A 144,179-nucleotide genomic window follows, 5' to 3' on the forward strand; every position below is an offset into this window, starting at 1 on the left:
TCAAACGATCTCGAAATCCAGCGTTATATCCACCATTTATATAACATTCATCACCCAAATGCAGTGAACAAACAAACACATGAACTTCGCGAACGGATGCTCTCTCTCTCTCTCTCTCTCTCTCTCTCTCTCTCTCTCTCTCTCCTGCACACGAGTGAAAGTGACGTCTGCGCATGCTCCTTCTCCTGCTCTCCTTGCTGCCGCGTGGGCGTGCCGTGTGCTTTTCCGGGAGAATTGTCCAATAAGGGACTAAGAAAAATTGTTACGAAGCAGTTTTATCTGTTCGAGAAAAACTTTCCGAAACCTGTACGATCACTGGTGGAGTGTGTCGAGCACAGAAATACTACATAATACGCCCAACATGCAACTGTGGGTTTATGTGTAATTTGTTGCGTTACGTTTTATTTTTCATTTGAAACTGCTTGGAAGTATGCTAGCACCATTTTTGAAAACCAAAACAACCACAAACAACCTTATTTACTATGCACCAATTGAGCCATGATTTAAAATTCATCCTAATCAAACTTATTTATTTTTCCCATTTGCTAGAGCTTTGAGATGGAGCTAAGATAAACTGTTTGGGCGCTTTCTGAAACTCTTTGCACCAAAGAGATTTCAGACTCTTATTTGTTCATTTTTTATATGTTCTGAAGTGGGTCTAAATCAAAAAGTGTGTTATTGCATAAAATGTCCATAGTCTTGCATCTAACAATATAACTTCTAGTGCATAAGCTGGAAGTCCTGCACACCACTGACATGAACTGTGTCCTTCCAGACAGCACGCAGAGTTTTCCTAAAACAGAGGGACCGGAGAGCGCTGAGCCTCAGGCCACAGCCGATGGAGAGAAGAGAATCTCCTTATATAAACGTGCTTATTTTCGCAAACATGACACATTCCAAACCCCTCCACAATCTTGAACACACTATGGGCTTTGCATATGAATCAGATTCATGCTGTTAGAGATTTGGAACCAACCACGGTGTAAAAGGTGCCTTTTCATTCGACACAACTGTGCTTTTCATTGTGTGCTCTGTGAGTATTTACATATACAGTAAGTGGCAAACAGCTTATTTGAAAAGGTGTGAAAATTGTACTGCTCATTTGAACCATGAAAGCATGGTCTACTGAATTAGAAGGAAAAGTTTCATTTCAGAATCAATTGGCTTATGTGGCTACACTTCACTCTCTGGCCGCTGAGCTCAGGTTCAGCGGATGATTCTTCAGAGGTTCACTGTGCGCACCTCTATGCCCCTATTGATCCAAAAGAATAAGGAAGTGGACTCATCAAAGCATCGAGAATCCTTTTGAAGGTTTGTTGATCAGTTTTTGCAAGATCTCTACTACACCAGACAGCACTAAAAAAAGATAAAAGGAGTTCCTCATAATTTCTCTCTTCATAGAAGATGCGGTGAAAACTCTGTACAGCTCTTCATTAGGGAATTTATACACTTAGAAAAAAGCGTATACTTTCAAAGTGAACTCAAAATATCGAACTAAACCATAAGCAAAAAAAAGAAGACGATTGGACAACACTTGCTTGCTAGTCTTTCCCATTAGAAAGAAAATTCAAAGATGAAACTGTTTCTCACAGACATCAATGAGATGGAAAGCAAAATATGTTCTTAAATGTTTCTTCAGAGAAAAAGACGCAGAAATCTCACAAGGGCCTACATTAGAGGTTCAAGAAAAGAAACTCAACAATGTCACAAACTGATCACAGATTTGCCAATTCTACAATCAAAAGTCAATATTATTGACAACTTCAAACTATACGTTACCTATACAATCTATATTCATTTTGTAGCACTATACTTTTAATGCATTTGAACAATTATCTCATTTGTTTCAGTTTTTATTTCCCCTAAGCAATTTTAGGAGACTATGTGACATATGAAACACAAAAGTAAAACAAAAGTTGCGTCAATTTAAAACAACATAAAAACAAAGCATAAATTAAGCCAGCAGGAACCAAAAACACTAATCTTTAAAAGAAAAATAAATAAATAACCACTGAATCCAACATGCTGCAATGCATCCTGGGAACTTTCAAACTGCAATATTGCAACCCAGTCTCACGGCAGTTCGTGGCATAGAAACGGAATCTATTAATGCGTGTTCATGGACACGAACATCTCCATTTTTTCGTGTTAGTGAGCACAACCTTTTTTTAATGTCACTCAACACGACTTTCTTTTCGTGTCACTCAGCACGACTTTCAATACACAGACTGCGTGTGTACTTACATTTATTCATTTATAACCTGATATCAAAACAAGTCGTACACATTTTTGTATGTGGCTGACTAACACCTTGCTTCCCCCCAAACCCTAAAATCACAGCAGCAAAGGCTAATTTTGCTAAAAACGCGAGTTTCACGAGGTGGCAAAACAACGATAAATGGCTCCCCTAACCCCGCCCCTAAACCTAACGTCACATGGGAAAAGTCAAAACATACCAATGAGATCGTGGGAAATTGAAATTCACACGAATGAGCCACCTTGTAAATTAAGTATGAATTCCCATCAGATTGCGTTGATATACTGTATATTTATACATATGAAAGATACCGCATTTTATAATTCATTAGATTGAAAGTCGTGCTGACAGACACGAAAAAAGGGGGAAATTCGTGTCAGTAAACACAAATAAATAGATTATAGTTCGTGACAATGTCACAAATTCCTGTGAGACTGTGTTGCATATTGATTGTTCAGATTACACTGTTTTGAAAGTTGGGCAAACATTTTGACACATTTTGAACAGAAACTACCGTGGCCGAGAAGTGGTTTCAACTTTATAAACAAAATGTGGCTTTTGAACATTAATCAATGAATATGCGCAGTATCACATATGTGTCATGACTCTGCTTCATCATGTCATGTCTATGCTTGGTCTTGTAGCAGAGTCATGGCAAAACCTTAGGTTTTATGTGGAGAGAGAGATTGTTGACCTTTCGGCCTTCTATACTCTCTCTCTCCGGTCCGTGTCTCTGTTCCCGCCATCTCGTTTCCTCGTTAACTTTCTCTGAGTGCTTTATTACCCACACCTGCCCCATGCTAATTATCCTTTGTATGTCTCCCTATATAATACCCTCATGTTTCATTGTCCTGTGTTCGGTCATTGTGTGTGCTATGTGCTGTATTCAGTTCGTCTTGTTGCTCGTCCAGTGTGTTACCAGCATGTGCATGTGCATGTGCATGTGCATGTGCATGTGCATGTGCATGTGCATGTGCATGTGCATGTGCATGTGCATGTGCATGTGCATGTGCATGCGCATGTGCATGTGCATGTGCCTGTTGTGCTGTTTCATCGTCGTAGTAAGTGTTGAGTTAGTTCATGTCTATTGTTTATTAGTCTAGTGTTTAGTTAGTCTTCGGTCCGTACTTGTTTATTGTTTTTTATTGTTCATGAGTTTTACCCCATCGCGGGTCTTTGTTTTGTGTTTTGTTTACGTAATAAAAGTCTGTTTGATATCCCCGCACTCCCGCTGCCTGCGCTTGGGTTTTTGCTTGCCACATCGTTGACAGAATGACCGAAACAGCCCGAACCCAGCAGGTAGCTCCAAAGGATGGCACGGCATTGTCCTCACGGGCCGCTCAAGCCCACTTGCTGCTAGGGTTCCGTCAGAGGAGTTACGGGAACCGGGAGTTCGCCAGGGCATTCTCGACGGTGGCGAGGTCGTCTGAGTTTGGAGGAGTTGAAGGCGATCTTCAACTGCTGCCTTACTCAGCGCCTCGCCCCGTCGGAGAAGAGGCTGCTGGCTCCCCTTGGGTTTACGGACATGGTCAGGTTTGTGGCCAACCGGGACGGTGAGGTTCCACTCGGAGCTTTCACCCCACGGTTGACCACTCCGGAGGGCCTCGTCCTGGCTGCCGCTGCCCGGGGGGACTCAGTACCCTCCGGCTTGAGCTCCACAGTCCCCGGTTCTCCTGGTGGCGCCTGTGGCGAGTGGGGGAGGAGTGACCCAGGGACGACGTCTACAAACTCCTCCGACCCAGAACTCCCTCTGTCCTCCACGGACCCGGCTAACTCGGCCATGGGCCCGATGAACGAGAGGAAGAGGGAGAAGCGTCGAGGAGGAGCATCCACGCCTCCGGTGCATCCGGTGATTCAGCCGGCGTTGCAGCCGGCGTTCAGTCCGGTGATGCAGCCGGCCTTCCAGCCGGGTCCCAGCCTTGTCCCGCCGACATTCCAATCGGCAGTTCCCCCCAGGACTTCCCCCACAAAGTCCCCCAGGACTCCGCGCCCTCGAGCGCAGCCGGGGATTAAAACTCCTCCCCCCATGAACTCTTGTTTTGCCCCACCCCCCCTCCCATGTTTGTTATTTCTACTGTCACCCCAACCCCATGATTGTGTTTGCATGTTTGCCCCTGATCTTATTTTCCATGTTCTGTTTATTCTTGTCACTGTCTCAGTCTACCCTGTCTCGTTAGTCTACCCCTTGGTGAACACCTGGGGGTGTTCATTAAAGAGGGGGCTTCTGTCATGATTCTGCCTCCCTATGTCATGTAATTCTTGATCTTGTGGCAGAGTCATGACAAAGCCTTAGGTTATGTGTGGAGAGAAACATATTATTGTCCTTTTGACAATAATATGCGTTCTCTCCAGTGTCTTGTCATTGGCCCCACCCCTCTCGTTTCCTGTATTGTTTCCCGGCCGTGTTTGATTACCCTCACCTGCCCTATGTCATTATCCCTCGTTTGTCTTACCTTTAAAATGCCCTCATGTTTCATTGTCTTGTTGCTCATGCATTACGTTCCATGTACCTGTGTTTCCAGTGTGCCACCGTAGTGTTTTCCCAAGCCTGTCTAGTCATTGTACCCTGTTCCTGTTTGTGAGTATATGTTTATCTAGTTGTTGTCAGTTTAGTTTTAGTGTTCTGTTAGTCTAGTTAGTAGTTTATTGTTCCTGTTATGTCTACTTTTCTTATTCCCCTTGTCTTTGTTATTTTACCCCCGCGTGGGTTTTTGTTTTGTGTTTATATTTAAAATAAAGTCTTTGTTAACCCCTTCTACCCCGCCTGCCTGCAATTGGGTTCTCTCCCCACCGAACCGTGACACATATGCATGTCCTTTCTCATAGTACATCGAGCGTCCTGGATATCTTGATTGACAGGAGTATCATCCAATCAGCAGTAGCTATCCCATTCCAACAAAATACCTACCTTTTCCGGTTTGACTGATTTGTCGTTGTGTTTTCTGACTTGTCGTTTTGCTTTCTGACTTGTTGATGTGGTTTCTGACTTGTTATTTTGTTTCTCGAATTGTTGTTGTGTTTTAAGATTTGCTATTCTATTTTTAGATTTGATATTGCGTTTTCAGATTTGTCATTTTGATTTTGGATTTGTTTTTAGTTTTGCGATTTGTTGTTTTGTTTTGCACTTCCCGGCCACCGTACTGATTGAGAATCTAAAGAAAGTTTAGTTAACAAAATTATCTTTTAGGAACATGTTTAGACTAATCATGTTCAGTGTATGCAAAATAATACATTGAGTCCTTCAACTAAACATTTTATTGTTTAACTTACTTTATTGCTTTTTTTACAAGTCTTTTTACAGAGCTCCATCAAATATCCCGAGCTATGAAAGCGCAACTTCTGAGCAGTCAAATCTTCCTCTGAGGTAGTCTTCATATTACTGTAAAGAATTGAACAACTATTCTCTGATAATCGGCAACATGCCAAAGATGCTGTCCATAAATATTTAAGGGACCACTTTCAAACTTCCAACCAGATTGCAACCTTTTGGTTGGACCTGCATGGATTTGCTGCTTTTAAGTTAATAGGGTACTTTCATGTCTTATAAACTTAAAAGCAACAATATGACTTGACTTGGTAAAGTTGAATCAACAATTTTTTTACAATGTACTGCTGTTATTGTAAGCTAGCCAGTCTTAAAAGGTTTCAAATAAAATCTTTAGGAAGTGCCTCACTTTAAAGTCTAAATACTAAACCCAAGTTGAAATATAGCAAAGTCTTAGTATAGCACTTTAACAGTCTCGACTGAGACATTTATTGCCATGGTAAATGGGATTATCCCATCGAGGGATTAATATCATAGAGATTTATTTTCTGTCAAAGCTTGCATCACTGTCGCTGAACAAGAATGAAAATAAGCAGACATTTTTGTGCTACAGACGTGGTTTACACAAAGCTCCAAGACAGCCTGTGACTAAAAAGGCAATTGAATATTTCAGGAAGTTAAATATGTCACACAGAAGACGGTGTCTCTGCTGGGGTGTTTCTGGGATATGAAGATGTATCTCTGACCCATAATGCTCAAACAAACGGATGTTAAATATAGAATTGTAAATGACTGCACGGAGGAAAAACATCTTTTTAAATAATTTATAACTATATTTCGAGCTCCTTATTTTAACAGACAGAACGAATTGCTTCCTATCAGGGAGGGTGAGAGGGAAGATGAATTATGCGCCATTTTGGGGTTTTTACTGAAAATAGAGATTTCAGGTGTTTGACAAAGAATTCTTGTAAATGGTAGGCTGGCTTTTAAAGTTCATGTTTAGGTTGTAGGTTTTTATGCTATTAAGGGGAAAGTTTACACAGAAATACTTTTATAATTTACTCATCCTCATGTCATTTCTAACCTGTATGCGTTTCGTTCTTAGGCAGAACACAAAGAAGATATTTTAAAAGTTGGTAACGAAACAACATTGGACCCCATTGACTTCCATTGTATGAACACAAAATCACTTTAATTTCTCCAAAAATCGTCATATACGGGTTTTGAATGACATGAGGGTATATAAATTGACACAATTTTTATTTTTGGGTGAATGAACCCAAAGATTTGATTACACAAACGTTTTAATTCTTTCAATTTCTCTTTACGCATTTGTCTGCATCACAAAGCAAAAAGTTTCAAAAGTTTCAAAAGATTCAGTTTTACGTGTACACTAGTGTATGCGTACAATGCATGACGTCTATTTTGTAATCTACAAGGTAAAGTATAGGTTTACCGCCCAACCACAATATAATAGACATTTCTATTAAATTAGAATTTTCTTTAATCAACGAGATATCACGTTTCATATTTTTGTTTAAATATCCTGAGACCTGTACGCTCTCAACTTTTATCAAAAAAAGCTGAATCTAATTGAGATATGCAGGCGTTTAAGAGGTAAATCAGGTCAGCTCCGTGGGCGAGAGTCTCCAGGCAGCTGTAGGTACAGTCTGTTCAGCTCAAAGATCTTAATATCATGCTGCTCTGCTTCACTAACCACAGCATCTCAGTTCCACACCAGAGCGCACCACAGGTATGTCCACTTTATATATGAATTTCCACCTGCAGTGAGAGAAGAGCAAGAATAAGGCGAACTTCTGCTCTCTCTGTGTCCAACTTCGTTAATGAATCCAGACTCCCCACGGCTGCCTGAGCAATTCTTACTAGGCGACCGAGGGCCGCATACGGGGGCCAGGCTGAGCTAGGTGGGAATTACACGGGATCACACCCTCCAGTGAGATCACCCCCCCTCTCGATTCCACATGCTGTCCCTGCGTAGTCCTGCCTCAATTACGGCCATCGACACTGGCAGGACACCTGCTGGTCAGTCATTTAACTGGTTACATCCAGAACAGTCCATCAGGTGAAGCTCTTTTAGTTTATGGACATATAAAATTACTCTGTGACGAAATAATAATGGACTGTTTCAATCAACGACTTCTGGGTTAATGTCAACTGGTGTGACACAAAAAAGGACTGAAAATGAGTCATTTCGGTACCATTAGAAATCTAAAATCTGAAACATCATCATTTACTCACACTCATGTCATTCTAAACCTGTGTGACTTTCTTTCTTCTGCAGAACACAAAAGATATTTTGCAGAATGTTGGTAACCAAACAACATTGGACTCCATTGACTTCTATTGTACAGACACAAAATCACTGAGACATTTCTCCAAATATCTTCTTTTGTGTTCCACAGAGGAAAGAGTCATGTACAGGTTTTTTTTTTGAGACTAGATGATGACAGAATTTTTCTTTTTGGGTGAACTGTCCCTTTAAATCTTGATACATGTCAAAAGTAACAATTAAGTGAGTTTAAAACAAGAAATATATCTACTAATAGGGTGAGAAACAAATAAACTTAATTCAACTTAATTCAGCAATCACTTTTTCAACAAGAAGTGAAAGAAAACCAGATGATTGCCATTACATTTGTATAGCGATTTTAGCCCAATCTGCTAACACAGTTTGAATCAGTTCTTTCCATGCTCGACTTCTGCTCGATCTGATTTTGCCAAGTGGTTGATGTCCTCAGGGCAACATATTTTGTTGACCTAAGGACAACATTTTTATAAATAAAACCTAAAACCACACCAAACCGCAACCCTAACCATAACTTACCCCTGAAATCAGAGGGAAATGATAAGTGAGAAACAATGGTCTAGAAGGACCTAATCCTGGTTGGAGATTAAATTTAAAATAAACTGTAATTTTATTTTAAATTACAATTTTAAATAATAATTTTAACTGTAATTTTATTTTAAATTTTAAAATAAACTGTAAATTTATTTCTGAAATCTGATTGGTTGATTTAAATGTTGTCCCAGGGTCAACATGATGTTGCCCTAAGGACATCAACCACTTGGCAAAAACAGGAGAGCCCTCGACTTCTATTGTGTAGTTTATTTCCAATAAACTCATCCGTAAAGACTCAAAGGTCTATTCTGTCAATGAATGCCATCAGATTGTCTCATGACATCATAATTGCCTACCGCATTGAAAAATGATTCAAGCGTGACACCGTGCACTCTCCGTGTTTGATTTCCGGTCTTACTGTGTAGAATCGCACCTTAATGAGCAAGATACAGTGGAGAGAATTTTGTCCGAGCTGTCTGTCTCACAGGATGTGTCTCTTCTCTGAGTCATCCAATGAATCAGCACAGGTAGCTTTGTGTCGACACGGCAGGAGCTGTTTCATTAGCGCTGGCCGTCATACAGCTCTCCCTCTCTTTTTTCTCTCCCCCCTCGGTATCTCAGTAGTCGCCATATGGACCACATGAAACCCGGAGCTGTGCAGCAAACAGTAGCATACTAACTCCTTTGTACACCACAGGGATAACAGACACTTACTAACCCGGCCCACGCCGAATGTCCTTCCAAAGAACCCCAGAAAAATGGAACGAATTGGTAATGCAATAAAAATAAACAGGTTAATAATCCCTGCGAGAGATTACGGGGTGATCACACAGGCACGCGCGCCACCCCCGGCCAAGAAAATGTGTGGCGCTCACCTTCATCTGTGACTGGCTAATGTAAGCGTTCTGTGCTAGATAATGCGGAGTGTCAGCTGATATGCTTGTGTAAGCTGATGGCGGTGGAGTAGGCAGGATTGATATGGCAGTCACAGAGAGAGAGAGCAGTAAGAGGTGTCTAATCAGTTTTGTGGCAGGCCCTGATCAATAGACGGCAGCGCTTGTTTTCAATGAGGAATGAGGCCAAGCATAATGGAGACGGTACGATGGTATTTAGCTTTCTGTTGAAAACAAAGCAGCACGCATGCTAAGTTTAGGGAGCGGAATATGCTTTGTGTTAAAGTTTAACCTCCCCGTGGAAGGTGGACACGGCTAGTTTAAATGGATAATTTACCCAAAAAGAAACATTCTGTCATTATTTATTCACCCTTATGTTGTTCAAAACCTGTGTATGACTCTTTCTTCTGTAGAACACAAAAAAATGATATTTTGAGAAATTTCTCTATGGTTTGTGTTCATACAATGGAACTGGGGTTCAGTGTTGTTTGGTCACAAACGTTCTTCTAAATATCTTCTTTTGTATTCTGAAGAAGAAATAAAGTGATACAGGTTTGGAATCATAGACATATATAATACCTTGACGCGCCATTGTCCGCTCGATTGAAAGTCAACGTCGCCGCCATATTGGTCAGGGCAAAAGCTGACTGTAAACACATGTGAATGGTGGAGCTGCGGTTTTCTGCATATAAACACAATAACGGTTTCATTTCTCAACTAATTCCAATACTTACTTATTTATACTTATATTAAAGATGGTTAGATGATATGATATTATACTTTATTGTCAGACAATTCAGAAATTTGCCTTGCAATCTCAATGTGTTTTAATCTCGACTAATCCTTCCACTTATGACAGCGATTAATTTTAAAGTTTAACTATAGAGATATTAAGTTCCCAGGGAAATGATACATTTACACTCTACGTATATCGTAAACCATTGAAATGTGTTAAGAAATGTAAACATGATCGTGCTTTTAATGCCAAAAAAGCTCAGCTCTCCCATTCACTTCTATGGGTTTACTGGGCTTTTGTCCTACCTAATATGTCGGCGCCGTTGACGTATTGCAGCAGTGGAGCAGAGTGGCCAATGCCGCGTCTAGGTATTTATTACGTCTATGTTTGGAATGATAAAAGAATTGTCATCTTTGGGTGAACTGTCTCTTTAAGTCTCCATACCTTTCCAAGTAGGTTACCTCATGGTTTATCTGATCAACAAGCTAGTTTGCCAGTGTGAACAGTCTGATCTTACTGGAATTCGTAGCAATTTTACGAGGTGGCTAATTTGTCACTGTCGACCGGCTTACGTCACTAAACAGTTCCTTTTGCTTGTGCGAATGCGATCAGAGAAATGGCCTGAGGGAAAACTTAGTTCGCATAGGACAGCCCTCTTTACTCATTTGAGAACTTTGTTTCTGAACTTATCCAGTCGGAAAGTGCCTATAGAAGTATACATTTTGGTACCATTCAGTCATAAGGTTCTTTAAAGAACCATCTCTTTCTTACCATTTTATATTTATATTTTACATACTTTTTTCAACACAAATAACCTTTTGTGAAACTGACAGATTCTTTGAATATTAAAGTTTTTTTGTGTGTGTGTGGAACCATTAGTTAATAAAGGTTCTTCCATGACATTGCTTATTTTCAAGAGTAAAGCTGGTCATTAGCGGGTAAACCAACTAACATATTCTCTAGTAATCTGGAAAAAATTGCCTCAGGTAATATTCACATCATAATCACCAACATCAAAAAGGTGAGTAGTCTTTGATGATACTAAACAAGCAAACAAAAATGCCGCTTTTATTGTGTAGAGAATATCAAATACATTATACATGACGTCTGATGATTGTGCATTGTTAGTATCTCTGTTGCCAGAATCATGCAGCTTGTGTTGTCATAACTAATGATGAAATGGCCTCTCTCACCAATTTCTTTCAGAGGTCTGAACAAGGATTGTATATAAAAACTCCAAACAAACTCAGACCAGAGATGGGTGTCTTAAAATGCACTTCGAGTGTAACTTTATTTCCTATTTTTTTGCCAAAAGAGGAATTGAGCATCTGTTGCAACACACAATACGCACAACAAAATGCTAATCACCTAGTGAACTGATGTGTGCAACATATGATCTTTAAAGAAAAGAAGTTACTGAGCTGAAAGGGTCTGAAACATTGAGTCATGGTGCTCATGCAGGCAACGCAAGGTCAAATCTGGATCCCGTCCCTATAAATAAAATGTGTCTAGAAATATAATTAAAGCAAATATGACTTATGGCAAACAAGCATAAATACATGAATAATAATTTGTGTGAAAAATAAAAAATGAGCTCAATTTCAAATCAGACTCGTTTCAAAAGAGCTGTCTCAATAGTTAGTGACTGCACTTGACTAAACAAACGGAATCCTTCATGTTTTCTCAGCTGTCAAGGACAAACAAAAGACAAGCCATAGGGGGAAAACAGACAAAAAGCATCTGTTGTTGTCATGCTTGCGTGCTCGAGGTAGTACGGTGGACCCTACGGCACGCAAATCACTGCGCCTCAACTCTACAAACACCTGACAGAATTGCTTTGTACTGATTTATTATTTTACGAGTCAAGATTCACGGCAGCCACGGGCAGATGGGTCCACTCAAAGGCTAATGCAATTATCTGCCTTGCTAGGAGTGATGCTGATGTATTTTTATGTCGTTCTATGCATTTAACTTTCAGATGGGTCATTTAACCATCTAATTGACTCTTTAAGGCTTTTCAGTGTTTGATTTTATATTATTGCATCGATCAGAAGCTTGTAGCGAGCTGTCACATTTCATGTACTGTTCACAAAATGTATTTGCACTCAACATAATATTTGTTTTCACGGCCTGTTAGAAGAGCACTGACCCAAGCTGATGCGAAAGGGACTTTGTAACGCTTTTTTTTCAGATGTTTACAAATTTCCTTTAAGCATTAGCATTGTATTCATGAATATATGTGCAACTTAAACTTACTGCAGACTGTTTAGTCTCTTAAATCTAAATACCAACTAAAACCGTTTTCAACACTGATTTTTTTATGTTCTTGCTTAAAACCAGATTTTTGTTTATTTAAAAAAAAGAAGTTAGAGATTGCAACTTTAATTTCCAACTATACTGCAGGAGAAATACGTAACCAAAGAGAAAAACTAAATTATCAACCACTACACACTACAATTTGTTCCAAAAACACCCAAAAGAATGATAGTTCTTCCATTTGTGACCAATTAAAAAGCAACCGAAATAAGCATTGTTCCAACCAACTCAAGGAAAAACGCTGAAACGTTCAGGTGGTCAGCTAGCTGTCGTGAAGCGTAAGCCTGACTGCGCTGCATTCGTGATGATGTCATTAACATGTCAATCAACTTGCCAGCGAGCTCCAAGAGAGCCAATCAATCAAACTGATTGGTTCTGTCACGGCCCGCCTGCAATCAGCACACAGTCCAAACCTGTTACTGTAACTTAATCGACAGAGTCTTTATAGTGAACATTACCATAAGCCGTACGTCTTCGTGCGGTAAAACAACCCTGCGAAACAAAGCGCGACTCTGGCAAATCTTAACAGCCTAAAGAGCCCATTAGGGGTGAGGGAATCTATGTGTGGATATACGCTAAGCTAATGCTCAGTGCGGTACGAACCCGCAAAAAATGGCAAAGCCAAGAAACTGCAATCCCAAAGGGGGGTAAAATGGTCTTATTTATTTATCTCCTTCCTAGGGCCATCCCAGGAGACGGCAGAATTGCTTTGGCCCAAATAGCAGACTATAGAGAACAGAAGATCCATCTTCAGACGTACTTGCGCACACCGAAGCAGCAGAACAATAAATCTGTTATAATATGCCACACACACATGACCACTTTGAGTTGTCTGCGCGGCGCGCCCTACAGAATTGGCAATGCAGCTAGGTAGAAATAGAAAGAAAGAGTGCTAACAAAGGTTTATCCAAATATAAATGGCACCATCTCAGCATGCCAGCTGTTGTTCTCACCTCGGAGTTTACCTGTTTCATACTGAAGCATAGATGGAGCCTTCTAGACGGCATATAATACTCTATGAATAAAAGATGTCGACGCATTTGTGATTGTATTAATATGTACTAAGCAATATGCGAAATGTTTTCTGTAAGTTTAATTCAAAGAAAGAAGATAAATAAACTAAAATCATACACGTAAACCTTGGCCCTATTTCAGAAGCATTTCAGATTGCCTACATAGTCAGCTGCCTTTTAAGTGATGGAAAGCGCAATTTGGCATTCCTAAGATAAAGATGCAATACTCCAAAGGAATTAAAATGCACAGCACAATAAGACAATTTTTTGGGGAGTAATTGTAAAAGAAATTGGTAACACTTTACAGTTGTATTTGTTAAAGAATACATATTATGAGATCATATAAATTACATTTCATGCAGTGTGTAATGTTGCCGTGTGTGAATGTAAGCAGTCTGCCAAGTTGTAAAGCCGAAGGTGAATGAATAACAAAGTTATTGGCTTGAAAAAAGGGAGTCGACTCTGAATCACGCAAACGAGTCGTGCCCTAGTCCGATTCGCGAACCGCCGCAGATTTACGTCACTGCATATAGTCCCCGCCTACGTTTTGCTAGGACTGCCTGAGAAAACTTCACTCTTCTCCCCCAAACACTGTAGCTCGTGAGACTCATTCGCGGTAGAATAATCACAGAGACCATCTGACCAATCAGATCAGAGTAGTCTAGCGGAACGACTCATTTGAGAGTCAGTCAAGAAGTAAGGTAAGAAAAACTGCCTGTTATAACAAAATACGTTTTTACACCTTGTATGTACGTAAACTTGTTGTTGGACACTACGTAAACCAAAATAGTACCTTAAAAATAAAGGAATTTTACTCTTTAACCGTTAATGCATTAGCTAACGTGATTTAACAATGAACAATACTTCTGCAGCATCAATTCATGTTGTTCATGTTAATTTCAACATTTTCTGATACATACAGTATTTAAAATCAAAAGCTGTATCTGTTAACATTAGTTAATGCGTACTGAACTAACATGAACAATTTTGCATTAGCTAACATTAACAATCATGTTAGAAAATCATATTGCTCAATGCTAGTTCACGTTAGCTTATTCTTATTAACAAATGTTAACAAATACAACTTTATTGTGAAGTGTTACAGAGAGATCTAAAAAGTTGCATCAATACAACAAGAAAATGTTCAACACAGAATTCATAGCTATTTTGTTATGTGGCTAATTCAAATGAATGTGTATGTTGTGAATCAAACAAAAAAGTACGATTAGCAAAAAGCAATACTGAAGTCCCACCCGTAACCCTATCGTCATTGGCACAAAAGCAAATCGTACTAAAATGTACGAATGAGATCGTACGAATGTATACGAATTAGCCTAAATTAGCCACCTCATAAAATAGTTACGTTTTTGCCATGAGATTGTGTTGAAATGTTCAGACTTTTATGACATAAGATGCTGAGAAACCGCTAAAAACATGTCTAGCATGTTTACATAGAAAACTATTAAAGATAACAGTGCCAATGGATGCAATAATCTGGGTTGTGTGTTGTGTTTCAGAGTTAGTACAACCTTATTGTGAAGTGTTACAGAGCAATCTAATAGTTTTTAATCAAACCTTTTTTATGTAATGGAAAAATGTTAAAGATCGAGTGACATGCTATTTCATGCATTCTGACTTCTTTACACTATTAAACGTGCTGTCTTCTCATGCTTAACATGGTCAACTTGTTAAAAACCGAGTTGGACGTATGACGTAATATTTATGTGCTTGATACAATCCCCCAGCACTCCAACTTGTTTCAGAAAGTTTTTTATATATTCCTTTTATTGGGAAATTCTCCTGGAAAAGCATGCCCACGGCAAGGCGAAAGAAAAAGCCCGCCCACGTGCCAACCAACGAGCGATAAGAAGACCCGCTTATCAAGATTGGCTGCGCTGTGGGCCTGCAGCTGCAGCTCGTTAATCTTGCAATAGTAAGAGAAGTTGTATGTTTGTTTGTCCACTGTATCTCAGTGATGAATGTTATATAAACGGATGTAACGCAGGATTTGGGGATCGTTTAAAACTGATAGATGGCGTGGTCCCAGTGCTAAAAGATGCCGGACATGAACTGCACGCGGTAAGTCAAACTAAGTCATATGTCTGTGTTATGTTGGCAATCTGCGTTTACGTGCATAATGTAAAAAACACGAAGGGATTAATGCGATGATGTGTTGTGTGCTCGTGTTGTAGTTCCGTCCACCTGCCTTCATCCAGCAGCTTGTGTTTTTCCAAAAATAACCGTACAGCTGTATCTCTCTTTTATAAATTTGATCAAACTAAATATTCTTCGAAGATACGACGTATGCAATTCTACTGTATAGGTACTCAAGATTAATATGAGATTGCGTGTGTTACCCGTTCTTTAACAATTTCATGACACAAGATGCTACGAAACCACTAAAAACATGTCTGTCTAGCAAGTTTGTGCAAAAAACTATTTAAAGTCAGTGCCAATGGATTCAAGAATCTGTGCTGTGTGTTGTGTTTCATAGTTTGGCCAAAACATGTATGAAGGCTTCAAAATCAAATGGCTTTTGGAGCTGCTTTGTGTTGGAAGAAGGTCTGGGATGCTTAAAAACGCTGCCTTTGAGCTTCTCACACCATTGAGATGAAAATAGATTATGGCATAAAAGCCATAAACTGACAGTGAATTTACAGCTCTCTGTGTACATCAGACGGCCCTGACTGTGATGCCAAAGCTGCTAATGAGCCAGTTAGTTTTCAGTTCTGCGTGCATGAAATCTGCAGAGAAAGTCTCTCAGCATTCGCACACTCCCATTGATCCAGCACCCAGCCCGAAGCCGCCATATAAGTGAACTGTGTCTATGGCCATCGGCCCATCGCCATGGCTGTCCATCTCCTGCGATGGGCCTTTTCGACACATTAATATTTAACCAGCCCATTATTGACTCAGCAATCACGCTTTAATTAATATGTGCTTGATTATCATTAGACATCAGCAGCTGTGCTGAGTGCCGATTTCTCAAAGTAAATGATTTTCCTTGCCGTGAATATATGAGAGTCATAAAAGTGATGTTTTACATGATGAATGAGTCCACTTATTGAATTGATGAATGCAATACCAAACAGGTGCACAAATATGAAAATTCAGAAATTTGCAACTGTTTTGAAATAACGTGAAAGTCTCTTAACAGCAGCCAGTGAGTCAGCGCACATCGAGGCCAAACAAAAAGCTCCCACACACATACTGTATTGCTGCAGAGACACTTAACCAGCCATCTCAGCCAATCAAAGCCACCGCTTCTGCGTTACAAGCGAAGAGGTCGGCCTCTGGAGGCAAAGTCCTTCTAGATGGGCAGTTTGACACATCAATCAAATGGCAACTGTGGCCTCAATGTGCCTGTGATGTTTCCTCCACAGAGCTCAAGGGAGGAAAAAACTGCAGCGGTGTCACTTTGCTCAGGATGTTTAAAGATTGTGGGATTCACGCTTGTCTGCATCCGAGCATAAAGATGCCACATTCTGTGAAACGGTTCCAGAAGACTCTTGATGTATCTATGAAACCATGTGGATGATTTTGCAAAATAGAACCAGAGTGTGAAAAAGCTGTGATATCATACACGTACACAGAGCTGCTTACCAATAATAAGATGGGCCTCAATGTATTTCAAAGTTCTCAAGGATGTCTTTTGTTCCACCAGCACGTTGTTACGCAGACCTCTTTGACCCGAACTTCATCTCTCAACTCTGAGTTATATCTGTAGGGAACAAACTAACTATAAAGAAAGTCAAAAGCCCCTTGGCATTCACTCCAGTATACCAGGATTTATTTAATCCTTGTAAGGTGACAATGTTTCTGATTGAATCTCGTAGGCCCAGAGCATTATTCAGTTTTTAAATAAATACAGCTATAAAGATTTATAAAGCGAAAAATACTTTACATATGTTTTCTTTATCCCAATTACAAACAACATATCGTTGCTGTCCTTCCGAAACCTCGTATGTCCAAATTCGCTTTTTTCACGAAATGGAAAACACACTGTAAAAATAAAAATAAAATCTTCTGTAAAATTATATGTTTTGCATGTTTTTCTTGTACATTTGCAATTTTTTCTGTAATTTTATGCTTTTACTGTATTTTAAAATACATGAAAAATCAGTAAAATTATAGTTTTTGGGGTGGAATATTATACATGAAAATCTGTAAAAAAAAAAAAAAAAAAAAAACGTTTTTTACGTTGCAGTAATAAATAGATTTAGATTTTTTTGATAGGTTACATTTTTTTGGAGGTACGTGGTTACTATCCGCGTTTTAAAACAAATGACAAAAAAAAATGTATGGTTCAAAAACACATTTCAATAAAAAAATCACATTTTTAAGTAAACAAAGGCCAGAACACCACACAAGGGTTAATAAACGTTATGACAACTATGGTGATGCAGGTCCATTTTAAACCTGACAACAGCAGCAGCAGAACATTTATCCTCCAAAATACCCACGGTTTAATTTGCTTCTGAAGTGATTATGACTTCACTATTGGCTAATTAGGAAGTCTCATTAAAATGTCCTATGACTGCTTGTAATGCATTAAGCCGCACTGATTGAATATAAGATCCTTGATGGCAGCTCGCAGCAGCAGTAATGCTTCTAAAAGTAACCTTCCCATCAGCATGCATATTCCAATGCTGAACACGGCGCAACAGAATGAGTGCGCTTTAATGTCTCAATTACAGTCCGGAGAGATGAAATTGTTGAGCACTATGTGGCCAGTCTGAATGGTTTGTGTGTTAGAATACTTGTGAATAGCTTTGTGTCAAGAACTGAGTGGTTATGCAAAACAACAACAAAATGATATGTTGTGGATTCCAAAAGTCTAGAGGCCATACTGTTTTTAAAGCAAAAGTGGGACAGTGGCGAAATATTACAGAATTCCACATAAAATTCCAAACAGAAAAATAGTTTGTAGTTTGTTTATTGTTAAAGCACAGCAGACAAGTCACTTTGATTTGCTTCTCACGTGTCTCGCTTTCACCCCTACAGCTATGATGTCAGTCAATCACATGATTTCTCATCCCAGAATCCCCTGCCCTCAGTGCTCACCCTCAGAGTTGGCCTGTGCTGTTTCGAGGTCAGCAACAACAGATAACATCATAGATAAGCCCGGAGCCGCCGGTCGCCCAAAGAAAGAGCACAGAACGAATATAATATATGTGCTTTTTCCTGGACGCGTTGGCCTTCTGTGGATGAGATGAGGCCAGGTCCAGTAGCTGTCCATGACTGATGACTAAAATGAGCCGTTGAGGTGATGCTGAGGGCAGATACTGAGCATATCTCCTCCAGGAGCTGTGAACTGGGAGAGGAGGATGCTCTCCTTCTATATTCAGAAAGCTGACCCCAGTGCTCTACACCACTGCTTAACACTTTACATATTAAAAAGAAAACTCATGCAGTTGCTATGTGGTTTATTATTGGGAAAAAATGCTAGAGTCATAGGATAAGACTTATTATGCGTGGTTTACAAAATTGGTGTATTAATTAAACTCTGTTATTGCAGCATTTTCGACAGCTAAATAACAAAGCTCTTTTTTAAACATCAGACACCCCTGGGGAAGACGTCCCAAAGCCAGCATTTAGAGAGAGCACAGTGCTTTACTTAAGCGCACACTCATTAAGTAAAAATGTGAGCTTGCAGACCAACGAATACAGATGTGTTGTTGCTGGTAAGCAATCAGTTGTAAAAAAGGTGAAGTCGTAAGCAGATCGGAGAGAGAGATACGCATGCAGACGAGAGGGCGAGAGAGAGAGAGAGAGAGAGAGAGAGAGAGAGAGAGAGAGCCAGCAGACGTTTGTCTGATTCAGCTTGGCTGGAGACCGGGCCAGACTGTCTTGCTCTATGTAACTCATCCGTCACTGCCTACTTTCAGTGATGCGGTCTTTCTCGCCTCGCAGAAAGAGAATTCAATCTTTCCCAGCCGTCTGTTCATCTCCAAAAAAGCATTTATTTGGGTCTCCTGAGGGAACTTTGACCTGCCGATGATGGAGCTGCGGTCACGCAAATGAGTAGGAGATTCAGCGCTATTCTGAGTTTAATCTGTGAGGGCCCACCTGTAACCTGAGGTTCTCGGGGGCCGTGGAGCATCTATAAGGGTCTGACTATACATGGAAACGGAGGGAGTGTTGTTCAGTGATGTATAAAGTTCAATTTGTCATACAGTAAATGATAAATTCCTGCCCTCATATTCCATCCTAACTACATCTAAGGACGCCGGATGTAATGGGAAACAGACGTCCACGGTCGTTGTATCACATCTCATGCTGTGTTTGTGGCGAGTGTTGCATTTTAAATAAACGGGTCTCGAGTATTTTGTTCCATTCTGCTGGTATATGCCTAGATATTTTTATTGCAGTTTTAGGTGAATAACCCCAAGAAACTGATAATAAATGGATACTTTATCAAGAGTGTCAAGCTCTTCGGATTTATTTTATTTTTTGTACTGAAATAAAGAAAATCTAATCTCTCACACATCTACTCTAGACAGTTAGAAAAGATCTCAATGGTGCTGAGATTCTGCAACTTCAAAATCTCATCAATGACAGCACTATAGGCTACCTTATGTGCTATATGTGACCCTGGACAACAAAACCAGTCTTAAGTAGCACGGGAACATTTTTAGTAATCGGCAAAAATACATGATATGGGTAAAAATTTACGATTTTTCTTTTTGCCAAAAATCATTAGGATATTAAGTAAAGATCATGGTCCATGAAGATATTTTATAAATTTCCTACTGTATATGTATAAAAACTTTACTTCTGTGAGTGGATGGCCTGCTACAGTGCCTCAGATTAACAACTTCAAAGGCGATTTTCTCAATATTTAGATTTTTTTGCACCCTCAGATTCCAGCTTTGTAAATAGTTGTTGTTCTGCCAGATAGTGTCCTATCCTAACAAACCATATATCAATAGAAAGCTTATTTCTTCAGCTTTCAGATGATGTAAAAATCTCAATTTCGAAAAATTGACCCTTAAGACTGGTTTGTCGTCCAGGGTCACAAATGTGAAACATCTGAAACAAAGTCGACATTTAAATGAAACACACCTGAGCTCCCCAGTGACTTTCCTGAGCTATGAAAGAGCAACTCCGAGCCATAAACCTTCGCATTAGGCTAATAGGTGGCACAGTTAGTTCAATCCGTTTGCACATGCATACAGTCAATCACATACTCGAGAGCTGTGACCATTTTCAACACAAAGGCTAAACAGGCCTGAGAACAGAAAGGTCTTTGCACATTAATGTTTCAAAGGGGAAAACAGCAGTTTAGCAAAGTGCAAACACAACCCCAAGCCTCGCACACAGGTTCACATTTCCTCATCTGTGACACAGGTTTGCTTCAACACTGCCCCCAAGTGGTGTTTCAAATGGCTTGTAATGAAACAAACAAAAGAAGGATTTTTCACCCACTGAGGATGACCAATCTGATCAGATATCTCTGACATAAACGTTGACGAGCCATAAGAAATCATATATATTTTATATAAAAGTCTTGTGAGGAAAGACTCGGGTAATCTCCTTTAGGGTGTCAGAAGTGATGTCATCGTCTCAAAGTCTGGAAATAAAAGTCCAAATTTTCTTTCCAAATAAATTATTTTGCTATTGGCGCTCATTATATATCTCTATAGTATTGCTGTAGGCTACATGCTGTCTCATTTGCGTCAACTTTTATTTCTCACATATTGGACATTTTAGGAGAAACAATTGAGACTCAAATGAAACAAGTGAGACCCCATTAAAGCTCATATGAGCGATGAAAAGGGCAACCTCTGAGCAATAAAAAAGCCTCTGGGAAACACTGCGGTGTCTATTAATAGCAGCCGGTTTGACTGAAGGTTATAAATCCTCTGACCAAAGTTTTAAGTGCTGCGAGTCATGATCTCTGCTCATTCTTCTCGCTCAAGTGAAGTATATGCCTAAAGGTGACACAACGGAGGAGGTATTAAGGTACTTGGAGTGTTTATCACAGGCACCATTGGTGTGTTGATCGAGATATGACGTGACGACAGACGAGCAGATACGCTCGCATCTAATTCTGTAGCGGCAGGGCGACTGACCTCAAGAGCTAGCAACAAGTGTTTGACCAACAGCGAATACATTTCTAGCGAGTGGTAAATCATCATTCGCTTGTGTAATCGCTTTGTGATGAGATTTCGAGAGGCCGGATGATGAATGTAAAGGCATTACTCAGTAAGTGACAGCTTACGGAGGTTGACCTGCTACAGTGACATGCCGGGCTCTAATCGGTAGCTACAGCTTTCAGTGTGGTGCGGAGCCAAGCCACAGAGTGGTGCTAAATTATTTAACCGGTGCAATATGTTCAGGCTGGAAATTTCTCGAAAACGGCTGCGTACTTGTCCCGTAGTTTGTTAAGACTCATTGGATGTTGATGTTTTATCTTGTTTCGCACACTGTACTCTTAACTCGGTTCTTGAGGTCAGTGGAAGGGAGCTGGTCCATTTTTCCAAATGTTTTCCATCTTCCGTGAAGATGTTTGAATGTTTTCTAGGCTTTCATCAAGGCCAGGTTTCCATGACAACAAAGTGGAAATTCATGCTGAAATTCACCTTTCCTGTCTAACCTCACATGGTGTTCTCAACTCGCTCGAATGCAGACGGCGATGTTGCCGTACAGCTGCCTGATTTCACCCGGATGGCTGCTGGAAACTGACCTTGAGAGGGCGTCCCATACGAGTTTTTGGAAACAGCTGCTTAATATACAATCTGGTATAACCCCAAATGGTAGATGCCATAGATGCACTCGGGTGAAACCAATAGAGCCGAAAGGTTGTCGTGCAAATCGAGAGGCAAGATGACAGCTACACCACGAAGTTTCCATTTACAAGTGTGACCAGGAAAAACCCAACGAGGGTCCAAACTGACCCTCAAATGAGCACATCAAATGTTAAATCCTCCCCATTATTAACTTAGTCATTTGGGACTGTTTATTTCTCAAGAGCATCCGTCACATTTTGCTGAGAGACAATCTCACAAACGGCAGACGTTATCTCTCCCCGTCATTCCACAGTACCAGGAAGGTTGACAAACGCGCTCCAGAGAAAAATGCGTTACGTCTCTACTTTACCGTGAGGCGTGCGGCAAGAAACCAGTCAGTCACGCAGACAATGGGCATAGGGCGAGTTAGCGACAATAGCGGGCAGGGCTGTCAGCGCTGACGGCTGTATTATTCACCTTGACTAATGTGTTTGAATAGGAAGAGGAGAGGAAGTCGTGGATCAAACCACCCATAATCCAACTAGTCCACTATAATCCTCGTCCTCTTGAAACGTGATGGACAAGTCCATTATGGCACTCCAGAGGCAGGGTCTCTCCGCTGAGTAAATTTGGCAGTCGAGCAGGAATACGAGGGCTTATGCATAAGAGAAGAAGAGCTGCTCTTGACACGCCTGACATCGATTGTTGGAGCTGAGGGGCGGAAATCACATGGTTGGAGAAATAAGTGAGACAGCGGTGGGGATAAGACACTTTACTTTTGTGCTGCATTTCAAAAAGTGACAATCGGGACGTGAGGGCATTTTTTGGTATATTACAACAGATGGCAAAAACTTGAATGAAGTTTGGAAGTAAAATCATAACCTTTAAGGAAAGGGAACCAAATTAAACCCCCCAAAATAAACATTCTATCATTTATTCATTCTGATGTCGTTCAAAACCAGTATGATTTATTCTTCTGTAGGAAATGTCTCCATATAATGGAAGTCAATGGAGCCCAATGTTGTTTGGATACTGACGTTCTTCAAAATATAAATTTCGGTAACACTTTACATTAAGGTACCCTTTATAAAGCATTTATAAATGTGTTCATTAATGATAAATAAGTGATTTACAAATGCATTATGAAGCAGTTCTAACTACATGAATAAAAAGAGGGATTGTAACAAAAAACATGCCAAATAGTGAGCCATTTTTACTCACATGTTATAAATGCTTAATAAATGTATTTATTCATTATTCATTTGACTCAAAAGAAGATTCATTATCATCTTGATGTTGCTTGCAATATTGGCTGTCAGACTGGACACTGTATAGGGTGTTATGTTGTTTTTCTTATACCTGCTCACTATTTGGCAGGTATTTACCCTTTTTATTCACGCAGTTATAAATGCTTTATAATGCATTTGTAAATGACTTATTAATCATTAATGAACACATTTATAAATGCTTCATAACCTTAATGTAAAGTGTTACCATATCTTCTTTAGTGTTCTGCAGAAGAAACAAAGTCATACAGGTTTGGAATGAGTAAATAATGACAACATTTTCACGTTAACATTATCACTTGACCTTTCTTTGAAGAAAGATATTTTAATATCACAGACTCGATGAGCTTTCTCCCACGCTCAGATTCAAAGCCCTGATACAAACCACACATAAAACAGACACTTCATCCACGAGTAAAAACCACTAAGGCCGCACACTTAAGTTCAGCACCAGATCACTACATCCCTCGAATATATTTCTGTCAGTTAAAATAAAACGACAGGAATGGATGAGGGGTTTTGTGGTCCTGTGGGTTCTCTGCATGCTGTGAGGATTCATTAGGCTGAATAACCTCTATGGATTATCTTAGCTTCGGGGTACAGAGACGCTGACAGGTCATTATTGCACGTCAAGCTGGGACCGACCGCAGAGCGGCGAGGTTTTTGCATCACACCTCAGCTCTCTCTCAACACCTTGCAGGACTGCAGTGTTCCGAATGTCCTTTCGCCTGCTCCGTAGGGCCCTCGGCAGGACATTTGCTGGCTTCATTTATCCTCGGGTGCTGCCCGCAGACGTACACCTGACAAAAGAGACCAGACCCTGAAACTTTAATTTAGACGTGAAGAGCTGATTTCCCTGGACACAGATTAAGGCTGGGCTGGGATTACACTGCGGTGTTGAGAGATAAACGAGTCTCGAAAAACACATGGTTCGTTTGTTACGGTGCTTGCACAAACATTGCTGAAACATTCTGGTAAGGACTTGTTATTAACTGTTGACCTTAAAGGGATGTTCACCCAAAAATGAAAATTCTGTCATCATTTGCTCACCTTCTTGTCATTTCAAACCTGCATGACTTTTGTTGTTCTGCAGAGCACAAAAGAAGATATTTTGAAGAATGTTGCTAACCGAACGACAGCGGTGCCCATTGACTTGCATTGGTCTATACAATAGAAGTGAATGGGTACCGTCATTGTTCGGTTCAGTGGACTACTTTAATATATTAGTCTCATAACTTCGTGCGTTTTAAGAAATTTAGAGTTCTATCCCTTACCAAAATTATACTTGGTTTTTTTTTCTCGTAAAAGTGTTTTTGGTGTATTAATTACTATCGGAAAAAACAATAAACACTGCTTTTTTACGGTTGTAAATTCCTGTTCTTTTTATTTTAAACCATGGTTAATTTTCATTAGGGATAATAAAAAGCTGTAAGGTGTAACCCAAACTAAAAGCAAGGTTTTAAATTGCACGTTTCTAAAAGAAATATTGCTATTGTCTCCTTGTAAACTAAAAAAAGAGCACATTTGTGAAAACGGTGCTGTCATTGGCATATATTGCTCTGATAAAAGTGTGTATGTGCGCAGGCACGTAGTATTTCTTCACAAGTGATATTGCCAACTACTGGCCTGGCATGCAAGAAAACGCATTTTAGTTGTTATCACAGATCCGATGTGAACTGGGACAATTTAGTCTTTATGTTAAACCTTTATGACTTTCTTTCTTCCGCAGAACACAGAAGAAGATATTTTGAAGAAAGTTGGTAACCAAACAGCACTGGCCCCTATTCACTTCTATTGTATGGACACAAAACCAATGCAAGTGAATGGGGGCTGGTTAAAAACATTCTTCAAAATAGCTTCTTTTGTGTTCTGTAGAAGAAAGAAAGTCATACAGGTTTGAAATGACACGAGGGTGACTAAATGAGGACAGACTTTTCATTTTTGGGTCAACTATCAACTTTAACCAATATTATTTAGCCGCCTTGCGACTTGCTAGCAGAAATGGCCGATCTTAGCATAACACTTTAGCCATTCAATGCGCTGTCAATACCAGATTGCAGCACACAGATTCCAGATACAGCACTTGTTTTCCAAGAGAGATTCCTATCAAAGCCCGCAACTCCTTGATATCGCCTTCTTGTTGTTGGTTTCACACTGATAAAATCTGCCACTTCACAGGGTCAAAAGATGCACTGCAAAAAACACCAAAGATAATAAATACCCAGATGCAAACAAAATCAATAGGACTTGTGTGTGGGTTGATATTAACAATTGACAATGTCATTGAGCTGCTTTGTGTTCCGAGCAGAGATGATCTGGATACATGCAGGCAGATGGTATCGATTTGTTCTCTTGTTTAAACAAAGCGCCGTAATGCAATTCTGGGATAACTGACAACCAAGGAAAAGCTATTATTTCTCAATATTGCAAAACAAATTGTAATTAGAGGATGGGGCCGCAGACGATTGAAAAACGGCGTCCGTGCCGAGCTCTTCGAATCGATCATCTCTTTTTCACTTGACCCCTCATAAACGACTCGGATTAATACGGTTTAGATTATGAACCCTCCCTGCACAGGGCATTTGATTGGCAGCCTTCGCCGAGAGCGCCTGTAGATCTCCAGAAATGAGAAAGAGCTTAACCCAAAGACTGCTTTGAGGGCGGCTCACCTCTATAGCGCACGCCTCCGCTGCACTTGGCCCAGTTAGCTGAGACTTTAATAATAAAATGGAGAGGGGGACTTATGAACAGGTCATTTATGGTGCACCGGAAAAAACTCACGGCTGCACAATACCGAGAGATTATTAACTGTGACCCGATCGAACCCTAAGAAATCTACAACGAAGTCATGGCGAACGTTACTTTCATATTCACGGTTACACACATGTTTTCATAAAGTTTTTTTTTAATGATTGACACTTTAAACTTAAAGGAGCGGTTTCCCATACAGGGTTTAAATTAGTCCTAGACTAAAATAAATGTTAGAGCTGTCAAAACTGAACAGCTTGCACTGACATATCTTAAAATACATCAGTGTCATTGTTTTGTCTCAAAATGCACATCAGTAATGTTTTTTGTAAGGCATGTTTGTGAAAACTGCTTAAATGTCCTAATTTAACTAAGGCCTAGTCTTGGTTTAACCAAATCCTTGTCCGGGAAACCGCCCCAAAATGTGTTAAGGAATATTTTGAAAAACTAGCAAGGCCAAGTAAAAAATATACATTTATGATTTAAGCTTTTAGATGAATATGGTTCAAAGATCAAAGTTTTGTTGCTTTTAGTTAAGAGATGCACCGATACTAAATTTCTCCAGCATGTCGCACTGACATACGATTATTCAGAGTGATATCCGATGCCGATTCTGAAGATTAAATTATTATTATGAATGTTATTAATTAAAATTGAACATCAAACTGGTGATGTTTCTTAATTTTTTTATATACAGAGCGCAAATTCATTGCATTTTCCTGTCCTCCTTTGATATATCGCATCGTCCCTGATCATCGGCAGATAGTGTGAAAAAACTCGACCAATACCAATATTTTAGTCCATCTACATCCTGTAAATTGCGATAAAATGTACTTTTAGTAGATAAAAAGTAGTCTCGTCCAAACATCAAACAATTTTATGGGTTCTTTAGCGACTGTTGATACAGACTACTACGCAAAATACAAAAAGGTTGAACTCTTAATCTGGATGAACGGGGTCATTTCTCTCCGCATGGAAGTTTTAATTGTTCTTGATTTAAGGATTAAATCTCAAAACCGCTGGCCTACACGCACGATTCTTCTGATATTAACTTTGCCACACAGAGGACACATTAAGGATTATATCAATTTAAGCAATTACCGTTTGGCTTATACTGTAGTTGACTACACAATGTCTCTGAGTTTACTTGCTATATTGATTTCAAAGCCAGTGTTCAGGGAAATCCCAGGATGCCTCGGTAAACTGCAGCCAAAATTCTTCTCAACTGAACTTGCAGCTGTGCCAGAAGCCGTCGGGCTACGGTTTTGCAGTCTTAACAGTTATTTAATAGGTACAAAAGACCCGATACAATAAACGAGAGCAATTTTGTGGATGAGTTGCAGACAGACGCCTCAGGGAACGTTTGCCCGAGGATTCATTCGCTCTTTCTAGCGTGACACTTTGAGGTCAAATGTCAGGCGCCTTTTTTGTTTTAAGCCAGTACTGGGAAATGATTGAGATGAATTTTACATCATGTCATATCAATAAAAATTTCAGCGTTATTACTTAAGTGTCAACCAACTCCCCCCTGCTCCTCCAGAAGCATCTTCCGCAGATGTGAAGTGTGATTTTTTTCACACACGTAAGGGTCTCTCGCACACCGTCGCTCTCTCACGCGTAATGTCATTGACTTTCATTGGTATGCTGGATGCGATCGCACCAGCATCCTTTTGAGAAAACCTCCCACCTGCTTAAGGAGAATAATGAGACATTAGAAGACGTATTCTGTTCAATAATTCATGTTATTAATAATGAACGCTGCAGACATATCTGTGGATGAGAAATATAATTTCAGCTCAATTTTATGAGGCTGTAATATATTGCTACTTCTGCCATACTGTCGGCCCTGCTGAATTCTCTAGCTTTTGTGTTTACAGTATATTACCAATCAATGCATCATCCCCAACTAAATTAAACCACCACAACATATTTCTTATTCTCCGCTGGAAAATCCAGCTAAAGCCTACAGCCGTTTCTGGTTTCTTGCTTGCTAGATGATTCAAGCTAGTAGGTCAGACCATTGTATCAACACACCCACTTGTCCAATTAACACTATCCACCGTAATCTACATAAGTATGTGCAAGGATATCATTTTGTCCATCAAATATGATCCAATAAAAAAACACTTTGCAGCAGGCTTATAGTTTTAGCATCGAAGGGGTTACTTAAAGCCGGGCGAGCATCCCACCACAGTCTTAACGCTCCTGTTTGGCATTCAATAAGGTTGCTGAGCCGCATTAGTCACAAAAAGTCTCAGAGGGAGCCGTTCTTACACATTCTGATCACTGTCCACCCCGACGGCCCTGAAAAATCAGAACCCGGGATTTATACATTTCTCTTAGATCGCCTTAGCAGCTCTTCAGCAGCCATAAATTCTTTACAGGAACACAAATACCTCCATCGGGAATAAGCAAGGTTATTGCAGATGAAATAAGTCGAAGATTCAGCTGGGGCTTCAGACAGCACAAAAAACTAATGAGATGAAAACCATCGCTGGCCTTCAGTTTGTCAGCGCTAAACTGCTCTTGAACACGTAGCATTTGGAGGCGGATACAGCAAAGATGTCTTTATGTTTTTAAAACTCTTGCTTAAGGTACATAAGATTATACGTCATGTTGCGATGACTGGTGTGGCCTTCTGTTTCGCTTTTATATACAAAAAAGTGTTTAGACGCTGATAACAGAGGGTATAGTTTAAGGCAAGAGAGACGTCATGAAAAGTAACTGTCTTTGAGCTCACTGTATCTTGCAATGTAATTGTTAGGGTTTTTTGTGATAGATACACTTTAATGCATCTTTTAAAAGGCCCTTAGTGTGGCTAACCCTGTGGAACTGTTAAAAAATAAAAGTTCTGTCATCATTACTCACCCACGTGTCATTCCAAACGTGAATGGTTTTCTTTCTTCTGCAGAACACAGAAGAAGATATTTTGAAGAACCAAACATCGACCCCTATTGATCTCCATTGTCTGGACAAAAAGAGACTTTTCTAGCCACTGAGACATTTATCAAAACATATAATAAGTATAAAATATATATACAATATGCACAGGGGGTTTTAATACATATGACATCAAAGCATTCAAATGTGGTTCCATAAAAATATGACATAATGAGATCATATACCTCAATATTGGCCAAACTAGGAAGCCCATTACCTGGCTATGCATATAAAGCACACAGTTCACAGTTTTTACTATATTCGCATCCAACAGAATCGAAGCAAATTACATATATAGTCTCTCTCTCAGCTTGGACTGAAACGATGACCTTCCTGATGACTCTTATCAAAGGCATTAAACATCAATAATTCAAATGAATTACTTCACTTCCTCTCCAAATGTTACTCATTTGGACAACTTCATCAAACTTTCAAGAGTCGCACGCATAAAATATTTAAAGTCAAGGCATCACTCATTCCATAATGAATAAGCACACCTTTGCGACGGCACGTTTACTCTCCGAGAAACAAAGTTAACCAAGTTGTGTCCTTCACGGGACGTCTGACTGCTCGTCTTCTGCCTTGTTGCCTAAAGCAAGCACAATGTTGTCAGGTGTGACATCATAGACAGAAATGAAAAACAAGCACACCTGTCATCAACAATTTGAGGTATTATTCATGTTTGATTGACAGGTACGTGAATAGATAGATGACAGACCATTTATAGAAGTTCAGGCCAGACTTTTTGTCTATTTATAGAAGCACAGCTGTCACATGTTACCCCTGCTGCATCTCCAGCGCATTACATCATCACAATCCACCTTTCCTTTAACAACACACTGATCCCGGCAGAAGTCTGACGTGACCTTTTCCGTAGGGATGGACCACAGCCATTTTGTACGTTTTGAAGACCATGAGAGCAGACAAGAGTCATCATTCATGATGTTCGGGTAGCCAGTGTGCTTTGGTCACAGCGAGGACAGCTCCTGCGTGACTTCCCAAACCGTGTGGACGGATGCCCCTAATGACCCCTGACCTCTATGGTTGTCATGGTTATTCACAAACGCAGGGCTTTGTCAAAAGGCATCAATCTCCGGCGCTCACCTCTGGTCCTGAGATAGACGAAAGTTCCATCTTTGAACAGTTGCCAACTCACAACAAGCAGTGATGTGTAAGAGACCGCAACGTGTGAAAACCAAGAAGAATAGAAAATCACTCATTTAAACGTCTCTGCACTGAAAATCGGTTCTGGAGCTTTGATAACCACATACCACTGAGGTTCTGCTGCAGGTAGAAAAGCGCAGCAATGTCGTTCGAGGCGTCCCGGTAGGCAGCGTTGTGCTGTGGGCTGGTGGTAATGAACCAACGCGGCTCCTGCAGGTGAAGATCTGCGCTGACGTTGTCATCAATCACACGCGCGCGCCGGGCGGAGGGGAGAGGAGGCGCGCTCGACCCGCGGCTCGTACTTCAATGCCACCGTGAGGAGTTCCCATCTGTGAGGTGCTCCGCTGCTGACTTCAATGATGACAAATGCACCAGCCGCAGTGGAAATATTGAGAATTACCAAGACATTTATCAGGTATAATTTCAAAAGTGATAAAAGAGCCCTTGTTGGGAATGCCATTGGACACAGATGGAAACGAATATTCTTTGCTTCATTGCAAAGCACTGGAGAGTATTTGAATATTAGTGGGGCCTCGTGTCACCCATGACAATGTTTAAACTAATGTTGTTTAATTGTTCTTGCCGTTACAAATATGATGGGTCAGATTGTAATACCATACTTTGATTCATTCCACGTTATAGTATACCTTGGTGCTTCAAACTATCTATCATGGAATATTTTAAAGCACAATTTTTTTTGCAAGCTCTAGTATAATTTATCATTGTTCAAATTTGATAAAATATTAAATTTAACTATGAAACCAAACTTTTAAAATCATCAAGTCAACTGAATAATCGCAGTACCAGAAAACATCAGACTAAAGTTGCCCCGGTCTCAGTCACTGGTCTGTATTCTCTGCTGTAAAGACAGCACCATCTGTTAGCCCTGCCACTGGAAGACGACTCGGCTGACTGATAGTTATTTCTAAATTTATTCTGCTTGCCATCAAAGGCACGCGCCAGGCGCGCACAACAATACTGGTACCATTAAACATCAGGATCTGACCTTTCGTTTCCTGCGCGCACAAACAACCCACATTAATAAAACGATATTAAAAAATAAAAGTATATATGAACAATATTGTTATGAGAGTCTCAAAATTGGCCAGCCGTTTCAGTGAAGGTTACAGACCACAGAAATAACCAACATTTGGTTTATATTTTATTGCAAAAATATCAGAGAAAAACGGTTCAGCCCATCAGGATTCAACAGCAGCGCAATAAAATCTGTGAGGGGAAAAAAAGAAAATGAATAAGTTTTATGCATAAAATAAAATAGTTTTATGTTATAGGGCAGTGATGAATAAACACTGCTTGGCATTTTGGACAATACATTTATTGTTATTTATATGAAAGAAGACACTTTTCTATTATCTACAGTACGCAAGGAAATTTGTAAACCTACACACAAACACAAATCTAAAATATTTTTTTAAAGGATATTTTAAAGGATATTGTAAAGTTGGAGTTCCTGTAGACTCACGAGTGAAGTACTATGATGCAACATCTTAAACAAATAGAAATCTTAGGTTAAGTTTAAAATAAGATAACCAAGCTTTCAGTGTGATCAAATCTTTACCACCCATGATGCTTAATGGTTCAGGTACGGTTTAAAAAAATCAAATAAAACCAAAATACTGACCTCAAATGTATGCGTTCACCCTTCAGAATTCAGTGTTTTTTTCCTCCTTTCTTTGAATCGGCAGATTCCGGTTTAGGTTTTGCAGATCGGGCAAATTGCTGGTGTTTGTGTTAAGGATTATGACAAAGTCATTTAATGTGTAACAACAAGAAACACACAAATACGTATTAAGATATAATAAAGAATTTTCAAGCGAACTTTGATTTGTGGATTTCTGAATCATCTATACCACCGGCGACACCATGCCAAAACAGCCCAAAAACAAAGGATACCACTACGAGAGGTTTGTCATGAAGAACATATCCATTGGTTTCCTTCAGGGCCTTCTCCGCACTCCTCTCGCTCGGGAGTCCGATGAAAGCTTGCCCTTTCATCCGGCCTTCTCTCATCAACACGATATCAAACCTGGCGGGACCAAACACACTTACACATCAGCACGTGATCACGAACAACTCTTTCATTCACCGCTCCCAAGAAACATAGGGGTGATGTTTGCTTTGATTTTGATTGGCGGATTTACGGTCCCAGACAAGGGCCCGGGGTGCTTACATGTTTCTCTGCTCCTCTGAGGAGATGTCGATATACCGGCCGTAGATGAACTTCAGATCCTGTGGAAAAGATTACGTTTTGTAGCTGAAATGATGCGTGTCAAGAAGCGTTAAACTACTGTAGGCCACAAAGTGAAACAATGGTTAAATAAACTAGAATTTAGAGGCATCATACGTACTGTATTTGGAATATATTGTTAAATGTAATAAAAAGCTTGATCAATTAAACTTCATTTTTGGCTTTTTTGATATTGAATGTTGTTTCAGGGTCAACAAATGATGTCGAACATGTCCCACTTGACTAAAGTATGCTGGAACAAAAATCAACCAACTTTTGTGATATTAGTATTATTGGCCATTGTAAACCCATATCGGTCGACCACGAGTCTATTTAATAATGTTTTGTTTGTCTATGTAAAGCAGATACGTACTTTTTCTTCGACTTGCTTTGCAATATTCTTCACGTAAAGTCTGCAGGTTGATTCACCGGGTTCGTAATTCTTAAACACAGACATTTTCTTTATCTCTGCACAAAGAGAAAACATAAAAAGAAAATACATCAATCGAATCCGAAATCCCACTCTTAAATGCTTAGAAATAGTCAAACATAATAGTTAACCATACTACAGAGAACAACTCAATTAAATTCCTATTTAAATAATCAAACAAAATCATCTGATAAATGCAAACAGGCATATGACGTCTGTCTAGTGCGTCTCATTAAATATGAATTTCCTCTAAAGATCGAACACTCAAAAGAAAGAAAGAAAGAAAGAAAAGCTTCTGTTCGCATGCACGCTTGGAGAGTCTCTCACCATCTCTGGAGAGTCTGCCTCTCTCTAGCTCTCTCCTAGAGATGAACTCGGAGGGTATGTCCTCATCTTCCTCTACGTCTTCCTCTTGTCTGGGGGCCTGAACGCTCGGGTAGATCTTCCCGAACCCTTCTGTGGCTTCCTGAGCTGGAGCCTCCGTCGTAGCCATGTCTGGAAAAAACCGCATGAACATAATTATAATGTGATTCTAACTGCCACTGTGCTCCATTTCAATCTGCCTCAGACTCGCTGTCATGTTGTCTGCACCAAGCAGCCTGTTGCAAATTTTGAAAATGACAAGTGAAGTTGTCGTCTGCATGCCCCGATAGCTGCACTAAGCAGGGGGCCTAAAAGTGAAATCGATTACATTCCAATCCTGTCATCGATAACAAGACGCGCGTAAAATATACAGCCGAAAAAACAGGCGAGTGTATTAATCTCTAAGGTTTACGCCGGCGTGTCTGCGTGGGGTCATGCTCCACGGGGCATCCTTTCAGGTTCTTTCACTGCACAGTTGGAGATGTCAGCTGGCGCTTGGCAGTAAGCCGTAAGGAATTACGAGAAGCAGCGAGGCTACACAAATCCTCCGGAAACTTGTCTGACAGATCTAGTTTTCTGAATGTGTTCTAGAGCAGCAAGTCATTCCAGATAAATTCCGCTCACAGAAGTGCATTTCGTTTGATTCGTAAACGTATTGTTTATCGCTTGAAAGCAAGCGTAATGAAACAAACTCCCATGCCTTGAGCGCCTGCCGCTTGTTTTTGCCTTAGAAAGCTTTTTCGTCATTTTTTTCTACAGACATTAATGCAAAACAAACAGAAAAAGATAAGGTAAACAAGAGAGGGGTGATTTCGATTTGAGCTCACTTGTATTGTCTCATCTGCATAGAGTGCCGCCAATGATGACTCGCACCGAACAGATTTGTATTTTTTGTTTGATAATAGCACCTCTAAGTTCAGCCACTTTCCTCGAATAAACTTTTAGGGTTATCCCGACGCAGAGGAGGGTCTCGGCCCCTTACGGCGAGACAGCCTGGCCTGATGACAAGTCGATACATTAAATCTTCTCTCCAGCTGAGTCACCATTCTCAGGGCTAATTGCTGTGTTAATTGAGCAGGTCCGCTCAAAATGGATGAGTGAACTTGGGGCACGTTCGGTTATGCGGGTGGGTGGATAGATAAATGGATGACGGGAAGGAAGGAGTGGCAGGGGAACGGAAAGTTCGCCGCTTTACCTTCAGTCGCATCTGTGGAATGCTGCTTCTGATCCTGTTCGGGCCCCTCGAGGATGGAGGACACCTCCGCTGATATATGAAACTCAATCTTTTTCTGTCCTAGCGCATGAGGTTGCTCGAAAACGTCTTCTGGCTGCAGGACTGCGGTGCTGATAGATAGAAGACAATCTCATATGACCTATCAGGAATATGTTTGTGCATTCCATATTGCTTTGTTAGGAACATGAAGGTACTCTTTAGGTGTAATTTAGTGTTATTGAAGAACAACTGAGAAGCTTACCCATGGGAATCTGGTTTGGGAACAAACAGGAGATCCTTTAGTCTGGGTTTCTTTCTCTTAGAAGAAGTCTTTGTTCGCAGCGGTCTTTTGCATGGCTGGTTAACAAGTCCCATCAGTCTGATCATCCTTTGAGGAGTGCAGGAAAAAGAAGCTATTAAACATGTATGGCTTTTGAAAATAAGGTCAAATACAAGAGTGAACGAAATAAATGGAATACTGCTGCTACACTGGTGACAAACAATCGATTAATGAATAACTGTGCCGATGCTGGTGGCTGAGTCTGACTAAAGTACTACAGTAGGTACTACAACACAAAAAGAAGATATTTTGAAAAACGCTGGTGACCGAACAACACCGACCGCCATTGACTTCCATTGGACGACCACAAAATCACAGACACGTTTCTCAAAATATCTTCTTTGTGTTCAACAGTAAAAAGAGAGTCATATACAGGTCTTGTATGATATGATGGTGAATCAACTGACGGACTAAATATGCAATATTAGCTACCTCTCTTTGTCTTCATCATCTCCACTCTCATACTCCGATTCTTCTTCGCTCCCTGACGCCCCCTCCTCACGCCCTGGAAGTGGGGGGTTCTCTGGAGGGTAGGGTGGGGGCATGGGCGGCAATGGGCCTGGGGGCATCTCAAACTGAAAAGGCACAAATGAATAGGTTATCCTTTCTCTGTGGACCCAACGCTCCCCTGAACAAGCCTCCAGTTCATCAATATCAGAGGAGTGCTTTTATCGATGAGTCTGTAAAAAGCAAAGCATCGGTTCTGAGGTCGACCTTTAATTCAGACGAGAATCATGTTGTGTGTTTGTTTGCAAAACCGTAGCGTTTTTTTAAGTCACGCTGAATTTGGTTGTTTGAATTTTCTTCTCTTTCCCAACCACTCAAAAAGACGAACGTTTACAAGAGCGTATAACAGCAGCTCACCATTGGAGGAGGGGCCGTCACTGGACCAAACGGACTGGGGAGGTTCATCTTATTCATCAAATGAAGAACCTGTGGAGAAAACACTCGTTCATTATGTGAAGAAAAGATCCAAGACCACCTGTGTACGCGTGTGTGAGTTTTGGTTTGTACACAGCTGGTATTGTGAATTTCTACGACACAAACAATAATTGTGACCCTGGCTCCATATGTAACCCAGAATGCTGTGTGGGAATATATTTAGGTTCACTGATGGCTCTTTAACTGAGCTATGAGCAGGGGATTTAATATTGTTCAACCCGCCAGCCTCTTTGTCAGAAATCTAGTGCCACCAAAAGGCGGCACGGCGAATAACAACCTCTCCGTCGTGAGCCGTAGCTTGAGGGCTAATGTTAAATACATCACTCATCCCTCCCACATGAGCGTGATATTAATACTATCGGTATAATTCCCTCTAAATATTGTGGCTTGATGTTTTAGAGAAAGGATTTGATTCAAAAATCACATTAGTGCCATTCTAAGAGCAAAATCAGGTTTTCTAGCATGCATTTGCGTGTATTCTGGAATGAACTGAAAACCAACCCTGAAAGTGGTGTCATGTTTGCTTAATAGGGCAAGAGATACCGATACTCATAATGATGTGCTTGTTAACACATTCTCAACATGAAGAGATAAATAAAACCGATATAAATAAAAGCGAGAGATCTTACTTGAACGTAGAACTTGGGCACACTCAGAAGCGTGTGTGTAATGTTTGTCAAAATTCCCCTTGAAGGAGGAGGGTATAAATATTTCAGCGTCGGGTTTCTTTGAAATTTCAACCTGTGGGAGGAAAAAAAACAAGCGCATGTAAAAATTGACCGTTGTTAGTCTCGGATTGGAGTCGGGGAAGAAACATTTCTAGAAATGCTGCCCGTGACAAAATGCACCAAAATAACGGTGACGGATAAATATGTAGCAAGGTACAAAGGTTTGGTGTTTTGTAAAGTGCCCATAAGCACCTGTGTTTAGGAATGGAGCAGTATCTCTCTCTCAGATAAACTAGCTACAACATTGAGCATCTTTTCAATTACATTACCATTAGGATATGTCAAAATTTATGAAAAATCAGGGTGATGCTTATCACATAAACAGAAGTGTGAAGCAGCACTAAAAACAACATATAAAATAAACCGCAATATATTCCGCTGCATCAAAAGCATACCGATGAACAGCAAAATTTTAACCAAACAATTATTTGGCTATTAAAAATGTAAATGGAATTCTAATAGAACGATCAAGATACACATTTCCAGCTATACCTGTTAACATCGCAAGATCTAACTTATAAACATTAAATATCTTTATTGCAATTTCTGATCTCATCACACTTTTAACAACACGCCCTGGTATGAGCACGAGATGCTGAAATAAATAAATAAAAATCCGTCACGGCTCTGCTCGTTAAGTGAAGGTGAGGCTCTCTTCATGCAAAATTATTTCTTAGCCCACGGTCTCTTTATCAAAGGCCACCTGGTGCCACCACATGGCAAAAACAGACGGGCTGTCACGGCAGAACAGACACATGGAGACATGGTCCTGTAATTGGACATGAGAAGGATGGTGACAGCCAGTCTCTAACTTTCTCTCTGCTTGGCTGTGGGCATATACCTACAGGGTTACCAGGGCTTGAACTACTGACACCAGGTGCAGGACGTCAATGAATAGCGTTAGCCTGTCTCATATCTCCAGTGACATCATAAACACAGTGACAATTTGGGCAATCAAGGATGCATTGGCACACTTACCCCAGATTGGGAGCGATGCTGTTGTCCACCAGGGGCGCACTGCGTTGCGGTTTTTCCTTCTTCTCTTTCTCTGCTTGGGTCTCAGCACCACTGAAACATGAAGTTAAACTGTTGTGACTTATTATACATAAGGATGTATTCAAAGATGGACACCTGTCCTGTGCACTTTTGTAATAGTTCACATTCACATTAGTTTGCTAACAAGCAATGGAAATCAAATTCATGCATTTAAAAAATGAAATGATTAAACAAAAAATCTACGCATAAAGTATTTTAAATACGTGCATGCATGGTCAAAAAAATCAAATGTGACCTTCAAATAACAAAAAGGAAAAAACCAATCATCCCTGGGATAATAAACATACATACATGATGGTTCTGAAAATAGAGCCAAATAGGCCGCATCTAGAGTGCTTAGCGAATCAGAGCCAAGTCCCGACAGCTTATATTGGAAGTGGGAAGTGCAGCGTCCACTAGAATAGCTAAAAGTCTATTATCATTGATTTTTTCAATCTACCTGTCAGAAACAGGCGGGTCTTTCAATACACTGACATTGTCCTGATCCTTTCCAAACTCAACAACAAGCGTGTGACCAAGAATTCTCAGCTGATGGAGTCTGTTGAGTGCCTGCACATAGGAAGAACGATTCAGTTTATTATCATTTGTCAAAAGCAGCTCTTTTATCAAGTTCACCCCGCAGAAACGCACATTTTTGTTTTACCTTAGACGCTGAAGCTTCGCTGCTAAAACTTGCAAATGCCATATGCTTCTGCAGACAAGGATAAAAACAGGTGTACTTTTTTAAAGAACACTGCACCATTTACCCACGGCAATTTACAAGTTTCTTACAAGCAGATCTCACGACTTACTAGGGGTCCCTTGTCTGACAGCACTCTGACGGCGGAGGCACCGAAATACTTAAGGAGATCATGCTTCTCGTCTCTGTTGAGTTCTCTGGGCAGATGTCGTATGATAAGGGTTTTGCTCTTCTTTGGCTGAACGTCTGCCTCCATCTCAGTCATGGTTCTGGAATGCAAAAATGAAAATGAACAGGTCCGTTAGTAGATCTTTGTATTCATACTGTATGAGGACGAATGTAAATAGGGTCTAAGGTGAACGGAGCACACAGGAACTGAAAAGATCTTCAATCCTGATTTAAGGTCCCCGGCTCTCCTGTAGATTGTTTGAATGCGATATAAAAAAAAGTCTGGACCATGTTTCACCCCTAACGAAAATTCATTTACAAGAAGAAAATATTGCTTGTGTTAGGACCATTTAGTTTCCTTGTTTTGCTTCAGTTTATGGCAATATAGTTTATTGTAATGTCATTTTCTTTAAGGAATCAATTTTGTCCAGTCATGTTTTTATGGTTTAAGGATGTAAAAACTACAGTAATACATTAACAACTATGTAAACATAAATACAACACACCGGTCAAGCATCGTTAATGTGTTTTTAATTCCAGTCAAGTCATTATTTTTTGTGTGGAACTAAATATAGGCGTGGAGTTTGCGCAGGGGGAAGGAAATCCTGGCAACACAACAGTTTGGTCCTGCTACAACTGTCTAACGTTATATGGTCCGCAAAACAATAATGTAAAGCAAATACTATGAAGGTATTTAGGTTTTAAATGAAGTAATGAACGAATGTAGGAATTAGCGGAGTAATATCGTATAACTTTAGAAGCCAATGGTTTTGCTTGATGCTAATCTGCTAACGTTACCCAGTAAATTAACATCAACAGCTTATTAAAACACGTGAACGTAATAATCACTCATAATTTAAATAAACCAGGAACCAATAATGATATGGCACGTAAAAACGTGCATAAACTGCATAAAAGCAACAAATGTGAGATAATATTCGGAGACGCACATACCCGATTCAGAATCACACACTTGCTCGTTACACCGCTTGTGGGCGTGCCTAGTGCTGATTTCTGATTGGTCTGTTGAGAACTATTCATCTCCCAGTTGGTACCAAGCTCACGTCAATCCCGAACGGACCAATCAAACGCCCTGAAACACAGAATTTAAAATTGCCAGAAGATGGCGCTGTTAGTTATAAAATGAACACCTCTCACCTTTTATACAAGAAAATAAACTGTTTTGCTTTACAAATTGGCCAAAGTAGCTGTTTACAAAAGTGCACTTTTGAGGGCTTTAACGTTCTGTTTGTTGTAATTACATAATAATACTTATAAAAACAATTGCAGTGATTGCAGATGCTGACCATCTATGCCCCATCTCTTCAAGTATGGAGCATATTTACTGTAAATAATAGATGTGTGTACATATAAGTCATGATTCAAAACGACGTTTAATGTGCCATGGTAAGGGGCCCTTTATTTTCCTGTACTTTCTCTTTTTTCTCTGTAGTGCCTATGGAGTTCAAATGTGTGAGTGCACCTGGCATAGGATCAAGCCAAATCTTGGCCTTTCCTTCTTCATTCCTGGTTATAGTGGACCTCTCTGTGTGCTACTTACTACATTTTCCCCCTCACATTTTAAAAAAGGGGATGCAATGGTAAGTTGACAAAAGCAGTAAAATTTGCTTTGGGTGGTTAAGAGCCTAGCAGTAGTCGGGTAGTGAAGTCCTGACTCCATTGTTGCTTTATGCTTATGTGGGTACGATTGGGTGACCCTGATTTACGGTGCATCCTAAAGGGTGACCCTGATTTATGGTTTAAACTTGGAGATCATCTTCACTATTGTCAGACGGTCTCCAAATTCCAGTGCAAATTAAGTATTTTCATTGTAGACAACACTGGCATTCCTTACATTGGGAAACAATGCCCCTTTTCAGTTAGGCTGGCTCTGAAATTTCACAGGTGAAGAGAGGAGCGGAAGGTATCTAATCCCTGACCGAACAGTCTGCGCCTGAAAAGAGCAGGGAAGGGGGCTGTCTCTGACCACCCTGTCAGCTGGCTTGAGTAGTGACAGAAACATGTCAGAAAAGGGAAGGACTGTGCCTTATCAGCATTGCCATGTGAAGCATAAATCAGCAACTGCGGTGACTGTTCATGGTCAGAATATATTGTGGACTCTCTAGACGTCTGTTGGTGGTTGTGGTGATGGTGATTGAGGTTAAAGGGCCAGTTCACCCAAAAATAAATACTGTCTCAATTACTCACCCTTACGTTGTTCCAAATCCATATAGGCCTACATGTATTTGTTCTGATAAACACAGAGAAAGATATTTGGAAGAATGCTTCTAACCAAACAGTTCTTGGCAAAATTACAATGGTGGTCAAAAGTGCCCCAGATCTATTTGCATTCCTACATTCTTCGAAATATATTTTGTGTTCAACAGAACAAAGAAATGTATGAAGAAAATTTGTTTGATGTTTTGTTTATGAGTGTTTTTGGTCAGATGTTGTTCTTTCATCATTTAGGAGGCTTTGAGTTCTCAGTTTTATTAAAGTCTTATTTTAAGGATCGTATCAACATTGTTCGAAATGTTTTTACTAAAAACTGTTTGAAGATTAAAAACAGACACAAATGACACAACTTTTTACATACCGTACAGTAAGGATATTGCTATAACTTGTATGGAGACAGCATAGCCCTAACAGTTTGTTGAGCTTGTGGTGAAAGCGTGATTTTGTAATTTTACTCTTTGTTTGTCTGTAAAGTCGATATGAGCTGGCTATTTCATCAAGTGTGGGAAGCATTTTTTCTTCTGTGATAACAGGATTATACGTCTAATATTATTCAGTTTGAAATGTGATCTTTAAATGAGGGAAATTCTGACCAAAGTATACAAATGTGAGAAGGCTACATTAAAGCATATTTTAAAGTTAGACTTGTAATTTTAATGTCTTTCCACTATTGAACATATTACACACAGTATTTAGTTCAATTACATCAGAAGTAACTGTAATTAAATTACTTGCATTACTTTATCAAGGGAAAAGTAATTAAATTACAGTAAAGAAATTACTTAGTAACTAGTTACACCCAACTCTGCGCACCGCATTCCTTTAGCTGAAATTTATATGACAGGCCCAAGCCTCCTGTCCTTACTGAATCCCAACATATTTACAGCTGGAGTCCTGTTTGTGTAAGGGAAAGTAAATAAACAAAACCACAATCCCAAATTTCCTGTTTATTCTCTGTGGGAATGTGTGAAATTTCCCCCCCAAAAAAACTACAGAGTGCATTTCGTATACGTTATCTCCTTCGGGAGCGACATCGTAGTCCTGTGTCAGCCACCGTAGTGCTTCGAAAGGGAGGGGTGAGTGAGCCGTTAGTTGCAATTCGCAACCTCACTGCTAGACTACTGCAATGCTCTCCTTGCTGGTCTTCCTGCAAAGGCTATCAAACCACTCCAGCTGGTTCAGAATTTAGCAGCACGCCTGCAAATGAGCCCAAAAGGGCTCATTTGACACCCCTTTTCATCTCTCTCAACTGGCTACCGGTTTAAGCCCGTATCAGATTCAAGTCACTAACGCTTGCCTACATGACTATCACAGGATCTGCACCGGCATAGTTTCACGCCCTCCTACACCCCATCAAGAACCCTGCGTTCAGCAAACGATCACGTCTTGTTTTGCCTTCTCAAAAGGGCAGTAAATCACTTTCCCGCTCATTCTCCTTCACAACTCCTTCCTGGTGGAACATTCTTCCTAACTCAGTCCGGTCAACCACATCTCTCACAACATTCAAAAAACTACTTAAAGGGGTCATATGGTTTATGGCATAACTGTTTTGATGTGTCTTTGGTGTGGTATAAGTTATCCATGCATGTATTAGAAACGTAAAATTGCAAAAATTAAAGTGTCGGAACAAAAGATGCATTCTATATAAAAACGAAAGTGCTCACCCAGACCTGCCTGAAACGCCTCGTGTAGCCACACCCCCACAAATCTACGTCAGTTCGTGGTATGCTTTGACTAAGACCGCCCAAATGTATACGCAAGTCAATACTGTCAGTACAATTGCTTTGGAACCTGATGTTCCAAATATGGTAAGAGGCGTTACATTTCCCTCACACGCTTGCAGTATTCGACCAATCACTACTCACTGGTTAACTGGCCAATCACAGCGCACCTCGCTTTTCAGAGAGATGAACTTTGTAAAAAAGAGTAGATACAAACTACAATACAGCATTTTTGAACCTTAAATTGTGTATACACATTGCATTACATCTAAAACAAACGCTAATATTCGTTTTAGCCGCATCATATGACCCCTTTAAAACCCATCTCTTCTGTGAATACTTGACAGGCAAATGATACAAAAACACTAACCCTCTTGTTCTGGCTTTTGTGGAAGCTATTAACTTGGTATTAGCACTTATTGTATTATTGCCATTGTATGACATATCGCTTTATTGCTCCCTGAACTTTCTGGAAGTCGCTTTGGATAAAGGCGACTGCTAAATGACTAAATGTAAATGTAGATGGTGGGGCGTGAAAATTGGCAAAGGAAGCAAGCGCATTGAATCGCTTTTAAATCACACAGACGTTGAGACTGTCACATCTGCTTCCCTTTGCTGTATTGATGTCCGAAAGGAAATTAAATTGCAGACCATCATCACAAACTAACATCATACACAGGAAGGACATACTATATGAGAATTCCTGAGGTCATTGGGTACAAGCATTAAAAAAAAAGCTAACAAACTATGCCAATCTTTGTCTGTCTGCTGTCACACCACACCCTCTCACCTGCGTCTCCAACAGCACCTGCCCGTGTCCTTAAACACATGGTTGTTCTTCCTAGGGGGGATTTTTTGTGTCACCCAGGTCTTAATTGGGCTGGATGTAACGGTTTGCCAGATTACAGTTATCACCGCTTTAATTATTCCCAGGACAAAAGAAAAACAGGTCCATATGAGAGTGATATCAGCATGAAGATTCCTGAGCAATGTGCCATGCAGATGTGAACTTTGCCAAATGGAAACAAGCTAGACTGAGACTCTTTTATTCATTTTATTTGGTCATGCTTTTCTCTGTTTTTGATGTGGGATTATGACAAAACACACGCCTGACAGAAAATGAAACCCTTTAATTAATTTTATTTTGTCATGCTTTTCTCTGTTTTTGATGTGGGATAATGACAAAATACAAGTCGGACCGAAAATGAGTCGAGCAGCATTTTATTATGTGTTGCAACACAACATTGTACTGGTGGACCAAATAAAAGGACCATCTAATGAACACACATAGGCTACTGATAAGATGTATTCTTGATGTAAATGTAACTGCTCGTGTTGTTGTTTAGTGTAAGGTATTTTTGGAATGGTTCTAAACCATGAATTCTAGGAACTATAAGTACCGTGGCTTCTTCCCTTGATCACGTAAGCTGTGAACTGTGTGGCATTGAGTGAATTTGAACTGCTCTGACAGGTCAGCCAGGCTTAAAATGAACCCTGCATCAACATGAAATATCAGATTAGCGTCTTTTTTAAAAGCCATTTGGGATGTTTTCCAAAATCTCTTCCGTCATGCACACATTATTTGATGTGTCAAATTGCTGAGCTCATTACGACTTTCACATCCTCATGTGTCAACGTCCCCTTGTGGAGAATATGAGTTGAGGAATGTAAGGCAGAGTGCTCCACATTTCAGAAAAATGGGAGATCCACAAATCTAGTCATGTCCTTTGGGCTGGGAGGGGCCGTGTTAAATTGGCCATGAGAACCTTGAAATTTTTGTTTAGGAACCCTTAAAATGCTCATAGACCAAAAATGTTTAGTGTAGGCCTATAAGTTGAAAAGAAAGGCAAATAGGGTTTTAGTTTTCAGATTTAAAGATCAAACAAGTATAAAATGTTAAAAGGATTTACATCAATTGGAAACCCAAACCGAGTTTTATAGCTACGTCATTGGCCCAACTTAATTGTGGATTAGGTTTTAAGGTGACCACAATGTTCATGTCATGCTACAGAATTTTGGCTATTGAGTCTTGCTAATCAGAGATTTGCTCAAGCAGTCTTGCTATATATATTTCCTTTTGATCTGAGTTTCCTGCACCTCGCCCAAATCATCAGCCCTATGAGGCAGTCGTATCCCAGCTACAAATTATCTCAGTGATGCTGCGCCCCACCCACAGAGCAGCGTGGACCACACGGCCACGAACAAATTCACCATAACCACTATAGAGGAACCACTCCACCTTCACTCAGCAACGGTCTTTCGTTCCTGCACGTAGGCAGTGTACCTTGCAGAGTCTGTTAGCATTGAGCAAAACCTAGCAATGAATTTCTCTGTTTTACGATACATGCAAACCTATATACTGCCATATATGTTTTATTTTGCTGTAGTTAAAACATATAGCCATCGTAAAGGTATACAGTATACTGCTTTAAAGAATAGCTGTAAGGGGTTACTTGAAGCATCTGCAGAGCGTAAGGGCTTTTTCACTTGAACCTGACAAGCATAGACATGCTGGTGGTTGAAGTATCTGTTATTAGAAAGATGAGGGTCTGCCCACTCGTCTTTTAAACTAGCATACGGTTGTTTCAACCCCTTTGGTGATGAAAATGTCAGAAAGTTATGTTTCACTTCCCGACTGAAACGTTGTGATTACATCTATAGAGACATTTTCTTCCATGGGGGGCTGATGGGGGGTATAGTTGTGGGGTGTTAAGATTGTTTCCCTTTATTCTTTTCTTACACCCTAAACCTCTCATTACCTCAACAGGGAGATGGAAATGAAAATGGTTTTGGCCAGTGGTAAGTTGATATACCCTAAAACAAAGTTGATATCACCTTAAAGAGTAAATATTTTGTGATTTTTCAGGTCCTACTTTGGTTTATGGAGTGTCCAACAACAAGTTTACATACATACAAGGTGTAAAAACACTTTCATTTTCTAATAATAGGCAGTTATTATTACCTTACTTCTTGACTGACTCTAAAATGATTTGTTCGGCGATTCATCGGTCTGATCCCCTCCCTCTTGTCAGCCTACTCTGATCTGATTGGTCAGATGGTCTAGTCTGCTGTGATTGGTCTACCCGCGAGCAGTGTCGCAAATGGAACGTAGGCGGGCATTACATGGAGTGACGCAAATCTGACCCGGAACTGAAATTAGAGCGACAGACGACTCGTTCGCGTGATTCACAGTTGACTCCTTTTTTTCTGAAGCCAATAACTTTGTAATTCGTTCACTTTCGGCTTTACAACTTGGCAGACTGCTTACATTCACACACAGCAACATTGTACACTGCATAAAATTTCATTTTAAGGACATTGTAATAGTTGTAAAAGTTACTCTTTAAAAATAAGCTGAAATTGATTAATTTATTTGGTTAATAAAGCTGTAATGACTTGATTGATTGTACTTAAAAATGTAAGGCAGCGAAAAATATATCCAGTGGGTTGTACCAATTTCAAGCACATTTGGCTGGACATACATTAGTTCTTCTGTCATTTTTGTGGGTGCTTTTTCAGACCTCGTGGTAATCTTATGTTCCTCTGTAACTAATTATTGACTACAAAGTCCAACATAAATACAGTAGTCTGTTACTCACAGAAGTGTGCATTTACATACTGTCTGGCAAAATGGTCTTGGGTAGAGAATCTTAGATCTTGTTTTGTGGTCTCTATTGGTTTGTTTTGGTTGCAAGGATGCTTCAGAGATTCTAGGTGGTTGCTAGGGTATTTTGTATCATTGTCCACCACCCTGGTGCCAAGAAATATGTAACTCTAGTAATAGTTATTTCAAAGGTCAATGGGATTGATTACTAACTATGGTTTTGCAATTTTAATATTAATAGTATAAATTCATTCCCATAAGTGTCAAAACTACAACTAAAGCAAGCTGATGCCTGCACACCTGTAGGAACTGCACACCTCTCTCTCGCTCTCGCTCTGTTTGTGTTTGTAAGTATACTAAATCAGGTAACTAGAAATGGCCTGCAGCAGGTGGGATATAGCTGGGATGTCGCAGGCCTGCTGGGAGAGAAAAGGGGTGGGAGACTAGTGCAGGTCTGAACAGAGCAGAGGCAGGCATGGGGAATGCAGTTAATCCATCATATCAAGACTTACCGTGAACCCCCCAGCCCTAAGCTTCCTAACCAAAAAATAAGTCAAAGGTCAAAGCACCCAGATCACTGTTGTCCAATAATGAACCTTAAAGGGGGCATGCAACGGTGTTTCATGCATTCTGACTTATCTACAATGTTAAACCGGCTGTCTTCTCATGCTTGACATGGTCAACTTGTCAAAAACTATTTACAAAAAAATACACTCCCCCAGCGTTCCTAGTTTCCGAAAGTTTTTTTCGAACATGAAAATCCTTTTCGTAACAACTTTTCTTAGTCCCTTAATGTGCAATTCTCAGCAAAGAAAAATAACTAGCCTGCCAACGCATCAACCAACGAGTGATAAGAAGACCCACTTACCATTAAGATTGCGATGAGAGAAGTTGTGTGTGTGTGTGTGCGTGTGTGCGTGCGTGTGTGTGTGTGTGTGTGTATGTTTGTTCACGGCATTTTAGTGATGGATGTTATATAAACCGTGGATATTACGCTGGATTTGAAGATCGTTTGAAACTGATAGATGGCGCAGTCCCAGCGCTAAAAGATGCCGGACATGAACCGCACGCTGTAAGTGAAACTGAGTCACGTCTGTTGGCAATGGGTGCGCACGTGCTTTTTTTAGTGATTCTAAGATAGGAAAGATGTCATTACATGGTTGCCTTAACTTTCATCATCCTGAAGAATGTATATTACTGTAGTACTTTAATTACAGATTTGACTGCAAGAAATGTATTTGATTTGATAGTGTTTTTATACCCCGGTTCTCATGTGAAATGTTTTTTCAATGTTTTATTAATTTTGGGGTTCTTGTGTAGGTTAGATGGTTCTCTGGATATTATAAAAGATATTGTTGTCACAGTGATGGGCTTCAATGAACTCTAATGATTGACAGATGTTTGTACATTTATAAAAAATGAATAGATTATTGTGGAGGGGGAGTAATGTTGAACTTCTGGAGTTTTAATTCCAGACCATGGTGTTTTGGCCGATAAGCTTGTTGAGATCTCTTTTGAAAGGTGACGTGTGAGATCTCTAAAAATATAGCATCTAAGATTTATGATATGCTTCCCCGAAAATATCCATTTGCTCTCCATTTAATCTCACTGCTGTCCAGGGAAAATGATTTAGACATTTAACACTTTCTTACTTTATCTCTTGTATACTGTAACTGTTCACTCACATCAGCAGGTCAGGACCGTGTGCATCACTGTTCTCTGTATCCAAGGCTGGGCAAATATTCCCTGGTGTGTCGGAGTGCTTTGTTGAATCAGTCTGGTGTTCCTGTGTGTTTGATCAGATGTTTCCTGTATCAGTGAGCTGTTGTTTTGCCCTCCAGATGCTGCTAATTTCTTCACTCAAGCAGTTTTTTTAAAGAATGGAAATATCATTGGCTGTTGGAGTGGTCAAATGTAGTGTTATGTTATGCATGGGGAGCAGGGTGATGGACCCACACCTAATTGGTTTAAACATTGTGTTCAAGAATTGTAACAGTAACGTGTGCAGAATGTACAGACACATGCACACAATTTTGTTGATTTTGATTTTGTAGAAAAGGTGGTTTTCACTTGCAAAGAAAACTAATAGAGAGTGTGCTTCAAAATAATGTGTAAAACAAGTTATGTATTTTTTATTTATTTATCCAACTTTTACATATCGTTTTCATACAGTAAAATACTTGATCCTAAGCTGACTTCATCAGTCCTGGAATAGCAGAATTTTAGCACTAGCAATGGTGAAATTGTTATAGGCCCCCTGGAGCCATGAATGATTTTACTCTATTAGCTATGGCCCGGCACTGTCAACATAAATGTAAATGAAAGACTTTGGGGCTTTAAAACATCTTTAGGAGTCTTCTGGCTGTGACGTTTATGATTCTCTCATTATTTATCTTTTCAATCGATGCACTGTACTTATCTTAAGCAACAACAAACCTCATGCAGTTGTCTGCATAAATAACAACTGACACAACCATGCCAACAAAACATAATGCCAGATTCCCATACAAGTAGAATAATCACCCTTGGCAAACAAAAACACATTAAAACACCCCAAGGACTGGAAATGTATAACAGTATATACACGGTTTGTTGAACAAACAAGCTCAGACCAAACAGAATCAAATGCCGATTCATATTTGTAGACCTTTCTGTTTGCCTGTCTAATGTCTCTCTATCTGTACCTCTGTACATCTTATGTGAGAGTAAGATCTTATCTTATTGTCTTGTCGTGTATAGTTTAAAAAGAGATGCTGTGAAGGTTTGGGCTCTGTTGGGAGTGGGGGAGTGGTGTCTTTATTTATATGGTTGGAGTGGAATGTGATGTGTTTACAATGAGCTGCGAGTGTTGAAACTGAAAGATGTAAAGCTTTCGTTTGTTGTAATTCTAATCCTTGATCTTTATATATGTGATGTTAATGTCTTGTGAATTTGAATAAACAGCGAAATTATAGATTTGCAAGGCTTATGTTAGCTGGCAGAGGGCCTTACTCTGAAAACTAGAAGTGTGTTTACAAAACATGCCTTATTTACAATTACTGTTTACTTTAAAGTATCCGGTTTAAATAAACTCAATGTCAGATTAAATCAAACGATTCCTTCACATGTTTATGGTAATAAAACAGTTGATTTAATAACCTTCAAAATGCTTTACACACTGACTTGCCAACACAAACTGTTCATGCTAAGCTTTGTTTCTGTGTTTTTGCTGGCTACTTGTAAAGACATTCCCAAGCAACGCACAACTGTGATAGCTGTGAGATTTCCCAAGAAATAAAAATGCATTTCCACGACCATGAGCCAGATGGATAGGCAATGTGTGGTCCCCATAAATGTTTACTGTGGAAGTTCTTCAAATAAACACCCCACGCACTTTCATCTGCTGGATCTGTTTAAATTAAACATTTGTTTAAATAAAATTATTGAAGAAGTTTAAGAGCATTTGTCTTTGTCTGTTTAATTTGAATGTGTTAAACTTTATGGTATATTTTACCAACGTAATGAAGAAGAAATGTTTATGAACTATGGCCTTATTCGAGACAGCAATATAGACGAGTAAATATCAGATCTTTATAATATCTTTTTTGACCTATTCCAGAGGGTGATGCCAATTGCACTGGTACCCTGACGCTGAATGATCTGTGCCAAGATTATATTTCATCTTCTCCAGAGACCTGACGAATGGAGCTTTCATGGTCGAGTCTCCACTGGTTACTTTTGGGGGTTATAAATACCCTTAATGGCAGACCACCCATCTACTTTCCCTGGGACCTTCTGTTCCTGGACACTGGGAGGTTCCTGCTCACCTCACCCTTCCTGTGGTCCATCTGGGATCATTTGGATTGACCTCCAGCGACTGACATACTGACCTCCTCTTAACCATACGTCCTTGGTATACACCAAGGAACTTGTACTGTAAGACCTGGTCAAGGGTGTAGCTACACCCAGTTCTAAAGTTTTCCCTTCTTACACCTATAGTAGGGAAGAAAACTACTATGGTATGGTCAACGGTGCACCAGAACAAAATATCTTCTTTTGTGTTCAACAGAACAAGTGTTGGAACAATTTGAGGGCGAGTAAATGATGACACATTTTTTGGGTGAACTATCCCTTTAAGATTCTCATCAATTTGGCAGTATTTGATGCCACCACCAAAATTTGTTAAATGCGATTCTCTACAAGCTTAAAAATGCTGACCGGTTAACATGACATCCCCAAAATCCCACAATTCTCACAGCAGCTCCACCTGCAGAGTGTTCACTCTTAAATTATGACATGGACCACCAACCAAGACACAGCTATGTGGATAACATCCAGCCTGTGAAATGAAACTCCTGAAAGGACATTTGACAGAGCCATCTAAATCAAACAGCATCCTATAAAACATCTTTGTTCTGTAAAACCACAGTGTTAAACAAATATAAGTCATAAGGGATTCTATATGAAGTAAAGTAATGGACATGAAACCTCCCTAGGTAAAGAATGCTTGCCCAGACAAAATAACATTCCAGAGTATGACTGAATGAGCTATACTGTGAGTTTTGACATCTACAGTTTTGACTAACTGTGAGAGCCCTTGGGTGTGTTTCCAGAGGAGACGTGAGCTGCTATATATTATTTGCATTAACACATGTTTGTGATCAGAAAAGATTTCATATTACAACAGTGAGTTGGTCTGGATTTCTAAACCAGTGGTTCTCAAACTCTTTTTGTTGTACGGCCCCCTTTGTGTAGACTGCATTGTTTTGCGGACCCCCAAATAAAGACTAATCATCTTATATTCAGTTATACAATGCTGGAACGTCATTGTTGGTCTTATTTTTCTGATGTTTGATTGCATAAAATTTATGATAAATTTCTATGTTTTATAAAATGCCACAAAATCTGTGGCCCTCGGATCCATCTTGGGGCACCCCAGCGGACAACGGCCCCCAGTTTGAGAACCACTGTCCTAAACGGTCTGTTCGTCCTCCATTGTTTGGACAAACACATAACCTCGCCTCCAACCTTACTCTATTGGTTAAGACAATTATGTTGTTGGTTTGTATGCAAGCTGTGTACAAAATGTAGCAACTTTTTGCTGATTACCTTTAAATAGGGGCTAAAAACTAAAAGTAGAAGTCAATCATCAATGTTATTTCGTTTTTTTTACATTTTTAAATGTGTTTTTAAATGCATATTGGCATTTTGTCAAAGCTCTGTGCATTTATAAAAAGCTATTAAAAGCTATTTAAAGTTTGTGTAGGCGATGTATATTTACTCAAATAAAGTTAGTAACCTCATTGGCTTCTGCCATACACAACGTGCACATTACAAATGTTAGACGCTCTGAAAATGGAAACGATATTTTACCAGAATCCTTTTTGGTCCCCACCATGGTAAACCACAGTGAAAATAACCATCTTACAATCCCAGAACGCACCAAGTTACAGTACTTCAACTGTCTAGAAATCTTTCCCTCCGACATTCAAGTCAAGTATTTTTTTTTATTGTTTCTCAAAAGTTATGGTTCGATCCCCACCTTGAGAGAGCATGTTCTGTGGGAGTTCTTTGTTGAACACAGAGCACAGGTTGTATGTTGAGTGAGTGAGCTCTCAGCCCGCTCTGGTCCTGAGCACGGAGAGAAAGACCTCTCTATACTCCCAGAGGCTCTGTGTATTTAGACCCTGATGGACAGAAGCTAGTGGCTGGTTAGTGTGTGTCTGTGAAAACTTCTCCTCTTACCATTCCACTTAAGGTCAAATGCTCATGCAGTGGGTAACTTTAAGCTGGTCAAATTCAGATAGATACTGTTGTGCATGTTCTGAAACTGGTTAAAAATAAAAAAAAACACTTAAAAAGCAAATTTATAAAAGATCGGTGTTCAAAACTTTCTTCTTACCTTACCTCAATTCACAATGGTAAGATTATGATAATAATTTATTATTTGAGCTATTCGGACGAATTTTGAGGGAAAATCATTCGACTTCAACACATGTAAAGTATACAAAGTAGTCCGCAATTTTATGTTTTAGACAGAGATGGCGATAGAGAGACAAAAGCTGCATCTTAAACGGATATTTCAGAGGCAAAAAAACTTCCCCATGTTTTACTCACACTCAAGGCTTCCTGAAGAATAATGCAGTCATAGTTATGATACCACGTATCATTTTGTTTCCAAGAATGGGAGTGAATGGGGGGCAATTTTTTGATGCTCCAAAAAGTGCATCCATCAATCAAAGAATGGCTCAACATGGCTCCGTGGTCTTAACACAGGTCACCGGCAAATGACGGTGACAAAAGCTCACGCGCAGAGGAGACGGTATCCTATTGGATAAAAAAATAAAAATGCAGCGTTCGTCACCGGAACTTACGATTTTACGAAACTTCATTTGCCAGAAAAACAAGCCTCAGCTTCATGCTCCGCCAAGGGATAACGGCAGCTAGACATTAACGTTAATAGCGCTCTGAATATGGATATTTCTCTCAAACAAACGCATCGATTTGCTTCAGAAGACCTGTGTTAAGACCACAGAGCCGTGTCAAGCCATTCTTTGATCGATGGATGCATCGAAAAGTCAACACCCATTCACTCCAATTCTACCACTTGTTAGTAAAATGATACATGGTATTATGACTCCGATTGTATTATTCTTCAAGAAGAAAGTCTTATTCAGTCAGGATGCCTTGAAGGTGATTAAAACATGGGGAAATTTTGATTTTCCCTTTAAACACACAGTGGACTCCAAAACTTGTGAGATCACCTTAAAAATCTTTTAGGAGTAAATTACTAAATACTTTTAGTTAATACTCAAATTGTTATGCTTATTTATGCATCATTATGTTTATAATAAAAAGGTTTGTGCAAGACTAATGCAAAATTAGCAGCATTTTAACTGAGCCTCACTGTAGGAGCCAGTGCATTGTGGGTATTAATGTTTTGGAACGTGTGTGTTATATGGTCTTTACATGAACATAAAACATGGCAAATTGATACATTTCACACAAAAATAAAGATTCTGTCATCATTTACTCACCCTCAAGGTGTCAAGCCACCAATAACTAGGAAAATTACAATGGTTGTCAAGTGTCGAACTGTTTGATTGTCTACACTACAGTACGTTCTACCAAATATCTTCTTTTGTGTTCATCAGAACAAAGACATTTATACTGATTTGGAATAACTTGAAGGAGAGTAAATGAAGTCAGAATTTTCGTTTTTGTGTTTCTTTAAGTAACCAAGGGAATGTCCCGAAGCGGTCACTCACAAACCGCTCAGGCTTTAAACCAGTATTCTTTTTATTACTTTGAGGGGTGTAAGACATGTGTTGCAAACACATTAAAAATGGGGCTTCTTAAGAATGTTGCTTAGAGCATGCAACTATATCATACTGTTGTACAGGAAGTTGTATATGTAAATGTTAACATGCCTAAACACATGTTCTTGGCTATAGGAATAACTTTAATGTATGGTTATGGAATTATCATAGCTTTGTTATTTTCTGCCCTGGCCAAAACAGTACACTGCGCACACGCAAAATGATGTACAGTGATAGGAATGTGGAGATGTAACTGTCAGAAAAAGGTGTGACCCTTGATCTCTGATGACATCCATCAGCACAGTAAAAGATAAATGACAATCACTGCAAAACATTTTGGAATGCACTTTATCATATTTCAAATAAGTCTATTAGTTATCATACGCATATTATTTTAATATATACCGTATATAATATTTTGTTTCATGAGTCGTCAAATCTTTCTGCCATTAAATCAGTAAACATGATCGAATGTGTTATTCAGTGTGAACAATCTTATCTCTGAATCTTAAGATCTCGTGTGCATGTTTCTGCAGACAGTTCACACAGCAGCATTCCAACTTGCCCTAAGGTGATGACATAACACTTTTCTCTATTTTGAGTTATCTAACACATCTTGCATAAATCATCTTGGTTACTGATTTGGTATCTCGGTTCATACAATACCTGTGCTTATCATTTATTCTTTCATCCATTCATTTGTTCTTTACTGAAGTGTTTGGAAAAGTACTACCATGTTTGCCCACAAGTGGAGATATTTTATACTATACTTGATATATATTTTATTATCAGACATTGTATATTTATACATTGTGTAGCTTAATGTTGCCAGTTGGAAGTTATGATTATGATTGTATTATGTGGTTGTTCATTTAAAAAAAAGTCATGTTATGCCACATTTCTTGGACATGGTGCAAAATAACTGTGATTAATTGCCTTTCAAATTCCAGAGAGGAGAGAGATCAAACTGCTAAACATGATGGGCTGTCTGTCATCCTGTCGGTCAATTTTAGCTCCTCCCACGCACAACCTTCACATGCACTAAAAAGCTGCAAAACATTAGAAAGTGTTTCCTGTTGTTACTGTCCCTTCTTTCATCTTTCTCCCTGTTTATTGACATTCAAAGCCAAGACAAACGGAAAGGATTCACAGTGAAAAGGGAAGCGCATGTTAACTTTAGTTAAACTTGAGTGAGTGTCTGTGAGAGTCATGGTCTATCAGTCTCCATTATACTGTAGTTTAGTTTTAAACAAATTGCATTAAATTAAAACAAATATTAACCAATCAAACCATAAAATGTACTTGAGCAACACTTTATAAAAACTAAGTAATTTACAAATTATTAATGAATATGTATATATACAGTATATTCATTAATAATATATGTGGGAAGTAATAATTATATTAAATACTCTTGTAATATAAATATATATATATATATATATATATATATAGGTAGTGGATATATATATTATATTATGTCATCACACTACATAATAATAGTATATTTAGTATGTTATATATATTAAATATAATTATCTGTCATACAAAAATGAGTTTTGTTTATTGAAACACTGTTGATATATTGGTATATATATATATATATATATATATATGTGTGTGTATAATAGGCCTATATATTGTTATATACCGTAGCAATGGGTTAAACTGCAATTATTCATGTGACCTAATCTAGAAACAGAAACGTAACACCTTGTGCATTTATATTCTCTCTCTCTCTCTCTCTCTTTCATTCCCAGGCCACCCCCGGGAAATTTCTCCCTGCTTTCATGGGGGACGCGCAAGAGGGCGACCGGGGGAGGCTTTGGAAAACTGATGGGTGGATCCCGAGCCAACTTTCAAGCCCCGTGATTTGCTAATCGGGGTATGTTTCCCTTGTCATTTTGCTGTAATCCAGGGTCTGGGTCCAGCCCTCTTGACTGAGGCGATCCAGCGCTGCGCGTCTCAGTTTGATTAAAGCCCGAATCCCTTCAGTCTGAAGGCTGGGCACAAGCAAAGACGCATCGACGGGGGCCTGGCGAGACAAAATACCCCTCACCTATGGCTGTTTAGAGCAGATCGGGCACATTTGGGATTGTAGAAGGGACAACGTTTTCAAATAAACAGAGGTCGCCCCGGCTTTGTGCACAGTTGTGGGCGCTCGACCATGGAGAGGCCAAGGTGGTCCCCAATGTGGAAAACGAAAAGGTGGCTTTTGGATTCCACTATTGCCAAATGCATCACTGTTTCATCCCTCGTCCTGATTCTGCAGGCTCCAAATGTCAGAGCAGGTAAGGATAGGATTCCAAACTATTTTCATGGACCGCCAGGTAGAGGAATCGCATCCGTTGCTTTACGCCTGTGGATTTTTGCGCATTTGATTTAAACTTTTCGCGACAGGTGAGCGCAGATCTAGAAACCCCGTCCCTATATGTGTGTACAAACTAGAATATCACTTTTGCTAGTGAAATGAAAAACACCTTTACGATGTAGTCTAGAGTTCATTCAAATGAAGCCACCAGTTCCCCAAAAGTTTTCACGAGTACCTGATGCCTTTCATTGCGCATTTTTAGGACATCTAAACAACATTACGGCTAAGCTTTACTTTTACTTACTACTGTTTTTAGCGCTGATTTCGAATAGTTGTGTTCACACTGCTAAACATCGAAAGTGTTTTAGTCTTCACTGTAGGGATATGTAAGAGAGGCAACCATATACAAGTAGCCTATTGATTTTGCGCCTGACTTGTTCAGTGGCCACTTTACTGCAGTCTTGCATTTTAGATATGTCCAAACCATAAAACACATTTTACTTCATTATTTGTATATATGTTCTGGTCTAATACAGTCAGGGAGAGGGTGGGGGAAAGGAATGTGTCAAGTGAGTCTCAAGGAGAGATAGTTTAGGGTTTACTTTGAGGAAAAAAGCTCTTTGTTTGAACCTGTGGTCCGCTAGGTGTGTGTGGACACGGTTAGCAGGGTGGAGAGTTCCTCAGTGTTTTGCATCTTTTGGGTTTGTGGGCTTCTATGGATGAGATTGAATACCAGCCAGTGTGTCTTTAATGATAAATTTAAAGATACATTATCTGTAATTGTTTTATTAATTTGCGTGTACACTTTATTATTATTCGTGTTTTATTCTGAATGCATTTGCACAAAGTTGTGATTATCTTTTAGCTTAGAATTTATAATAAGAGTTCGATTTGTTGTCATTGAAATCGGGGAGGTCCGATTTTACAATGGGCGGGACACGCATCATGATTCCAAAGGCTTCAACAAGTGATTTGATTATGAGTACATAAACCAGATGATTGTTAGAGTTTCTGGAGAAGGTTGATGAAATATTTTGTGTTCAAAAAGAATGTCGTAGAATAAACGTTTGCGACCGTGCTTGCTTTGTTTTAGATATTAAGATGCTAAAAAGAACTGCTAAAAAAGTATATTTTCTCTATTTCCCCCACTACTAGACTCACTAACCTAGGGTTCCCGGTGGGAATGTTTCTCTTTTAAGTGCTGAGCAGTTATTTGATGACTGTCCTCGCTGCTCATCCCTATTATTTTGAAGTCTTCAAAGGGCCCAGAGCCATCAAGGGGCCCCAGACCGGCCTAATGATTTTACCCTTACGAGAACCAAGGACCTCGCAAAATTAAATGAAGCCTTTATGCTGTCACATAAGTGTCAAATACATTTTTGAAATGACAAATATAAAGCAATAGTGAATTTATACATTTTTGTTTTTCCCTGTTGTTTTGGTATTAGAGTTAAAACCACTTAAAAATAACTAGATTACTTATTTATTTTAGCCGTGCTTCGCGATTGGCTACATCTGTGAAGGTATTTTTGCTTGGTGCCCTCTTGAGCTGGCACTGTACTAACATGTTTCTTCAGCCCCCGAGGCTCAGAAACCTCAGATGTGCATTCCTTCAAACAATGCACACATTTCAGTAATCTTTCCCTACTCTTATAGACGGACCAGGTCTCAGAAAGATGAGCTTGGCTACTCCAGGGGCCACGCTATCCCATTACGAAAGCCAAATCACAAATGAGATCTCAAATATGTCTGACGGCAATATGATTATTTGGACAGTAAATGGGAGGTTGGAGGCTCTGCTTCTCAGGTGTTCTCCTAAAAAAAGACCCCGATAATCGACTATGTCTGAAAAGACAATTAAATATTCATTGGATTCAATTAAATCAATCAAATCTTTCATTGGATTCACATTTTCCACATTTTCTCATTTGTTTCTTTTTTTTATTTGGAAACATGTTGGGTAGATGAAGTCGATTACAAGGTGAGATCTTCAATAAGTCTCCTGAGAAAGAGCACTTTGTGCCCACATTTTCCATTAAAGTTTATACGTTGGTCCAGTCAATTGAAAGCCAACATAATGTTTTGATATATCATAATTAAATACAGTTTAACCTGTAGCGAATAGTGATTTAATACTGAAATATGAAGTGAAACGTTTTCTTTAGCATTCTTGGAAAGCAGGTCCTTGAAAGGGTGTATTGTTCTTTGATGTTTCGTTACTGTGGTAAAGGTGGAAAAATATACAGGGAAAATGTTTTAGAGGAATTCCACCCGTGAGTTTGCCTCACGGAGAGCCTGTGGCATAATGCAGTCTTGTTCGAGCGGCAGGCATGTGTCAAAGAGGGCAGAGTGAGGAGTGAAGGGGGAGAGAGAGAGAGAGAGGATAAGAGAGAGAGAGAGAGAGAGAGAGAGAGAGAGAGAGAGAGAGAGAGAGGATAAGAGAGAGAGAGAGGCATATTCTGACTGAATTCATTATTAGAGTCTCAAGGAGCAGCAGGTAAAAAGGTCCCCAGCTTTTTCACATCATTCCACCCTGTAAAATGCACAACATGAATTTAATTGCACATTCTCCATGCTTTGAATGCTTCTCATTGCGTTCACTTGACATGAGAGCATGTCTTTCAGCTCCATTATTTTAACTCTACACATGTCTCCCTGTTACAATAACAGGGAATTTATTAATTACATGAATTATGCAAATTTAAAACACTCCCCCTCCTTCCCTTAGGCTCCTCCCATTTCGGGGTGTTCCAAATGAGAGAGGGTGGTTTATGATCTCTCTCTTTCTTAGTTAGAACCTCCCTTCAAATTCACACTTAATCTCTAATCAACCCTCTCTCTCTCTTACACACAAACACACACACTCATACCTAATGTAAAGAAATACAGAGAGGAAGAGATCAACATGTGTGTGTTTGGACAGCAGTCTGGTTAAAATCACACCAGGTCATCAGCTGCACTGTTCTAATGACAACACTTTCTCAGTTGGTTTTCGAAAAGATTAAGGAGTATTGACATTTTTCTTTGGCACTTGCATGGCAGGGTCAAACGCAGGCTAAAGTGCCACATCTGGAATATATGTGAGGACTGGAGAAAGTCTGCAGTCACGAGCATCTTTGTTCATCTGTAGCGTAGACGCACAATAACACAAACCACGGCTGGATGGGATGATGCAACAGTTTTAAAAGTAATGTAAAAATCGTTTAAATACAGCAATAAATAAACGTTGTTCCAGTGAATTAAACTGGAACTTCAAATTTATGTCAATGTGAGAAGTTGTGAAGTTGTCTGACAACTGTAATAAGATGATAAAAAAGATCATTCTTTCATTGAATTATTAAAGCTCCAGTGTATAACATTTAGCGGCATCTAGTGGTGAGGTTGCGAATTGCAACAAACGGCTCACTCCACCCCTCCCTTTCGCTAAGAAGGTTGATACAGGACTAAGATGTCGTCACGATTTCGCTTTTTTGCTGGAGCAGTTTGTCTGTTTAGGGCTACTGTAGAAATCCCCATGGAAGGGGACCCGCGGTGTATGTAGATAGAAATAGCTCATTCTGGTAATAAAAACATAACGCTTCATTATATAAGGTCTTTATACACCTCTGAACACATAGTTTACATTTACGCATTTGGCAGACGCTTTTATCCAAAGCGACTTACATAGCATTATACTATACATTGTATCTGAGCATGTGCAATCCCCTGGGCTTGAACCCATGACCTTGGCGTTGCTAGCGCCATTCTCACCAAACGCGAACAATTGCCTTCCACCCTCTTTATCAATTGTGGGAAAAGTTCGTTTTTTTCGCGCGAGTGACAAATATTTTCAACCTTCGCGGAAGACGAGATTGACGTGCGTTCGCGGCAATCGCGCCTCCCGATTCGCGTCATTAGCATAGTTTTATAGATTTCTTAATTCAGAGATATTTCTGAGAGATCCTGTGGGATCGTTCAGTCTGTGAGCACGCAGGCCAACACAAAGAACTGACTGAAGAATGTCTCGTCTTTGCTTTAAGATTGAAATGGGGTTGTAAATGTTTTGTACGGGAACGCTTTGTGTACTAATACCCTAAAATCTTTATTACAGCGTACGTTTAAACATCCCTCTTTGTAATGCAACATGCTTTTAGAGATAGCCGTGAAGTTTAAGCACTCCGTTTTTATGCGGTAGATGCCAAACACTTAGTGCAGAGGTCATGGGTTTGACTCCCAGGGCACACACATCTTAATAAAATGTATAGCTTGAATGCACTGTAAATCGCTTTGAATAAAATATCTGCTGAATGCTAATCATTAAAAGAAGTTCACCCTGTGACATTCTTCCTTGTATGTTGTGGGTAACACCCAGCAGCCATACATGTGGTCTACATGTGTTGCTGTTTGATGCTCTCAAACGTTCACAATGAATCATGAAGAGCATTTTCTTTGGTCCTGGTTCTTTCTAAGGTTGTTCTGAGAGTGCTCAAATTGAGCCCCGGGGTGAACAGTGTTGATCTTTTCTCTTGCTTTGTTAACCGTAATGAAACAAGTTTGCTTAACCTATCCCTTGCTCATGTGTCTTCCAAAGAGTCGAGGGGGAAACCAGCTGTTTTACAAGGGTCATATCACAGAGACTTTCTGAAGATTTGGTTTATACCGTAGCCAAGACAAGCAGATGCTGAACTGAAGTATTGACTCATTTTTTCTAACTCGCTTGTCTGTGTGTTATGAGTCTGAAAATTATGTTTAGAGATTTTAGATCTTACATTCTGCCTCCCTAGATCCCTAGATTCTCATGAAATTTATAGACCACAGACTATTATACAGTTGGCCATCTGTGGATACTTTGGTACCCTTAAACTCTATTGGAATATTGTTCTGTCAAAAAGATCGGGAACGATATTTAGATGAACTCCAGGCTCAGTCGAGCTTGTCTGTATGGGATTGATTTCACTGGATTTTCTATTCTTTCAAATTTTTCTTCTGAACAGGTGGTTTGAAGGAAAAATGTACATTTGTACATTTTTAGCTTTTGTGATCTGTACTGTATTTGTGACTTGCATGTCATATTCTGTCAGTTTAACCATCATAAATACATGTCTAGCCGCTAAACCTGCCCTTTACTTGCTGTATGCATTAATGTAGCTCATGCATTTTTTCCTTACATAAAGACTTCAGTGTCCTTTCTACCCCCTACAGCAGAACCCGTGGATGTCCTCAAAGTATTAGAATTTCACAATGTCCCAGAAGGAGTACAGAAAACTTCAGGCTTTTGCACGAACCGAAGATCATCGCAGCCAGACGCAGCCTATAAAGTAGGCAAGAACGCCCAGATCAGCGCTCCAACCAAGCAGCTTTTCCCAGGTAAGCCAAACCCCAGAAACGTGCCTCTGTATCCTGCCTGCGTTCAGCTGCGTTTAAATGCGCCCTTTGTTGCGGTTGCCAGGGCTTAGACAGAAGATGCTATCCCTGATGGTGCAGGGCCGTGTTTCACTCAAACTCTTGTATTGTTAAGCTGCAGGAGAACTTGGCCGAAATCTTCTGACCGCAGCGTGGTTTGTCGGCTTAGCTCTGTAACAATTGAACCAAATCATTAGAGTCTCCATGAAATCAAAACTGAAGGCCTTTAGTATGAATATGTTAGTATTTTGGATATACAGTATATAAACTAGTGTCCTCCAAAACACAGACAACGTTCGCATAAGATATAAGAGGCATTCAAAACGTAAAGTCTCTCACTTTTGCCAGCTCAAATCAACGATTTTTATCACATCATTCTGCACTTTTACTTCTCATTAAATTCCACGTCGTGAGGTAAACTAAATGCGATGTTAAGACGTTATGTCAGCACACTTCAAGGGACTTTAGGGGGTCTCTAAAGGCATAGTTTACCCAAAATTCTGGCATGTGCTCTCATGTCATTCCAAACCCGGGCGATTTATTTCCCATGAAATGCAAAGATGTTTTCTGGAATCTTCAAGCTGATTATTTTCATGTAAAGATAACGATAAACAACTATAGAAGTGGTTTATACAACCATGTAATTCATTTTAAGTCGTTCCAATTTCTCAATAGGTTTGGCGTGTATTATGTAATTGGAATGTGTGATTATAACGTTGCAAGATGTTTCTTTATAGGGTTGCAAACAGATGCATTTTTACAAGTTATTAATATTTGTTGAGCCTAAATCTGGTAATTATTATAAAGTTTCTTACATCTTCATTTTCAGCTGGAAACAAAATATTACATTTAACACATTAAAAGCTTGTCCAATGGCCTTTTCAAAAAATGCAACAATGCACACAGCATTTCTAAAACAATGCAACAAAATGCAATGAATAAAACGGCTTGCCTCGAGGTATTTAACAAAGCCAGAAAATGTCATGCCTGTCGATTCTAGAAAGCAATTAGTGGTTTGGATGCCAAACCTAATGAACCTACAGTAAGCATGCTTCTTGTTTGTGTTATTTGTAGATGGTGTGTTCCCTGAAGACTTTTCCATCCTAACCACCATCAGGCCCAATGCTGGGATCCAGTCCTTCCTTTTGTCCATCTATAATGAGAAAGGCATCCAGCAACTAGGTGTCGAAGTGGGCCGCTCTCCTGTCTTCCTGTACGAGGATCAGAAGGGCAAGCCCGCCCCTGAGGATTGCCCCCTGTTCCGCTCCCTCAACCTGGCCGACGGGAAGTAAGTTAGGCTTGAAATGCCTAGTACTTTTTTTAGCCCTGTCTCATACCATCCTGTAAGAGAGAGACTGACTGCAGACAGGGTCAGGCAGAGGTCAGTCATCAGACTGGTTCAGCAGGAAGTCATTTGTTGCCCGCAGAGAGTTTCACTTTCATGCGTGCTTGGTGTTCGGCCATGCTGCGGTCATGGGTTTGAATTCCAAGAAAACATGGACCGGTTATATGTTTGCGCTAAATGCACCAAAGTTAGGGGTGTTTTACTAAATATTGTTGTTCTGTATTGACGTGAAGGTTTTAAGTTCGGTTGACAGGTAGACAAATCAGAATGTACAGTGATATGACCTTCACCATTAACCTTCAAGGTTCGGTTATTTTAGAAAGATGAAACATGGATCAATTGGGGATGATGCTTGACCTCTGAAATGAACGTCCTGGATTACATCATCCACTCAGTGTTTCCATGCGGAATGTCTTTGTAATCTAAAACTGTTTTTAAAAACCACTTTAACGGAGTAAAAATGCAATTCAGTGCACATAAAATCATTCGTAATTATAAGTCGTATTTAATTGATTGATTAATTAATTGATTGAAATTTGAATTTCTGTATTATCTTAATTGAAGCTTACATAGGATGTAGTGGACTTGTGTAATTTCTGTTCAAAGGTGATTTTTTTCCCAATGTTTAAATAATTTCCCCGTCCCAGCTAATCATGCAATATGTAAGAGAGCCATTCATCATTTTCCCATAGCTTACTGTAAATATATCATTTATATGCATGTGTGTGTATATGTGAGCCTTTGGAACTATGGCAGTTTTTGCATGGTCGCTGTGAAAAAGGAAATAGTCAAATACATTTCCCCTTAAAATATTTACATTCCATTATTCATATACATTTTTTATTTTAATCAACAATCAAGTTTTTTAAAAGAAAAATGTCCAGGGACATGTGCTCGTGGTGATATGGTGGTTTAGAAGTGATATAAAACACAAGAATGTGATGTGTGTGTCAAAATGTGTGGACAACATATTGCAATTCTATATTGCAATTAGATGTACGATGTGTTGTTGACATGATTTACTGTACATGCATGCACGGAACGATGAATTATACTGCATCCCCTTAGGGAAAATCTCTATACTGAAAATATTTGTTTCTAAATCATTGCATCTGGCAAGTCCTGTGATTTGAAGTGTTGAACAATTTTTTTTGTATATTCTCAGGATATTTATAGTGCCTCAAGGCATGAAATGCGCATTGTGGTTTACATACAGCTCTGTCAGTCATGCACATAATTTGTCTAAACTTTGTTTTCATAAAATTCCCTTAGCACTTCCTATAAACAATCTGTGGTTTTCGAGACACAAGTAAGCCCTGTCGTATACTGCGGCTAAAGTTTGCCAAGCACTTTAAAGACATGAGCCAGAAAAAAGCTTTTCCTTCTATTGAAGTGGATTATGGGAAATTGATCGCCCTTGTGTGTGTGCGCTATTGATATCCCTTTGAAACCTCGCCGTGGCTTGCTACCAAGATCCCGACCGACGCTTTACTTCCTCAGCTCGATGTTTTACTATACAGTTCAGTTTCTGTGTCTAACCTTTCTGACACACACTTTCCACAATGTTCAAGGTGCCTGTCATGCCGAATAATTCACGGGGGATTTGGTCAGGAGTTTAATGAGTTTAATCCAGTGTTAAACAAGGCCGAAGTTTGAAGGCTGGAATGTGCTCTATTGAGGCCTTGAATGTTATCAGAAATGGAGGCAATCTGTCTCAGGTTTTAAATAAGACTCACGTGCAGTCGTCTTTAACTGTTTGCTTCTGCTGACGATCTTCTGCTCATTTGTCCACTTCAGGTGGCATCGTGTAGGCATCAGCGTTGAGAAGAAGACCGTGACTATAATTGTTGACTGTAAAAAGAAGTTAACCAAACCCTTGGGCAGGAGTGACCGTGCCGGTCTTGACACCAATGGCATAACCATCTTTGGCACCAGGATCCTGGATGAAGAAGCTTTTGAGGTAAATCCGATTTAATTTCTCAAGGAACGTAGTTACATCAGCTTTCGCATAAAGAATAAAATTAGCCTGTCTTTGATGTATTTCATTTAACGCTGAGGACATCTGTCCATTTTAGAAGAGTGGAGTAAATAGCTGTTAAAAGATTTATAGTGTTGCTCTGGAAACCTCCGCATGCTGCGATATGTTGTGTGTAGTTCGTTTAATGACAAATAAAACTAGCATGGGGCAGAACGTAACTAGCCTATAAATGAGAAAGTGTTCTGCGAAGACATTTTTCACCTCAAATACTTTTATTTTCTCTCAATTTCCAACATATTTTGTTATGAAAAATTGCACTATTACAAAAATCGGGCCCAGGTGTTCTGAAAATACCTCAAAAACGTTTGTGGCATGTATACAGTTGTGTTTACCATTAGCTAACGGCTCTTTGCTTTAGCATCTCATTCATTGCTTTACTTTTGTTCCTCCAAGAAAACGATCAGTGTTTGGTCTCCATGACGACCTCCATTTTTATGTGAGTGATGGTATGTGGGATGGTCACTTAGGTCAGGGATACTGCAAGTCACCCAAAGATGAAAATTCTGTCGGTTAAAAATAATTTACTCGCCTTCTTATCATTTCCAACCTGTATGACTTTCTTTTTTCTGCAGAACACAAAAAGAAGACATTTTAAAGAACGAACAACAGCGGTACCCATTCACCTCTAATGTGTAGACACAAAACCAACGCCACAAAAGTCAATTGGTACCGGTGTCGTTCGGATACCAACATACTTTAAAATATCTTCTTTTGTGTTCTGTTGAAGAAAGTCATACAGGTTTGAAATGACGAGAGCGTCAGTAAATGATAACAGAATTTTCCTTTTTTGGAGAACTATCACTTTAAGAGCGATGTTGCCTTTTTAGGTAATATGTGCACTTTCTTGAACTGTGAGCTTTGAAAGTCATTAATGTAAATGTAAGACTTGTTCGGATTAATATAAAATAGCCTTAAATTCTACAAATATCAGGGTTCAGAAATAGTATTGGTGGATACAGGCTCTTTGAACGTGGACTGCTGGAACTCCGGGTAACACAGACAAGCCTTGTGTGACTTTTGTTTACTTTTACAGTCGGGTTTTCCCCTTCAATCCTGTTATGAAGGCTTCATTCACCTTGTAATTAAAGCTTCTCAGTGTCAGAGGTCTCTTCATTCACAGATCGCTCTGGGCTTTAGCTCACGGCCCACTGATGGCTGGTTGATGTTGTATGTGCACGACAGTAAACTATACTTGATTATTTAAAATCTTATTGTAATATAGGCTATCCTAAGAAGACCCAAGCGTACTAAAATGCTAAAGGGATAGTTCACAGAAAAATGAAAATTTGCTTGAAAAGTGTACTCGCACTAAGGCCATCCAAGATATAGGTGACATTGTCTCTTCATTAGAAAAGATTCTTGTTCTAAAACCGCCATTCTTGGTGATTCATAACACACAAGTCCTCCAGGTGAGGACGTGTAGATACAACATGTATAAATGTCATTTCTAGTGTGTTTATTCATGTCTAAGCATCAATCTGTGTTGTGTCATTTAGCTGTTTTTTTTCTGTTTTACTGGGTTGTTTTGCGTGCGTGTTTGTGCGCTTAAAAAGTCCCATTTGAGGCAGTGTGGAATGCGCAAGGTCAAACTGAGTTAAAGCTGTAAATAAGGATGTACAATGGCCCGATTGACAGGTGATATTGAAATGCTTTGCTTTGTGGTAAGAAGGGGGCAAGTTTGAGGTCTTGTGTGTGTTTGCCTGTGCGAGAGAGAGTCTGGTTGCAAGGGGGTTGGGAAAGATGTCTTAACACCTCATCTGACTTATTGCTAAAGTCTTTTTTGAGGAAAGTTTTGTCAGCGACCACGCTGACATTGTCCCTGATGTCCAGATTTGTATACCTAAGATGATTTCAGCATTCTGAATTTCCTTAACAATAGTATTCGTATATTAAACTTATGATCAGAAATAATTTCAGATGTTGTTGTCTGTGATAATTGAGAAGTGGTCTTGAATGCATTTTTCTCGAAAGAGTTCAGAGTTTCATCCCAGACACAGATTTTATATTTGAAGAGTTTCTTTCCAAAACGAGATAACTCTTTTATTGTGCATTCCAATTAATATCAATCAAACTGCAGTTGGTTTGTTTCGATTTAAGCCATAATAACTCGAAAATGCAGCTAACTAACACAATAAAGCACAATAAAAACATGATAACATAATAAAAAACGAGATTTTTGAAACATTTTAAAAACAGAGTGATCTCATTTTGGAAACAAACTCTTCATTTTTACCTCTTGCCTTATGAATCAGCATATTTATAGAACGCAGCGAGAGGTATGCCCAGTATTCAAATTCAGGATCTCAGTTGGGATTTGTGTGCTTTGAAACACTGAGGTCTCTGTCTGAAGGCATGAAAACGGTGTCTGTTCCCAATGCATGGCTACCTCTGAAGTGTATTCTGGGAAATATGGCGGAAATACCTGGTCAGACCCATAGGAGCGACATCCCTTAGTGAGCCCAGATGAATCAACACTGAATCACTTTGTACGGCTGGTAAAGAAGCCTTTGATTTATGCAGATTCAAAATGAGTTTGAAAGTGTACATGACATAAAAAAAACATTTCTAGGGCCACGTAGCTACTTATAATGAAAAAGCGTTTTTTATGTTCCCATACCTAATGTAACCCCACCCTATCCACATATAGGTCTCTTGAACGTTTTGAACCACAGTACAACAGATCCACACTTTTCGGACCTTCTGAGTGACATGGTTATTGTCTTAATTGCTATTGTCTGTGCGGTGAGGAAACTGTGCTGACCGCGGCTAATAGTATTGGGCGTGTCATGCGGCAAATCGGCTCGCAGCCCTATAGGCTCGGTTACATCAAAGGTCACCGCGTCTTTGGTTTCCCATTTTTTGCTCACCACCATTGGCTCACTTCAGTTCTGTAATAAGAGCAGTTAAGTACAATTAAATGACCCAACAAAATTGACTAAATTCTCACATGTTGTAAAGCTGAGAGGTTATGGCGCTTAATGACGGGTTTCCTACTGTGCTACGTCGCTGTTTGAACTGTTAACTGTATGCTCGAGCCGGGGGTCCGAATCTTAAATTGTTTTTTTCACACAGTGAACCTTTTAGATGAACTAGCTACCTGTTATATCCAGGCTGAGAGATGTTTATAGATTATTTATTGCGCGCCGACAGACTTTCCTTAAAAAAGCACAAATATCAAGGCATGTCAAAACTTCTAAAGGGTCCCACAACACCCTCAGACCCCAGAGGGTAAAATCTGTTGCTACAATGCATAGCATTGCGTTTTTGTCTAGGTTACTTGACATGACCCTTAAACATATTTGATTTCATTAAGTCATATTATATAATATTTTTGGCTTAAATAAATCCAGTTGCTTTATTATAACAATTTTCATAAAACAAATGATTTTAAAATGTAGTTCCTTAAAATAAATAAATCTGATATAGCTTGTTTAGCTTTATTCAACACTGTATTGCTATAGTCTGCTGTCATTATTATCTAAATCATAATCATCTCTGCAGGGTCCATGGAGTTGTTTATGACACACGGGTGACAAATGATGTAATACACGTCATTTTTGATCAGCCAATGGCTTGATCTCTCTGTTTTTCTCCATTCTGGCACTAGTCCACAATGGCAGTCCTGAATTTTGGCACCGATGCTTTAATGGTCTGGTTAATTTTTGCAATGGTGCCAATGTTAGCAAAGCAAATGTAGTTTGGAATTTTAATTATTCTGAATATTGTGTTAACTGTAATAGTAATTGTTATGTTTGAATAAATTATGATTATTGTGGAAGCCTGTTTACTTTTGGAAGTCTAAAATAAGAAATGCTGGTATGCAACATGGTATTTGGTTTTAATGAGGAGGTAAAGCATCCTCTGTTTTACGGTGGGCACACCTGAGCATTTTGTTTATACAGTTGGTTAGAGAGAAGTGTAAACACACACACATGCACGCATGTACACACACTCACACACACACACACACAGGTTGTCCCCAAACAAGTTCTAGCCTGCTTATTATGGTCTCTCTCTCTCTCTCTCTCTCTCTCTCTGTGTCCTCAGGTTCCAACACATCCTCATTGGCATCTGCAATGTCATATGGGAATTTTAATACTAATGCTTTGTAGCAGGTCTAGGTCTCTATGCCAGCCTATCTTTACACATCACATAGGGAAAATCAGATCCATATATAGTTTATTAGAGACATCTGGCCTAAAACTTCAGATAATATGTATGCTATTGGTTATAACACAACAAAGGCAAGAGACAGATTTGACGCACACTTCCTATGCGTTTAATGAGCTGTTGGCCAACAGGTTTAATGAACCGTTGCTTATGTAAAGCAAAACAGACTAAACAGATCTTATCTGACATGTTTCCTGTGTGGATTCTTGTAGCCAGGTGTTGAAACGTATTTTATTTACCGGCTTATAAACCTTAACAACGAGGGCAGCAATTTCCTGACCTGCGTTTGTCACTGTCTTATTGATATGTGTTTTGTTTACTTGTTCTGGTAGTACTAGAGAAATAATTTTCTATAGGTTGTTTATTTTACTCTGGTTATAGTTCGTTTGTGCCACATTTTTAGTTTACTAAAAATATTACATATTTTACATATTTACTAAGATAAGATGCATTGCTAAATTCTGCAGCATACTGTACTTAAATGTCTCATTCACTTTTAGTATTGCGAATAGAATCTGCCCTATTATTGCTACATATTCATGTTGTGCTATTGTGATTATTATATTTACAAAAAAGTTCAAATAAAAAGTAAAATAATCTTAGAGCATTGCTACCAACAACAATATATAAAAACAGCAATACAAAAATCACCATGTTGAAGTCATAAATTACATAATAGTCATAAATGACATCTATCACCAATCAGCATTCAGGATCAGTTTTGGTAATAAAGGTGTTTTTGTTATATTGAGAACATGTATCTTAAAGTGTTGATCTTTTTATCTTGCATCATCAGGGTGACATTCAACAACTGCTGATTGTGGCCGACCCCAAAGCAGCCTACGACTACTGTGAACACTACATCCCAGACTGTGACGTACCTCACAAAGACACAATACAAGCACAGGAACCAGAGGAGGTTAGTGTGACATCAGGACATAATCGCCCCCTGCACTGACCAGCGGAGAAAAGGGTCTTTCCTGCTATGCTCGGATGATGACAGTTTTGACACTGTCAATCAAATGCCTGGCCATGCCTGCTCGTTCTTTATTGTGACTATTTTATGAAATAACCTATTTAGAAATATGTAAATTGTGTAATTTCATGCATTCGGGTCAAGTGTGTTTAATCGTTTGGTTGATTTTAAATTAATTTTAAAAAGATGTATCATAGACAGCAATATTGCCCATGGCCAAAAACCACAAACACCACATGATTTTACTCATTACATCCGGCTGAAACAGGAATAAGGTCTTCCTGTGTGAGAAGTCAATAAACCTCTTTCTCATGTCTTGTCACCTCAAACATGTGGCTGAAAATGACTCCGTCTGGCTGAATGGGATCCTACTCAACAGTGAGTTATCACAGCCACAGAAGAGGATGACATCATCAGCTCTCATATGCTGTATGAGGATTACCACATACTTATGCTTTATCAGCCTTCCTGCTCTTCTGGTGGCCTTTGTTTTGAGGAAGAGGCTACTGTTAAACTGTCACAAATAAAAGCTTTTAAACTGTTCATTCATTAATTACAGAGTATCGCAATTGATGAATGAGTACGTAGTTGGCCGTATCCCTTTTTCGTGAAACAGACTTTAAATAACAAAATCTAACACTTTGTTACTATCTGTTTTTAAAACGAATAGATTTCATTGTATATTAAACCACTGGTTCTCACCTGGTGTGTTCTAATCTAGAAATGATTCTTATTGGGATCAGGTGTAGCATTAACAATGCTAAGTGCAACTATATACTACTAGCAAAGGAATATTCTGTCATCATTTACTTTTACATTTTAAACCTGTGTGACTTTCCTTTTTCTGCAAAAGAAGATATTTTGAAAAATGTTGGTAACCAAAAACCATTGGTCCCTTTGACTTCCGTTGTATGGACACAAAATGAATGCAAGCCAGTGGGGACCAACGGTTTTCTGTTACACACATTCTTCAAAATACCTTATTTTTTGGTCTGCAAAAAAATGTCAAACAGGTTTGAAATGACAAGAGGTAAATAATGTAAATAACGACAACATTTTCATTTTGAAGGTGAACTATTCCTTTAAATAAATGAATGAATTAAGAGTCAATGGAATGTTGACGTTATTTTAAATCACTAGACAGAAGTAGAAAATGTAACTATTTTCCAATGTAAAATCTGAAATCTAAATAAAACCAGTTGAGAACCACTAAGCTAAACTGCTAATAGGCATCAAAGTATCTATATGATACAAACTATGCCTGTATACTGTATGTACATACAGTCTGTCATTAGCTTTAGAAGTCTAGCGTTATATATATAAAATTCTTTTTGACCCGACACTTAAGGTTTTATAGCTATGTTACTTTGAAACGTGTTTGAAAGAATTCAGCTCTTTCTGTAGATCTGAGTCTATAATCTGCCATGTTTTAAAAGACAGACAGTAATTTACAGACGCATATATAGTTTTAGGGGGTTTCAGGCCACACATTTGCTTTTATCTTAGTTGCACGACTGTCCCTGATGTGCCGGGCCCTTTTATTTGGTCTCTAAAACCCACATTTGTAGAATACGTACATCAAGTGTTATACATTAAAGTAATGAATGTAATATGTGCTGTGCACCTTTCACCCAAGTAGTCAATTTTATAAATCCACCTATTTTTTTTGTTCTGCTCATGTTTACTGCCTTTTTTAATAATTCCTTTAGCTTACTATTAAGTTTCTTTTTTTAACCATAACAGCAGTTTAATGTGACAAGTCCAATTTGGACACATTGGAAAACCTAACCATAGAGTACTGTATGTAATGGACCCAAAGGGTAGATTACATTCTTCAGAGAGCTATATATTTTTCGGACGCGCTTTACTAACCTCTCTCTTGTCCCCTTTCTGTGTGCAGTACACAACTGCTGTTGAATATGGTGATTTATATGATTATTATGACGGAGCGACCCCCACAGCCACTGATGAATATTCTGAGCCGCAGGTAAATGCAGGAAACGTGATGAGTTTGTGATGTCATGTGGCGTCTTGCTGTCAGTCGTGGGATCCTTTGGCCCCTCCCCTTTCTTTGTGCTGTGTAAAATGGGCAAAAGTATGAGCGTTGAACATCATGTGTTTGGTTCAATTTCAGTTAACCTTTATTTAACGTTAAATCAACATTATTGCTATTACTCCACCTAATGCACCTTAAAATTGTTAAGCTGGTTCACATACTTTTGCCCATGTGGTGTTTGTCGTGTTGCATGTTGCTGTGCTTGTAAGGTCGATGTCTTTTGAGTACCTCAGAGATGACGTATTTTTGTATGCAAACCCCGGATGCGAGTTAGCATTTAAGGACTTACGGTTCCATCGCCCCAAAGTCTATGGGTTTTCGGTAAATCGCCTGAAATAAGGTCTATGGTCAACAAAACCTCTAAATATTTTCACCTTTTATTCTATGACATGAAACACACCAATTATAACCCACTTGTGATTTTTTTTAAAGCCTTATTGTGTCTTAAAAACGGTGGTTGCTACCAAGTTGCTAAAAGCGACTATACTTCCTTTGGCGGGGACGTTAGATGTCATCGCGCATAAAGCTCACAAATAATGCAACATGGGCACGAATCTCTTAAAACGTAGATGCGGATTCATTGACGGAGTAATTACTTACCAGGGAACACATGTTTAATAAAGTTTGAAAGAGTTGTCGGAGGCTTGGTGGTGGGGACGTTGATATCGAGCGACCTTAAGTGTAGTCTGTTAATAGCATCGTGTTAGCTTTTTACTTCTGCCGATTGTATTTCGGCTTCCAAAGTAACGAATGTTGTGGTAATTTGTAAAGATGATCTTGATAGACAAAATGTGTAAACATCATAAACCTTTGTTTATCACAGAGCTTATTTTTTTCGATCTTCCAAAAACCTATGGGAAAAATGCATAGGCTTTCGGTCGAGGGAACCAGCGCTGCGCTTACTTCCGGGTTAGCCTACAAAAATACGTCATCTCTGAGGTACTGGATTTAAGAGCATAATCTCATAGTGTGCATTATAGATATTTTATATGTTATATTAAATATACATCATATATGTCAAGTTATCCTGAATCTAATGTAGTGTAGTAAAGAATAGGAAACCGGTTTTATTGGTCATCTGCATTGAATGTTTTGATGTGTTTGATTTCTATTTTACCTTCACCATAACCTTTTTCCAGAGGGTGAGACGTAGTGTCTCCATGACAACGAAGAGGACGAAAAAGTCCCCCAAATTTGTTCCCAAACCCTATAAGTACCAGCAACCAACGCAGACAGCGGCTAGTAAAAAGTTAGCTACTAAGAAGAAGAGATTCGGATACCTGCCGGCAACATCAGCGAGAAAAGCTGTAGGGGTAATTGTACGAGAATAGTTCAGATGAGAACCCATCAAGATCTCTCTTTCAATGAGAGAAATCTCTGATGATAGTCTGAGCCCGCCGGCCGTCCTCTTCTCTCCACCAGACTGAACAGAGACGCAGTCTGTCCTAGCGGTTCGATCCTGTTGCTCTTGTGGAGTTCCTAATTCCCTCCTAGTTAATTCCTACTTTCTTATTTTCTTCTTCTTCTCCTCTCACTGTAAACTGCTGTAGCCTAACAATGTAGATGGGGAGTTCTATACAGACAGTGAAATTGACTACGGAATGGTAGATGATACCAAAACCCCTGTGGCAACTTCTGGACCTAGCCAGGTAATTATTTGATTTTCTTGTGACAGTGTGGGGTGAGGGTCACAAAATGTGTGGGTTATCACTGGGAGAGGAAAGATTTCTGGAGAAGGAAGTATATGACATGAAATGACAAAGGCACAACAACTCAAAAGCAAAACAGAAGCAATTGTTGTTGTCATTTCAAGGGAACTGCTTGATGCCAAGATCATTTAACAACGTAAAGCTGAAATTGTGCATGAAACTCACGCCATGTTTTAAAACTGGTCAGTTCCTGTACATAAACATTTCTCAGTGGGTTGTCATGCCATTGATATCAGTTTACTGTTGTTTTTTCAGTGATGCTTGGGTTAAATTTGAAAAAAACTTAACAATGAAGATAAAAAAATACGATTTTGAAAGTGCAGGATGCTCATTTTGTAGCCCCAACCATCACTGATAAGATCATGTATCCAATTACCAACAGTTCCCTAAGCAAGCTGATGTAAATGCATTTATGTGTTGATATTCAGACCTCCAATAACACAATAAAATTAAACATCTCAAAGTTTGTGCTGCTGTAGTCTAAGAGTTCTGGCACTGATGGTTTGCAACAGAACTGAACTCTTTCAATGCATTTATAGTGCAAATTTGCTATAGTATGTTAGTGGTATATTAGTTGTGTTTTCCCAGATTAAATTCAGCAATGACTGCTTTTGTAGTTGTGTTTTAAATATTGCAATTTTTGCTCTGTCAAATGCATCGAGTTCGGTAACATTTCCACATACTTTGTATTTTACATTTTACAACTGTTACTGTATCTTGCATTTGATCACATCATGGGCGCAATAGTTTGAGCAATTATAAAACCTTCTAGTGCGCTTTCAGACTTATCTGTCTTGTTTTTACCCTTTAAACATAATTCGATTTTAACATTATGTTTATCGAAGAAAAAGACATAAATCATCATAGACTGCAATTTAACTCAACTCAACTCATGCAATTTAGTTGCATACTTAATGAATAATGCTTTTATAATCAGTAAGTTAACGCTTTTAAAGGTCCCTCTAATAATACTACAAAAAAGCCCAGGAAATTTGGCAAAACATGTTTATAAAACACGTTTTTCACAGATTAACGGTATATTTATTCTTTAAACATCTTCCCAAATATTTCCTCTCAGCGGGACAAAAAAGCGTTACCTTTTTACTGCCCAATGTTAAAGTGCTTTTTTAAAGGGATAGTTCACCCAAAAATGAAAATTCGGTCATCATTTACTCATCCTCTTGTCATTTTAAATCTGTAGGACTTCAAAAGAAGATCATTTTGAAGAATCTTGGTAACCGAACAACGGCGGTACCCATTGACGTGGATTTGTGTCCATACAACAGAAGCAAATGTGATTCAGTTACCAGCGTTCTTCAAAATATCTTCTTTTGTGTTCTACAAAAGAAAAAAGGTCATACATGTTTGAAATGACAGGTGGGTGAATAAACAATGACAAAATTCTCATTTGTGAGTCAACAATCCCTTTAATATGCTGTATTCTTTTGCTCTGCCTTAGAACATAAACACATTAGTATTTGCGTTAACAGCTTAAACTAACATTCATTTCTCCCCCGGTGCTCAAACCTTCCTCCTCCCGCTGCATTATTTGGTTAAAATAAGGCTGAGGAAGAGGAGGTTTTCAGTGACTTCGTCACTGATGTGCCCGAGGCTGCTCTGGACCCGACCGCTGCTCCAGAGCCTGTGATGCCCAGTGGCACCGCCGATCCCGTTGGAGTGGATGCCTACGACTTTAAGGAGTATGATCTTAAAGAATATGATTTGACTGGGCTTAACAAAAATCAGTATGAGTACGGAGCATACGATGAGTTCGGCCATGTCGCTCCAAACCCCACAGCCAACTATGAGGACTTTTTCGGGCCGGGGGTGGCCGCGGAAACCGACATAGACGAAACCGAAGTGAAGTCGGAAGTAAGTATGGATCTGTCCCGAGATCCGGGGGTGCTGTGCTAGGACTCTTGGTTGTGCATCCTTGACTTTATAGTGTACCATTCTGCATGGGGTCCATCTTGTTGTTTGATTTCTTTAGTGGGTTGGTTTATGGTAAACTACTCGAAAATGTATATTTTGTCATCATTTATTTGCATGGGTGGATAAATGCTGATAGAATTGACAGTTTTGGATGAACTGTGTCTTGTCATTGGCATGTTTTAAAACATACTGCACACACCTGTGCATCTCTTCTCTCTGTCTATATTGGTTCCCTCTCTGATGAGTTTCAGTAAATCACCTTTCTTCCTTCCTCTCATTCATATAACCCTCACATACATACACACAGATCTTTACACGGACACGCGATCTGAGCTGCTGCGATTTGAACTCCCTGACTGTCAGCGCCTTATCTCACGGGTTGCCCCGGGGACACGGCAATTACCCCATACCACAGACCCAGCTGTCTGCACATACGCACCCTTCTCCTCCTCCTTCCCCTAAAGAGGCTCATTCTTCCCCATACAAACTTTCAGAGTACCAGTAGCCATCTTATCACCCACCTGGTCCCGGGTTCGAGGGTCTGACAACAATCACATACTGTAGTTGGTTGCTTGACAGCTCGCACACTTTGCACCACCACTAACAATGATAGTTTGCTTGTAGAATCGTTTACCTTTCTTCTGGTTATATCACCTGTCTGTCTGTCTCATCTCATGTTCCTCTATGTTTCCAGGTGGGAGGAGGTGCTGTTCTGGGACAGAAAGGAGAAAAGGGAGAGCCTGCCGTTATTGAGCCGGTGGGTTAGAGACAATCCTGCACAATCCTCATCATCTATACCTGTGAAGTCCAAACTGGAATGTTGTGCACCGTGTCTGTTATCTTTGAGGCCAAACGTGACAAACTGTATAGCAGATATGTATTTATATAGGTTTTTATGATGTTTGTTTATTTTTCATAGGGAATGCTAATTGAGGGGCCTTCCGGACCACCTGGCCCTTCCGTGAGTTACCTGTATTTGATACTTACAATAGTTGCAAATTTGCTTCTTTAGGCAAGAATCTTGAAAATAGACCTACAATTTAAATGATCTTCAATTTACTTTGTGTCTGTAGGGTCTACCAGGTCCTCCAGGTCTGCAAGGCCCCCCTGGTCCTGCTGGAGATTCAGGTGACAGGGTGAGGATTTATTGTTGTCGAACCATTCCACAGGCTTTAGTTCAAGCTAAGTGTCTATTTCCCGCTTGTAACTTTCTTTATTACATGAAGTTTAGTGAAGTTTTCACTCGCCTTTTACAGCCCTGGTTAATAGGCTTAAGATGTAAAGTTGAAAGAAGCGTGTTAAAGAACTTGTGAAACTTACTATCCATCAATCAAACACAAATTAGGAAATATATAAGAAGATCAATACAAGTACAGAGGAATGAATGTTGGTTTTTCAATATATCAGATATTCTCATGAAACGAAACGCGGCACTAATCTGAATCTGTGTATATGTATGCAAAAGACATCCACCGTTGCAGAAAACTTATTTTGCCTTGAACTGTTCGAGGATAATTATCATTAGAAAGTCTCACACCCACTCCACAGCCTGTCTGGCACTCTGATGTTAGGTTTGTTTTGTGGATATTGCACGTCTGCGTAAACAAACGTGCTCCCACACACACACACACACGCACGCACACACACACACACAAGGTTGCTAATGATGAAACTAACAAACATCTTGCTGCACAACATCCCTCTCGGTAAACCTATTAATAAAGAGAGGAGGTAGTGTATAAAAGGCTTTTAAACTAAATTGCAAATATATAGTAAAAATATTACGTCAATAAGTTAATATAAATGTCAATAAAAGAGATGTTATATACATGCTTTAATAACAGGATTTAAAATAAGAATCTGGTGAGGCATGTTCAAATGCTGAGCATTGTAAACTAAATGTAAATAATGAGCATCAAAGATTGATTTCAAACATGAATTAATTTTACTATGATTTCCATCAATATTAAAGATATCAAGGTTATATTTTCACAGAATGTTCTTTGTTACGTAGGACGATTTTATGTAGAAAATGTAGTGAATCATAAAAATGGCTTTAGCTGGATTTTCACATTGTAACAGTAGTATTTGCGTTTCCTTATAATCCAAGATCATTTAAACACAGTCAGTATATTTAAAATAGGGACTTCACTTAAGTATAAGGTGGGTCTCTCTCGCTCTCTATTCTAGTCTCATTGCCACCCTTTGATCTCCCTCCCTCCTGGAATTCTCGTACCTGGGTGTTGTCAAGTCAAGAAGTGACGAGGTCCTGAATTATATCATTTCTCTCTTTGTGCTTCCCCAGGGTCCTAACGGCCGAGCCGGTCTTCCCGGAGCAGATGGTGTGCCAGGCCCCCCTGGTACTATGCTGATGTTGCCAGTAAGACCCCTAAACCACTTGTATATCTTTTCATGCCAATCTAACAAACAGTAAACAGCTCTTTTATTAGATTTTACGACTATTGTGTACCACAAGAGACACACATTACAGCAATGAAGAAAATCATTCAATTATATGTTTTTAAGTTTGGAAATATTTTGCAAACATTTTTTGAAGTACACCTCTGTACTATGATATACTAAAATATACTGTAATAATGGACTATAGTGCATTGCACATTTTCATTTGCATTTGTCAGATGTTCTTATCCAGACCGACATACACAAGTATATTGGTTTCCTGGGAGAAAAAAAAAACGCAATACTCCACCAATTAAAGTGATAGTTCAACCAAAAATGAAAATTCTGTCATCATTTACTCACGCTCATGTAATTTCATACCTGTATAAATTATGAACACAAAGAAAGATATTTGAAAGAATGTTTGTGATTTTCAGTTCTGGGACATCATTGACTACCATAGTAGGAAGAATTAAATGGTAGTCAAAGGTGTCCGAGAACTCTTTGTTTTCCTAAATTCTTCAAAATATCTCATTATGTGTTCAACAGAAAAAAAATACAATATTTTTTTCCTACTGTGGTAGTGGATCATGTCCCAGAACTGAAAATTGCTAACATTTTTCCAAATATCTTTCTCTGTGTTCATTGGAACAAAGACATTCACACAGGTTTGAAACAACCTGAGGGTGAGTAAATGATGATGGATTTTTCCTTTTTGGATGAACTATCCCTTTAAGTTACGAGTATAGTACATTACAGTATAGCGTCGTATGAAATGTTTCTCATTGTGTGTTTGTGTTGCACAGTTCCGTTTCGGCGGAGATAGTGAAAAAGGTCCAGTTGTGTCCGCTCAAGAGGCCCAGGCTCAGGCCATTCTCTCACAAGCCCGGGTGAGTACACGACACGGGCCAGAGCAAGCTCAAGCAACGGGCCAAATGGCCCCAGAGCTTCACCCAGCTGTTTGCTGAGGGGGATGTGAGGGACTCTTCACTGTTTGCAGGGAAGAGGTGGGAGGGGAGGTCAGAGGGCGGGGAAAGGATTTAGTCCGGCCTTGTTTGCGCTAAAACAAGAGTGAAACGGAGCTGCAGAGTGTCCTTTGACTGTTAAAAATACTAAAGTTCACGACCCGCAGGAGGACGACCCTGACAGGTGTTGCAGATTAGTGTGAGCGCCACGATCTGTGCTTGACAAATGCGGACACTGCCCCACCCTCTCATAAAGACAGAAGATGTCAACCAAAAATATTTGTGTTTGAAGTTAGACTATTAGGTGGTTGTCCAATGGTTTTGATTTTGTATTTGTGTCCACAGCTCGCCATGAGAGGTCCCTCAGGTCCAATGGGTCTTACTGGAAGGTCAGGACCAGTGGTGAGTTTCAGTTACCCCATGACCTCCGTGAGGGTCTCACCCAGTTTGGGTTTGAGTGTCCTGACACTTGACCTGAACTGAAATGTAATGCACTGGTTTAGTTTAATACACTGGTTTAATGTAATGCACTGCGTCATCATTAAGCAAAACATAATGTCAGAGCATTTTCAACACACAACATTAAACCTCCAAAAATGTTCATCTCTTTTTTCGCTACTGTGCTAAAGAGAGGAGAGGCGGAGTAATTTGTCATCTCCGGTTGTGCTCCATTAACCAGAAGATCTGTCTCAGATCGTCGACTATTAGCTGGCATCATCCAGACCTGTTGATACACGATCGGCCAGTCAACTCAAGTCTAAACCATTTCACACAGGAAATTTCCCTGCTCAGATATGACAAACCAATAGCAAAGATACAAAAAATGAGCAATCTAGATGAGAAAAAGCGAGTCGACAGACTTGTCATGCGTAAAACAAGCTGAGATCTTTATAATTATGATATGTATCGAATAAAGAAGACTGCTGTGAATCCTTTGATGTGTCATTTGAAAGCAGACAGATTCAATTCCTTGAATTTCCAAGTGATTCCGCGTGTGACTAGTGTAGGCTGCGTTTCAAGAATAAACTCTCAAATCATCTTTTAAATGAGCTAAATACTAAATATGTCTGGCTTCGAGGGCATCAATTTCAAAATCATGAGTTTCATATGAAGATGACAAAGATGACATTCTTCTAAAATAACTACAAGTCGCAAAATAACTACAGTGCTTCTTAAAACAAACCACAACCTGCTGACACTGTACGTCTCTGAAAGACGCCAGAACGAGACAAATTGTATTTACTGAGAAAGATTGCCACCTGCTGTTTGTTTTAATATAGTGCAGAAATGTCATTCATTGAGTTGGTTGCGTCTTATGATGATCTAATCTCTCTGGTGTCAATCATCTTCAGGGTCTTCCAGGTGCTTCTGGACTGAAGGGAGAGAGTGGAGACCCTGGTCATCAGGTAAGATTGCAAAAACGATGATCTAATACAGTGCTTTATTTGTCATAATTGTTTATCTACCTACAAAATGACTTGTCTTTATATGACAGGGTCCAAGGGGTATGCAGGGCCCATCAGGGCCTATTGGAAAATCTGGCAAGAGGGTAAAACATTTTTTTAGTTTACAGAAACAGAAAACTTTGGATACCAAACAGTGTAGCGTGTTGCAAACCTTTTAATGATACAAATTCAGGGATTGAAATTTATTATAGACATTTTTAGGATACTCTGTTTCTGGTTATTAGGACATTTATTTACATTTACATTTATTCATTTGGCAGACGCTTTTATCCAAAGCGACTTACAAGTAGGAGAGCATATAAACATTTTGTCGACACGCTAAACAGTACCGGAGCATCCATAATGGTTCTCAATTGTTTTATCCTTTGGACAGGGGCGTGCCGGAGCCGACGGGGCCCGTGGAATGCCTGGAGAGTCAGGATCCAAGGTACAAAAAACAGAGACCCTCATTTTGACTCGCATATTTAGAGCAAAATTGATCAGCTACTCAGTGTAAGTGTAAGATGAATGCACACATGTTTTATGTGGTCTTGACAGGGTGACAGAGGTTTTGACGGGCTTCCTGGTCTGCCTGGTGATAAGGGACATCGGGTGAGTGGTCAACAAACACACACACAGAACCCAGGAGAACCTTTCAGAAGCTTGTCGTTGTGGCAGATTGGTTAAAGTGAATGAACAGCGTTGTCTAGAGGGTGTACTTATGAGCAATATATAGCCTGAAGAGATTCATAACATTTGTCCACTTTTTGCTGCAGGTCTTAATGTGTCACTGCTTAAACCAACACACGTTCATATGAAACCATAACACTGAACGGTCTGTGACACAAATAAAAAACAGTCATCCTAGAAAACTGAGAAACAAACAAAAAAATCACGTCATGTATTTGCTCGCTGTAGCTAAAATACAATGTTATTAAACAACTGTCATGACAAGCTTTAGTAATAAAAATAAATACAATATGTCATGATATTGTCAGCTCTCCTGTTTGAAGTTAACATGAAAGAAAATGTTAGAAAAATCATAAATAAAATGGTGATTAAATAATTATTTGAATAAATACTTTTTGTGTCATTACTGTCTTTAGTCATTAATTTACTGCCATTACATTTCATTGAGGCTCTTGATGTTGAATACATGTAAATCCTTTATCTTCAAATGACATGGTTTTCTCGGAAAAAGTCATGACAATTCATCATAATTTAGACACATACATTTCTCAGAAATTCACAAAACTCGCCACTTTTATTTGTTATCCTATAGTGCACATTGTGACCACATGGATGCCAAACATGCAGCTAATCATGTTGATTTGCTTTTTTGAAAAAGCAAAAAATGAGGAATGGATTTAAATATTGTAAAATATGTAAAACGAGGCTTGGAAGACAACAATCTGCCTGTTAGCAGAAGAATTATTATATTATAAAAAAATTGGTGTTTAAATTCTGCAGAGCTTTTGACAGAATTGAACTAGTTCAACGAGTTCTTATATTGATATGTAACATAATGCTCTTCTCAGGTAACATTAGCATGTGTGTGGTGTGCGAATCCTTTTGTAGGCTAATTCCAGTATTTTCTTGCCTTTCATAAAATAGTAATAATTACAGGACCCCAAAAGAAACGATAAACTCTTCTGGAGGTAATATTGTATTCAACCTCTGTCTTTCTCTAACAGGGTGAGTTTGGTCCTGCTGGACCCCCAGGACCTACTGGAGAAGACGGGCCAAGGGTAAGCACTCGTACAAAAGAAACAAAAGAAAACCAAAAATCCAAAAGAAATGCCAAAATAAAATCTTTTCGTGGCTTCAGCTATGCGGATTTTTGATATTCATTTTATTTCTCCTCTACAGGGAGAAGATGGAGAGATCGGACCAAGAGGTCTGGCTGGTGAGAGTGTAAGTGTCTCTCGCACGTAATAATGATAATTTAGTTACAAAGCAGCGATTTTATGTCTAATGTGCCACTAGGGGGCAGAACATATCTAAGTATCCTATTTATGATTCATTCCTATATTCAGATGAGTATATTTGCATTGTTTAATATGATCCCTGATCTCTTTTCTCAGGGCCCCCGTGGTCTTCTTGGTCCTAGAGGTCCTCCTGGGCCACCCGGGCAGCCTGTAAGTGATTTTCAGCATAACTTCGCGGATCTAATGCTCATGGCTTTCCTTTTAATCTCTGACCATTGATTTTCGCAGGGAATCGCTGGTGTTGATGGCCCACATGGCCCCAAAGGAAACATGGTAAGAGAGCTTCTCAGCCCGAGCATTTTGTTTGTTGCATTATGGTCGCATTTATGCCAAAGTGAACAGATGTCGACTACTGCATGTCAACACATAGATCTGCGACAACGTTGTCAGTGATTTTCATTTGTCTGTGATGTATAGGGACCCCAGGGAGAACCTGGTCCCCCGGGACAACAGGGAATCCCAGGAACACAAGTAAGTACAAACACAAAAAACAAACATTTAGACAGAATATGTAGGCTTGCTTGTTTTTATGTAGTTTGAATGTAGTTTCTTATGTGCATGATACTGATTGGTTGCCTTTGGATTGGCCGGTCCATTTGCCATGCATTGGTTGCACTTTCCTTCATGTTTTGGTCTGCGTTCATGTTGTTAACAAATAAAATGGTGAGGAGGATTATTTGTTCATTGTTGTTAGTTCCATAATTCATTTTTGTTTCTCATGGAGCGTTCAATTTGGTTCATTAAAGGATTGTAGTCTTTCCCATGTGTTATAATCGGAATTCAGTTGACCATTTTGCTAGCTTATTTTCAAATGGCTCTCTCATTGAGGCTCTAGGGGCACAGTGAACCCATCTACAATATTTTTGTAAGTCTCTGCTGGTCTCACTCGAGGAAGTGGGCAACAGAAAGCATCTCATTCATGAAGCCCAACCTGCAGCGGTCAAATCACTGAGCTCAGATTTCCTCACACACACACTTACATACACAAATACACTGGACCAGCCGCTGTAAATACACACATAGTAAACATACATATGCACACGCACTCAAGCACGCTGTGCAAATACTAGTGACCCTGCCAATAGACACACACACACTGTGCATACAGTAACAGTACAATACGTCCGTTATTGGGTGTGTGTCATCAGTTAGGGGCTGTTCTCTACCTAAGCCTACCCCTGTATCTCCCCCTGCCCTGCTGCCATGGCAACAAAGCCTGAGATTTTCTGTCTTGTTTTTGTTGTACAGGGTCTTCCAGGTCCACAGGGTCCCATCGGACCGCCCGGAGAGAAAGTAAGCCTGTCATAGCTTCATTATTATGTATTCATTCAAAACATAATACTTTTGAAACAGAAGAAGGCCTGACAGCAATATGCATTTGAAGTCACAATTATAAAATGATTACATGATGTCACCTTTTCTCATTAAAAAAGCACAGATTTATATTCAATTTGTGACATTTGTATGATAGTGTATGTCATTTTTCATTGACATGCATCAAAATTATGTTTTATTTCTCTGTGTAGGGTCCTCATGGGAGATCCGGTTTGCCTGGATTGCCTGGCGCTGATGGACCACCTGTAAGTATAAGATCTCATTTCACAGCTCCACAAAATGATATATCGCATTGGATTGCCATTAGTCTGAAACACGTTGTTAAATTAAAACCTCTCTGGCCCAGTATTGTTGCAGAATAATGAGTACAGGAAACAGAATACCATTACAACAGCCTCCACCAGCTATTTGCCCTCATACACATTTCACATAAACTGATGATAGTATAGCTGTAAGTTGATGAAAGTATAAAGGCATCATAAAAGATATATGTGCGTAGGAAAATCAGATGTCTACCTTTATTTGAACAGTTTCTGTGAAACCGTTTCGTCCGAACTGTGCTGTGGTGTTTTGCACATTTTGATATTTTGTGCTGTGTTGTGTTCTTTTGGATAATGTAGTTTGAGTCCAGTTGCATTCCCCCTTTCTGTAAAGCGTATAGAATAAATATAAAATATAAGCCAATAAAATATCAGCTCAAAGCCCCCCTGTAAACGTAACCCATAAGAGTCATCGTTGATATCAATATGACGTATTTAAATTTTTTCCATGGTCAATGAATATGCAAATTAGTCCCGCCTCCACCTATTCACACAAGTTCAGACCTCCTGATCCACTGGGTCATCTGTGAATGGTTTGTGATGTAGAAAAAATAGGTGGTTTCAAACCACGTTTTTGAGACTGTCTTTGGGAAAATCTGCTCATATTAAAATTAGAATTTCATCACAGCCGAATGTTTTTTGGTCAAATTTTCTGAGCAAATACAAACACCACAGCTAAAATCACCTGTCACTCACCTGACAAATACCAGAATTAAATAACCTTCTTTCTACAGGGACATCCAGGAAAGGAGGGTCCACCTGGAGAGAAAGGAGCTTTGGTGAGCAAACAGTACTTACTGTTATATTCTCTTGTCATTCTACATCATTTATAAATTGCAAATCCATTTGGTTCCTTTGGCAAAGTCTCGTACCTAAAAACGCTGTTCATCTATAAATCTTTTCTCGTTTAGTTATATTCTCCTGTTGTCATTCTCAGGGTCAACCTGGTCCCCAAGGGCCCATCGGCTATCCTGGCCCTCGCGGCGTGAAGGTAAAGCAGTTCGTGTGTTGGATTAAGATGTGTTGGCGTGAAGTGCAGATCTTTGACTGACCACATACCTTCTGTCTCACAGGGTGCAGATGGTGTACGCGGTCTAAAGGGAGGCAAAGGAGAGAAGGTGCGTGTACATCGACACCAGATCCATCACCTAGATGTTATTAGCACTACTTGACTATAATGGCAGGTCACAGCGAGCGCCGAAATGCACTGAAGTGTCCACAATCCTCCACTTGTACATCACACCACATCAAGTGCTGTTTAATCATGCAAAGAGGCTGAGTGATCGCAACACTTATTATGTACTTAAAATCACTCCGTAACCTTCGATTATGTCCGTGTGCATGCAATGTTCTTTTGTGAAAGCCGTCAATAGTTTTTGAAAGGATTGCTAATCAGGCTGATTACAGATATAAATGTAAATAGCTTAAAAATGATATGTGATGTTTTACGGTGGAATTGATGCTCGAGTGCCATCGTGAGAGGCCTAGCAAAGCCACATAAATAAAGAATGGCTGGAGGGTGCCACAAATGACATTATGTATACAAACACAAGCATGAAAATTAGGAATAAGAAAAATCTTCGTAACACACAAAATGTTATGAAATACAACCCAGATGATGCTTTTAGTTAGCTGTATCTGAGTCAAGTTCATTTTGTTAGTATGCATTCTTGTAAAAGACTTGACTGCAATCCTGCATTATTACCACCAGGGGGAAGTGTAGCACAACTCTATAAAGAACGACCGAGCTGCTGTATTTAAATGCATAAACCACATCTTCATCACCTCCACAAGTAGTCCCTGATGTCTGTGCTAATTAAAGCATTTTCTCTCATTCTGCTTTTCAGGGTGAGGACGGTTTCCCAGGTTTCAAGGGAGACATGGGTCTTAAAGGTGACAGGGTAAATAAACAACATTCAGACACTTTGGCTTCCATCCCACACTAATTTTACTGCATGGATCATTTAGAGCATCTCTGATTGGCTGGTCTTTTGTGCGTGTTCAGGGTGAGCTCGGATTGGCCGGCTCCAGAGGTGAGGACGGACCGGAGGGCCCGAAAGGTCGCTCAGGCCCCAACGGTGAATCTGGCCCCTTGGGCCCTGCTGGAGAAAAGGTGGATTTCTGTTGATTATCGTTTACTGTAATTGGCGTACGGGGAAGAGATCTGGACCTTGTGTTTTGAATATTAATGTTTGTCCAAAGACGCACTAATGACGCTTGGCTTGTTTTTCACTAGGGCAAACTCGGCGTACCAGGATTGCCTGGCTATCCAGGACGTCAAGGGCCAAAGGTACGCACTTATATTAAACATGACACCTGTAGCTGCATAACGATTCTTTCACTTACGAGCAAGACAACAACTCATCTCATTAGCATGAACTAATGCCCTCCTGAGAATGAATTATGCATGGAACAGTGAGCAAGGCTTTTTTTATTATGGACAACTTAAGCCAAGATTGTTCCCACCGCTGTTGGGGATGCTGGTCACGCAAGCTACGGGAACATCTCTGAGTACAGATGCTCGTGTTAGGCCTTTTTTCAACAACAGCATCAGTTGGCAAGCAGTTTGGCTTAATCCAGCCCCAAACTAGATCCTGACATGGACTTGGCGGTCTGAAGACCTTCTGACTGCATTACATTTCGCTGCTGTTCTTCTGAAACCTTGTATCTCCATTATTATTTTTTTGCCATAAATCATTATTATTAGTCACCCTCTATGTTTGTCACTGGGTTTTCAAGCCAATTTCTAGCCAATAAAATGAATTCCATTTTCTGAAAAAGTGCAAATTTGGACATTTGAGGTTTCGGAAGGACAGCAGCGATTTGCTTAGCTTGGGCTGTGCTATGCTAGTACCGCTAAAGGAGTTCAAGTTTGTTCGGTAAACATTTCTGGTACAAGTTCTTGTGTATTTCTGCATGTCAGCGTGTGTTCCTGTAGCTCAGCCAGTCATTGGTTTGATTCCATCAAGTGCAGTTCCTCACGGCAACCTCATTGGTTCCTTGATAACCAACTAATCTCACAGAAATGTGTAACAATTCTACGAGGCGGCTAGTTCACCTAAGTCTATATGACTACATTTTTTTATGGATTGTACAAAAACATACGCTTATATAAAAAATTCAAGAATGGCCTAAGAATGAGAATGTACAAATTCAAATGAGCCATCTTGTAAAATTGTTTTGTGAGATCAGGCTGTTGATTCCCAAGGAACGCATGCAGCCATGCACTGATAAAATAATGTATAAATGAAGGCGATGTGTTTATTTTTATTTAAAATATTTGTATAAAACGGTTGGTTTCAACGTTGATTTTCTGAGTGACGGACCAGTGACAGACTGGGAAGTGTTTGAGAAAGCTTGTTTGAAAACGGAAGTCATGTTTCATGCGACTGTAAGAGGCACAGATATTGCAGATTTCACATTTACCCAAAAATGAACGTTCTGCCATCATTTACTCACCGTCTTGTCATTTTAAACCTGTATGACTTTCTTTGTTCTGCAGAACACATAAGAAGACGTTTGAAAAATGTTGTAAAACCAAACAACAGCGCGACCCATTCACTGCATGGACACAAAACCAATGGAAGTGAATGGGTACCCCCGCTGTTTGGTTTCGCGGCGTTTTTCACTCTTAATTTGTATTTAGCAGAAAAAAGAAAGTCATACAGGTTTAAAATGACAAGAGGGTGAGTAAATGATGACAGAATTTTCATTTCTGTGTGAACTATCACTTTAAAGCTTCTCTTGGATTGGTTGGAACAAAGCCCATTTCTAGCGGGCGTGCTGATTCTGGGTTAGATTTACAATCCCAGTTTCTATTTAGCAGGATTAAGGAACGATAGTGATGTGATTACAAGCACTTTGACATCCCATCATCTCCCCGTCGGTCAGGGATGGATTCGACCAGACTGCCAACTCTCAAATTATCATGAAGTGCACTTTTTAAGACCAGCCATCACCTTCTGAGTGGTTACTGGCATAACCGTCGCCATTTCACCTTTAGAGTTTCATAACATCCTTTGTGGTAAATCAAACCCGATTTCTGCAGGGTCGGGCTACAATGAATGTGTAAAACAGTGTATTGATTTTCTTTCTCCAATGCTTATATTGCTGCCGGGATTGAGAAACGCCGGTAAGCTCTTTTTAATTTACTGCATTCGGAAAGAGAGAGAAAAAACTGAAAGTGAGTGAGCGCCGATTAAGACTCATCGGCGTTGACTCTTAATCGTCTGTTTGGTTGTTTATCTGATGGCTGCGAGTTTGTTTACATCCGGAGTCTCTCTGCTGTTTCTGTTGAATTGTCTTCCTAGGAAAGTTTCCCAAAGCTCTCCTGGGGTTAGTTTTGTGCAAACAAAACAAGCTAGCTGCTAATCGAGAACCACATTGTTGGGATATACCATACACTTTCGAAGGCTACTTTTGTGCTGCTGAATTATTCTAATAATAAAAGCTTGCCAACAACAGGGACACAAAGTCTCAAAGCTGTTTAAAACTCCGGCGGCATAGGAAATTCAACGATGCTAATGCTAACAGATTGTATGGCATTTAACTGTCAGAATCGGTAGGAGAGTTGGGACTCTTAATATGCAGGTCCTGCACGCCTTCCTTTCCTCCCATAAGTCTTTTCCTTTGATTCGCAGGGTTCGACCGGTTTCCCCGGATTCCCAGGAGCCAACGGAGAGAAAGGAACCAGGGTAAGATGGATTCTTCCAAGTGCGCGCGGCATTATAACAAACACATGAAAAGGGCTGATTGATTCCTTTTAGGAAAGGATTTGTATGTTGACTCTGTACCAAAACACGGACTCAAATCAATAAGTCACAACAAAAGATGCAGAAGCGATTGTGTTGACGGCGATTCAACATTGATCGTTCATCTGGAAAATGATTCACGTTCAGAAAGCGAAGCAGGTGTTTGAGTACATCAGGTGAAATGTAGTCTACAGTAACAATTACATTTACCTTAAAGGTTTACTTTACGTTCACATTTACCTTTGGGTTTATTGGTGTATTTAACTCCTCCTGGGTTGTTCACATTTACAAGCTGTCAAATCTTGTTCACGACGTCAGGTGCGTTCGAGTTATTTTTGTCGGCACGGACAGCATGAACTAATGCAGCAAGGTTTTTTAAACTCAGCTTATAGACGGTTTCAGCAGTAACAACATAAACAAACGACTTAACTTCCGGTAGACCTCCGCAAAGAATCAATTGCTGCTCAAAAAGGGAAGGGAACACCTAAATCACACGGTATTAGATCTCAATGAATGAAATATCCAGGTTAAAAGTCTTCACTTATACTGTATACTTTGTATCATTTTGTGAGAACAAAGTAATGTAACAATGGTCAATGAAAGCCAAAATCATAAACTCATTCAGGCCAGGAATAACAGTAAAACCACAGTAACAAAATGGAAATACTGGCTGATTCAACTTGTTTGAATTTCCTCACAGTAACTCATAATGTTAGTCAGTAATGTGCATGGGCTCTGCAATGCACCAGCGTAAGATCTGACAATAGATCTGAGGATTTCGTCCCCACACTTCATAGCACGATGGAGGTCTGCGAGACCCTCTGAGAATGGTCCTCCCCAGACCACCCTTGCTGTTGCCTCTCCAGTGTACCTGTTGTCACTTTTATTTGCACCAAAACAAGTGCAAATGGTTCACAATCACTTATGTTTCCTTACCCGGTTGATTGATATTCCTGAAGGTTAACTGACTTGGTGTTACACTGTGATGATCAAGTGTTCCCTTAATTTTTTTGAGCAGTGTTATTTAATACAATCAATATACAATAAAACTGCAACTGTAAACTGTATCGTTGCATGTGACTGTGAATTGTTATATTGCACATGTTAAATTTCAGTTTCTAGGAGTAAGTAAACATTTTCAAATATCTATATCAGCTACAGAATCTATTGATTCTGCCCAACTTGTAAACTTTCGTTTTTACATTTACTTTAGTGTTTCTGTTTTTATTGTTTAACAATATTGTTTATTATTATTGATATTTTGTTGTTTATGTGTTGTTGTTTTTTATTTACCATTACATTTACCTTTTCACTTATATTTAACTTAACATATCAGATTATATTTACTTTTATATAATACTTAATACATTTCATTTATAATTTACACATACTGTATAGATATTTTCCAAAACAATTTTAAATGTAATTGTAACTTTATTCATTTTCCAAAACAATTTTAGTTGTAATTGATATTGAGCTGTAAATTAACAGTACAATTTAACTTCATAATGAAAAGTGTACCCCAGCCTCCCAACTGTATAAAGTGACCCAACCCACCCCCCCAAACAATCGTAAACCCTATAAATACAGCTGCAATTCTAAACGTTGCAAAGCAACTCTATCTTAAAATACAACCTTCGTTTGTCCAATATAACACCTACAAAGCACCTCTGTGCCTAAGCACTCATGATTTTATATAACAAAATTTCAAGTTAGCTGATAAGTGTTTAGTTCTCACAGTTCACACAAAAAAGCCGGTGGTTTTTGTGTTTCTAATAAACCCACATCTCATCTAAAACAAATATCACTGTGGCACCCAGAAATCCTAAGGGAAGGTATCCGAAGCTTGTTTTCCCTCATACGCGCCGACATCTCATCATGGCAAAAAGAACTTTGACAATTGCAGCAATTTGCTGTGTACAGCTATTGAATTCACTCTCAATATTTAGCCCAATCATTTCTTTTTCATTTCTTTTCAAAGGGTGTGGCAGGAAAATCCGGTCCAAGAGGGCAAAGAGGTCCAACGGTATGCAATGCTTTTATCATTTAACCAACTCCTACTACCATGTTTATCAAGAAACATTCATTCTAAATTAAACTATGCACATAGATTTGCAGTGTCACTGAGCCTTGTTCAACTTTTAGGGTCCCCGAGGGGCACGTGGTGCCAGAGGTCCAACAGGAAAACTGGGCCCTAAGGTACAACTTTTTTATTCATGCCGCTAACCACGAAGTGGTTTATTTTTGTGAGCCACTACCTTTAAACAGTCGTTATATTCTCTCTCATTATCTCACAGGGCACAGCAGGCAATGATGGTCCACCTGGTCCACCTGGTGAGAGAGTAAGTGCTACCCAGAATGCATTTCATCAGAAAACGTTTTCATCCCTTAGTGCTGTTAGTGAGAGAGATGCTTTTTCAAGGAGCACAGCGAGGATAAGCTCAGCATGTGGGCGAACTCCAGATAAGAGGACTTCCAAACAGACTCGTGTTTTCATCTGGAAGCTATTATAGATTTATAAAGAGCTCTTCAGCATTAGACTACTGGAAGCGTGTTGGCCAAGGCTTACATCACAGCGAAACCTGATGTTGTGTTGTTTGTTTCTGGCATGCCTCTGTTTACCTCTCTTTAATGTGATTTTCCTCTTTATTTGTCCGTCTGGATTTTACAGATTTTTTATGTTGTTGTTGAATGTTGACTTTGCATCAGATTCTATATAGCTTTGGTTCATAATAATTTATTCATGTTTTGTGTGTGTATATAAACACTGCAGCTTCCATTTTATGGATTTTACCACAATATATTCTTCTCTTTTATATAGTCAACAGTCCTTGAATTTTTAAAATCGGATGGCTTTTTGGTGTTGAAATACCGGTGTGGCGATCATGCGTTACTAACTTATTTATAAATTAGACTAAATGTACTTTTCTCTTGTCCGTTCCAGGGACCTCAAGGGCCCCAGGGCCCTGTTGGTTTCCCAGGGCCAAAAGGTCCCCCTGTAAGTACATGTGCTGTTTTAAACACCATGGGATCGTCGATGTCATGTAACTAACAGCATACTTTATTTATATTTTTGTTTTGTAGGGACCACCTGGAAAGGACGGGCTGCCCGGTCACCCTGGCCAGCGCGGTGAGACGGTAAGTGAATTGTTGCCCGCTTGCTGCACCTCAGCAATAGCTTGAATAACAGACATCATTGGTCAGGTGTTCAAGCATGTGGGTGCATCTTCCTGCTCTGTCTGATCGTCTGGGAGATGCTCGTTTGTCACATGTCTGCCCATGGGAAATTTGTTAAGGATGATGGATGGATAGATAGATTGGTCTACTGGCTACTCAGTCATTTCAGATTTTAATTAATTGCTGTTGAATTTGGTCCTAGGGATTCCAAGGCAAAACTGGCCCACCTGGACCTGGAGGTGTTGTCGGGCCTCAGGTGAGTTTTCGTGTGTTTGCATTCTATTTTTGCATTGTGTATGTATTTTGGCGCAGCTTTCATTCATACAAAAACTGAAAGTCTGTAAAGCTCACAAATGTGTCTGTAATGTTCTTGAAAGGGTCCAACAGGAGAGACTGGTCCCATTGGTGAGAGAGGACATCCTGGACCCCCTGGTCCTCCTGGAGAGCAAGGTCTTCCAGGCGCTGGTGGAAAAGAAGGTGCAAAGGTAAGTATCTTCATGTTTTGCACACAGTACATATTAATCAAAGTTATAAAAAACATAAATACATCACCATAAGCCATAACCACTATGGACAATAAGAAAGATAAACAGTCTTTGTTTAATTTTTAAAATACCATTTGGCACAGAAAATTATAAAAACAATATTTTTAAGAAACATAAAATAGTCAAATGATAGTCAAGCTTATTGCTGTGTTTCTTTAAGAAATAGAAATACCATTTAGTTGCCCAACAACCCGTTCTGTAGCGCATTCAAGTTTTCACTTTCTAAATGGAACCTAAATTGTGCTTTTGAAAATCTGGATGGAATTTCTTCGAGCATCCGCCCTTCCTGTCTCGGTTTCAATTTCTGTCACTCCTGAATGGAGACACTTTAATCAGCTTGATCGGCCCACTTCAGACGGGCCGTCAGATGTGAGCGAACGGCCTGGAGGCAGAGAGAGTGCTGCCACAGTCTGACTCTTTCTGATGTCTGATTTCACTCGTTGGTTTCCTCTAGTTATTAGCAAAATATCACACTATTGTGATGCTACTCAGTGGTCCAATCAAAATGCACATCATCTACTAGGTCGTAAGACATGGAGGTCAAGTGAACATGGCATTTTTTATAGGACTGTAATTGTGTTAAGCAAATCTCAAACTTCTCTCTCAAAGCTCTCAAGTATCCCGTCTGTTTATGGATAAAGGGCCCGTCTGATTGCAGTTAACTGTTTTATGGAACTTGTTGGTCCCGAAAAACACATTGCATGTTTTTTTGAGGATTTTCTATATCGGTTTCAAGCCGACAGTGGTTCATTGGCACAAGTGTTACTAAAGAACAAAGAAAAAAAGACTTTGAGTTGTATTCGTACCGTAGCTTGATTCTCCCAAAAAGTGTAAATGCTGTGGCACTGTTCATCTCATTGCTGCATCATTGGCGTAACCAATTTTGAGGCAAGACTATCTATTTTCCTGACCAATGACGTTTCGGGGAATATATATATTTTGGTAAATTATAAACTCACTTTTACCATAAATTGTGTTGTAAAGTAATAAAATTTGAATTAACAATTCTGTTAAGACTTTTGGAGCAACACTTGATTTTAAGCTACCTAGGATTTTAGTTTAAACCGTATTAAGCTCATTAGAATCAGCCGACAATCAATTTTGTGGTTAAAATGTATTTTTATTATAAACTTTATGGATATTTATAGCCTAAATTAAATAAATATTGTAAATGCCTGAATCCTTGCGATTGTCTGTCCGCAGGGAGATCCAGGTCCTCAGGGCAGTCCTGGAAAAGACGGCCCTCCGGGTCTGAGAGGATTCCCGGGAGAGCGAGGTCTTCCTGGAGCGACGGTAAGATCACGTCTCTGCCGCAAATGAATCGAGCCGATAAATCCTGCTAATGTTACAGGGAGTAACACAGCAGTTCTGCCTCATTCCAGCCAAGGAATTGGACCAGTATACTCCACGAGGGCTTTAATAGGACGAATAACCAAAAAAACAGCAAACTTTTCATTGTTTGAAACAAAAACACAATAAATTGTTTGCGGATCACGATTTACTTTACCAGGTTTGTTGTTTCCCTTTATATGCATTATCTGGGCAGCGAATGATTTAATTGGAAATGTTGCCAATTAGATTTTGGGAGACGAGGTTGTTTGGTCATTGTTGATGTTTGATCTCAAGGTCAACGGCGAGCTCTGGCTTTCTACGTGGAGGCTGATTGTTTTCTACTGGCCGATTTTTTTCCCATCTTAGGACAGCAAGAGTCATTACTGGGGCCACTGTGTGTGTCTGCCCTTTAGAGAGGCAATCTCAAGTCCACACACACACGCAAGGGCACCCTCCCCAAGCCCTGGCACACACAGATGCACCCACAAGGACATTTATAAAACATATACATCTCCAGGCTGTTATTCCCAGATGGAAGTTTTACTCAAGACTGCATAAACAGGCAGCAGACTTTATAACACTGACACTCAGAACTCAGAAAATTCATTTATCTCAGCGACCTCAAATTACCCCGGGCTGCTAGTCCATATCCAGTTTCAACAGTCACAACAAATATATGTTTTTTAAAGCCACGAATTTACCTATGTACTGTTATTGGTACAGTTTTGAATATATTGATATGTCCAAAGGCGTTTTTTGGAGTTGAGAGACTCGCCTTCATATCCCATTGTATGAATCGTTGCTGTCCTTCCAAAACCTTAGATGCTCGCTGTTTTTCAGGAAATGGAAACACTGTACTTTTTAAATGATTAAACACTTTGTTGTCAAAGTTGACAAGCACTTTTTAATACTTTTATTGGTTGGATATTTGCAAAACCCAGTGACAAACATAAAGGATGACAATAATAGTGATTTATGGCAAAAAATCACAAAATAAGGAGATACGAGGTTTCAGAACGACAGCAGCGATATATTATGTAAATATAACATTATATAACGATAATAGAGAAGACCGTTAAAGGTCAGAGTGAAAATGATTTGTGTATTTGTTGGGCTGATTTTGCATTCATTGTTGAGGAACTTTAGTAGAAGTAGCCGGTAGTTTGAGACCCTGATTTACATATACATAGATTCACAAACTTACCCCCCCCCAAACGCACACACGCATGCAATCTCTTGTCGACTCTTTGATTTTTACCGTGCCCCAGCTGACAAGCGTCCTGCGGGAGACCTCAAACAGGCCAATAAATATCAGTCTTGTTGAGGCAGAAGCAGCAGGCAGATAGAGTTCTGTGGATCTCACTCTCAGACAGAAGATTAATGAATTGCAGAGTCGAGAAAGACGAAAACCCGCTGTCAGTTTTCTCTCTAATCCATCCAAATACAAAGATTAATTTAGAAGCAGAAGTCATGATACATTCACGCAGAGTTAAATGGTCATTATTTTGCCAGCGCCGAAGTCTCTCTCTCGTTCTCTCAGTCACTCAGTTTAAACGTAAAACTCCTGTACCTGCAAAACATTTGTCAGAGCTACAGTAATACACTTTTTTTAAACAACTTGAATCGTATGGATTTGAAGACTTTTTTATTCATTCTAGAATCGCCCACAACACTGTTTTTGTTTGGATAAAAAAAACAAAATGTAGAGAAATGTGCTGGAATTGCAGTTATTCAAAAAAATGTGTAGTGAGTTTAGGGCTTTCAAACGATTAATTGCATCAAGAATAAAAGTTTGTCTTTAAAAGTTTGCCCGTGTACTGTGCATATTAATTTTGTATTTATAAACACATGGACATACATGCATATATTTAAAAAATCTATGTTATACAAATTATTAAACATCTACATATAATATAAATGATTGGTAAATATAAATAAATACATCTAAATGTATTTGATGTTGTTTATAAATACAAAATTATTATGCACAGTTCACAGACATACACAAACTTTTATTCTGGATGCGATTAATCGTGATTAACTGTTTGACAGCTGAAAGTTAATTGCATAGTTTCCTCCCAGGAGTTTGTCTCTCTTTGGTAAGCTGTTTGTGGACTAAAATTCCTATAAATAGAATAATTAGGACTGGATTTGAATACATCTTGGTTATTTTGGTCTAGTCTAACTGGATTTGTTTGAAGAAGTTCAGTCTGAAAAAGTGCACTGTGTTTTTCTCTGCCTTTGAAATCCAATAGATGACACATCGGATAATGCAAATGGGGAAAAAAGCATTGTTGACACTCGAGTGTAAACCTGTTTATTAGGCTTTGATTTACCCATGTTTTGTTCTTTCTCTCTCACCTTGTGCAGGGTCCATCTGGTTTGAAAGGAGCAGAGGGCCCTCAGGGTCCACCCGGCCCCGTTGTAAGTACTCTGTTACCATGGTTTCTCATCACTCAATGCAGGAAACTCATTCTCCCAAAAGCAACATTCAATATTTAGGAGCCTCAGCGAGTTGAGGGAGTGGTCAGGAAGATCTAAGGCTCAAAAACACCATTAAGGATTTAAAAAGAGTGTCCTTCACAGCCAAGCACAAATAAAAAAGAAGAGCGCAGTTGATGCATACCTCACCAAAGCGCACAGCTTGATCAATGTGTCACACACCCCCATTTTCAAGCATGAAGTGCCATGAGTTTACACTAGGGGGCGTCGATCGGAGTCGAGAGAAATTCACATCTAATTCACACATAATTACTTCCTCTTGACATTTTACACCATACCCCTTGCATGTGATGGGCGAGTTGCAATGTCTCCGAGACCCCTTTGAATTAAAACCGAATTCTTTTCCTCGCTGATTCATTTTTCTTGAGAAAGTAGATAAGTATTGTCACCATATAATTGTTCTTATTTCGGACCTGACAGCACAGCATGAGATTAGAACGGATGGATGAAAAGTCATTGAGGAGTTTTAAATTCAGCTGTGTCAGTCCGATAAAGTACACATTTGCATTTGTATGAAGATGCTGAGGTCTACAAATTAAACCACATTGAAATAGTCAGATAAGAAGTCGGAGTGTATGTTCGCCCACTAGTAGGGGTCGTCACATATTGTAGGGGTCGTCACTTTATATATTTATATACATTTCCAGAATGATGTCGCTGTGTTTTGATAGTTTGATTCACAGGATGGCACAAACGTACAAAAGCTGATCAGATGCCCTAAAGGTTGTTTGGGCTATATCCTTGTTTGCCGAAGACCATCTTTAATGACCTTTTGCCAGAATGTAATATAATCTATTGCTCATACGTCAGGGTTAGGAATTCGAACAAACGTGGTGCAGAAACCTGTTTGTGCTACGGACATGATGAAACCTTAGGTCGAGCAAAAGGCTGGTTATTGCTTTTCTAAGTGATCAGACCCGGTTGTATGCGATAAAATGGGTGAAAAATCTCATAAACGTACATCTGAGGAGGGACCGAGCCATATCTGCAGTAGAGACCTGAATAATAAAGAGATACGGGGGGGGGGCTTTTATGACTTGGGCTTGTGGGTAACTATCCAGAACACCTTAGCGATTGCACAGCAACATTAAAAATACTCAAAACACCTTAGAAACCTCATAGCAATGCCCTGGTTGTTGCACAGAATATTCTCAGAAACATAACAGTCTTGTTCCTCGGCATTATAGTTTTACTCGGCCGGGGTTGGTTTATACCAGGTGCCTTAACAGAGAGTTGTATCTCTGTATATAGCTTTCCATGTTTGGAAGTTATTTATGCAGTAGACATACATAAGCAGTATTCGGGAAGGCATCTAAAAATGCTTTTTGAAACTGGAGTAGAATCACTCAAAGCCGAAACTTATATTTGGACTAAATGTACATCCATATTTGCATACTTTATTAAATAAAACCTCTTCAGTTGATGTGTTTTGCGTATGTGGTGATCATAGGGTTCTCCCGGTGAGAGAGGAGCGGCAGGACCTGCTGGCCCCATCGGTTTGTCTGGACGTAGTGGACCTCAAGGACCCCCAGGACCTGCTGGAGAGAAGGGTGCCCCGGTAAATGAGCCGATCAGATATGGAAATCGATTCATGTTTTTATTTGTGATTTGACTTGCTTTTATAAAGCTTTGGCTAAGTTTATGTGTGTATGTGTGTTGTTCAGGGAGAGAGAGGCCCTCTCGGTCCAGCCGGTCGTGATGGAGTCCAAGGTCCGGTTGGTCTGCCTGGTCCAGCAGGACCTCAGGGTCCACCTGGAGAAGATGGTGACAAGGTAAATCGAGAAATTAGGTAGACTACACGTTACAAGCCAAATTGCTGTATACTTTACATACTAATACATTAACAATACAATTCTCTCCTGATGTGGCAGATCCCGTATTCACAGTTGCCACCACAAAAAGATATCTGATTTTACTTTTCTTACGTAGATCTTGCTGCAGCTCACTCATGGCTAAATGAAAGTTTTACATCAACACAAAAGAGACAAACACACACTCTGCTACAGTAACAGGCTTACAATGCAAAATAGTTTTCTAAATAAGTACCATGGCTTGTTGCAAAAGAAATAAGCAGATTACACAAGAATATGTCTTGAATTAAATTTGTTTTGTTTTTACATTTTATTTCCTGTTTTTTAGGCATAAATCTCACAAAATTTTAAAACGACATATCTGATGCAATTTCCCCCATTAAGTTACATGGTTTAATACTTTTACAGGAAAACAAGACAAAACAGTGATTCAGAATGCTTTTGCAGAGTGCAGCCAGTAACCAATCCACTCGCACCTCTTCCCAGAATTCCTCACCCACAGACACTTGTTGGGCAGGACAGATCTGTAATCACTCTTCATCATCACTAACACAACACACGAGCATCTGAAATGCATGCCCGTCTCCCCGCGGCTCTCCTCTGCCGCATATCCATCATCAGCAGCAAAGGCAGTCTATAATGGAATTAGCGTAGGGTACCATAAACGTTGTCTCTCCATCAGCATCTTCTAACAAGGTTCATGGGCTTACGTGCTAAGAATATGTTCTAGCTGTGCTTTATCCGGCTATCATGACTTGTTCTGAAACAACATTTATCATTTACAGTAAAACTCCATGCGGGTCAACAGCTACGCCGGACTATTTACTAAACTATTTCCTTATACATGTCTCTTTCCATTACAATCACCAGTGGGTGATTTTTAATGCAGAAACATGTTTATGGTTATTAAAATGCAAGACAGGCATTGCATGACTGATTTTAAAACTTGTTTCCAGGGAGAGGTTGGCGAACCGGGCCAGAAGGGAAGTAAAGCTGACAAAGGTGAACAGGTGAGTAAATATGCCCATAAAACCCTGTTTGACACCTAATTTGTTTTAATTTGTTTTTAATACAATAAACGTTGTAAAACTGAAAATAGTTCATTATTTAATTTCAGTGTTCATTTAAATCACTTCAAAATTTGCCGCCGTTCACTTCCCATGGTCATTTTTATTCCTACTATGGAAAGTGAATGGGGGCAAATTTTGAAGTGAACTACTCCTTTAAATTTTTATTATGTAATTTTTAATTTCAGTTTATATATATTTTTTTATTTTTTTTTTCAAATAGAATTATGCCTATATTATATTATTTAGGCCTGTATTATGTTATTTGATTTCAATTAACAGAAATGTTTATTTCCGTTTATTTTATTTCAATTATAGTTTTCCAAATAAAACTAGGCATACAATATAATATTTATGGCTGTAATATATTAATCAGGCCTATTATACTGTATTTCATTTCAATTAACAGAAATTTTATTACATTTTTTATTTAATTTACTTTTATTTCAGTTGATTTATTTTAATTTAATTTATTTTTATTTCAGTATTTGTTTTTCAAACAAAACTAGGGCTATATTATATTATTTAGGGCTGTGTTGTATGATTTATGTTAAATTATATTATATTATTTATTTGATTATTTTTGATTTTATAAACAGAAATGTATAATATAATTTTATTTCAGATTTTTTGATTTAATTTATTTTTATTTCAGATTTAGTTTTTCAAACAAATCTAGGCCTATATTATATTATTAGAATTTTGTATTATTATCAGAATTTTGTTATAGTTTTAGTTTTAGAAAACTATTATAACCTTGGTGTTAACACATCCCAAATTGCTCTCCATCTGATCAATATCTTCTCTATGTTGTCCACCAGGGTCCGCCAGGTCCGTCTGGTCTTCAGGGTCCTCTCGGAGCTCCTGGACCTGCTGTACGTCCTGACTGCACTGCAAACTAACCCCATCCATTATGTTTGCCATTTGTGATACAGTAAAGTATAAGACTCTGATCAAATCTCATGCCCCTGTCAGGGAGCTGATGGAGAACCAGGTCCCCGTGGACAGCAGGGTATGTTTGGACAGAAGGGAGATGAAGGAGCCAGGGGCTTCCCAGGACCTCCTGGTCCCATTGGTCTGCAGGTGAGTGCCATTGTGTCAAACACCTCCCCAGATATGATCAGACTTGTGTCGCATTGTGAATGTGTCTCATGGTAATCCAGATTAATACAGCACAGGCTATTCGCCGGTTGCCCTGGGCAGTAGATGAACTGGGAGGTGCTTCAGATGTGAATTGATTTCCTTTTGACTAACCCGCTGATGGAATCGCCGCGTGAACAAGTCCAGACTCATTGCGCAGTGTATTGCAGGAAGAGGAAAGGCGGGTAGCTGCCAGTACAGCGCTTCTAATTCAAGTATGCTGTTGAATAGAAGAATAATTCATGAGCGCAGACGAAGAAAAGAAAACAAAGGAAAATGAAGATAAATAACACTCTCAATACACAGCAAATCCTGAGAGGATTTGCTGTGTATTTTTCCTAAATTCATTTATTGATGTGAGCTTGTACAAGTAATGATTTATCGTCCCTTCAGGGGCGATTTGGCTCGCCATCTCACAAACAGAAACATTTATCCAAATACAGGTAGCTGACTTGCATACCCATATCTAAGCAATATCATGTAATGAGAATGACATCACAGCTGTGCTGATGTTTAGTTCAATAGCATGAATGCGTGTGAGATTTAGCTTTTTGATTTTAACCGTTATATAATGTTGCACACCATTTTCATTCCAATAAATGCATAAGGAATAACGTCTTCTTGCCGTGGAGTACGAAATGTCAGCAGGAGCACAGCTTGTAAAAATCAAATTAGTAGACATAAAACTGTCGACCAGATACTGTACAAAAAACCAGGTGCACTTGGAAGGCATTAATGGCCGAGAAGCATGTTGTTCTGTTGTGTTCGTTTAGGGAAGACGTTAAATGTGGTTTAAGGAATGAAAGTAAACCAAACCACTCAATCATGACGAACAGGAAAATAGGACGGCAGCAGTTGTGAAATGTTTGAGTGGTAAACATGCTATATTCCTCTTCCCATTTGGCCATATTACATACAACGAAGCCTCTGGGTTCTACGAATCCACCATCCATCAATTAGTTGATTCTCTGAAAGCGAGTCATTGCGGTAATGGGGGTACATCGACTGCTCGTAGTTCTCTTATGCCATCAAATCTCTGAGCCATTTGATTCAATTGAGTTTTAATTGGGCGTAATGTACTTCCATTTGGATTTTATTAATTGCATTTAGTGACTCGGTCCAATAGACATTAGAGCACACACACTCTCCGGGCCATTATAAGTGTCTGTCTTAATGGTCTCTGACTAAGAGCTTCTGCCCTGATGAGAACTCACCAAGAATCAACTAGCGAGAATGTTTGCTTCTGCCAAGTTGTTGGTACAGTTGGGTGAATAAATATGAGAAAAAAATGTGATTTAGATCTCTTTACTTTTAATAGGTGTGGCCTGGCAGCGGGCCACTTTTGAATAACGCCTACTGTATAGTGATCGGTCGGTGAGGCAATAGGCCCTTTTCACAATGACGTCACTTAACTTCCGCCTTTTCGCAAAGCAGTGTATCATAACATCCGTCTTGCAACAAACAAGAAGAAGAACTTCCGTTTTGCCGTCGCGCTGGAATTTAACAACAGTGAAAAAAAACTGACAGAACACTTATTCAAGTACTTATCCTAGCACCTTCGCTAACACAAAAAGAAAACAAAACACTTACCTTCATAATCAAACAGGTACTGTTCAACAAAGAATTTGTATCCTTTATCTAGCTTTGATCTTGTCGTAAGCAAAAATTTGTCTGCAAGATGTTGTACATCATCTAGCCGTATTCGTGGCAGCTGTGATAGGGACTTGGTAAACTCATTCTGAGGCGCTAGCGGAAGTAACGAGACACCTTTTTCGCGGCAGAACGGAAGATGCGTGACGCCATGTGAAAAGGGCCTATTAGGGAGTAAATGTCAGGGACCAAACACACATAGCCAGGGTCACGTGGTTAGTTTATTCATCCAACAATAAATGCATTTCAGGTCTTTGTGTTTTCAATGAGGTCCTATACCTTCAACAAAGGATGCGTCATGAATGTTTCTCCTTATTTGTCGGTATGGCTGCAAGATGCATCGAAATTATCGAATTATCAGAAATATGCATATTGCATTGTGCATCTCGCAACAGTTGGCAATAATTTAATTATTTTAATTCTTCAAAATGTATTTATAGTCCAAGTGTATGAATAGCAGAGAGACTAACAAGACCGAGAGAGTAATATAATTGATTCATTTTCAGTTTTAAATTATATATGAATGTAATTTAAATTGTTTTTACAAATATTAAGCATCAAATCAGAAATTACATTATTTATCAAATTGCATTTTTCTTCAATACTGTGCAGCCTTAGTTTGCAGGTTTAACATTGGGGTTTTTCAAAACAAAGATTAAGATGACTAGTCGTCTACAATCATGGTAAATAATATGATACATTTTTAGGAATTGTGTTGTATTTAAAGTAAGTACCGGTTATTGCATTGTAAACACCTCCCTTCTAAGTAAATTAGGTCTAATAACAAATGTGAGTTATTCCCATTAAGCGGTATTAACATTGTGCTGTTAACACCCATTCTATGGATAGTAGTTGTATAATCGTATTAAGACATTTTTGGGGCATGTTTGCACTGTTAATTGATTTGCATAATTCTTATTCTACATCACTATCACTATCAGCAGGTGCCATTTATTCTTAATGGAGTCGCCTTTAATTGGCCATTAGTTAAACTGAAAAACAAGATGAATTTTGCAAACAGTTACTCAGTGGTGTGCAGAAGAAGTGTGTCGCACACCGCTGGTCATCCTCAGGGATTGTTTGAACAGAGAAAAATATAGACCTGTGTAATGACTGTGCATCGATTATAAGTTTCTGTGCTGGCTAAATTAGCTTTTATATTGTGTTTAGTGATGAAAGTCTACTACATCGATCACAGGTGGGAAAATAACCCTAAAGTGTTCACAGACGAAAATCTAAGGAAGGATATTAGGTGCTCTGTTATATTTCAAGATCACAGACACTGGAACTCGATTAACATGCCTTTACTCCACCTCTGCCGGTTCCATTTGCCATATGGCCCCTTTGCCTTTCTCTGCCAATTCAGAAATGAAGTGTTATTGCTGTCCTTGCTAACTGCATCTGCGCCAGAATATTTCCTCTTTTCATCAAAAGTTCGTTGTGTTGTCTGAAAGCAGCGATGCTTCTTTGGATATTATTGACTGTACCATGAGTGTGAAGATATAAGGGCATCGTTTAAAATATAAGATTATGCTTCTTTTTTAACAGGGTCTTCCTGGACCGTCAGGTGAGAAAGGAGAAAATGGAGATGTTGGTGCTATGGTAAGATGTTTTAACAATTTATATTGTTAATATGATATAACAGTACATAATATTTCACTGTATTATATTACATTTGATTATATAATTTATTTAGATTATTTTTATAAATATATTATATATGAATTTATTTGATTAATTCCTATTTAATTCGTTATTTTAGCTTAAACTCCATACACATGCTTTCCGAAATGTACTTTTATTAAATATGCATATTTTACATCAATTTATTTTATAGTCTGTCCCTTTGGGGAAAACAGACCACAAATGTCATATTGTTTGCAGAATGTCCACCTAAATAACACAACCGGTCACTGAATAACAGTAGCAATCATCATGGGAACTCAAATAGTGAAGCAAATCGTTGAAATAGTAATGTAAAGCTCAAATAGTAATTTCATGTTTGACTCTTATTTGTCTTCTTTTCACGCCAGGGACCCCCCGGCCCACCTGGTCCCAGAGGTCCTCAGGGTCCTGCTGGTGCTGATGTAAGAGCATATACATGTACATGCATATACATATACATATACATATACGTGCTGATGTAAGAGCATACCTAACATATATCGACTTTTTTAGCTAAATAGCTTTAACAATAATGGCTTTCCTCCTAACATATATCGACTTTTTGTATTATAGGGCGCACAGGGTCCTCCAGGTGGAATAGGAGCTATGGGATCTGTCGGCGAGAAGGTAAGAATATTTCTAGCTCTGTTTATTTTTGCTCTCAAACAGATACTCCGCTAGGAGTCACTGTTATAGACTTCATTTTAAGTGTCACTTTTTGTCTAAATTAGTAAAAGAACACGATTGATGCCTACTTCAGTGCAGATCTGACAATATTTCACCGCTATTTGGCAGGCCCACCGGCCATTAATATTTAATGCTCTGGCTGGCTGCTGTGAGGAATCTAGAATATGTATCAGGTCACTGTTATGTTACGTCCATTAGAAGTTGGAAGTACTTTTATCCACTTCAGCCTGGCTCGGATATAAAATTTGATTCAGCTTTATAACACAGCTCTCTGGAATACCTAATTCTCATCGATTAAGTCACGACATTCAGATTTTGATAAAAAAGAATCTACAATTGACCGTGGTCCCAGTCAACCCATTTCATACATAACTATGCTAGAAGATTCTCGTATCTCGCATAATAAAATAATTTAAACTCAAATCAATGTTTAATATCCATTTATTTATTTAGTGTGTAGCACTGTCACAATATAATGCATTGACAAAAACCGGGATATGAATAACTGTGATTATTGATATTGTGTTAACACTCCACATGCAGATAATATCGTAAAACATTCAGCTCCAGTACTTGCTTGACACTCCAACATAGTAGGTTGTGGTTTTGAACCTGTTTAACATTTCGTGCCACAGTGGTCACAAACTCACTCTGCTAAAAGAAGAGAAGATAAACACAAAATTAAACTGAAAATTAAAGATGAATTTGACTGATGGCATCATTTATTTATTTAATTTCAATAGGTAATACAAAAAAATCCTTATTGTTACCTCTTTTGGCATCCCCTTTTTTGTGGTTAAATTGTAATAACCCTGGGTTTTGGTGCATTGATTACTGTTGGCAAAACCATGGTTTCACTATAGTAACCCTGTTTAACTATGTTTTTTCAAAACCATGGTTGTTTTGTCACCATGTTATAACAATGTTATAACTGTAGTAAAACCATGTTTTTTTTAAACCATGGTTAATTTTCGTTAGGGTCATACTCAATCTGATATTGTGCCCAATACAATGTTACAATGTTTGCTGACTGTACAGAATTCGTAACTTATTTGAATATTGCTCTAATTTAAGTAGTTGGTGACACCGGTGTACAGTACCATATATCTCTGCTAAACAAGTCATATTTTTCACAGGGTGAGCAAGGAGAAGCTGGCAACCCTGGACCTTCTGGAGAGCCTGGACCCGGGGTGAGTGAAATCACTTAATTTCTGGCTTTGTTGGTCACCAAATGTTTTTGTTAAAAGGTGATTTTACTCGTCATAAAACAACAGTTTATTAGCGCAACATTCTAAAGAAAACATCGCTCACACTATTGTCAAGGAGCTCAAGGTCATATTCCCGCAAGCACTTCAATGGATTGTATCCTCTGGAAATTGATTATATCATGAGAAATCACTCTGTGGACAGGTGGTTAGGAAAGGGTTTAAAAAATAAGAGTTTTAGGAATATCAGGAATGATGAAAAGAGGTGGGTTCTTTCATTTTGATAGATTGCATAGACAGATGGGTGTTTTTTGTTAGACATTTCCCGGGTCATTCGGATAACTCAAAAACTTTCAAAAAGTAAACTTTGCTATAGTATGTTGATGAATATTCTGGCGTATCTACAGATGGGAATTCGGCCAATTGCAAGCCAAGCCTGTCAATGTCGACATGAATAGCTGATGAACTCTTTTGAATTTGCACATTAGAATGTAGAGCGTGTCTACGCTCATTGTTCTCCGGGTGCTTTAGTTCATGAAGTGCCTCAGGGCTCTGCATTCGACCCTTTCATCTTTCTGATATATGCTGCAGGGCCCGAAAGGTGAGAGAGGAGAAAAGGGCGAAGCTGGTCCCTCTGGTGCCGCCGGACCCTCTGGTCCCAAAGGACCCCCTGGAGATGATGGCCCCAAGGGTAACTCTGTAAGTGTGAAACAGCTTGTATACATATACGTATGATTTTTCATGGCCATATTGAGGTGAGAAGGGAGGTCAAATAAATAAAAACACTCTTTAATGATCTCCTAGAGCCAATGAGCCTTGCTATAACAGGAAATGGTATTTGAGATGGATTATGCTAATTAAATATGAGATTTCCTTCACTTATTGGAAATGATTGTAGTGCTTTGTGTCCAAGATGAATAAGACGAGGTAATTCAATTGAAATTACTGAAGCGTGTACTGCTCACATTGATATATTTTGTTTTATAGAATTTATTAAGTGCATATTTAGCTTTTAAGTTATTGCCTTGTTGTCAACCTTGTGCTTTGTTACTATAGGGCCCTGTTGGTTTTCCTGGAGACCCCGGTCCACCTGGTGAGCCAGGTGTTGCTGTAAGTGCCAAAATCCATCTGTCTTATTCTTATAAATGTCTTTGTCACAGATGTCGAGAGATAAAAATCACTCCGTTCAGTTAAATTGTTTTTTTCAGCCTTTTTCTTTCCGTCTTTAATTTTGTTTATAATTACATCTGTCTTATTTCAGGGAATAGATGGAGGACCTGGAGAAAAAGGAGAAGATGGAGAGAATGGTCAACTTGTGAGTATAGCAATACATTTTCCTATTGTATAGAAGTTTGTTAATTCTGAAAGCAGCTATTTAAGCCAATAGCATTATCGTCCACTATTTGTTAATAAAAGTTACTTTGTCAGTAATTTATTTGACTTCCTTTTTTATTTCCAGCTATTTGTCTATTTTTCAATCAATTTAATTGAGAGATTTTGTTTTCCTCCTTGCGTAGGTGTATAAATATATTAAAGGGATAGTTCACACAAGAAAGAAAATTCTGTCATGAATTACTCACTCTCTAGTTGTTCCAAATCTGTATACATTTCTTTGTTTGGTTGAACGCAGAGAAAGATATTTGGACGAATGCTTCTTCAAAATATCTTTTGTGTTCAACAGAACAAAAAGATGATGAAGTAATTTTTCCTACTATGGTAGTCAATGGGGTCCAAGACCTGTTCAGTTATTTCTTCCAAAGGTTCTTCCAAATATCTTTCTCTATGTATGTCAGAACAAAGAAATATAAACAGATGTGGAGCAACTCAAAGGTGAGTAAAATAATGACAGAATTTTAATTTTGGGGTGAACTATCCCTTTAATGTAATATTTGGATATACTGAAATCATACCGAAGTCATTGTCTGAGCCCACAGCAGCAGCTCATAAATTTCAGTCCTTATGATCAATTTTTTCATTGTAATTTGGGTTTGCCAGTGCAGGGAAATGGGTAATTTACTGTTAAATTCAACGTTTGAGAATCTAGCTTTGGATGTTTGGGTGTCTAGCATCACTGTTGTGAGCGATTCATTGCAAGGTCCATTTATAAGCCACAGTTCTCTGAAAGTCTAATGAGGTGGGGTTGTTTTGTGCTGCAAGACGTAGGCAAACATTTACAGCTCCCCTATTTTGATAAGAAGTTCATCATTTTAGAATCCATCAATCACACAGCTGAATGAGTTTGCAAATTTATATCCATCCTAAGTTTGTGTGCTCGCGAAACCCCAGAGCGTCTCCTAATTGCGTTCAATTAATTATCCCAAAATTGGCTACGACAGTCGAGGCAAAGAAAGTTTAGTTATGAAAAAGATTATTTATAAATTAAAGGGCCGGTTTCACAGACGCAGCTTAGCTTAAGCCAGGACTTTGCCTTAGTTGAATTAAGATATTTATGTCGCTTTTATAAAAATGCCTTAGAAGAATACATTACTGTTCTGCATCTTGAGACAAAACAATGGCACTGATATATTTTTAAGATATTTCTGGGCAAGTTATATTCAATTAAGACAGGTCACACATTCCTTTTAGTCTGAGACTAGCCTTAAGCCTTGTCTGTGAAACCGGGCCAAAGTCTTTTATTTCCCATCTGCTGGTTTAGCGAAATTCTGCGTCTGCTAATTTAAGTTGTTCATATTTGTTTTATTTTCTGTGTTTTAGGGACCCCCTGGTCCATCTGGAGAAGCTGGTCCACCAGGACCTCCAGGCAAGCGAGTAAGTAAAGTCTTCATCATATATTTTATGCATGTTCATTCGCCATGTTTTGAAGCACCTGTGGCTTTTTGGATCCGTATTTTTGTTTTCAAAGGAATAAGCAGATCAATGTTGATCTCAAAACGGTACGAATCAACTGCTGTTGATTGTCTGAGCCGTTTTATGAAAATCATGACCTGTGGAAATTAGGTCGTCTTTTTTGTTTTGAGATGAATGATAATCAACACGCATGATTGGTTGTTTCTGGCCCGGGGTCGTGCCGCTTAACAGCAAAATAAAAAACAAAGTCCTTTACAGGATGATGAATGGCGCATACTAAATCATCTGCCTGAATCGAAAAACACCGCTTTAATGGTATCGAAGCCCGGACTAATTTCCTCCACCGAGGTCTTACATCTCTCTCAGGATGAGAGAGGAAAATCTGTCCAGACACTGTATTGATCTCGGCTGTTTGATTGACAGCGATGAGGGGACAGCGGCGTAAAGGATTTTACAGAGGAAGAGGAAATATAACTGTCACATTTGTGATGGGAACCCAAGCTCCTTTCGCACCGCCACATCAAAAGAAATTTGTTCTGCCGTGTGACACCTCGCCGCCTCACGGAAAATAGCGTTGTTTCACCAGTCAGGAAAATAACGCATCATTTTTACCAAACAGGGAAAAGTAAACTTTTCCAATTTATACCGTGTTGAGGTGCATTCAGGCCCGCACGGCGAAATATTGTTATTTCCTCTGACTTTACACACTGTTATTTTCTCATCTTTTAACGGTTGTCTCTGGGTTTACGTGCAGCGGGGTCATTGTGTGTACGTGCACTTTGTGCCGCCTGCAGCTGTATGCCGGCTTGTGTGTGTCGTTTTAATTGTTGTGTAACTCTTGCAGTTATAAAAAAAAAACAGTTCATGTACAAAAAAAGGAGACAAGTCTCTATATTCAGAAACGCCAGCGTTGAGACGTCATAAAGATTTGAGATTTTAAACATTTATCGAGATTAAATCTAGCAGGGGCCTTTAGCCTGTGCACCAGAGTTTAACAGTCCCTGTTTGGGTTTTGTCATTTTTCTATAAGGCAAACAGTCCTGCTTGAAATTTAATAGGCGGTTCGGGCAACTCCCTCCATAAAGCTTTATGGCATTCCCTTCCGCATACAAATACATTATTCATGCAAAACGTAGAGAAAACAACACTCGCTTTCCCAATATACTTGGTGGCAATCTCCCCGGTAAAATTATACATCCTATCAGCATGCAGACACCAGTGGCCCACCAATGGTGTTTTAATCCTAGACGGTAAAGACAGTCGGGGGAAAACTGATCTCGGACCAGTCTCGCGGTATTAACTCAGCTGCATCAATAATTCCGGCTAGAGCTTGTTTTGCATTAAACACGAGGTGTTTTGCTTTTTCAGCATTTTACCGGCTGCAGTTTGAAATGAATATGGAAATCGTTCCCCTATTTCCTTTCTCTTTCTTATTCTTTCGCTTGTCAGCCGGTCCCTAGGCTGTTAACTATCTTAAAAATGAATTAGTTTCTTCCCGTTGAATATTTTTAACTGACAATAGCCGGTTAGTTGCACTTGATCTATTGCAATTACATGTAGGGGAGTTCGGGGCAAGTTGTCACACATGGGTGTATTACGAATATAGATTTAGACAGAAATGTTCAACCGTGTGTTTTTTGGCGAGGTTGTTTTTCACAAATGTCAGTTGTCACATTTTTATTGCCATGACATGTCTCACGTTTTAAATTAGTATACATGTATAAACTTGACAACTTGCCCTATATGCAGTAATGTTACAGCAACCTCCGGTTTCTTTTAGAAAAGGTCGACATGTTTTTGTTCGACTCTTTTTTTTTCCATGCCATAGCAATGATTTTAAAACCCTTTTTGTTGTCTAGTCTTCTACACAGAAATTGGCTTTCAAAAATAAACCCCCGAGAAATATTAACTGTAGTAAAAAGTGTAACAACTCATCCCCCCTATTGAGGAACACTCACAAGCCCCCGATCCTCACAGAAAGTGTGTACGACCATACAAGACAGACTACACCCAGCAGCGAATCCATTCTCCCATTAATACCCATCAAGCAAAATCCCCCAAGTGCTACTCTGATGTCTCTTTGTGACCTTTTTACCATTTGTTTTATAGCCCAGCACAGACAAATGCTCAAATACACTGTCCTTTCCTCTGTCCTCAGGGACCCCCGGGGGCTGCCGGAGCCGAAGGCAGGCAAGGAGAGAAGGGCGCCAAGGTAACGCATCATTCCAAATCAATTCAGCCCGGGCATATACTGCAGCTTCCAGTGCCATAATTAAAGCCCAGACAGCCAAGAGAGAAAGCACATCTTTGACTGAATGACTCACGTGTGAAAGCCCTGTCATTATGGAAGCTATATGGGTTTGGGATTGAAGTGTGTGTTTTAGTTTATTTGCATACATTCTGTAAATAAATTCAAGCGTTTTATTATTTCACACATTGTACATACCAGAGGAAAGTTTTATACAATAAAGTATAGAGGTGTACAATTGTTGTAGATTGTATAAGATGTTTGAGAAATGTTTGAGTTCATAGTGAGCTCTTCAATAATATGGATTTGTGATTGCAGGTATTAAATAGATCTCATCTGTGTTTTTTCTTTCTTTTGGGCATTTTTCTCTAGGGAGAGGCAGGATCTGAGGGTCCGCCAGGCAAAACGGGTCCAGTTGGCCCTCAGGGTCCCGCCGGAAAGCCTGGTCCTGAAGGTCTCAGAGGAATCCCTGGCCCTGTGGTAGGTCCTGATTTCATTCTGCACTTTAGTTAATACTGCCACTGCACAAAACAGTCTATTTTTAAACTTCCTTTTCAAATGTATAATATTGGATTAGAACAAAAAACACACCCATCACAGATTGGCTGATTATTATTATTAAATGTAAAACATTTGTGTTTTGTTTAAAGGGATAGTTCACCTAAAAAGGAAAATGCTATCATCAGTTACTCACCCTCTTGTCATTTCAAACCTGTATGACTGTTTTTCTTCTGTAGAGCACAAATGAAGATATTTTAAACAATGTTTGTAACCAATGTTTGTGACTTCCATTGGTTTTGCATCCATATCCATACTATAGAAGTGAATGGGTACTGCTGTTGTTTGGTTACCGTTAAGGTTATTCAAAATATAGAAAGAAAGCCATACGGGTTTAAAATGACAAGAGCGTGAGTAAATGATGACAGAATCTCTTTAATGGCATGATGACATTTATGTTGTTTAAGTGTTCAAATACTTTTTAGGGGTACTGTATACCCTAAGTACATATAATACACACCCCACACCATACAAGACCTACATAACCAGACAAATGAATCCCCACCTCTCCTTGCTTGTACAATCTGCATCTTTTTCTTGTCTGTTTACACACACTTTTGTAGTATCCGGGCCATTAATCACTGTCCCGCTCGCAGTAAATCGATGGCAGACCGTAAGCAAAACAGGTTGCAATAATGACTGTTGTAATTGGATGGATTTTCACAGGGTGAACAAGGACTTCCTGGTGCTCCCGGACAAGATGGCCCGCCTGGACCGATGGTACGAGATCTGTCCCCTTTTCGTTCCTTATTTCTCTCTTTTTGTGTGTGTGAGTGCCAATTGAATTTCACCGTTGGTCTTTTGCTGTTTAGGGACCTCCTGGTCTCCCTGGCCTGAAAGGAGACCCTGGCACTAAGGGTGAAAAGGTCAGTGACATCTTGATTCCTTTTCTGTCATTTTTATGAATGTGCTGTCTTACATTTCAGGAAGGTTCAAGGTCAACGCTAAAGACTGGGACCGTTCACAGAAAGTCGTTCTGAAGAAACCCAGGGGGAAGAGTTTCAGCAGCGTCTGCAGAACTTTTATTCTTTAGCTTTTTTAGAAATGTATGCATCCTTTTTAAAGTTATAAAGAGTATTTATTTATTTAATTTGGTCGTTTTTTATTTATTCAGCCATTCAAGCAATATTCATATGAATTATTACTAAAAAATATTACGAATTCTGGGGTGCGTTTCCCAAAAGCATTGTTAGCAAACTATGGTCGCAAGTTCCGCCGTTCCAGCATAGATCAACGATTTAAGTGTTTCCCAAAACCATCGTTCCAACGATCAATCGCAAGAAGCATCGCAAAATTGCGTGGTTGGAACTACAGGGCTAGAGCTGTGGTTAGAAGCATCGTTCCTTGTTATTTTGACATGTAGACTTACATGCATCAAGCTTTTGATCAAAGTAAGCAAGCAACATGCAGTGCATTCCATATCCATCACTCGAAATATATACAAATTTAATTTGACATCTTTTAGTTTGTCAAGGAAATAAAGCGCTGTTTTTTAAAAGTGCGCAACGCGCTGATCTGCGTGCCCTAGGACCCTGGGGAATCCCTGGGTGGAATGACGTCGGTGGACGCTTATAAATGAATTAAATATCGTGAAATAAAACAACAGATAACAAAAATAGGATAACAAAAGTAGTCCTTAAATGCAATGCATGTTATTTACAGCAAGAATTTGACAATAGGCTTGTTCGACTTGATGCGGCGCCGCAAGATCCGACAGGCGGATGACATCAAAGTAACGCGAGAGCGATTCGAAAGCAAACTTTTTATCGTTTTTCGAATCGCTCTCGCGGTACTTTGATGTCATCCGCCTGTCGGATCTTCGGCGCCGCATCAAGTCGAACAAGCCTATTAATTCGATCTGAACGTATATATTAGTATACGTCATTACTCCACCACCTGTGTGGCGTCATCAACTAGATTGCTGAACCAACTTGGTTCAAACAATTGGTCTCCGATAGAGTTACTACAGTTTCGGGAAACAATCGTAACTACATCGTTAATTTCCCCAACGATGCATCGTACTATGGTGGTAAACCAGCGAGTTATGTCGTTGTTCGGGAAACGCACCCCTGATCTTTGTTGGTTTATAATTATTATTTCATAATCAATATCAGTTTTATAAGTTTCAGTTCCTTTAGCTCAGCTTGTGGCACTTGCAATGCTAACGTCATGGGTTCAATACCCAGGGACCACATGTACTAATAAAAATGGTGTAGCCTGAATGGTAATACCTGTTTGTGTTAACCTTGTTATATTGTTGTCTTTGGCCTCTGGCTTTCTCTCATATAAACTCAATTTGTGTTCTCTGTACATATGGTATGCAAATGAACCATCATCAAGCCCGATCCGCTGATGTGTGATGTCTGTTATCGTTTGTGTTTTTCTTCAGGGTCACCCCGGTCTAATTGGTCTCATCGGACCCACTGGTGAGCAGGGAGAGAAGGGAGATCGAGGTTTGCCCGGTCCTCAGGGCCAGGGTGGCAGCAAGGGTGATTCTGTAAGTCGCTAATGATTTATTTGTCCCTCCCACCTTTCCAAACGCGCGCCGAACCTTCACCAGCGTTCAGCAGAAAGCACAAGGACGTCCCGCTCTGACCGTAAACGCTGCTTGCACATTAAAGCAACGACCACCTGAAACAATGATGTGTGCGCTTATTGCATCTGTGTACATCATTATAATCGTGTTATGGATGAAACTGCCATAACAGGCGGAGGAGATCAGTAAGCCAGCTGTAACTCTTACTCCAGACGGTTATATTGTTTTAAAGTAGCGGTTTGTTTCATTGTAAGCTGTGAGTTTTTTTTGCTTTTTAACTCTAGCTGAAACACTATATAAGATACTATACCCACAATCCGATCTAAACAGGTCCAACATAAAGATTTCGCCTCACCTTACAATCCCGTCGAACAGAAAAATCTGAAAACAATCTCAATTGTTTCTATTAGAACGCAATTAGAATAAATGGAGGAGAAAATAAGATATTTGTATAATATACAGTATGGAATATTACATATTTGTTCCTATAGGCATGAAACTTCAACCTTACATTATTCAGTCAATTTAACGCTGTATCATTATTTTAGTCCCTCAATCTAAACTGAATACTGAATGCAAATATATTGCTTACAGACGAAAAACATTAAAGTCTTTAAATAAAACCGAGCAAATAGAAGGTTACAAATAGCTCTGCCCCTCCATCGACCTCTCGCTTCTTTATAATGCAATATATTGAAAAACCTATTCCTATTAAGCTTGATGAAATTGTATTTTCCCCTTCCGTGAGTTAGAAAATAGATAAGCTCATTACATCTCACTAACATTTCCCATTAGACAGATGTGCGGTCTGTTGCTGCGTTCCGTAACAGAGCTTGAATTTCTCCCCACAGAACAACTTTAAAAGTCCTTGACTCCTAATGAATTGGGATGATCAGTGTGTAATACACACCAGAGGATTATACAATCAATATGTGAGCAACGCAGTGTCGTTTGTTTGGCATACTGTTCCTGGAGTGAAAAAGCAAAACTCATTTTGTCACTTATTCACGCTGTTGGAGATGCAGAAGACCAACATTAGTTTGTCATCTGACTTGATATCTAGACGTCTTGTGGGTCATTTATGAATACGAATGTATCGAATAATGCACCATCTAATCACCATCTGCTCTATGAATTGTAGGGTATTGGTGGAGCTTCTGGTCCCCTTGGTCCACCTGGTCCTCCTGGATTGCCTGTGAGTCTTTCTTCTGTTTCCTTCTGTCATGACATATTTTGTTATATTTTGCCACCTTATGAACAGAAATTTTTGAACCAATAAAATGGTCATTTTGGCCTGTCCCGTTCCGGAAGCCTTGATCTTCTTATATTAGTATTTGTATACAACAATTAAAAACAACTAAATAAAAGTATATATACTAATTATAAGCTTGATAATCAAATACATAATATAAATTTGTCTAATACTACCCATTTTCACACTTGAAATTCATTTGAATTTGCATCTAGAAAGCAGATTTGGACTTTCTATGACATGATGAATAAATAATTGATTAAATTCATCAAAAAAACATATTTGTACACAAGTTCTACTGGTTGTTGCATTCAAGTTACGTTTTTCCAATGAAGGATGAATTTCATACAAAATTTCATTTTTTAGGGTCCACAAGGGCCAAAGGGATCCAAGGGTTCAACTGTAAGTTCGACTTTTATTTCTGATCCATTTGACGTACATGTCATACTGGCGTTATTAAAGTAGCTCATGGTTTGAAATCGTCTTCCCGCAGGGTACCTCTGGTCAGAAGGGAGATACCGGCACTATTGGACCTCCTGGTCCTCCTGTAAGTATCTGTTTCAAGGTCTTCGTGAACTTCATCATAAAGCGTGACGTTCTTGGACCGTACATTCATTCTCTGTTTCTTTAGGGTCCACCCGGTGAGATCATCCAGCCTCTGCCCTTCCATATGCCCAAGAAGTCCCGTCGTTCCGTCGACATGCAGGCCGATGAGGCGGGCACCATCCTGGACTACGGAGAGGGCATGGAGGACATCTTCAGCTCCTTGAATAACCTCAAACAGGACATCGAACGCATGAAGTACCCCATGGGCACGCAGGGCAACCCCGCGAGAAGCTGCAAAGACCTCCAGCTCGCTCATCCGGAGTTCCCAGATGGTAAGCGATCGGAAAAGGCGCGGAAAAGACAAATCTGAAGAACATAGTTTGCTGGTTTCTAAAATTCAGAGCTGTAGGATTTGAATAATAGCTGATTGGAGAGATGTTTAGCATTCCGTGGACTCCCACATCAGCCGATAAATCTTGCAAATCATGCCTTACAAAATGCCAGCTCTTAGACTGACCTTTCAGAGCTGCTTTTACTACGCTCACATTAACCCGCTATTCTGTTTACACGAGGCACCCAATCCGCCGTCTTTTTTAGCTTCTGAAAAAGATCAAACGCGAGAGAACGTGGAGCCGAGGGAATATCCTGGAATGAGATCATAATGACAGTAGCTCTGCCTGATTTTCTGAGCGTCATATCTGTAGATGTTCTAGACTCAGAGAGCGTATGTGTGTTTTTTCTTCTCAGGTGAATACTACATTGATCCCAACCAGGGATGCTCAGGGGACTCCTTCAAAGTGTACTGCAACTTCACAGCGGGAGGCGAAACCTGCATCTTCCCCGATAAAAAGTCAAACGGAGTAAGTGACATTCTCAAAGCCCTCTTCTGAGGAAGAACCAGCCAATAACAGACAGGACTAAAGCATCTTACCTCTCTCATATAGAAACACTTTTTCCAATGGAAAATCATGTTGGTTATTGGAAGTGAAAAATAGATCCGATTCATATTTCACCCCAAGAATAATGTCCTACTTTTATTTATTGGTGTTCACATTTCCCAGTTCTCATTGCTGTAATGCTTCTAGATGTTTTCATTGTGAGTTTGTTTGTAGTTCTCAGTATGGTCGATGATGATTCTCATTATTAGTTTCTCATTACTGTACTGTAGTACCATAACACTGTAAATGATTTTCTTGAGCATAAATGAAGTGCAGTAAAACAAACATTACCATAATGTATGCATGCTTAGCAATTTAAGATAATTCAATTGAAATAACCATGCTGTTGAAATGCTGTTTGTACAAATCCATAAACACGCCTGAGCTTTTGTCGTTTCTCACGCTTTCTTCAGGTGAGGATATCTTCATGGCCCAAAGAGGTTCCTGGCTCTTGGTTCAGTGAATTTAAGCGCGGCAAAATAGTAAGTGCACTCTCTCATCCCACTTTCATCTTCTCTTCTCCTCTCCTTTATATAAAAACACCATCTTGTCCTTCTCCAAGTTAAAAGGATCAGAGTGGTCTCCTTCCTCTTTTTACTTTACCCGACCGTTAGACGGACACCAATAAAAGCTCTGCTTTTTACAGCCGCGGCCCTGGATCCATCAAGAATCTGAGCACACCCACAATCATTCATACAGAACACACACATACACGCGCCGCATTTATATTTGATGCGGTGGAGAGTCATAGAGGCGACGCGGCATCTCTGAGAAATGTGCCGCCTTTGTTTACCTGGTTTTTATCCCAGCTGTTTTCCACTTTGTCAGAAACAAAACAGTTTTGCTTTTGTTCAGGGTTCCAACATCATTTTGACCTGTTTTCACTAAGGTTTAGAAGTGAATTGAAAATGCACCTCGAATTCCAAGTTAATTTGAATTGAGAGGAAACAGGATGCTGAATTATCATTTTAAGTTTAATAATATTTAAAGAGTTCATGAATCATATTTTTTGTTGTGTTAGTTAGCTGTTTTGTAAGTTATTATTACTTAATTATAACAACCCAACAGCAGTTTGATTGATTATATTTATTGTGAATGCACAGTTAAAAACAGAATGATCTGTTTTTGCAAGTGAACTCTTAATTTTTAATAAATAATAATTAATATGGGTAATCATACAATTTGCTCATTATGAATTATTTAATATACTGTAAATATTTTCCTGAAAAATAGTGAATTTGAACATCTGAGGTTTCAGAAATACATATATATATATATATTTGTATGTGTTATGTATGTTTTTCTGAAACCTCGGATGTTAAAATTCACTATTTTTCAGGAAATGGCGAAAGTACTTTATGATTAAATACTGTGTTGTCAAAGTTGACAAGCACTTTTTAATACTTTTTATTGGTTAGATATTTGCAAAACCCAGTGACAAACATAAAGGGTGACTAATAATAATGATTTATTAACCCTGAGATGAAAAGGAACATTTTAAATTCAGAATCACCTGAAAACCCTTTTATTTTACCCTCAAGCTTTCGTACGTGGACGCAGATGGCAACTCAATAGACATGGTCCAAATGACGTTTCTCAAACTACTGACCGCCTCTGCCAGGCAAAACCTGACCTACAGCTGCCATCAGTCCGTAGCCTGGTACGACGACACCACGGACAGCTACGACAAGGCGCTCCGCTTCCTCGGTTCCAATGATGAGGAGATGTCTTACGACAACAATCCCTTCATCAAGGCCGTGTCGGACAGCTGTTCGGTAAGTTCGTTCTCCTAGAATCTGCACAAACAAATATAGAAATATGGAAGCGCACCACTCTAATCGTCGTGTTCTTATCCTACAGATGAGGAAAGGCTACGGAAAGACTGTTCTGGAGATTAACACTCCCAAAATCGATCAGGTTCCGATTGTCGACATGATGTTCACTGACTTTGGTGATCCCAACCAGAAGTTTGGATTTGAAGTCGGTCCGGTGTGCTTCCTTGGCTAAAAAAAACAGACAAAGACAATAAATACAGATAACTTGACAGGGTAGGACGGGTTAGCAGGCGAGTTGAGACTTTTCGTCTCGACATCGGCAAACCATCGAGACCCGTTCCTGCCACATGCAAGTTTTGAAAAAACGGGGTAGCGAACACGTCTTGCCATGTATGTATGTACTGTATTACCCAGGAAAATACTTGTTGCCCTTGTAGGGCAAGGATCACATGACATGAAACCTGTTATGGAACGTAAGGTGAAGGACAACGTCGGGCCAAGGCAAACCGTGAACCTGAGGGGTCCACAAGCGCGAGAAAGGAAGGACCTCTTTTTTCGGTGCAGTGCAAATATATGAAAACAAAACAAAAAAACACAACAATGGTGCTCGTTCAAAATACAAAAAGAGGTGCTATAAGAAAGAGGATGTATTTTAATAAAACTGTAATTATTATTTTGTACATTATTGTTATTTCTGAATCCGCTTTCAAAACTTGCATGTGTATCACAATGGCTCTCAAATTCAAAATTCCCCACGAACGTTTTATAAGTTATAGAACTGAATAAATAAAGAATTGAATGATATTTTGTGGAAGAATACTGTGTACTTATTATGAAACAAATAAAACACAGCCGTCAAACAGTTCCCTATTATTAAATGTAATGCAAGTCCTTTGTACTGTATATACTGACCATCCGGAAGTTAAACACGCGATTCGGCCCACTGGACTCCACTTAACCACAAGAAGAAGATGCGTTGGCACAACGTTTCACAAGCAACGTTTCACTAATGTTGCCCCCTGTGCTTGACTGGAGTAATCATGCCATTCATTCATTCACTTTAATTTAATGTTTTTCTTTCTCTTTTGTTTGTTGTTTGTTTTAGGTTTTTATTTTTCAGTTGTAGTTCAGTCGTATACCTCAGTCTATCGTGAAAACCATACCGATGCAAGGATGGTGTGCCCTGTGTATACCTTGGTTATACAGTTAAGTTTATATATTTCGGGTGGGGATTTTTCTTAATGGGAGAAATACATATCTGTTAGGCCTCTTGTTCAAAACGTCTGTGAATGCAATGATAAGGCCTTTTCGGCGGACCCATTTTTGTAACTAAGAAGAGAAATTGTTTTGATGTGCTTTTTATGGCTCATTTCATTATTAAAAACTGGATTCCAACCAACCATGAAACTGAGGTGTGGATTGTTTGTTTTGTATGTCATTCCACATCATCAGCTGCTTTTCTGCTGTTGCCGTGTCTCCCCGTAATGTTTTCAAATGATGTTTGTTTCCATTTGCTGATAACATCTGAAGATTTCAAAATCTTTGGCGTTCCAGAAAGGGAGATGTAATATTCCAAACATGCACTGCCTAAAATAAATGTATGCTAACTCGTGCATAACGCGTTGGTAAGTGAATTATTTCCTCGTATCGTTTATCGTGCATCACATCTCATTAGCAGGTGTATAGCGTGTCTGAACGAGGTGAGAACAACATGTTTGCTTTGGAGAGGCTTCAGCATGCGTATCATTGGTCCCTCTGGTTGCTTACTAATAGGACGCTAGAAGCTAAAGAATTTGGATTTGTTGATGCGTACCGTTGTGTCTCATTGGGGCATCGTCTTTAATATGAACTACAGGCATAGCTGAAATAAGACCTCTCTTTATTCTGTGATTGATGTATCCTCAATGGTTATATCACCATTGAATTCCCAGAATGATTATTGGACATCTCTATTCAGGCTTTCAAATGAATGCCAATTTGATATTTTTCTTAAGGCAAAGACTTTGAGTTTGCCATTTCACCGTTCCTTTGTGACAGGCCTTCTCTGCTTAGCATTTAAAAAGGTTTTCAAGGGATCAGACTCTCAGTGGATAGAGTCCGGCATTTTGACATTTATTCTTTTATATTTCAAGATCTCATGACAGTTTCAAACTCTTCCTTGTTGTTTAAATATTTGAAGTACGATGATGTGTTTTGGTGACTACGGCTGAAAAATACAAGCAAATGAGAAAGCCGTAAAAAGAGGAGAGGGGTCACTTCAATACTTTATGGTCGAAATGAAAGAGAAATTGTTTGCAGCATTTCGAGCATTCCGGAGAAAGTCTGTTATGTTCAAGCTGACGATACATTATAGACTTCAAGCCTCCAAGAGTGTGTTTTGTTGCTAAACAGCACGTTTAAAGCCTAAAAATTCTTTCACGCTTTGTTAGCCGAGTTTGCAGGAGACTGTTCCTTTTGGCTAACTTTCTGTTGTTGTTTCTGCAAGATATGAATTGTGCACACTAAGCAGACAGATTTCGAAAACAAGATACGGTAAAGCAGTTTTAAGACAAGATATACGTTTTTATTATATATATAAACAATAGTGCTTGTTCAAAGAATGAGAAAGGGTATTTTTAAAATAAAACTTTTGTACGTTATTATTTCAGAATCCACTTTTACATGTCGCATCTGGCTCTTAAATTCAAAAGTCCTCTCAAACATTTATAAATTATAGAACTCAATAAATAAATAAACCATTGGCTATCTTTCTGTTATTGTTTGTGCTATATAAAATAGATATGAATCGTGCATGTTAAGCCAACACATTCTTTGCACAGAAAAATGGCAAACGCTAGAATGCTAGATTCAGGAGTTGCGCTACGCATTTGCAAGTTAATGTCTTTGTGAATTCTTTTGAAAAAGAACTTGTGTTACAGGCATTAAATCCATGAAGTACTGAGAGTTTTGTTTGATGTGCTTTACAGAATCTGGCCTTATAGATGACTTTGAAAGATGTAAACACTGCTTCAGAAGCACTTCCGGTTTCAGTATTTATTTATTTAATATGAGTATTTTTTCAATCTTATGTAATTAAACATTTAAGATATTTGTTTAATATTTTAAATCAGTTATACATATTCTGTTCAAACGCTGTATAGTATTAAAGCAGTACTTCACCCTTGAATCAAAATTTCCCCATGTTTTACTCACTCTCAAGGCATCACATGGTTTTCTTCTAGAAGAATAATGCAGTCGAAGTTAAAATACCACCTATCATTTTGCCTCCAAGCGGTAGATGGATGCTCGCCATGGCTCTGTGGTCTGAACAAAAGTCTTCTTAGGCGAATCGATGCGTTTGTTTAAGAGAAATATTCATATTGACAGCACTATTAACGTTGAAGTCTAGCTTCCGTCATCGTGAACCAGAGGCTTGTTTTTCCGGCAGATGACCCAGGCGTTCTAAAATAGATTGTACTTTACTTTTGGATGGGGATTAACTTTGATTACAAAGCCTTCTGACATTTCTGCTAATTCTTCTGTCTGTCAACTGTGGTTGGTTGAAGCAAGTGTCAGTCAGACAGTCAAGTTTCGAATAAGCAGTTCCTGGTATCTGTAAGTGAACCAGATTTTATGTCAATGTGAAACTAGTCCCTCAGTAATGGACGAACTGATGGTTTGAAACGCTCTCTTGAGATCTGACTCCATCTGATTGACACCGTCACGTATCATTCAATCACATAATGATGCATCTTAAGCCCCACCCCCTCATCACCCGCATGGCTCAGCTGTGTTCAGTGAAACTTGAAGGATGCAGCTTGTTTAATTTGTTCCAAAACATAAACAACAACAAAGGTGTTTGGCTGTGTTTGGCTCTTCACTCCGACAGTAATTACCTGAGCTGTCCAACAATGAAAATGTGCAATTAATTTTCTCCATGCGCCGTCTATTGCGTCGAAGGAGAAAAACACCCACATGTCTCCTTTCTTCAGGAGCTGTATGAGACCTTTCTCTCTCTTGATCTCCTCAAAGGCAGAGGAACCTACATCAAACAGAGCCTGGCCAATAGCATTAACTTTGAATATTCTAAGCAGTATTGGCTCAAAGAGATGCTACGTAACTGACAGTCCTTAATACCCTCAAAAGGAACGGTAAGCTGCATATCTTAAAACACAAACAGCCACACATTTTATACAAAATAAGAGTTGCTGCATAACTGGTGTTTTTTCACCCCTGGCTGAACAAATGAGAACTTTATCAGACAGTAACGTTGAAAGGCTAAAATACACTACAAGACTTTTGCTCAGATTTTGCCCAGATTTTCAGTCTGGACTTGTTGCAGAAAGTCTGTGCCAGTCTGCAGATTTGATCAGTTAGTGTGTTTATCTGAAACTTTAAAAACATCTGCAAGTGTATGATGTCTAGTTTAAGAAAATCTGTTCGGATTTGAAAAGTTTTGTAGTGTATTCCAGCCATTAGTTGTTACAGCAAGTGAGAATGGGAAGGGTTAGGCTGGCCAATAGCTTTCATATAGTCTATTTACCATGTTAAGAGATGCATATTTATTTCAAAGAAAAAATCGAAACTGTCACGGACTGGCAGAAAGAAGAACCCAAGCGCAGGCAACGGCAGTGAAGGGGTTAACAGAAACGTTTAATAAACAATAACAGAAACAAAACACCCACGAGGGGGTAACAAGGACACGACTAAGGCAAAAACTGAAAACAAAACACTTCCCTCGGTGGGGCAAAAATAAAAGGACAAAATAAAACAACTATGACACAACGTCTACTAACAGGCACACAAGCACAATAAAACAATACAAAGGCACAGCAAAACTCACTAAGCGAGGACTGGGGCACGAACGGACACACAACACGACGTAGTACAATCCACGAGCACAAGACAAAGAAACAAGAGGGTATATATAGGGGAAGACAAACGAGGGATAACGACATGGGACAGGTGTGGGACATTAAACACTCAGGGAAACATAACGAGGAAACGAGAGGAATAGGGCCAATGACAAGACACTGGAGAGAACGTATATTATAGTCAAACGGACAATAATATGTTTCTCTCCACACATAACCAAAGACTTTGTCATGGCTCTGCTACAGGACCAAGAAAAACATGACTATGGAAGCAGAGCCATGACAGAAGCCCCCCCTTTAATGAGCACCTCCAGGTGCTCACCAAGGGGTAGACGGACGAGACAAGGCAGACTGAGACAGTGACATGACAGACAAAACATGGAAACAAAATCAGTGGCAGACAAGACAAAATAATAACAAGGACTAGGGTGGACAATCAAAAATAACAAACATGGGAGGGGGGGTGGGGCCAAACAAGGGCCCATAGGGGGCAGTCCAGGGAGGTGGGGAGAAGTCCCAGTCCCCGGCTGCGCTCAGGGCGCGAGTCCTGGGGGACTTAGGGGGAGTCCTGGGGGGACAGTCCTTGGCCCTGGGAGTTTCCCAGGGGCCGCTGGACAGGGCTTGACGCCGGCTGGAAGGCCGGCTGGACAGGGCTTGACGCCGGCTGGAAGGCCGGCTGGACAGGGCTTGACGCCGGCTGGAAGGCCGGCTGGACAGGGCTTGACGCCGGCTGGAAGGCCGGCTGGACAGGGCTTGACGCCGGCTGGAAGGCGGCTGGACAGGGCTTGACGCCGGCTGGAAGGCCGGCTGGACAGGGCTTGACGCCGGCTGGAAGCCGGCTGGCACGGCTGGACGCCGGCTGGAGCCGGCTGGAGGACGGGAGCCGGACTGGACACCGGACTGGACGCCGGCTGGACACCGGACTGGACGCCGGCTGGCACCGGACTGGACGCCGGCTGGATCACCGGACTGGACGCCGGCTGGATCACCGGACTGGACGCCGGCTGCACCGGACTGGACGCCGGCTGCACCGGCTGGTTGGAGTCCACGCTGCCCGCCGCTGCCTCTTCTTCTTCCGCCGAGCCACCCGGCTGGTGGTGGGTGATGGAAGGAGGTATAAGGCACGGCCGGCTCCGGCTGGGACTCCTGGAGGTGGATCCCCAGGACGCTCGCCTCCCCCGCTTGCCCACGAGGCTGGTGGACGGTGGAGAGGCTGCCGAGAGTGAGGGGGATGGCGTGCCGATGCCCACAACCCCGATCTGCAGGGAACCACCCTCAGGGATCGTGACCAACGGAGATGGGTAGCGGGCACTTGTTGAGACCATGGACTCCGACCGCTCTGCGGCGGAGAGCCACACGGCGTCGAAGTCCAACGGCCTCAACGCCCTCATCTCCGCCCTTGAGAGTGGGTTCCTGAGACCGGAGTTGAACAGCACCGCCAGCTCCTCCTCCCCAAAGACGCCATTCTCGGCGACATCCAGGAACCTCTCCACATACTCATCCACACTCTCGCTTCCCTGGCGAAGTCCGCAGAGGAGGCGAGCTAGGTGGGACCGTCCAGTGTTCATACTGCTGCCTGCTGGGTTCTGGGATGGCTCGTGGATTCTGTCACGGACTGGCAGAAAGAAGAACCCAAGCGCAGGCAACGGCAGTGAAGGGGTTAACAGAAACGTTTAATAAACAATAACAGAAACAAAACACCCACGAGGGGGTAACAAGGACACGACTAAAGCAAAAACTGAAAACAAAACACTTCCCTCGGTGGGGCAAAAATAAAAGGACAAAATAAAACAACTATGACACAACGTCTACTAACAGGCACACAAGCACAATAAAACAATACAAAGGCACAATAAAACAATACAAAGGCACAGCAAAACTCACTAAGCGAGGACTGGGGCACGAACGACACACAACACGACGTAGTACAATCCACGAGCACAAGACAAAGAAACAAGAGGGTATATATAGGGGAAGACAAACGAGGGATAACGACATGGGACAGGTGTGGGACATTAAACACTCAGGGAAACATAACGAGGAAACGAGAGGAATAGGGCCAATGACAAGACACTGGAGAGAACGTATATTATAGTCAAACGGACAATAATATGTTTCTCTCCACACATAACCAAAGACTTTGTCATGACTCTGCTACAGGACCAAGAAAAACATGACTATGGAAGCAGAGCCATGACAGAAACGTTACCCTACATTTTAAGCAAATAATCCACCAAACCAAATTCAGACTATAGGGTTGTCACGAGACCATAAACATTATTTTATATGCAGAGCAGGGTAGTAACAGATTACATGTAATCTGGATTACGTAATCAGATTCCCAAAACACTACAATTGTCATGATTTTGTCATGTAATTCATAAGTAATCTACCCAGCTCTGCTTGTATGCCAACTGAATTGTCATGATACAGGTCACGATGCTGTGCAATGTTGAGGGGAATAATAATTTAAACCTACGAAAAGAACATTTCCTAAATACACAGATTTAGATGAAAACAGTCCCAGTTTTGAATGCTTTATTAATGAGAATGAATAATTGGCTTTATGAAAAACTCTTTGCATTAAATCTGCTCTATCTGCACATTGCTATTTTAAAAAACTCATATTTTAAACACTTTCCAATGTGAATGAACGTCTATAATTTAAAATCCACATAGAACATTTAACAATCGTTTTGTGGTGTAGTTTAATTGTCGTTAAAATGTATGAAATATCATCTATAAATCAATGAGACTAACTCCGTTTAGGTAAGCAATGGACTGGTGCAGGGTGCATACAACAGCTTTGTTATTCAGGAGATGAGTATACGTTTATAAAATATATTAGGAGAACTTCTGCTAATTCAAGATGTATCATAAAACCCACATTAAAGCATGTTAACATCACAAACAGGATTTATTGTTTTTAATTAAGTGACTGCCCTAAAAATATAAATAATCTGCCATGATCTCCGCATGAAGATACGCTAAACACTGTTACCGGAAATGACTGAGCCGCATCGAGGAGAACGCAGAAGACTACATGAAAGTAGGCTGGTCCAGGAGAAACAAAGAAACTGGGACTAAAACATGCAATTATTTGCTGAAATTAAAAGCATTTGGACTCGACTGTGATCCTTATGACTTACAAAGGAACCAGGTGTCCTTGGACAATGTTGCGTGGAATTGCGTTACCTGATATTGTAAGCAGCCATTTTGCTGAGTGTTTTGCCACTCAAAGGAGCGTGTTTTGATGTGTTCGTGTGGTCTTCACGTGGGAAAGTGACGTCACGTGCATACCCTCTATATGTCAACTAAACTACCTTGAGGACGCTGTAAACAAAGTACGGAAGGCGCTGACACTGCGCAGAAAGTGATCCCACATCACATGTTTGTCTTGCGGAGCGAGAGACTTCAAGGGCAAAGCTGAGACAAGAGGCAAAGTGATCAGAGCCAAAGAAAAGTGATGTTGAACAGGGCCCGAGGCGCTCCGCAAGGTCTCCCTCTCTCACAGACCTGAGAGACTGTCAACACGGAGCCCCGCTGGGCCGCCCAACAAAGCTTTCCACCAAAGACACCCCGGCATTTGAATAAGTTCAATCAGGTCCTGCTGCCGTGGACCGTAACGTGATGCAGCCGAGTGTCGTGGAAAATTACGCTCAATCCCCCCGGCTCGTCCACCTTAGTGGTTGTGGCTCTCAGATGATGTTGGTCAGCGGCGAAATCGTAAGAGGCCGAGCTCCGGGCGTGCGAAGGACAGACGAACAGAACGCTTTGCTTAAAAAGAGAAGGTGTGTCACCTGACAGCTACCATCAGAAGGTAAATCAAAAGGGTGGAATTTAAAGCACAGAGGGATTCTGAATACAATTTGGTTCTCATCATAGAATATTCTGTGTTTTCTAGACGTTTTCAAGGATGTCTTTGGGTGACTTTTATTTAAAATGACTCTCATTTTTTCCCTCACCTACATGATCTATTTTTCAGATATCTCGGGTACCGTATTATATTTCGGCTCCTGTCTGGGAGAAAATAACCCTGTCGTCCACAATGTTGCACAGAACCAGTAGAGGAAAATTGGCTTCAGGGTTTCCGCCAGTTTAGTCGATACATAACATATTAAAGTTGCATTATACCCATATCAAAGATCGAAAGACAAATCCAGGGCTAGTTTTGATTTGTCTGGCTGATTAAGTTAAGATACGTTTTTAAAACAAAGGCAACATGAGATGTAATGTGACGTGCTGTAGAGAAGATATTGCATTGTCTCAGAATCGTGCTGTTATGTGGCTCGGGGAGACGGAGTCTGCACTCCTGAGATCAGTCTAAATCTTCTGCCAAGCCCGCTGCTGTCCAAGTGCTGCTGGAATTGATTGCTCGAGTTATTGATGACTGTGAAATGTTGTGTTTAGATTGCTTAGTAATTACTGCTATCTATATTAAGAATTAAACATGTCTCTGCTCAGCGTCGTTGGCTAAACTTCGTCTTCGGAAGTATATTACATCACAGTAAGCAAAGAACTGCTTTCATTTTAGTAAACATGATGGAATGATGTGTTTTCAAGTGCAACAGAATGTAATGTCTGATTGATCATCCACAGTAAGACCAGGAATGTAAATTAAGAGTGAATAGTTTCGCAAACCAGGAAAGAGGAAAGTAGATAGACCTCTGATGAAATTTAGTTTGAGCACGGAATGTTGAGAATTGCGTATTCATATTTATGTAAATGCACACATGGGGCGCGGTATGTGCCTGAATGCCAACCACAGCAACGGGCACCAGTTGTTTTCAGCTTCAGACACAAGCCGCTCGTCTCTTACCCTGTTATGAAGCAGATTAGATACTGTAGGTAAGATGACTAAAAGCACCAGACACAGTTATGTCAAAGGAAGCAAACAACGTGTGAAAAAAATCAATCAAATGTGTATCTGAGGAAGATCATGTCTGGAATATTTGATGAGGATATGTCTCTGACATAGGCTTGGTTAAGATGTAACAGTGTAAATAAGGATGTAATGTCAAGTAAAAAACCTATATTTTCATTTGGAATTGGGAGAAATGTTGGCACTAGTTTACAGAATGAAACAAAAACGATCATTTTACTTAAAGGAATAGTTCACCTTAAAAATGAAAATTCTGTCAATTACTGAAAATGAAAATTACTTACTGTACATTTCAAACTTGTATGATTTTCTTTCTTCTGCAGAACACAATTCTGATATTTGATATTTTGAAAAAATGTTGCTAAAAGAAAACCGTTGGTCGCCATTTACTTGGTTTTGTGTCCATACAAGTGAATGGGGACCAACGGTTTTTGGTTACCAACATTTTTCCAAATATCATCTTTTGTGTATTGCAGGAGAAAGAATACCACACAGGTGTAAAATGACAACAGGGTGACAGAAATTTCATTCTGAAGGTGAAGGTGAAAATATACCAATAAACAAATTGAAAAACTGGGAAGTACCGTAATCCTGGCACATACAGTATAGCATACTACCAACCACGTTTAATTCTTATCTCGCATACTATTTGAAAACTATAGTATGCAAAATAAGACACAAAGATTTATGGCATCGTGCCAGTGCAGGACAGGCACAACAGTGATCTTGAGAGGAGGAAACGGAACACCTGCAAAAATCATAGAGAACATAAAAAAGACCGACATCAGATCGTATAGCGAATGCTGACAATGATGGTGAAACAGGCTAATTGACTCAGACTTCAAAACATTTACAAACCAAGAAGTTTCTTTTTCAGTAAGGTACATTGAAGTGTTTATCACCATCATCTATTAAACTCCGATTCAAATGGAGAGACGCTCTACAAATAGCATCCCGGGAGCCAAAACACAACAACAACTGTTCAATAAATTGAAAAGGCAGTCAGCGGGATAGATGTCTGTCTCTCATTAAACCTGCACTCATGCAGAGGTACAAAGAGCGACGATTATAGATCATCTGTACAAAATCTCTCACACCTGCCGTATTCAAACTGAACATGAATTATGTGACTTTAAATGGATGTTCATCTATTTACCTTAGAGCTGATAAACATCTTATTTTAATTGTCTGACAATAAATAGATTTCAAATAGATTTCCAAACAATTAAATAAATGTGTGTTTTATGTAAAGTTTCAGTTGTGCTTGTGCAAAATTCTCTGCCACAGTGCTACAGTGTGGTTGGTTGCTAGGGCATCGCTATGCAATTTGCAAGGTTGTGGTTGCTATGGTATTCTTGGTATTTGCTAGGGCATAATGACATCTACGATATTCTAGTTCTAGATACTGTGTGACTTCAGCAAGCACCATTAATAAATGTTAACCTGTTTTTTAACCAAGGATACTATGGGATGTTGTCCTCAGAAAGGCCAAAACGTTACCCCCAATAAGAAATATCATTAATCTCACTTAACCAAGCAGCTCGTGTCAGATATTCATAAACAGACACACGCATGGGTCTTTTTATTTTATTGAGAAATTCTCATTGACATCCACTGTTTTCATATCTAATATTCTGAATCCATCACACACTCTTGTTGACATTAAAAAGTTCACCCAAAAATGAAAATCCTGTCATCGTTTACTCACCATGTTGTCAAAACCTGTATACATGTCTTTCTTCTGCAGAGGAACACGAAATAACATATTTTAAAGAACGTTGGTAACCGAACAACGGAGGTCCCCATTGACTGGTTTTGTGTACAATAGAAGTGAATGAGTACCGCCATTCATTATAAAAAATATTTTCTTTTGTGTTCTGCAGAAGAAAGTCATATAGGTTTGAAACGACAAGAGGGTTAGTAAATGATGACAGAATTTTCATTTTGGGGTGAATTATCCCTTTAAGAGATTTAACGTAAAACATGATTTAAATGTATTTACAATCTCACAGGTAGCCAAACTTGTGACCACACAGACACCCAATAAATCATATATATTTTCAAACACACTTTCATTTAATATTTCATGTATAGTATTGAGAATTAAAGAATACTCTTTTCTTGAGCAATAAAGTCAGAAACCTGCTGCCATATGGTCATCCGCTGGGCAGAATCCTGCCGGGTCTGACCACATCAGCAGTGGCGAGTGTTGACTTGTGTTAGCAGCAGTTCAGTGACAGCTCCTGTGGCTCGAAGACTCAAACCATGTGCCTATAGCATGTCAATTAGACCTTGTTGTTTCCCTTATGATGAAAGTATTTTCACACTTTGACAGGTACTGACAAGTTGGAAAGCAACAGGATTACATTATGAATTTCATAACTCCCCCGACTGCACTCACCGCGCTTAGCATATCTCAATAAATTTTTTATGCTAAGATCGCCTCAGGTCTGATATGAATTTGCGCCTTGCGTGCTGGCTTGTTGCAGCACAAAGAGAGGTGAGAACTTGTGTTTGTGAAAACGTGTTTGGGAAACGATTTCATGTGTATAATTAGATTTACTGTAAATTTGAAGATGATCGCTGAGAGGATAACTTTTGGATAACTGTTATTTCAAAAGGAAAGTTATGTTTCTCATCTCGCTCATCCAGTATGTGTCAAAGCAGTCTGATGCTCATTTGGCAGGACATCGGCTTAAAACTGCAATCAATTCCACGTAAATAAGCTTGATTAAAGATGTTTAATACAGTCCAAACTGACATTCACATCACCGAGTGTCAGGGCTCATCCCAACACAGTTTTATTCTGCAGTAAATCTCATATTTGAAATCTAATACAACCCAAATAATTTCATATAGTCTGACTCGTGCCCAGAGTTGGATTTCTTGTGAGCAAGCCTTGAGCGGTAAAACATTAAGTCGGGATGGGGTTAATGTAACAAAGAAACTTTAGAAAACTTTCCTTTAGTTTCAATTCTTACAACATTGCCCTGTACCTGTGCCTTATATAACATCAAATGTGACTTTTACTCTAGATCCCTTAGTCAGACTCGGCCATCAGCGGTATAAAATGAAAGAATAGGCCTACACTAACTTTTTCAAAACAAGACTTCGGAAAACTGAGTGAGAAAAGATTCTTCCGTCTTGATTCCACTGGGGCCGAAAGGAGAAGAGGGAGTAGACTCAACAGCAACAAGAAAAACAAAGGGATCGCACAATCCCTGATAAACCGTGATCCAGCACCTCTGCAATAGAACATGGACGGCTTGGTCTGATGGGCCGTGAGACAGATCCTTCCTTCAGCTATCTTTGTTTGAGCAGGGAGCTGTGAAGCAGACCCACAGAAGAGCCTCTAGAATTCAACACAGGGCACGAGGAGGCTCAAGTACATCTTCTGCATTCCCACGGGCAGCAGAGATGTAAAGAAGCATTTGGATGCATCGCGCCGTGCGGGGTGTTTAAAGGAAAGTACCCCGGAGAGTGGTTACTCCCCGATGCGCTGCGCTGACGCTTTGTTTAAACTAATCAGCACAGGGTAATGATGGGAATGATTGAGATGTGCATCATGGGACTGAATGACCAAAACCTGTCGTGGAATTAACTGTCATTTTCGGCAGAGGTGAGAGAGAGCAAAAGTCATTTTAACAGCTCGCTGGCTGCATCACAATTTGTACACGTTTACGAGGCAGTGAAAGGATGAAGGATACTTTGTTGGGTGGTTGGCACATTTTAACTGAATAGGATGTTTTTCAGAGTAGGTTTATTTTTAGTCATTTTGTATGCTAGACTGTAAGCTATTAAACATCAAGCAAGATACCTCTTGTGACAACATGCCCCGCCATCATGATACATTGTCATAATGTAAGCAGAGACAATTTTGAAACGCAAAACAAATAATAAAAGCAAATGTAACAGGAAAATGCAAAAATATCAAACCACTGTTTTGACCAAAAAAATATATTTAAAGGTCCATTGAATGAGATTTAGCAGCATAGCGGTGAGGTTGCGAATTGCAACCAAAGGCTGCACTCCACCCCTCCCACCTCCCTTTCGAAGCACTTAATGGTAGCTGACACTGAACTAAGATGTCGTCACGTTTTCACTTCTTTGCCGAAGGAGATAACGTATTTACGAAACGCGCTCTGTAGAGCAGTTTGTCCGTTTAGGGCTACTGTAGAAACAACATGGTGAATTCCATGAAAGGGGACCAGCGGTGTATGTAGATAGAAATAGATCATTCTAAGGTAATAAAAACATAACACTTCATTATGTAAGGTCTTTATACACCTCTGATGACAGTTATTTATATTATGTTGCATTTCTGTCAATAGATCCATCAAAAAAATGACACAAGCACCTTTAAGAAATAATGGATTTTTAGATTTGAACCCATGACCTGTGTGTTGCTACCAAAAATATCAGATAAAATGTAAGCAGAAATTCAAATGAAAGAATTCACATACATTTTCCGGACTGTTTGTCTTATGTATTTTTTCAGTATACTCTCACTGTATGTTATACTCTTTCTCTCTCAAAGGCATTTTAATGCACGCTTTTGCTCAGCTTCTGTAGATCTCCCTCACTAAATTTCTCTGAGACTGTTTCTCTGTTTCTCATTCCTGTTCCCCAGACAAACCCGAGAGATGTGATAACGGCAGAAATTGATTATTATAGAACATTGACTGTATCTGAAGTCCCCTGTTGTTTCGGGTGTCTGTAATATGGAGCTGGTATTTGTTTGGCTGTGATGGAAAATAGGTTTTCGGTGATTTATGAGAGGAAAAATAGGTGCTTTCGTTTTCTGTGTTTCTTGGGGTTTGTATCTTAGTTTTGATCAGCATGTGTTAGAAGAGATAACAGCGACTAGAAAAAATGTACAAGATTTATCTTAAACAGCGTGGCCTCGATTGGTTGTTTCAGGACAGTGCAAGAAAACTGTAATGCAAACAAAAACGTGTTTTCGATTCATAGAAATCTTTTACGATCACTACACTTGAATTGAGGATCGAACCATATTTGTTACCTGGTGCACGAAATCGTATTTGCGCATTATATATTCGTATATAACATTCTTCCAAAAATATTTCTCTGTGTCCATCAAAACAAAGAAATTTATCCAGAACTTGAGGGTGAGTAAATAAAAGACACAATTTTAAGGGGGGGTGAACTGTTCGTTTGATTTTTACATTTACAAAATGTTTCTAAGTGGTAGGAAAAAAGTTTGACTCACAGCGGCATGTTGCCATCATAACGTTGTACAAAAACATGCTTTGTTGCATTTTATAATTGCTATTTAGCACTTTTTTTTACCTTTCTCTGCTGTCCTTGACCTGCTACCCACTTTCAGGTACCACTAGAAAACCACAAGCGATACAAAAGAAGTGCCACTAATAAATACAAACCACTTTTGTATACACACACTGCACTCTGTGACAATCTTCACCACTTTGTCCCATTTGTCTTTCACAACAATTTTTCTCGGTTATTTAGCAGTGATATGCGCAAATGCTCACAAAATAAAACAGTTGTTCAGTAGAGGAATCGATGAAAACACATCTACAAGCACAAGCTTGCATTTAAAATCCATTATAAATTTGGAAATGCTGGTCTGAATCACAGTCCAAAATATGTGTTTTAGGCAGTCACTTACACCTGGGCACTGCTGTCCTGTGCTGTGTAACGTAAGTATGACTGATAGTCTTGCTGCATATTATTCCTCCTGTGTTTAGCTGAAAGGGCTGTAATTAGTGCAGTATTTACCATAGTAACAGTAACTCAATTCAATTTTATTTTATTTATATAGCGCTTTTCATAATGTGCATTGTTCCAAAGCAGCTTTATGGGGGAAAATAAGAAAAACAGAAAAACACAGAAAAGGTAAAACACAGCACAGTGCATGGTGTTTACAGAACAAGTAAGATTATTCTAGTAAATAATATCTAATAAATGCAGTCTCCCGGTGAGCAAGCCAACATGGCCCTGTGGCGAGGAACCCAAACTCCAATGATAAATAAATGGAGAAAAAAGAACTCGGGAGAAACCAGTCTCAGCCGGGAGGGCCGGATCTCCTCTGACAGCTGCACTCAGTGACTTTGATTAAAGGTTAAATAGGGAAAGCTTATTAGTTGTGATTTAGGAAATTTCATTTGAAACTGTTTAGGTCAAATTTTGTCTTATTTTGTGATCTATCAGACAACAGAGAAATGTTATAAGCAGGGAAAATAGTAATGGCATAATGTAACTGCGTGAAGCTTAGACTTCAAACTGCTGTCATGTGATGTAAGTTTAGCATTAAATAATAAGTATTGTAAATTTAGCATTAATGTGACAAGTCGTCTGTCTTTGCTCTTGGTTGGGGATGGAATTGCCTGAGCTGGGATGGTCAGATGGTCACTTTGTTCTTGGTTCACATAATAAACTTGTTTTGCATTTTGAGATGCCTCTTTCGGGGCATGGTACACTAAATAAGGTGCTAAGCGAGTCCAAAGAACCATTCAGTCAAATGTACAAGTGAACCATTTCATTCTTGCCTAAAATGTATTGTTAAAAGTCCAGTGTATACAATTTAGCGGCATCTAGTGGTGTGGTTGCCAATTGCAACCAGCTCACTCCACCGCTCACCCCTCCCTTTCGAAGCACTACGGTGGCTGACACTGAACTAAGGTGTCGTCACGTTTTAGTTTCTTTACCGAAGGAGATAACATATTTACGAAACTCGTTCTGTAGAGCAGTTTGTCCGTTTAGGGCTACTGTAGAAACAACATGGCGAATTCCATGTAAGGGGACCCGCAGTGTATGTAAATAGAAATAGCTCATTATAAGGTAATAAAAACATAACGCTTCATTATGTAAGGTCTTTATACACCTCTGAACACATAGTTATATTATATTATACAGTATGTATATTATATTGCATTTCTGTCAAAAGATCCTCCAGAAAAATACACATTGGACCTTAAAGTTTTAGTTATGAACATATAAAGATAATATGCAAGAATTATTGATGTGCATTGGAAATATCAGGTGGGGGGATGCATGCAACATGTGACAACAGCCAGTGAATTTTATGAGTCAGTCGGGGGAAAATAATGCTTCTGGTTTGTGGTGCATTTGGTTTCTCCTGAAAACTGCAGTAATTAGACATCAAAGTCACTGACTTACATTCATGAGGGCCGGAAGTTTGATAGCGAGTGATAATGAGTGTAGCATGCACTTTAATGGATGACACACATAGGGAACTCTGACACTGGGAGAACAGTAATGGATCATCATAATGAGGCAAGCATGAGTAGCAACACTGCTATTTACAAAGCGAGCTTTTTGGTAAAGCTAAATGCCCGGTAACACACAAACAAAGTGCTCAGGCTAAATTTCAGGACCAATGAAAATCATCGCCAGGTGTTGCTGAGCAACAGAACTCCTAATGAACAAGGAAGATGGAGCCAAGTCAGATGGGGGGAGAGGGAGAGAGAGAGAGAGAGATTAATGTGATCTTGTGGTGGTGTGGGAAGCTCAGGTGTTTGCTGGACACTCACTGCCCTTCGACAGCTCCCGCTCCTTTACAATCAGCTCATTAGCGCTGGAACAGACCACACACACACACACACACACACACACACATGTGAAAGTTCTCAAACACAACACCTAAAAAGCTTACCAATCCTCACCTGTGGCTGTTTGAGAAAGTTAGCTTAATAAACAGGTGAAGAATTCGTAAGCAACAATAGCGTCTGTTGGTCATTAGCGGAAGTAAACAGTTTTGTAGACCCCTCTGAAAGACTCATGAATTATGCAGGTGGAATTTGAAAGGGCAAATTACAATAAGTTTTACATAAATATGCGGAGATTCAACAAAAGCTCATTTTCAAACACTTGACTTTGTTTTCTCACGGAGGGCCGTGTGTGCAAATAAATCTGGGATGAGAATTTCTCCAATTTACCATACTCAAACAAGAAGCTCTGCTAGCTATGAACTCGAAGTGTTTGCTGATGAGGATTTGCTGTGTGTGTGCAGGAAATCTTCCGACATTGGTGAACATTTTTGATAACTTTTTATTATCCAGTAGTATTTGTTTTGGGCTGTTGTCCAATGGAGGGCGTGAATTATCTTCCAAACCGTTTTACTTGAGGAACATAAGCCAGCTATTTGTGAGACTAGAGTTTTTTTTACTAATTTTACTCAGATGTATTGGTAGTTGGTTATGTAACTAAAGGAACAGTTTACCCAAAAATGAAAATTCTGTCTTCGTGTACTCACCCTCAAGTTCTTCCAAATCTGAATAAATGTCTTTGTTCTGATGAACACAGAGAAAGGTATTTGGAAGCATGCTTCCATAGTAGGAAAAATTGCTTTGTATATTTCCTTGTTCTCTACACAAAAGAAGATATTTTGAAGAGTGAAGCAAAAACGGTTGTGGGGCACGTTTGACTACCATTGTAATTTATAAGAGATACCAATATTTTCAATTATTTTCAATTATACCAGATCTATGAATATTTATTTCCATGTTTGAAGGAAAATTTGGTCTTGTTTTTTCTATGAAACTTTCTATGTAAATTACAGCTCACGTTTGCGTTGCATTGGATCAAACTGGGTGTGTTGATGGTTGCAGTCCCCAACGTTGATCAAAAAGTTAACATTCGGCACCAAATGACCTGCGTGAATCATCAAATGATGTCACATCCGTTGTGAAGCTCCTTGTTAGTCTAGTACGCTGAATCCTCACGCGCGTGCGGTCATAACTTTGGGCAGCGCGCGCTCAGTATCGGCTGCGCGCGAGCGGTGGAGTATCAGGGTTATGAATGTGGATCTATCCGCCCTGTTCTGTTCGGGCATCGTTTGGTCCCACACCGAGGACGTGATATTAACGGCAGAAAAGTGCGATACAGCCGTGACAGCATGCGTGCTCTTTTCGGTCTGTTGAATCCCCTGCTTGTCCTTATTCTCTCCGGACTATATCCATCAATGGTAAGTTGCGCTGATGAGCTGAAAGATTTAAAGATGCTGCGTTATTTGTTTATGCGAGTCTGTCTGAAAATAATGCATATAAATTCAGTACGAATTGCTTTAAAATAAGTTTTCCACTGTGCTGGTTTTGAATATCGCATCTTTGAGACTGGACACCTTAGGAAAGCGTAAAATAGTCTATATGTATTAGATGCATTGCTACCTAAAAGATTTAAAGGTGCTACGTTATTTTTTTCTGTGAGAGTTTTTCCAAAACGCATATTTCTCGAATTTAACAGCAATGCTTTAAAAATAAGTTGGATGATGCTGTCTCCAAGGTGATGGTTCTGAATATCATTTTCACATTATTCTGAATTATAAAATATTACGTTATACATTGCGAACGTGTTGCATGGAAACGAGTGCAGTCACGCAGCATTTGAGGTTTTATGGAAATTTAAACTTGAACATCAACCGCTTCAGCACAAGTCTGGGTCCTGTTAAATGTTAAGATGCACATGACCACACAGTCTTTACAAAAATGCATATAATATAATTCTAATATACTGTATAATTATTTGTTTATATGATTTGTTTCTGTAACCTTTTAATTCTTAGTGAACTTGGCCATTTACACACGTCAATAAAAATGCATAGTTATAGTGACTATAGCACTCATTTAGATGTATGGATAGTCCTTCATTTTTTGCTATTTGACTGGATGCCAGCATGATGGGCTTCTAATTGCTCATGTGATGAGTGATTCATGAAGATTAATTTGACATGCGAAATGTGCTTTTTATGGTGACAAATTTCATTACACACCTAGGGGACCCTGCTCTCTAAAGTCAGTGGAGAGAATCTAATTCCAGCCACCATATGAACCAACATCACATTCAACATTCTGTAATTAGTTTTTTTCTCAATAATCACAGTCATGCTGTACATTGGAAGGCAGGGTAGTATTTACTTTATTTTCTAATGGTGTTGAGAAAATGCTGACAGTCCAGTAGCCTAACCCTCAGGACTGAACTTGGTTTGCTATCTTTTCTAGCCCAAATATTTTGAACGATGTAAAAATAAAGTATATTTTTCTCATATCTGCTCAAGCTGTGCATCGTTGTGCTCACAAAGCCTGGAGTAGTATTCAGATATTTGAAAACCCAATGGACAAATATGAATTACATTTCAAGCACAAAAGATATCTTTAGATATACATCGGGACATTTTCCTTTGCAATATTCATACAGATTATTGCAGTGTGTGCATGCACATAATGGATGCAATACAGAAACTCAGTGTATTACTTTACAGATTAATTTCTGAGACAAATTTACTGCCTACCACAAAGTCCTATTCTCTCTCTTTAAAAGTGCACTCGCATATGGAGATATGGTCTAGAGGTCAGAACACTGATTAAATGTGGGACTGTGTCCAACTGTCCTCTTTCCTCCTGTCTGATAAATTCAAATGAGCTCTGTACTGATTTCTACTCTTTTGGTAACTGTTAGGATTGTCTCGATATCAGAATTTCGCTTCATGGTTATCGTGAACAAAACAACGATGCTGCAATATTATCACGATATCTTGTCGGTTTTATGAACAATTTTTATCATCTAATTCATCTTGAATTTTATTTTTTTGGCCAACAAATCACACTTAAAATTAAATTGTAGGGATTAGAGAGAGAGTTTGAATAATTTACAATAATATTGTAAGTGCAGAATTAACACGGTATTGATAATAGCGAGATTTTTTATCACGGTTATTGCTGGAACCGGTATATTGTGATACCCCTACCTGTTTTACTTTCGCATACCTTGAAGTTATACTATGCATATATTTAGGTGTAAGCATTGGTATTAGCACAGTAAGAATGTAGTAAGACTGTATTATCTATCCTCTTTTGCATTGGTTTGTTTGTTTGTAGACCGACAGATATAGAAACACAGAAGGAAATATGCCAAGTAATTTTTTTTCTTGCATCAATGCATATCACAACCTTCAGTGCCACCATCTAAAAAGCAATAACAATTCTCACTGCTATAATAAATAATACGGGCAGCAGACTAAGGCTTTTAATTCCTAAACAGGTGTTGTTTATATCCGTTTAACTCGGTTAACCGCGTCAAATACTGGTGAGAGTCAAAGATTACAGGATGTTCTTTGCTGCATTTTCAATTGCGCTACAACTATCACATGAGCCCTTGCATTCAGTACACTCATAAACAAACGTGCTCACAGACACACACCCGCTTGTGGGGCTGCTCGATTATGACAAAATCATAATCACGGTTATTTGGGCCAATGTTGAGATCACGTGCATTTAACACGTTTACTCACAGACTTCGGAAACAACATAGAAAAAATAAAACAACTTGTCTTTTAAATTGAATTCAACTGAAAAAAGAAATGTAAAGCATTAGCACAGCTGAACAGCTGTAAAGGAAAGGGTGCGCTGTCGATTTATACCACAAGAAAAGAGTGGATTCTTGCAAAATGGAATGTATCACAATAATCGTCTTACCTCGATTATTTTGTTGATGTAATTGTTGAAGGCCAAAATTGACGATTACGATTCATTTTCGATGAATTGCACAGCCCTTCCCCTATTGTCCATACAAAGTGATCTCAGTTTAGTCTTTGCTGACAATAAGATTCCCTCCACCAAGAATGAAATGTGATTCCGTTTAAAAGATATCATCATCGGTATCTGTTCAGTGATAATCTGTGTTTTCAGACCTCGAAGTGTGTGATTTGTTTTCCAGAGCAAAAGCAATAATGTTTACTGAAGATCCAAGATCACTGGTAAATTCTAATTTACATTTTGTTTAATTTATTCCTAAACCAATATGATATAGTCTAATGCAAATATTTTATATGTATTTTTATATTTATATGTAATCTTGATATTGATATTCCATCATGATTTATGAATGTTCCAATATTTTCAATAGTTATCACAATAGCACCATTATAGTGAATTATTTTGTCCATGAAAATGTGATATTGTGACTGCTCTAACATAGATATGTGTGCGTGTGTGTGCGTATTTACACACGCACATCTTTACCTAGGCAAAAAATGTATAAGAGCAGTAGAAAGACATAGAGACAGAGGCAGTCATGGGTGACGGCAGTAAATTCGGTGTGTGTGTGTGTGTGTCATGTATGACATGGAACACCTGTATCCCCGGCTGAAAAGCTTATCAGTTTGTCCTCTCAGGTGAATCCTCCATCTCTTCTCAATCTTTCAATCCTTAATTTAAAGTGTTTTCCTGCACTTTTTGGTGTGTTTGTTAGCTTTAAAGCCCTGTTTGCTTGATGTTTGCTCTTTGTGCGTTCGTCGAAGGTAAACCTATGTGTCTTGCCCATCGGCATACGTCTGTACAAATTATACATCAGAGACTGGAAATTGAATCGGTTGCAGCAAGTGAATTGGAACGAGAAAGCATTAGCGTTATGCTGACTGACAGAGACACGCCCACCTTTATGATGACACTGGGTCCTCAGGTCCACCAACAGACAGATTTCCAATAGATAAAAGCGGTTGTACAGTGTGGCCCTTTTGACTTTCAGTCAACCTAAGCGATTTACTTCATTCATCTTCAGAGAAACAGCTGTCTGGGGGGCAATAGCATGCTGGCTTGACTGTTATGGCCTGTAAAAGCATGCCTTAAACTGATAGTAAGCCTCAGCACATCCTTCAATAAAAGATAATATTGAATTTCAGCGTTCTTGTTTTAACCTTTTTTGTTAGTGTTGATCTCAAGGCTGCACGAGAGTAAGGATTTATATTATAACCTCGGTGGATAAAACATTATATTCCTCTTTATTACTGTACATGTAGTCAGCAAAGCAAAGGTGAATGTATAAGTTATGCAAGAATATTTTTACTCCGGAATACTTAAAGGAACAGTTCACCCAAAAATGAAACTTCGGTCTTCATTTACTCACCCACAAGTTGTTCTACAGTATATCTGTTCCAAACAGTTCTTGACCACCATTGACCACCATAGTAAGGAAAATTGTTTTATAAATTTGTAATAATTTGTTGATCACAATTTTGAAGAATGTAGGAAAGCAAACAGTTCTGGGGCACTTTTGACCACCATTGTAATCTTTCTTTCTATGGTAGTTAATGGTGGCCAAGAACTGTTTGGTTACAAGAATTATTCCAAATATCTTTCTCTGTGTTTATTGAGAAAAAGAAATCTATTCAGATTTGGAAATCTATACAGACATCAACTCTGTATGAGTAAATGATGACAGAATTTTTATTTTTGGGTGATGTAAGATGTATGAAGTGAACCAAATCTACCTACGGCTACAAATGAAGTAACCTGACCTAAGAATAAACTTTTTCCTAAAAATTTCTATATCTCAGTATATAACTACAAACTATCAACTAAGTTGTATATGTTCACATTAATCACATTTATTATATTCAATGAAAAATGACTGATGACGTGATTCGTAGATTTCTGAGGAGCTTTTTTGAAGCCTAAAGTGGGAGGAGCCGGGCGGAGCCGTCTTAGCAGCGTGTCACCGTGCGTCACACCCGGAAAATCAAAAATGGGCAGGACACAGTTGGAGCTGAGGTGCCTGGTTGCTGAAACTTAATTAATTAATTATGCAGAATTTTAAGGCTTAATATAATTTAAACGGATGAGTTATAAAAAAATTCACCCCCTCACAGTTGTCATGAATGGCAAAGTTAGCCATACCAAAATATTTTTTGTACCATGCTGTAAACATGTTTTTTTCTGCTGTAAGGTTAGGCATTTTAACATAGGGCTCAATGAGATTCTGCTCTCTTTTGGAGCCAGTCTCTAGCAGCCAGTCGATGAATTGCAGTTTAAGTCACTTCCATGTTGGTTTTACGAGAGAGACCACAAGGCTGCCGCTTGGTCAAGATACATGCATATGAATTTATTTAAGAAATAATTTCAAAGGCAAATTAGACAGATTTAGTGTTTATTATTACTTTTGCAGTTGGTGGGCTTTAGAGAACCCCTGTATATGCATGTACACATTTCTGCGCACCTGCAGATATGTTCAAGCGTATGTTGATGTGTCTGCAGACGATTGGTCCAAAGGAGGGATGGCAGGTGTACAGTTCGGCACAGGATGCTGACGGACGCTGTATCTGCACTGTGGTCGCACCGGAACAAAACCTGTGCTCCAGGGACGCCAAGAGCAGACAGCTTCGACAGCTGCTGGAGAAGGTCTCATACATAAACACACACATTTTTCTTCTGTTTTTTAGTCTTTATCAGAGTTAAACATAACTGTGCTTCTCCAAATACATTGTAGGCAGATTGAAAACACAGATAAAAACACAAATGATGGGATGGTGATGAGTACTAAATGTTTTACTTGTTGTCAAGCAGATTCAAACTTGTAAAACACAGTAGAAATGTAGTAAAATGAATTTTTTTTATATCTAGCAATACATAACAAACAGCAATATTACCCAATTTCTTTTACTAAAACATTTCAAGAGATAGATTTTTTCAACTGAATTTTAGCGCGATGCTATTAACCATCTCTGTCTTGATGTTGTTATACTCTTCTTATAGTAATAAGCAGAGCAACCGAAATGGTCTTTAGAAAACGTAATGGTCAAATCAATGTACGTTCACTGCAGCGTTCACAATGTTGCTTAATATTTTTTGCTATGAAAAGCATGGCGAATATATAAATATAGCATAATTTCCTTTTGTACATGGTGTAGACAGATTTGGTCTTACAACTCTCTCTCGCTTTCTATTCTGTGTCACAGACGCACCATTTGGTTAGTATATATTGTGTGGACATCTAATGTACTGTTTAGCCTGCGGGCAACTGTGGCTCGCCACTAATGCGCTAACACTAACGCTCTCTCTTTCTCTCTCTCTCCATTACACAGTGCCCCCACCCCAATCCCCCCATCCTCTTTTATCAATCTCATTCCCATTTAGGACTTTCAAACACACACACACTGCAGTAAATATACACAAAGTGCTGATGGTGCTTTCACTGCATTAGCGAGAGGTTGATTTTATGCGGGATCATTAATACCTGATTATTATTAACTATGATAAATGATACGTGCCTCAATTCGGCGGAAGCACGAACACTGTTAATATTGATATGTACATTTATTAACGCCTTCATTTGCCCTATCGCCTTGAAGAAAGCCTGGGCCCACAGAGAACCAATCTCATTTATGATTCATAGATGCTTTCTTGCCCCTGTCAAGGTAGCTAATCGGACCGTTTGACAGCGATAAACACCATGAGACTGGAGCCTCCATTTTTTTTGATCAGCCCCTTTTTAAAGATGCATTCATTGGAGTCAGTTTATCTTTAAGGGTCAGTGTCAGTGATGTGATTTCTTTCTTGAATGAATAGTTCACTCCAGAAAAAGTCCATTAATGTAGTCAATACAATTTGTGCGCTATATTTCAAGTCATCTAAAGACATATTTCTTTGTTGTTGTGAGAAACAGACCAAAGTTTTAAGTTGTTGATACATATGTAACTTTGTGGTTGTGCTTAGGTGCAGAACATGTCGCAGTCCATTGAAGTTCTGAACCTGCGGACACAGCGAGATTTCCAGTACGTCATGAAAATGGAAAATCAAATGAAAGGGTTGCGGACCAAGTTCCGGCAAATCGAAGAGGACAGGAAAACCGCAATGGCTAGAAACTTTAAGGTAGGTGTTTTATAATAATAAAGATTGCTTCTGCTCTTAGAAATGCAAATGTGAGCAACCGATTTGTGGAGTTGTATATGTTAAAGGTTAAATGAAGCGTTTGGTTCCAAAATGAGATAACACAGTAATCAAAAATCATGTTTTTTATTGTGCATTCCAATTAATATCAATCAAACTGCAGTTGGTTTGTTTTGATTTAAGCCATAATAACTAAAAGAACAAAGCTAACTAACACAATAAAACACAATAAAAACATGATAACATAATAAAAAACAAGATTTTTGAAAAAAATTGAGTTATCTCATTTTGGAACCAAACTCTTAGAACTGTTAGAATTTCATAATGGAAAATCATGAATGTGTCTGTCTATAGGAGCTTAAGGACCGCATGGATGAACTCCAACCATTGATTCCAGTGCTCGAGCAGTACAAAACAGATGCTAAAATAATCTCTCAGTTCAAAGAGGAAATCAGGAATCTGTCTGTGGTGCTCACAGGCATCCAGGAGGAGCTGGGTGCTTACGACTATGAGCAGCTCTATCAGAGAGTCATCAGTCTGGACAGCCGTCTGCGAAACTGCATGAGCAAACTCAGTAAGTTTAGAATGTCAAAAATTGAAACATTTAAATGTGACAAAATCACAACTGATTTCCACTGATATTGCAATTATGTTCATAAATTGTAATTAATTTAAATTACATTAAAATATATATTATAAATAGGACCGTCAAAACGATTAATTGTGATTAATCATTAAAAAAAAAATGTGTTTACATAATATACAGCCACGGAAAAAATAAGACACAATTTCAAAATCCGTTCTTCTGATTTTAAAATGTACTATTTATAGATGTGTTTGGGTAAAATTATCATTTTTTGTTCATCATTATCATTTCAAATAAAATTATTGTTTCTATTTGCATTTATTTGAAGAAAATGAAAACTAACAGAAAATATGCTCTATATTTTGTCAAAAAGTTTGTCAAATACTGCAAAGAAAA

At 39.4% G+C, this 144,179-nt stretch overlaps 3 protein-coding genes across 7 annotated transcripts in view; 2 read left to right on the plus strand and 1 right to left on the minus strand.

Annotated features, from left to right (window-relative positions):
• Nucleotides 1–31,313: 31,313 nt before the first annotated feature.
• Nucleotides 31,314–39,394, minus strand: rnpc3 (RNA-binding region (RNP1, RRM) containing 3). 2 transcript variants are annotated; one of them, XM_057322711.1, is made up of 16 exons: nt 39,332–39,394; nt 38,322–38,478; nt 38,174–38,221; nt 37,970–38,079; nt 37,453–37,542; nt 36,376–36,487; nt 35,669–35,737; nt 35,237–35,379; nt 34,727–34,852; nt 34,447–34,595; nt 33,216–33,383; nt 32,832–32,926; nt 32,402–32,460; nt 32,125–32,257; nt 31,853–31,950; nt 31,314–31,437 (listed from the first exon to the last, which is right to left on the minus strand). In XM_057322711.1, exons 2-15 carry the CDS (start codon nt 38,472–38,474, stop codon nt 31,882–31,884), a joined length of 1,524 nt encoding a protein of 507 aa, XP_057178694.1. In that variant the 5' UTR covers nt 38,475–38,478; nt 39,332–39,394; the 3' UTR covers nt 31,314–31,437; nt 31,853–31,881. The 2 variants fall into 2 exon arrangements, with proteins under 2 accessions (XP_057178694.1, XP_057178692.1); XM_057322709.1 differs by having other exon boundaries at nt 31,335–31,717.
• Nucleotides 39,395–55,036: 15,642 nt separating this feature from the next.
• col11a1a (collagen, type XI, alpha 1a) lies at nt 55,037–119,198 on the plus strand. Of its 4 annotated transcripts, none has more exons than XM_057323089.1 (67): nt 55,037–55,526; nt 60,728–60,892; nt 62,003–62,216; nt 64,071–64,233; nt 69,278–69,400; nt 71,358–71,444; nt 73,064–73,162; nt 74,786–75,094; nt 75,849–75,911; nt 76,074–76,115; nt 76,228–76,290; nt 77,460–77,534; nt 78,361–78,444; nt 78,865–78,921; nt 79,872–79,925; nt 80,015–80,068; nt 80,359–80,412; nt 80,523–80,576; nt 81,659–81,712; nt 81,834–81,878; nt 82,049–82,102; nt 82,181–82,225; nt 82,370–82,423; nt 83,201–83,245; nt 83,479–83,532; nt 84,342–84,386; nt 84,545–84,598; nt 84,681–84,725; nt 85,455–85,508; nt 85,613–85,720; nt 85,844–85,897; nt 88,248–88,301; nt 90,340–90,384; nt 90,504–90,557; nt 90,656–90,700; nt 91,303–91,356; nt 91,443–91,496; nt 91,738–91,791; nt 91,913–92,020; nt 93,284–93,373; nt 95,783–95,836; nt 97,365–97,472; nt 97,579–97,686; nt 98,682–98,735; nt 99,614–99,667; nt 99,768–99,875; nt 103,131–103,184; nt 103,616–103,669; nt 103,821–103,874; nt 105,071–105,124; nt 105,731–105,838; nt 106,196–106,249; nt 106,401–106,454; nt 107,855–107,908; nt 110,106–110,159; nt 110,568–110,675; nt 111,420–111,473; nt 111,566–111,619; nt 113,143–113,250; nt 114,431–114,484; nt 114,908–114,943; nt 115,035–115,088; nt 115,173–115,419; nt 115,835–115,947; nt 116,439–116,507; nt 117,567–117,800; nt 117,886–119,198. In XM_057323089.1, the coding sequence occupies exons 1-67, from the start codon at nt 55,403–55,405 to the stop codon at nt 118,030–118,032; spliced, it is 5,457 nt and encodes a 1,818-aa protein (XP_057179072.1). In that variant the 5' UTR covers nt 55,037–55,402; the 3' UTR covers nt 118,033–119,198. The 4 variants fall into 4 exon arrangements, 3 of the variants coding, with proteins under 3 accessions (XP_057179072.1, XP_057179073.1, XP_057179074.1); XM_057323090.1 differs by having other exon boundaries at nt 60,731–60,892; XM_057323091.1 differs by lacking the exon at nt 74,786–75,094.
• Nucleotides 119,199–136,240: 17,042 nt separating this feature from the next.
• The window catches only part of olfm3a (olfactomedin 3a), a 13,061-nt gene continuing 5,122 nt past the window's right edge, over nt 136,241–144,179 (plus strand). Inside the window, exons 1-4 of the mRNA XM_057322601.1 lie at nt 136,241–136,503; nt 141,566–141,709; nt 143,024–143,179; nt 143,552–143,771. Coding sequence (XP_057178584.1) covers nt 136,435–136,503; nt 141,566–141,709; nt 143,024–143,179; nt 143,552–143,771 — 589 coding nt within the window. The 5' untranslated portion in view covers nt 136,241–136,434. The remainder of the gene's footprint in view (nt 136,504–141,565; nt 141,710–143,023; nt 143,180–143,551; nt 143,772–144,179) is intronic.

This window comes from Triplophysa rosa, linkage group LG23 (genome assembly GCF_024868665.1).
Source record: "Triplophysa rosa linkage group LG23, Trosa_1v2, whole genome shotgun sequence".
Taxonomy (NCBI): domain Eukaryota; kingdom Metazoa; phylum Chordata; class Actinopteri; order Cypriniformes; family Nemacheilidae; genus Triplophysa; species Triplophysa rosa.

Bases quoted from the DNA above. Each gene is read 5' to 3' on its own strand.
- col11a1a (XM_057323089.1), top strand. From the start codon at position 55,403: ATGGAGAGGCCAAGGTGGTCCCCAATGTGGAAAACGAAAAGGTGGCTT. The intron at 85,721-85,843 runs GTGGATTTCTGT...GTTTTTCACTAG, and splicing joins TGGGCCCTGCTGGAGAAAAG to GGCAAACTCGGCGTACCAGG. The intron at 98,736-99,613 runs GTGAGTAAATAT...GTTGTCCACCAG, and splicing joins AAGCTGACAAAGGTGAACAG to GGTCCGCCAGGTCCGTCTGG.
- rnpc3 (XM_057322711.1), bottom strand. From the start codon at position 38,474: ATGACTGAGATGGAGGCAGACGTTCAGCCAAAGAAGAGCAAAACCCTT. The intron at 32,461-32,831 runs GTACGTATCTGC...TCTTTTCCACAG, and splicing joins CAAAGCAAGTCGAAGAAAAA to GATCTGAAGTTCATCTACGG. The intron at 32,258-32,401 runs GTAAGCACCCCG...TGGTCCCGCCAG, and splicing joins TCAGAGGAGCAGAGAAACAT to GTTTGATATCGTGTTGATGA.